The sequence below is a fragment of the Pseudophryne corroboree genome, chromosome 3 (assembly GCF_028390025.1).
Source record: "Pseudophryne corroboree isolate aPseCor3 chromosome 3, aPseCor3.hap2, whole genome shotgun sequence".
NCBI lineage: Eukaryota > Metazoa > Chordata > Amphibia > Anura > Myobatrachidae > Pseudophryne > Pseudophryne corroboree.
The window spans coordinates 67352704-67496882 of NC_086446.1; the positions used below are offsets into that span (position 1 = coordinate 67352704).

The 144179-nt window shown below is 48.7% G+C and overlaps 1 protein-coding gene across 1 annotated transcript; it reads right to left on the reverse strand.

The window, feature by feature from the left end:
- Positions 1–2640: 2640 nt before the first annotated feature.
- LOC135054748 (oocyte zinc finger protein XlCOF29-like) lies at positions 2641–77586 on the reverse strand. Its single transcript, XM_063958053.1, has 5 exons — positions 77402–77586; positions 74479–74627; positions 22513–22704; positions 4608–4686; positions 2641–4522 (listed from the first exon to the last, which is right to left on the reverse strand). The coding sequence occupies exons 2-5, from the start codon at positions 74560–74562 to the stop codon at positions 3207–3209; spliced, it is 1671 nt and encodes a 556-aa protein (XP_063814123.1). The 5' UTR covers positions 74563–74627; positions 77402–77586; the 3' UTR covers positions 2641–3206.
- Between the last annotated feature and the right edge of the window lie 66593 nt (positions 77587–144179).

The following is a 144179-nucleotide window of genomic DNA, read 5'->3' on the forward strand; positions in this document are numbered from 1 at the left end:
TTATATTGACTCCTTTTTGACAAAGGAGGACCATCATCTCCGCCATCACCTTGGTGAGTACCCTCGGTGCCGTGGAGAGACCGAACGGCAACGTCTGGTACTGGTAATGGCAATCCTGTACTGCGAATCTCGTCCCAGGTGCAGGGAGAATCACCTTTTTTGTCAACCTTGACAGCGCACTGTCTAACACCGGGGGTGACTCCCATCTTTTCCTGTCCTCTAAAGGAAAAGGATAAGCAATTTGAATCCTTTTGTGAATATGAAATTTCTTTTCAGGATTCACCCAAACTCCCTCAAAAAGAGCATTGAGCTTGTGGGAAGGAGGGAAAGTTATCTTACATTTCTTTTCCTTATAGAAATAAGCCTTCTCCTGAGGTACATGAGGGGCTTCCTTAACTTCTAAAACCTCCTTTATAGCAACAATCATATATTGTATGTTTTTTGCCAATTTAGGATCTACCTCCCTGGAATCACTATCGTCGACACAAGGATCAGAGTCCGTGTCGTTATCCGTATGTACAATGTTTGCAAACGGTCTCTTATGTGACCCAGAGGGGTCGCCTGCGGATGAGACAGCAGAACCCTAAAAAAATCACATCTGCAACGGATTTTCTCCAGCTTTCTGCATGAGACTCAGACTTATCTAATCTCCTACTGATATGATTCACACTATCACGTATTTCTTTCACCCATTCAGGCTTGTGGTGTGCCGTCAGCGCCACCACATTACAACTCTGTGTACCAAAAATGGCTCCCTCAGGGGAAGAACTCCCTGCGTCAGACGTGTCACACACGTGTACAAACACACCACAGACACTCCGGGACTTATATGGGACAGACCCACAATAAAATCTGTCAGAAGGACACAGATAGGAGCAGCCAGTTCACAAACCCAGCGCCAGTAACACAATGCCTGTGAAACACAAAATGCCCACTGACATACAGCGCTTTTTTATAATGTAAATACGCAATGTAAAGCACCAATTTCACTGTGCCCCCCCCCCGTTTTGCACCCTGATACTTGTATACAGTAGTGGAGGAGGTCCAGAGTTGTCTCTGCAGCCTGAGGAGAGAGAGAAAATGGCGCTGAGCAGTGTGCTGGCTGACTGAGGAGGAAGCCCTGCCCCTGCAATAGCGCATTTCTCCTCAGAGATTCTGACAATATTATTTATACTGGAGGGGGTAGGGCTGTGCCATGGCATCTTATGCCCCCTTTCTACCAGTTTACGGTTTCATGCTGCCCAGGGCGCCCCCCCACCGTGCAGTGCCTGTGTTGTGTGGGCAGTATAGCACACTGCGCTCCCGCCAGCCGCGCGGTACCTTCAGCCATCACCTTGATTGAAGAGCTATCTTCTAACACTCACCTATCTTCTGACTTCTGGCTCTGCAAGGGTGGTGATGGCGTGCTGTGGGAGTGAGCATCTAGGCACAGCTAGCGTTCAGTACCCTTCAGGAGCTAATGGTGTCCTGTCAGGCAGAAGCAGAGCCATGAAACGCTTTAAGAAGTTGGTTCCTACTTCTGCCCCCTCAGTCCCACGAAGCAGGGAGACTGTTGCCAGCAGTTCTCTCTGAAAATAAAAAACCTAACACAAGTCTTTTCAGAGAAACTCAGTAGAGCTACCCTGGAGTGCATCCAGTCTGCCTGGGCACATTTCTAAAACTGAGGTCAGGAGGAGGGGCATAGAGGGAGGAGCCAGATCACACCCTTTGAAAAGTCTTAAAGTGCCCATGGCTCCTGCGGAACCGTCTATACCCCATGGTACTGAAGTGGACCCCCGCATCCTCTAGGACGTACGAGAAATACATAACGAACATCAATGAGAAAAGGTCACAAGCTATTTTTTTTTTCTGGATCTCCACAATTCACAGCTCAACAATTGTGGCGGCAATGGATTGTGTATGTAACGATGCCTGTGAATGCTCCGACTATGTCATGCTTTAGCGATTCACCTATTAGGCAATCACATCTCTGTATTCAGGTTAGATCGTAATTGCAAAGTTGCTTAGCAGTTTTGTATTAGGATCCTTAGCAATGCCAAAGCAGGAGGTACATAACACCTCCGTCCTGCATTTGTGATTGTTAAAAACTGCGATGCCATCGCAGTTCGGGATGAAGACAGCGATCGCTCGCCATGATCATCTACGACTGCAGTCTGAGTTGGTCTGACCTTACTTGGACTTTGTCGCAAGGAGGCCAGCAACCCCAAGGAAACTGCAATAGCATCGCAGTCCTTGGTCTCGCAACTCCTGCAAAATAGAAGCAACCCCAGTGTAATGCTAACCATTACACCATCTGTACTTGGGGCATGGGTCTGCGTGTCAAAATATTTGACAGGTCAACAAAATGAACTCAAAGCAGTTCTTTGTCTGAATTCTTCCTTGGATATAGGGACGGATGTAACGATGCCAGAGTTGGCCAGAGGTGAGGGTTCGCTGTCGACTTTTTTTTTTTTTCTTTAAAGCTGCAATCATTTACAAGGCAAGGTTTTGCCTTGGACATAATTGGCGCTTTAAAAAAAATATATCTGAGTTTGGCCGGGAGCCCGCACCTCCTGCCAACTCGAGCGCCATTACATCTGGCCCATTGTCTATGTTATAACAGCCTTGCCATATTCAGAAATCCCTTACTACTATCCCATGTGTATTTTTTTGTAATCTCTTTATTTCTAAGAGTGGAAGACAAAAATGTACAACAATCACATAGCAACAAAGCTTACATAATCAAAATGCAAGAAGATAAAGAAATACAATAAAGATTTGCCAGATCCACTTCAATTTTACAACTTTTTTGTGTGTCGGATAGTATAGAAGGTTACATCAATAAAACACCACGTGGAAGGGGGAGGGAGGAAGAAAGGGGGAAGAGGAAAATGGCAAAACCATTACAAGGTGTGCGAAAAAAGACGTTGAGAAATAAATAAAGCGCTAGAAGCCCAAGTCCCATATCAGGAGCGACCAGTAACACTACGCAGTACTATCCCGCTGTATTTTATGGTGGTTTGTAAAGTTCGATCTAGCCAGGAAACACTTGCTGCATTCGGAACATAAATATGGCTTCTCTCCGCTATGAACAATCTGGTGGATCTAATAAGAGTTGACTTCCGGTATAAACACACCTCGCACCCAGACCAACGAAAGAGCTTCCCCCCACCCCCGATGTGAATCATCTGATGACTTTTAAGACTCGACGAGTCTGCTGAACACACCTAGCTTTTGACGTGTTTCTTGCAGATGTGTTTTCTCTGGTGGACGATAAGGCTGGATCTCCGGTTGAAAATAGTCCCACAGCCATGGCAACAAAACGGCTTTTCTCCCGTGTGGACGACTTGATGCGAAGTAAGATTGGATTTCATGTTGAACCGCTTCCCGCACTGAGAACAGGCGAATGGCTTCTCCCCGGTGTGAATGATCATATGTGCTTTGAGATTTGACCTCTTGGAAAAACATTTGCCGCACTCCGGACAGGGCAACTGCTGGTCTTCTCTGTGAGTTCTCTGATGCACAAGGAGGTATGAATTCCTGTCGAAGCACTTTCCGCACGTGAGACAGGGAAACGACTTCTCTCTGGAGTGACTCAGTTGGTGGGAATACAGGTGAAACTCATACAGGAAGTGCTTCCCGCAATCTGTACAAGTGAACTTCTTCTCTATGTGTGCTCTCTGGTGTCTCAAAAGACTTAAATTACTTGGAAATGTCCTTGGACACTTGGTGCAGTTATACTCGTCTGCTTTGCCTGTAGCGTGCAGGGGTTGCACGACCCCGTCCCCGGGACTGTGCTGCTCGGATATGTTTTGATCTGACTGATCATCTGTTTCCCACAATTCTACCTCATCCTCTATTTTAACACGTATATATTGGAATGGTGTAGAGTTAGTGTCCGTATTACTCTCACTATCTGGGAAATTTCCTTCTTCACTTGAGACTGATTCCTCCTTATTAATAGTAGATCTATACCGTGTATTATATGTGGATGTATACATGCCATTGTCTGCAATGTTTACTTCATCACACGAGTCTGGTTCCTCCTTACTATAAGTAGATGTATCCTGTGTAGGATATGTGGATGTATAATGATCAATATTTGTGAGGTCATCTCCATCACATGAGGTTGGTTCCTCCTTTTTATAAGTAGACGTATACGGTGTATGATATGTGGATGTATAATGATCAATGTCTGTGAGGTCCTCTCCATCACATGACTCTGGCTCCTCCTTTTTGTAAGATGTATACGGTGTATGATCTGTGGGTGTATAATTTTCGGTGTGTGTGAGATCTCCTCCATCACATGACTCTGGCTCCTCCTTTTTATAAGATGTATACGGTGTATGATCTGTGGGTGTATAATTTTCAGTGTGTGTGAGGTCTCCTCCATCACATGAGGCTGGTTCCTCCTTTTTATAAGTAGATTTATGATATGTGGGTGTATACATGTCAGTGTCTGTGAGATCTCCTCCATCACTCGAGGCTGATCCCTCCTTATTATGGGTAGACGAATGTTTGGTTGCAGCTTCATTAGGTAGACCTGTTGGAAATAAATTTTGTTAATATTTCAAAATATATAATGTACCCTTAGCTTATTTAATTTTGCTGTGATCATAGTATCTTACCCAGTGATGTGAGGGGCTGGTGATTCTCAATTATGAACTCCTTGTACAGGCCCTTGTGTTCCTCCATATATTCCCCCTCCTGCATGGAGAAATATACGTTATGGTAAGAACTGACCGTTGATAACGGTATTTCTCCTAAGTCCACAGGATCTACAGGATAACATTGGGATACGATGAAGCAATGGAAGACCATGTGGCTGCCTTACATATCTGTTCTACTTAAGCACCACGTTGTGCTGCCCATGATGGACCTACCTAACGAGTAGAGTTAGCAGAGACATTAGCTGGAACAGGGAGATCAGCTTGAGAATATGCTTCTGAAATAGTCATCCGAAGCCACCTTGCCAGTGTCTGTTTATCAGCAGGACATCCTCTCTTGTGAAATCCGTAGAAACACGTAGAGAGAATATGTCTTTCTGACGGCACTGGTACGAACCACGTAGATCCTTAAGGCACGGACGACATCCAGTGATGCATCTCCCGCAGAAAGGCCCGGTTCCTGGAAAGCCGGGACTACAATTTCTTCATTACGGTGAAATTTAGAAACCACCTTGGGAAGATACCCAGATTTAGTTTTAAGAACTGCTCTATCTGGATAAAAGATCAGAAATGGAGGACGACACAACAATGCCCCTAAATCTGAGACTCTTCTAGCTGACGCCATGGTCAATAGAAAGAGAACTTTAGCGGTCAACCATTTAAGATCCACTTTATTAAGTGATTCAAATGGGGCAACTTGAAGGGCCTTTAGAACTAAATTTAAGTCCCAAGGCACTGTAGGAGGAACAAAAGGAGGTTGAATGCGCAGCATTCCCTGGACAAAAAAAAGTATGCACATCCTGTAAGTTGGCAATTTTCTTTTGGAACCATACAGTCAATGCTGACACTTGCCACCTTCAAACCTTTATCCACTCCTGCCTGAAGGAATGCTAAGACCCTGGAAACTCTGAAAGACTTAGGGTCCATTTTCCGTTCACTGCACCAATGAATATAGGTTTGCCATATGTGGTGATAAATGCGAGCTGAGGAAGATTTCTTTGCTCTGAGCATTGTTTGAATTACCTGTTGTGAGAATCCTCTTGACTTCAGGATAGAAGTTTCAAGAGCCACGCCGTCAAAGATAATCGATCCAGATGTCTGTTATAACAAGAACCCTGCATCAGTAGATCTGGACGTTGAAGGAGCAGGAGTGGAGCAACCATCGACATTCTTTGCAGATCTGTGTACGAATGTCTTCTGGGCCAAGCCGGAGCAATTAGTATCACAGCACCCTTTTCTTGATTTATCTTTGTAACCACCCTGGGTAATAGGGTGATGGGAGGAAACACATAGGCCAGATGAAAATCCCATCTTAGCGACAGAGCATCCACAAAGATCGCTCTGGGATCCTTTGTTCTTGACCCGTATGCAAGAACTTTGTTGTTCTGATGGGACGTCATGAGATCTATCTCTGGCAACCCCCACCTGTCTACTAGAGTCTGGAAGACCTCCGGGTGTAGAGCCCATTCGCTTGCCTGAATGGAGTGTCGACTGAGAAAATCCACTTCCAAGTTTAGGACTCCTGGAACGAACACTGCGGACAAGGCTGGATGATGAAGTTCTGCCCACGTTAGTGTGCAACTTTCCTCCATCGCTTTTCGGCTGCGAGTTCCACCCCGATGGCTAAGATACGCTACTGCAGTCGCATTGTCCGAGCGGATCGGAACTGGTTTTCCCCGAAGAATGTCTTTTGCCTGAATAAGTGCCATGTATATGGCCTGAAGTTCCAATATATTTATTGGCAGGAAACCTTCTTCCTTAGTCCATTGCCCCTGGTAACACAACCTTCCTGACACTGCTCCCCAGCACTGGAGACTGGCATCCGTTGTCAGAATTTCCCAATCTGGTATCCAAAAGGGACTCCCCTTGTCCAGATGGGATGTCTGCAGCCACCAGGCTAATGACCTTCTTACTTCCATCGTAAGGACCATAGTCTGCGTTTTTATCATCTGATGCAACCCATTCCATTTGGCAAGGGTCAGATGCTGCAGAGACCAAGCATTGCTGTGTGAATGGATACCTTTTGACTGTGTACCAACTCCAGAATCATTGACTGAACCTTGGATATCTTGTTCAGAGGTAAAATTACTCTATGAAGGCTTGAATCCAGTACAGCCCCAAGTAACTCATCCACTGTGAATGAACCAGAGACGATTTTGCCCAATTGATGAGCCACCCATGCTTTTGCAGACACGTTACTGTCTGTTGCAGATGACATAGGAGCAATTCCTGCGACTGTGCCAGGATTAAAAGATTGCCTAAGTATGGAAATATTCTCATTCCCTGCTGGCGGTGATACGCTACCATTACCACCATAATCTTGGTAAATACTCTGGGGGCTGTGGCTAACCCAAAAGGTAGGGCCTGGAATTGAAAATGCTGTTGGAGTATAGCGAACCTGAGATAGCACTGATGGGACAGTGCTATAGGAACATGTAGGTCAGCATCCTGGATATCCAGGGATACATCTAATCCCCTGGCTCCATGGCCAAAATGATGGAACGTAAAGTCTCCATGTGAGCCCGAGGTACCCATATGTATTTGTTCAGCACTTTGAAATTGAGAATGGTCCGGAATGACCAATTTGACTTCTGAACTAGAAATAGGTTGGAGTAAAAACCCTGTCCTCATTGTGCAGGAGGAACTGGAATGACTACTCTTGACTGAAGCAATTTCTGAACTGCCCCTGCAAAGCCCTGGCCTTTGTCTCTACCTGAGACGGACTGGTACAAAAAAAAAGCTTTGAGGAGGGTGTTTCTTGAAGGCAAAAGCATAACCTAGAGATACCGCTTCCTGCACCCAGGCATCTGTTGTAGACTGCTGACAATTCTGTGCAAACTGATGAAGTCGCCCCCCCCCCCCCCCCACCCTGGGATCCCCCAGGTGGAGAACCGCACCATCAGGCTGATGGCTTATTTTCTGTTTTACCAACCGGTCCTCTGGTAGCCCAATGCTTTTTAGTCTTACGAGACATGTACTGGGGCTGCCTGCCATCACTTTTCTCTTTAGCTTTTCCTTGAGACTGAAAAGGCCAAAAAGCTGGAACTTTATTTTTGAAACTGTATGTGGAAGGAAATTTGACCTTCTTGGAGTCTGCTTCGGACTCCAAAATATCTGTCAATTCTTTACCAAAAAGAATATCTCTAGAAAAAGGCAGATTCCAAAACCTTCTTAGATTCTGAATCAGCTTTCCACGTATGTGCGAGCGGCTACTGTTGAGGCTGATGCCCTGAAGGCAATAGTACCAATATCCAATGCTGCTTCTTCCAAGAACATTGCAGCCTGTTTTATGTGTGCTATATTGGATTTTTGCTCTCTAGTTGCCATTGAAAAATCCCCCTCCAATGCATCAGCCCAGGCAGCCACTGCCTTTGCCATCCAAGCTGAAGCCATGGCTGGCCTTATGACTGCCCCAGAAAGGGGAAAAAAATAGGATTTTAATACCTACCGGTAAATCCTTTTCTCCTAGTCTGTAGAGGATGCTTGGGACTCTAAAAAGGACCATGGGGTATAGACAGGATCCGCAGGAGACATGGGCACACTAAAATACTTTGTCTGGGTGTGAACTGGCTCCTCCCTCTATGCCCCTCCTCCAGACCTCAGTTATAGGAACTGTGCCCAGGGGAGACGGACATTTCGAGGAAAAGGATTTATGTTAAATCAAAAGGTGAGATACACACCAGCTCACACCACAAACACACCGTACAATTGGATTAGCAGGAATACCAGATAACAGTATGAATGAAAAAAGCAGCAACAAGCTGAATATAACCGATACACAACCATCGTGTAATCGAAAAACGACAACCAATAACACAACTGCAAGTAACAGTCCGCACTGGGTCCTAGAGGATGCTGGGGACTCCAAAAGGACCATGGGGTCTATACCAAAGCTTCAGACCGGGCGGGAGAGTGCGGACGACTCTGCAGCACCGATTGAGAAAACATGAGGTCCTCCTCAGCCAGGGTATCAAACTTATAGAACTTAGCAAAAGTGTTTGAACCCGACCACGTAGCTGCTCGGCAAAGTTGTAGTGCCGAGACCCCTCGGGCAGCCGCCCAAGACGAGTCCACCTTCCTGGTAGAATGGGCCTTTACTGACTTCGGCAATGGCAACCCAGCCGAAGAGTGAGCATGCTGAATAGTATTACAAATCCAGCGCACAATAGTCTGCTTGGAAGCAGGATTTCCAATCTTTTTGGAAGCATAAAGGACAAACAGTGTTTCCGTTTTCCGAACAAGAGCCGTCCTGGCGATATAAATTTTTAAAGCTCTTACGACATCAAGAGACTTTGGGACTGCGACAGCCTCCATAGCCACAGGTACCACAATAGGTTGATTTATGTGAAACGAAGAAACCACCTTCGGCAGAAATTGTTGACGAGTCCTCAATTCCACATGAAAAATCAAATATGGGCTCTTGTGAGACAAAGCCGCCAATTCTGACACTCGTCTGCCAGACGCCAAGGCCAAAAGCATGACCACTTTCCAAGTGAGGAACTTTAACTCAACCTTTCGTAAAGGTTCAAACCAGTGAGACATAAGAAACTGTAACACCACTTCAAAATCCCACGGGGCCACGGGTTGCACAAACGGAGGATGGATATGCAGCACTCCCTTCACGAAAGTCTGAACCTCAGGAAGGGCGGCCAATTCTTTCTGAAAGAAAATAGATAAAGCTGAAATCTGCACTTTTATGGAACCCAATTTCAGGCCTGCATCCACGCCTGCCTGTAAAAAGTGGAGGAAACGACCCAAGTGGAACTCCTCCGCAGGAGTTGCTTTGGTTTCACACCACGACACATATTTTCTCCAAATACGGTGATAATGTTTTGCCGTTACCTCCTTTCTAGCCTTAAGGAGAGTGGGGATGACTTCCCCAGGAATACCTTTCCGAGCTAGGATTTGGCGTTCAACCTTCACGCCGTCAAACGCAGCCGCGGTAAGTCCGGAAACACACAGGGCCCCTGCAGTAACAGGTCCTCTCTTAGAGGAAGCGGCCAAGGATCTTCTACTAGTAATTCCTGAAGATCCGGATACCAGGCCCTCTGTGGCCAATCTGGAACGACGAGTATTGCCTGAACCCTTGTTCGTCTTATAATCCTCAACACTCTTGGAATGAGAGAAAGAGGAGGGAACACATACACCGATTAAAACACCCACGGAGTTACCAGGGCGTCCACTGCACTGGCTTGGGGGTCCCTCGACCTGGAACAATACTTCGGAAGCTTCTTGTTGAGGTGAGACGCCATCATGTCTATTTGAGGAATTCCCCAACGCCTTGTCACTTCTGCAAATACCTCTTGATGAAGGGCCCACTCTCCTGGATGGAGATCGTGTCTGCTGAGCAAGTCTGCTTCCCAGTTGTCCATGCCCGGAAGGAAGACTGCTGACAGAGTGCTCACGTGCTGTTCCGCCCAGCGGAGATCTCTTGTGGCCTCCGCCATTGCCGCCCTGCTCTTTGTTCCGCCCTGGAAGTTTACGTACGCCACCGCTGTTATGTTGTCCAACTGGATCAGGACAGGGAGACGCTGAAGAATGTTCTTCGCTTGCAGGAGGCCGTTGTAAATGGTTCTTAACTCGAGAACATTTATGTGGAGACAAGACTCCTGACTTGACCATTTTCCCTGGAAACTTCTTCCTTGTGTGACTGCACCCCAGCCCTCAGAGGCTTGCATCTGTGGTCAGCAGGACCCAGTCCTGGATTCCGAATTGGCGTCCCTCTAGAAGGTGAGAACCTTGCAGCCACCACAGGAGAGAAATTCTGGTCCTGGAAGATAGACTTATCTTTCAGGGCATGTGCAGGTGAGACCCGGACCATTTGTTCAGCAGATCCCACTGAAACACCCGGGCATGAAACCTGGCAAACGGAATGGCTTCGTAAGCCGTAACCATCTTCCCTAGCACTCGAGTGCATTGATGAATCGACACTCTTGTCGGTCTCAGAAGCTCCTTGACCATGGTCTGGATTTCCAGAGCTTTGTCCGCCGGAAGAAACACCCTCCGTAGTTCCGTGTCTAGAATCATGCCTAAGAAGGGCAGCCGAGTCGTCGGAATCAAGTAAGACTTTGGCAAATTTGGCAAATTTAGAATCCAACCATGATGTTGCAGAACCGACAGGGAGAGTTCCACATTTCTTAGCAACTGTTCCTTTGATCTCACCTTTATCAGGAGATCGTCCAAGTACGGGATAATTGTGACCCCCTGCTTGCGTAGGAGTACCATCATTTCCGCCATTACCTTGGTGAAAACCCTCGGGCCCGTGGAAAGCCCAAACGGCAACGTCTGAAATTGGTCATGACAATCCTGCACCGCAAATCTTAGGAAGGCCTGATGAGGAGGATATATCGGGACGTATAGGCATCCTTTATGTCGACTGACGCCATAAAATCACCCCCTTCTAGGCTGGAGATTACAGCTCGAAGAGAGTCCATCTTGAACTTGAAAGTTTTCAAGTATGGATTGAGGGATTTTAGGTTCAGAATTGGTCTGACCGAGCCGTCCGGCTTCGGCACGACAAAGAGGCTCGATTAGAACCCTTCCCCCCGTTGGGACGGGGGAACCGGTACAATGACCCTCTGTTGACACAGCTTTTGTATCGCAGCATTTACCACTTCCCTTTCTGGAAGAGAAACTGGCAAGGCCGACTTGAAAAAGCGACAGGGGGCATCTCCTGAAACTCCAGTCTGTACCCTCGGGACTCTATGTCTAAGACCCAAGGATCCCAGGCCTGACTGAAGAATCGGAGACGGCCCCCCACCGGCACGGACTCCCGCAGGGGAGCCCCAGCGTCATGCGGTGGACTTGGTAGAGGCGGGGGAGGACTTTTGGTCCTGGGTGCCAGACACGGCAGGCGACCTCTTTCCCCTTCCTCTACCCTTTGAAGCTAGGAAGGACGAGCCCTTTCCTTTTTTGTATTTATTAGGCCGAAAGGACTGCATCTGATAATGAGGCGCCTTTTTCTGTTGTGTGGGAACATAAGGAAGAAAAGATGACTTACCCGCAGTAGCGGTAGACACCAGGTCAGCAAGGCCCTCACCAAACAAGACACTACCTTTAAAAGGAAGAGCTTCCATAGCTTTCTTGGAGTCGGCATCAGCATTCCATTGATGAATCCACAGCGCCCTCCTGGCTGAGACCGCCATGGCATTTGCTCTTGATCCCACGAGGCCAATATCCCTCGCCGCATCCTTTAGGTAATCTGCAGCGTCCTTGATATAACCAAGAGTTAAAAGAATATTATCCTTATCAAGGGTATCCATATCAGAAGCTAAATTATCAGCCCACTTAGCAATAGCACTACTCACCCACGCCGACGCCACAGCAGGCCTGAGTAGAGCACCAGTAGTAACGAAAATGGCCTTCAATGTCGTCTCCTGCTTGCGATCCGCCGGATCCTTGAGGACAGCCGTGTCAGGAGACGGAAGCGCCACCTTTTTGGACAGTCGAGACAGAGCCTTGTCCACATTGGGAGACTACTCCCATTTCTCCCTGTCGTCAGAGGGGAAAGGATATGCCATAAAAATTCTCTTGGGAATCTGCCACCTTTTGCCAGGCGACTCCCAAGCCTTTTCACAAAGAGCGTTCAGTTCATGAGAGGGGGGAAACGTCACCTCAGGCTTTTTTCCCTTATACAAACAAACCCTCTTATCTGGAACAGGGGGCTCTTCAGAAATATGCAAAACATCTTTAATAGCCACAATCATGTACTGAATACTCTTAACTACTTTTGGATGTAAAGTAGCCTCATTGAAGTCGACACTGGAATCAGAGTCTGTGTCGGTATCTGTATCTGCCATCAGGGTAAATGAACGTTTTTGTGACCCCGAGGGGGTCTGCACCTGAGACAAAGTGTCCTCCATGGATTTCCTCCATGTTTGTGTCTGAGAATCAGATTTATCCAGCCTCTTAGACAATAACGCCACATTTGCATTCAATGTACTCAACATATTCACCCAATCAGCAGTCGGCTGTGCCGACAGTGTCATTCCCAAATCTTTTTCCACGCCCCCAGTAACTTCCTCCGGGGAGGAAAACTAAGCCTCAGACATGTCAACACGCAGTACCGACACACCCACACTCACACCGTCCAAAGAAAGGGGACAGACCCACAGGGAAACCTGTAGAGAGAACACAGAGGGAGTATGCCAGCTCACACCCCAGCGCCCATATACTACTAAACAAATAATATATGTTGGTTGCGCTGTCAAATATAAACATATAAAGCACCAAATTGCCTGTGCCCCCCCCTCGTTTTGCTCCCTTGTTACTTGTAAGGAGCTTGGAGGTCCGGGCCAGCGTCTCTGCAGCGGCTGTGGAGAGATAAAATGGAGCTGGTAAGCTGTGCGGCTAAGCCCCGCCCCTTCCCGGCGCGCTGTAGTCCCGCTTAAATTTGAATTTATTTATACTGGCGGGGTTATCTTATACGGTGCCCGGGCACCGAATATGCATCTTGCCAGTGAAAAAAGACCCTCAGTAACTGCTGCCCAGGGCGCTCTCCCCCCCAGCGCCCTGCACCCTGTGAGTGCCGTTGGTGTGTGTGTGTGGGAGCATGGAGCGCAGCGCGACCGCTGCGCTGTACCTCCGTTACTGAAGTCTTCTGCCGTCACTGAAGTCTTCTGTTCTTCTAATACTCACCCGGCTTCTTTCTTCTGGCTTCTGTGAGGGGGGTGATGGCGCGGCTCCGGGAACAAGCAGCTAGGCGCACCAAGTGATCGAACCCTCTGGGAGCTAATGGTGTCCAGTAGCCTAAGAAGCAGAGCCCTTAACTCAGAAGAAGTAGGTCTGACTTCTCTCCCCTCAGTCCCACGAAACAGGGAGCCTGTAGCCAGCAGGTCTCCCTGAAAATAAAAAAGCCTAACATAAAGTCTTTCCAGAGAAACTCAGTAGAGCTCCCCTAGTGTGTGTCCAGTCTCTCCTGGGCACAGAATCTAACTGAGGTCTGGAGGAGGGGAATAGAGGGAGGAGCCAGCTCACACCCAGTCAAAGTCTTTTAGTGTGCCCATGACTCCTGCGGATCCCATCTATACCCCATGGTCCTTTTGGAGTCCCCAGCATCCTCTAGGACGTAAAAGAAATGTTTTTTTAAAAACCATCCACTCTCCTATCCGTGACATCATTTAATGATGTTGAAGGCAAAGGTAATGTAGATATTTGCACTAATCGAATCACATGCGTATCTACCTTGGGAGCCACCTCCCTTTTTAAACAATCCCCAGCTGGAAGAGGATAATTGGAATTCCATTTCCTAGGAATTCCAAACTTCTTATTGGGCGTAGCTCAAGCCTCTTCCATGATTTCCGTCACCGGATCTGACCCCGGAAACTCAGTCTTAACTGTTTTGGGACGTTTAAACACATGTGCCTTGGTTTTTAACACAGGCTCTGCTGAATCCTCTAAGGATAGAATGGCTTTCATTGCTTTAATAAACTCTGCTATATCCACTGAGCTGAGACCTTCCTCCTCCTCTTCGTATGCCGAAGCAGAGCTTTAGAGCTTTCATCCTCCGATGAAACCTCATCTGAAACATATTTAGCCTGTGAGGATGAAGATTTACTTACCATTGGCTTATAAGCCTGTTTCTTTTGAGAGGCTGCTGCTGGAAGTAATAAACCGCAGGTTGGAAGCTGCATGTAAGGGTTAATCGTGTAACCTATCCCTGGTACAGGAGTTGAAATTATCCGTTCAGCTATACTGGATAATGTCTGTGCAAACAGCCCAAGGCGGATCTACCTGCACCTGAATCTGCCTTGTATTTTTCAAGAGACCCTGGTGAAAGCTAAAACAATTTGCACACAAACCTTCCTGAACCAGATCCTGAGAGGTTAACCCAGCTTTGCAAGACAAACATGATATGAGTGTTGGTGTTGCTCTGAGTGTATCTTCCCCACCTTTGCCGCTCTTAGACATAATAAATAATCAACACTTCCACAGTGTACTACACAATTTGTGACTGTAATCACTTTGAGCTTTTTAAAGTGACATACAATCCGACCCCACCCATGCACCAGCATTAAGGATCGGAATAGAAAAAAAAAACCTAACAGAATATATAGTAAAGTCAGCAATCACACTAGCAGTCAGTCATATGTTATACATTAGTATAAGCAATATGAGCACATCATCAACTACGACTACATTTCAAGTATGTAGGAGAACATATTACTGAATCATGTTTAAACAGATCTACCGTATTTAAACGCACAGCGAACGAAACAGTAATAGTATACAGACTCATATGCAATAGGCACTTATCTAACTATTCGTACTCAAAGGTAGATATAGACTTAGTGCTGTATTACCCATACTCAGAGTGGGATACAGGGAGACTCACCCCGCTTCCAGGACTGATCAATATGTTTGCGAACGCTGAGTGGATCTAGACGCTACTAGTGTACAATGCCGCTCCATGAACCTATAGTAAACACAGACGCACCAGTCACACAGCCGCCTATGCTGCGACTGGGTCTTCTTCGTATACAGCGTTTCCGACGGGAGCGGGAAAACAGTTCATGGTGGGAGACTCGGAGGAAACTGGTCATGAACCGGCAGGAGGTGCGACCAGGAGAGCGTCTGACTTCCCACTGCTGACATCAACCCTAGGGATCGCGGCCTCATACTATTCCAGGAGCCTATGATCCCTAAGGCCTAGCGCTGGTGCACCTCGAGGTGGCAGCCGCGTCAGCAACTGTTTGGTAGTCTCTTCCCAAAACAGTGCGGCTGTGTCCGTATTCCCCTTCTAAGCGGAACCGATGACTTACCTTCTCCCCGTGCTCCGGCCACAGCCTGGCAACGTCTGCTGGACCTGCTAGTATATCCGACACAGATGCCCGCCGAAACAGCACTGTACTCTTGGATAAGCGTTGTTGCGTATAAGACGCTTTTTAGAAAGATCACTCAAGAAAAAAAATAGTAAGACTATAAAAATAAAATAAGAAAGCGTAGGGCTGCTAAAAACCAGCAGCCCTCTGACCATGGTCCGGCTCCTGCCACACCACACAAATATAGGATTTCAATTACCTACCAGTAAATCCTTTTCTCGCAGTTTGTAGAGGATGCTGGGGTCCATATTAGTACCATGGGGTATAGACTGTTCCACCAGGAGCCATGGGCACTTTATGACTGATAGTGTGGGCTGGCTCCTCCCTCTATGCCCCTCCTACCAGACTCAGTATAGAAACTGTGCCCGAGGAGACGGACAACTTCAAGAGAAGGATTTTACACAGATTGTGAGCTGATGTGAATCTCGCCACTCATACAAGGCAAACCAAGCTAACCAGCTTGAAAACTCAGCAACGGCTGAACAATATTACTTAACGAAGTAAGAAAAAAAAAACACAGTACTTAACCAAGAACAAAGCAGTACTGAACTAAGTAACCACTGCAGGATAACGAAGCGCTGGGCGGGCGCCCAGCATCCTCTACGGACTACGAGAAAAGGATTTACCGGTAGGTAATTAAAATACTATTTTCTCTTACGTCCTAGAGGATGCTGGGGACCATATTAGAACCATGCGGATGTGCAGAACCAATTGACCAAACTTTAGGTCCTCAGTGGCCAAAGTATCAAACTTGCAGAACTTAGCAAACGTGTTCGACCCTGACCAAGTAGCCACTCGGCAAAGCTGTAAAGCAGACACACCCCGGGCAGCCGCCCAGGAAGACCCCACCTTACGAGTAGAGTGGGCTTTAACAGATTTTGGACACTGCAATCCTGCTGTAGAATATGCATGCTGGATAGTGACCCTGATCCAGCGAGAGATCATCTGCAAAGAAGCAGGACACCCAATTTTCTTGGGATCATACAGGACAAACAGAGAATCCGATTTCCTGTGACGAGCAGTCCTCTTCACATAGATTTTCAGAGCCCTTACAACATCCAAGGACTTTGATGAAATTGAGGAGACCGTAGCAACTGGCACCACAATAGGTTGGTTGATTTGAAAGCTGACACAACCTTTGGAAGGAATTGCTGACGTGTCTGGAGCTCAGGTCTATCTTCATGGAAGATCAAGTATGGGCTTCTACAAGACAAAGCCCCCAACTCCGACACACGTCTAGCAGAAGCTAAGGCCAACAAAGTGACAGCCTTCCCCAATTTGACCTCAACCTCCTGTAGAGGCTCGAAACAATCTGATTGGAGGAACTGTAACACCACGTTAAGATCCCAGGGTGCCGTAGGCGGCACAAAGGGAGGCTGGATGTGCAGAACCCCTTTCAAGAAAGTCTGAACCTCAGGAAAGGAAGCCAGTTGTTTCTGGAAGAAAATGGTTAAGGCCGAAATCTGGACCTTTACGGATCCCAACTTCACGCCCATATCCACACCTGCTTGCAGGAAGAGGAGAAACCGTCCCAGTTAAAACTCCACCGTAGGAAACTTCTTGGATTCACACCAAGATACATACTTTTTCCAAATGCGATGGTAATGTTTAGACATTACTCCTTTCCTAGCCTGTATCAGGGTAGGAATAACCTTGTTCGGAATGCCCTTCCGACCTAATATCTGGCGTTCAACCTCCATGCCGTCAAACGTAGCTGCGGTAAGTCTTGATAAGCTAACGGCCCCTGTTGCAGTAGGTCCTCCCGAAGAGGAAGAGGCCTCGGATTTTCCAGCAGTTGATCCAGAACATCCGCGTACCAAGCCCTTCTTGGCCAGTCCGGAGCAATGAGGATCGCCTGAACTCTTGTTCTCTTTATGAGCATTAGAATCCTTGGAATGAGTGGAAGTGGAGGAAACACGTACACTGACTGGAACACCCACGGAGTCACCAGGGTGTCCACCGCCACTGCCTGTGAGTCTCTTGACCTGGAACAGTACCTCCAAAGTTTCTTGTTGAGACGGGAGGCCATCATGTCTATTTGAGGTACACCCCAAAGATTTGTCACCTCTGAACACCTCCGGATGGAGGCCCCACTCTCCTGGATGGAGATAGTGTCTGCTGAGGAAGTACGCTTCCCAGTTCTCCACTTCCGGAATGAAGATTGCTGACAGCGCCAACGCGTGCCTTTCTGCCCAGATGATGATTCTTGTTACCTCTGACATTGCAGCTCTGCTCTTCGTTCTGCCCTGTCGGTTTATGTTGGCCACCGTCGTTACATTGTCCGACTGCACTTGAATGGCCGATCTTGTAGAAGATGTGCCGCTTGTAGAAGACCGTTGTATACGGCCCTTAGTTCCAGAATGTTGATTGGAAGACTGGATTCCAGACCTGACCACCTTCTTGGAAGGTTTCCCCTTGGGTGACCGTGCCCAGTCCTGAATCCCGAACCTGCGGACTTCTAGAAGGCGAGGCAATTGTAGCCACCAATTCTGGCTTTCGGTGACAGACTTATCTTCTGGTGCATGTGCAGATGAGATGCCGACCACTTGTCCAGGAGGTCTAGTTGGAAGGGCCATGCATGAAATCTTCCGTACTGAAGAGCCTCGTAGGAGGCAACCATCTTCCCCAGAAGGCGAATGCACTGATGAACCGGATCCCGGGTAGGTTTTAAGACATCCCGGACCATACTTTGGATCACCAACGCCTTTTCCACCGGTAGAAATACCCTCTGCACTTCCGTGTCGAGGATCATCCCAAGGAAAGAATCTCCTTGTCGGCTCCAAATGTGATTTTGGAAGATTCAGGATCCATCCATGTTCCCTGAGCAGTCAAGTCGTGAGAGCAATGGACTGCAACAACCTCTCCCTGGAAGATGCCTTTATCAGCAGATCGTCCAGATAAGGGATTAGATTCAACTCCTGCCTGCGGCGGCTCATCATCTCCGCCATTACCTTGGTGAACACCCTTGGTGCTGTGGAGAGGCTGAACGGCAGTGCATGGAACCGATAGTGACAGTCCAACAGCACAAATCTGAGATAAGCCTGGTGTGGTGGCCAAATCGGAATGTGGAGGTATGCATCCTTGATGTCCAAGGATACCAGAAATTCTCACTCCTCCAGCCCTGAGATCACCACTCTCAGAGACTCCATTTTGAACTAGAATTCCCTTAAATAAGGGTTTAGCTACTTCAGGTTCAAAATTGGCCTGACCGAACCATCCGGTTTCGGTACCACAAAGAGGTTTGAATAGTAACCCTGGTTTACCATATCAGGTGGAACTGGAACAATTACATCTGCCCTTTCCAATTTGTGAATGGCTTCCTGAAGGATAGCCCTGTCTGACAGCAAAGCTGGCAGACCTGATTTGAAGAACCTGTGGGGTGGGAGCTCTTGAAACTCCCGTTTGTACCCCTGGGACACAATATCCTGTACCCAGGGATCCAGACCGGACGACACCCAGACGTGACTGAAACATCTGAGCCTCGCTCCCACCTGCCCGTTCTCCAGGAAGGGAAGTCCACCGTCATGCTGAAGATTTTGAGGACACAGAGGCAGGTTTCTGGTCTTGGGAACCTGCAGGTGCCGGTTTTTTGGATTTAGTTCGGCCACCCCTGAAGAAAGTGGTAGGAGTCTTGGACTTTTTAGCTTTTGCAGACCAAAAGGACTGCACCGAGGATGTAGAAAAGGGTTTCTTCGTCGTTTGAGAGGCTGAGGGAAGAAAGGTTGACTTACCAGCGGTTGCCGTGGAGATCCACGCATCCAATGCTTCCCCAAATAGAGCCTGACCTGTGAAGGGTAGGTTCTCCACACTTCTCCTTCATGGCCTCCACCATGAAACCCGCAGAATCTTGTACGTTACGTAAAAACAATTCAATGTCTATCCATAGAATCTAAGTCCTCTAGTAATGTGCCTGACCACTTTACTATGGCTTTAGAAATCCATACACAGGCAATAGTGGGCCTTAACGCCACTCCTGAAGCAGTGTATTTGGATTTGAGCGTAGTTTCAATCTTTCGGTCTGCCGGTTCTTTCAAAGCGGTAGACCCCGGGACAGGTAACACCACCTTTTTAGACAGTCTAGATACAGAGGCGTCTACTATAGGTGGGTATTCCCACCCCCCCCCCCCACCCCCACCCCCACCCCCCCCACCACCATCATCAGGGAAAGAAAAAGCCACAAGAACCCTCTTTGGGATCTGGAATTTTTTCTCTGGATTTTCCCACGATTTTTCAACCAATGCGTTTAATTCCTTAGACGCAGGGAAGGTCGGGGAGGCTTTCTTATTGTCTGTAAAGTAAGCCTCCTCTACCTGCTCAGGTGGTTTGTCAGTAATGTGTAATACATTCCTAATAGCGTCAATCATGAGTTGCACCCCTCTTGCCAGGGAAGCCTCACCCCCCCCACACATCCCCATCACCGTCTGCCGTGTCAGAGTCGGTGTCCGTGACGACCTGCATAATCTGAGCAAGCGCATGTTTCTTCGATACACCAGGTGATTTTGAGGTAGTGGGGACAGAACCACACAAAACCTCCACAGATGGTTTTAAAATCTGTGATTCAGTTTCATAATGTGCAATCCTAGTGTAAATCTGGGATATCATTCCCTTAATAGAAGCCACCCACTGGGGCTCGGATTCGGAAGGCTGAGACAAAACATTACATTCCTGTGTACATGGAATGGATTCCTCTGGAGAAGATACATATTCTGCCGCACAAGACACAGAGTCCCTGGACATGGCTATGTGATAATCAGCATACACCTAGGAAAATGGCAGACACAGTTTTCCCAGTACCTTCAGAGAAACACAGAGATTGGAGCCAGCCACACACAGCGCCCCAGTAAGCAGTGACAGAGTAACTGCCTGGTGCTGACTGTGTACCTTAATAGATTACACAGTGAAATTACAGCCCCCCCCCCCCCCCCCTCCCTTCTACGACCCCCTGGTACCGCACAGGATAGCTGGAGTCACGTGGAGGGTCAGCACTCCCTGTCAGCGTCTCTCAGTGATGAACTGCAGGAAGAAAATGGCGCTGGTGAGCTGCTGGGTCCGCTCTGAGGAGAAGCTCCGCCCCCAAACATGGCACGGCTTCCTGCACTTACAGGATTATACTGGCCTGAGGTAATTTATACCAGCAGCAGAACAACGTCCCTGATAGGTTCAGTGACCAGTTTTTTAGGGTATATGCGCTGGCCCAAGGAGCCCCTCAAAGCGCTGCACCATATGTACAGCTGAGCCTCCGGAGCGCAGTGTCAGTACTGTGTTCCCACCCTGATGCCGCCATTCACCCCGGCTCCCCGCTTATCGGGTCACGGGGGACACACTCACCACCACGATCTTCTGGCTCTGTTAGGGGGTGGCAGCAAGCTGCGGGAGTGAGCGTTCGCCTCGGGGGCTAACGATCATCACCCTCAGGAGCTCAGTGTCCTGTCAGCGGAGATAGTGGCCATTAAGCTCTGAGGGCTGGACACTACTCCCCTTCCCCCGTAAATCACACGAAGCAGGGAGGCTGTTGCCAGCAGCCTCCCTGTGCTTAACATCTTTAAAAAACAAAACAAAAAAAAAACAAAAACAATAAAACCAGAAAAGCTGGAAGAGCTCCCCTAGCTGTGACCGGCTCCTCCAGGCACATTTTCTAAACTGAGTAGAGATGGGTAGCTCACTATAGAGCCGCTCTTTTGAGCCGGCTCTACTAAGTGAGCCGTTTCAAGTGAGCGGCGGTTCTTCAGCGGCGGATCACTGACAGACTGTGTCTGTCTGCGCGATGAGATCATGAGAAGAAGAACTGACTCGCTCCAGGCAGGAAGTGGAACAGAGCCGGCACAGTGAACGGCGGTTCTTCACTGACACTGACTCAGTGAAGAACCGCCGCTCACTGCGCCGGCTCTGTTCCACTTCCTGCCGGGAGCGAGTCAGTTCTCATGATCTCATCACACAGACAGACACAGTCTGTCAGTGAACCACCGCCGCTCACTTGAAACGGCTCACTCGAGCGGCTCACTGGCTCCAGGGCAGGCAGGCAGAACAGCCAGAGTCATTAGATGACTGGGAGAAGACATGAAAACAAGTCTGTGGTGCTGCTGCTTCCACCACACTGTGCTGTACGCTATCTGTGTAAATTAAGCAGAGTTCATAATGATTCCTAGAGGGACCTTGTTATATAGCAGTTTAGGAAATTAATTTAAGATAGGGAAAACTGACCTACCTAGTACATATGAAGTTAGGTAGATATTTTAATCACCTGTTAAGGAGCAATTACTGGTTTGGGGTTAATAGTGTTGTGGAAGAGGTATGTATATGTTTGAAGTCACTTGTACTAGTTTATGTTAAGGATAAAATAGTAAAAGTATTAAAATTATATTTAATCCATTTTGGGAACATATACACTGCATTTTGCTTATATGAATACGATACTGGTAAATTTGAAGGGCTGAATTAAAGATGGGTAGCTCACTATTGAGCCGGCGCAGTGAGCGGCAGTTCCACCGAGTCAGTGACGAACCGCCGCTCACTGCACCGGCTCTGTTCCACTTCCTGCCTGTGACCCAGTGAGCCGTTCAAAAGAACCGGCTCTTTTCCGTGAGCTGAACCGTTCAGAGCTGCTCACGGAAAAGAGCTGAGTTGCCCATCTCTAAAACTGAGTCTGGTAGGAGGGGCATAGAGGGAGGAGCCAGCCCACACTATCAAAGTCTTAAAGTGCCCATGGCTCCTGGTGGACCCGTCTATACCCCATGGTACTAATATGGACCCCAGCATCCTCTAGGACGCAAGAGAAAACTGATTTGCCTGAGCTGGAGGCGGGGATATATGGACGGGCCCGTTGCATGCTGGGAGGCCAAAAAGCTTTGACCGATTGGGATATGATGAAGCGACAGTGGATTTGCACCAATGTTATCCTGTGGATATCCTGTGGATAACCTGTGGACCCTGCTGGAGAAATAGTGATATGCCGACACCTTATAGTAACCTGATACACACACAATGACAGTCTTCACCCAGACACATCCCCTGGTGTTACTGTATAATGTCCCATTCCCAGCAGTCACCTCTCCAGTCAGCAGCTGAATTATCTTGTTGGCGAGTTCCATGATCTTCAGGTCATTGTGCCTCTCATGTTTCAGTGGGTGAGGTGGAGGCACCGTGATAGAGCTCTTGGTCCTGCTCAGTCTTCTTGACGCACGGGGGTGGCTGCTGGTTATCACATGCTCACCAGATGTCTTCTTCACTACTGTGCATTCCTATATAAAGGAAGAGACAAACGTTATAGGACTATGGAGTTCCCTCAATAAACATGCTCTATGAAACATGAGTAATACCTTCCTGAACCATGACGGATTAAATAAATAGAATCATTCATGGAAAGGGTGGATTAGGGTTTGGAGCCAATAAGCTTTTCAGCACAGCCATGGAACAAGTAATGAACTATGGTTACAGCTGTAAAATAGGGGTGTGGTTCGTTTTATCGACAGTATCTAGGTCGACAATGTTTAGGTCGACCACTATAGGTCGACAGTCACTAGGTCGACATGGATGGAAGGTCGACAGGGTTTCTAGGTCGACATGTGCTAGGTCGACAGGTCTAAAGGTCGACATGAGGATATTTTTTTTTTGTGTGTCGTTTTCTTCGTAAAGTGACCGGGATCCCAAATTAGTGCACCGCGTCCCCTCGCATGGCTCGCTTCGCTCGCCATGCTTCGGGCATGGTGCCTTCGCTTCGCTCGGCACACTTTACCGTTCCAATCGTAGTCCACGTGGATCGTTAAGTATGAAAAAATCCCCCCCCCCAAAATTTTTTTTTTTTAAAAACTCATGTCGACCTTTAGACCTGTCGACCTAGCACATGTCGACCTAGAAACCCTGTCGACCTTCCATCCATGTCGACCTAGTGACTGTTGACCTATAGTGGTCGACCTAAACATTGTCGACCTAGACACTGTCGATCTTCAGACCGGATCCCGTAAAATAGATACAGCTGAGATTTCCATTCTGGTGAAATAGACCACCCAAGGATCAGAAATTTGGCAATCAAGGGGCTATGTAACTCAAGGAGGGGGGAGTCTTTGGATTTTTCAATTTGAACCATGACCAAGACTGACTAAGCAATCATCAGAATATCTACTGCAGGAAGACTACCACCATTAGTTGAGAATAGAAGGTATGTCTATCATAGAAGCCATATTGTTTTCATCTACAAATAACAAAAATGCAGGGTAATAGTAACAGGCTTGGTATGAAAGCTACAATACATTTTCTAGCCCATCAGAACTGGCAGCTATGTTTGACCATAGATTCTGACCACGGTTTTAGACTCAAGGGGGTACATTTACTAAGATGGGAGTTCTATTTAAGATGGGATGTTGCCCATAGCAACCAATCACATTCTACTTCTCATTTATCTAGCACCTTCTAGAAGATAATACCTGGAATCTAATTGGCTGCTAAGGGCAACATCCCATCTTAAATAGAACTCCCATCTTAGTAAATTTACCCCAAGATTTCTGCTAATGTTCTCATTAAAGTTTAAGCCCGTCACATTATTGGACTTTATCTCGTAATGTATGGATATAACTCTTCTACAAGACGGGGCAGCTCAACAGATGGGTTCCAAAAACATAATTTCCATCATAATGGAAGACTGGCAATAAAATGATTAAACATAAGGGTTGGAGCATTTTCTCAGCTGGTGGGCTACAGGCATAATTATATTTCTATTTTTTTTAATGAAAACGTTTAAAATCGTCAGGTTTTTGGTCCAAATACTTGAGGACAAATGTGTCAGGAATTTAATCAATGTACCAGATGGTCCGGAGATTAAATAAAAAAAGTTTAGAAGAATGACCATTGTTGTTCAATGGGAGTCATTCCGACTCGATCGTAGCTGTGCTAAATTTAGCACAGCTACGATCACCGACACTGATGTGCGGGGGGGAAGCTGCGGGAGTGAGCGGTTGCCTCGGGGGCTAACGATCATCACCCTCAGGAGCTCAGTGTCCTGTCAGCGGAGATAGTGGCCATTAACCTCTGAGGGCTGGACACCACTCCTCCCCCCCCCCCCCCCCTAAATCACACGAAGCAGGGAGGCTGTTGCCTCCCTGTGCTTAACATCTTTAAAAAAACCCAGAAAAGCTCTAAGAGCTCCCCTAGCTGTGACCGGCTCCTCCGGGCACATTTTCTAAACTGAGTAGAGATGGGTAGCTCACTATTGAGCCGCTCTTTTGAGCCGGCTCTACTAAGTGAGCCGTTTCAAGTGAGCGGCGGTTCACTGACAGACTGTGTCTGTCTGTGTGATGAGATCATGAGAAGAAGAAGTGACTCGCTCCAGGCAGGAAGTGGAACAAAGCCGGCGCAGTGAGCGGCGGTTCTTCACTGACACTGACTCAGTGAAGAACCGCCGCTCACTGCGCCGCCTTTGTTCCACTTCCTGCCGGGAGCGAGTCACTTCTTCTTCTCATGATCTCATCACACAGACAGACACAGTCTGTCAGTGAACAGCCACCGAAGAACCGCCGCTCACTTGAAACGGCTCACTAGCTCCAGGGCAGACAGGCAGAACAGCCAGAGTCACTAGATGACTGGGAGAAGACATGAAAACAAGTCTGTGGTGCTGCTGCTTCCACCACACTGTGCTGTACGCTATCTGTGTAAATTAAGCAGAGTTCATAATGATTCCTAGAGATGAACAGGGGACCTTGTTATATAGCAGTTTAGGAAATTAATTTAAGATAGGGAAAACGGACCTACCTAGTACATATGAAGTTAGGTAGATATTTTAATCACCTGATAAGCAGGGGGGAAGCCCAGCACAGGGCTAGTCCGCCCCGCATGTCTGGCCCGCCTCCACCGTATAAGTACCGATGCTTTTGTACTTGTAGAGTAACTCCCAGCCAGCACAGCTCCTGTGGCTGGCCGGGAGTTACTTGTCGCTGCCAGGGTCACAGCGGCTGTGTGTGACGTCACGCAGCCGCTGCGGCCTGCCCCCCGCCCACGTTGGCTGGACCGTGCTCCAAAAACGTCGGCCAAACGCTGCCGTGCCACCCTCTCCCTGTCAATCAGGCAGAGGCGATCGCTAGGCAACAATGGCCATCTGGCATGCGCAGTTCTGACCCGATCGGACCGCTGCGAAAAAAACTGCAGCATGTGATCGAGTTGGAATGACCCCCTATGTCTCCTAACCAAACAAAACAGAGATAGCACTATCACTGATGAGATATGAAGACCTTTTAATGAGGGTGTGCAATTCTACTTGTATAATGAGTGCATAGGCGTGCGCACGGGGGGGTGCCTGGTGCGCACAGGCACCCCCTAATGTCCAGTACCCCCCACAAGCCAGGTCCACAACTGCAGCTGACATCCCAGTAGCAGAGCCAGAGGACCTCATGCAAGCCCGCATTTACAGGCTGTCCGTGCGCAGTGTGAAACCAGGACCACCCCTCAGCAGTGAGTCCGCGATCACCTGCATTTAGTTTCCCTCCTCCGCAGCCTGCACACTGAAGCCCGGGGGTAAAGCCGGTCAAGAAACTCTGGATGGAACTGACTCGAGCAGGTCAGGGCAGACAAATTTAGCTGGGGGGAGGGAGCAAGGTGCCTCCTCTTCCTCCTCCGTCCGCTCTTCTTCACAGTGGCCCCGCACGGTCTGCCACCACAGTTCCTTATTCATGTGAAAAGTGATGACCAGGCAGCAGAGTAGGAGGTTACAGCAGCCACAGTGACACAGCAGCAGCCCAGCGGGGATCCCTGGTAATCCTATGCAGTCAACATAGTCCTAGAGGTCTTAAAGCTCTACATGAAGAAAGGTAATGAATCATGGGGGTTCTACGGGTAACAACTACTGTCTGTCCAGCTGTGATGAGACTATAAGTCCCGGCACACCTTTTCAACTGGATGTGCTGGGACTTGTAGTGCCATCACAGCTAGAGAGGCACGGGCAAACCAAGTACAACAACATGTTATAGGTTGCTGGGTTCTTTTTTGACACCTGGGTGCAGTTTATATGTGCTTATTGGTATGGTTACTCTTATTTTAGTTAGTATGTTGCTGCAGAATTTTTGCATTCTTATGCTCTGCCACAAATTGTTAAATAGTGCTAGCCACGCCCAATAGGCGGTGCAAGACACGCCCATCCGGCGGTGCACACCCTAACAAAATGGGCTGCGCACGCCTATGAATGAGTGTATGGTTCTATAAACCCAGGGATTATTTCTATCGTTTTAACTTTAGAAATTTGATCTAAACGTAGAGAATAAGGAAATTTGTTTTTACTGAACTATAACAAGAGTAGGCTAAAATTAGTGTTTATTCTAGCACCCTGCACCTTTCAAAACCTGTGCAGTTCCTCTTTCCTGCCTGGGGTGTCATTCTCTGTGGTGCTTCTAGCACAGAGTGGTCTCTGTATATCTCGATACAGAGGGGGGGGGCGACACCATCACTTCACCCGGCGGTGAAATAAGAGATCTGACTAGATTGGCACAATCTAGAACCGGTGATAGCGACACGTGAGGCCGCGCATCGCTATCGCTGTGGAATACACACGGAGAGATGTGTGCTTCATTTCTAAGCAATCTAATCAGATTGCTTAGAAATTAAGCAAAAATCGCTACATCTGGGTAGGGGTAACAGTTGATTTACCGACGAACACAATACAGACAGTTATAATCCCGACAGCCATTGACCAACAGTCAAAATACTGATAGTGTCAAAATAACGACATTCATTATGCTGACATGTTCAAAATGCCTACATGCGCATTTAAGGAATTTTTGACCAAAGACCGACTTGTTCATACTTTACCATCCCAGTGGACCTGGAGGGGGAATACAACAGTGTGCCGAGCGCAGCAAGCTATGCGGAGGGACGCGGAACACTTAGACGGTGTCCATGTCGACACTGACACTAACAACAACAACAAAAAAGACCAGAAAACCCCATGTTGGTATTTTGACATGTCGGCATTTTGAACATGCTGGCATAACGAATGTCGGTATTTTGACTGTAGGTCAATGGCTATCTGTATTATGACCGTCGGTAAATCATACAGATCCCATTGGTAGAGTAGTATAATACTATAAAGGAAACAATCGTATTATTGCTTCTCCTTTTATTACCAACGCACATTAAGCAGTCTTTCCTAAAACTACAAAATCTTCCTTATATAATCCTAACTTCCCTTTATTATGACGCCTTATGGGACCCAATTTTGTGAATTGCTGAAAAGTTCAGGCACATATAAGCATTTATCACTCTCTGGGGGGCGCTGGCTGACTAGATTGCTGGACTAGATGAACCAGTAGCTAACCCCTAACGCTGATAGGCCATAACTCACAGAGTTAATCAAGTAAGAGCAATTCCACAAGGTTCAATAAAGGGCAAATATTAACTACCCTACTGATAATGTCTGCGATGATCGGGAGCAATAGAAGCTCCAAAGACAAAAACGACAGATCCCAAGTTTGTCTTAATACGCATTCCAGAAAGGCAGGATTCATTCAACATATAACTCCACTGGAAACTACTCCTAAATAGCACTCAGTCAGCTCGGTGGTGTTCCTTCTAGGCTGTTTCAGCAGGGTGCTGCACCCTGCCCATTTTTGAAATGTGAAAAAGCGGGTGTGGTTCGTTTTATCGACAGTGTCTAAGTCGACAATGTTTAGGTCGACCCCTATAGGTCGACAGTCACTAGGTCGACATGGATGGAAGGTCGACAGGGTTTCTAGGTCGACATGTGCTAGGTCGACAGGTCTAAAGGTCGACATGAGGATTTTTTAATTTTTTTGGTGTCCTTTTCTTCGTAAAGTGACCGGGATCCCAAATTAGTGCACCGCGTCCCTTCGCATGGCTCGCTTCGCTCGCCATGCTTCGGGCATGGTGCCTTCGCTTCGCTCGGCACACTTTACCGTTTAAATCGTAGTCCACATGGATCGTTAAGTATGAAACCCCCCCCCCCAAAAAAAGTGAAAAATCCTCATGTCGACCTTTAGACCTGTCGACCTAGCACATGTCGACCTAGAAACCCTGTCGACCTTCCATCCATGTCGACCTAGTGACTGTCGACCTATAGTGGTCGACCTAAACATTGTCAACCTAGACACTGTCGATCTTCAGACCGGATCCCGAAAAAGCACCCTGCCCTTTTTCAGTGCACCCTGCAGCACCATAAATCGCCCCCTTGTATACAGAATGCAACAGTCAGAGTGCATGTTACAATGTCGTCGTCTACTCCTTGCCCACCTCTGAAATTGGAACACAATTTCTATCCTTAATGAAATGGATGGCAGATTGAGGTACTGTAAATGGCATCACTGCTGTGGCTGCCTGCATATCACATAGCACTCTAATATAGAGGGAAAGGACAGGGTAAGCAGTGAGCATGTACTGCTTACACTATTTCCTTAGTAGAAGAACAGACTTATGTTATACCTATAGTGTATATTTTAACCCTCTACTTAACTTTTCTGTTTTATTACACATAAGGATTGTAACTACTTCAGGAGTGGAGGAGACATTTATTATTATCTACTTTTTATGTATATACTGTAGCCGTTCTTTCAAGAAGACTGGACAAACAGAGTAATTTTTCTTCGTACAGATGTTGGGTGTTACATGGGTGTCCTATATGTATGTAGGGGTCAATAATACATTAAGGGGAAAAATAAGAATTTACTTACCGATAATTCTATTTCTCATAGTCCGTAGTGGATGCTGGGGACTCCGTAAGGACCATGGGGAATAGCGGCTCCGCAGGAGACTGGGCACATCTAAAGAAAGCTTTAGGACTATCTGGTGTGCACTGGCTCCTCGCACTATGACCCTCCTCCAAGCCTCAGTTAGGATACTGTGCCCGGACGAGCGTACACAATAAGGAAGGATTTTGAATCCCGGGTAAGACTCATACCAGCCACACCAATCACACCGTATAACCTGTGATCTGAACCCAGTTAACAGCATGATAACAGAGGAGCCTCTGAAAGATGGCTCACAACAATAATAACCCGATTTTTGTAACAATAACTATGTACAAGTATTGCAGACAATCCGCACTTGGGATGGGCGCCCAGCATCCACTACGGACTATGAGAAATAGAATTATCGGTAAGTAAATTCTTATTTTCTCTAACGTCCTAAGTGGATGCTGGGGACTCCGTAAGGACCATGGGGATTATACCAAAGCTCCCAAACGGGCGGGAGAGTGCGGATAACTCTGCAGCACCAAATGAGAGAACTCCAGGTCCTCCTCAGCCAGGATATCAATTTTGTAGAATTTTACAAACGTATTTGCTCCTGACCAAGTAGCTGCTCGGCAAAGTTGTAAAGCCGAGACCCCTCGGGCAGCCGCCCAAGATGAGCCCACCTTCCTTGTGGAGTGGGCATTTACAGATTTTTGGCTGTGGCAGGCCTGCCACAGAATGTGCAAGCTGAATTGTACTACAAATCCAACGAGCAATAGTCTGCTTAGAAGCAGGAGCACCCCAGCTTGTTGGGTGCACACAGGATAAACAGCGAGTCAAATTTCCTGACTCCAGCCGTCCTGGAAACATATATTTTCAGGGCACTGACAACGTCTAGCAACTTGGAGGCCTCCAAGTCCCTAGTAGCCGCAGGCACCACCAATAGGTTGGTTCAGGTGAGACGCTGAAACCACCTTGGGGAGAAACTGAGGACGAGTCCTCAATTCCGCCCTGTCCGAATGGAAAATCAGATAAGGGCTTTTTCAGGATAAAGCCGCCAATTCTGACACGCGCCTGGCCCAGGCCAGGGCCAACAGCATGACCACTTTCCATGTGAGATATTTTAACTCCACAGATTTAAGTGGTTCAAACCAATGTGACTTTTGGAACCCAAAACTACATTGAGATCCCAAAGTGCCACTGGAGGCACAAAAGGAGGCTGTATATGCAGTACCCCTTTTACAAACGTCTGAACTTTAGGGACTGAAGCTAGTTCTTTTTGGAAGAAAATTGACAGGGCCGAAATTTGAACCTTAATGGACCCCAATTTCAGGCCCATAGACACTCCTGTTTGCAGGAAATGTAGGAATCGACCCAGTTGAATTTCCTCCGTCGGGCCTTACTGGCCTCGCACCACGCAACATATTTTCGCCAATTGCGGTGATAATGTTTTTGCGGTTACATCCTTCCTGGCTTTGATCAGGATAGGGATGACTTCATCCGGAATGCCTTTTTTCCTTCAGGATCCGGCGTTCAACCGCCATGCCGTCAAACGCAGCCGCGGTAAGTCTTGGAACAGACAGGGTCCTTGCTGGAGCAGGTCCCTTCTTAGAGGTAGAGGCCACGGATCCTCCGTGAGCATCTCTTGAAGTTCCGGTTACCAAGTCCTTCTTGGCCAATCCGGAACCACGAATATAGTGCTTACTCCTCTCCATCTTATCAATCTCAGTACCTTGGGTATGAGAGGCAGAGGAGGGAACACATACCCTGACTGGTACACCCACGGTGTTACCAGAGCGTCTACAGCTTATTGCCTGAGGGTCCCTGGACCTGGCGCAATACCTGTCGAGTTTTTAATCATGTGGAAGACTTCTGGGTGAAGTCCCCACTCTCCCGGGTGGAGGTCGTGCTGAGGAAGTCTGCTTCCCAGTTGTCCACTCCCGGAATGAATACTGCTGACAGTGCTATCACATGATTTTCCGCCCAGCGAAGAATCCTTGCAGCTTCTGCCATTGCCCTCCTGCTTCTTGTGCCACCCTGTCTGTTTACGTGGGTGACTGCCGTGATGTTGTCCGACTGGATCAACACCGGCTGACCTTGAAGCAGAGGTCTTGCTAAGCTTAGAGCATTGTAAATGTCCCTTAGCTTCAGGATATTTATGTGAAGTGATGTCTCCAGGCTTGACCATAAGCCCTGGATATTCCTTCCCTGTGTGACTGCTCCCCAGCCTCGCAGGCTGGCATCAGTGGTCACAAGGACCCAGTCCTGAATGCCTAATCTGCGGCCCTCTAGAAGATGAGCACTCTGCAACCACCACAGGAGGGACACCCTTGTCCTTGGTGACAGGGTTATCCGCTGATGCATCTGAAGATACGATCCGGACCATTTGTCCAGCAGGTCCCACTGGAAAGTTCTTGCGTGGAATCTGCCGAATGGGATTGCTTCGTAAGAAGCCACCATTTTACCCAGAACCCTTGTGCATTGATGCACTGAGACTTGGCTCGGTTTTAGGAGGTTCCTGACTAGCTCGGATAACTGCCTGGCTTTCTCCTCCGGGAGAAACACCTTTTTCTGGACTGTGTCCAGGATCATCCCTAGGAACAGAAGACACGTCGTCGGAACCAGGTGCGATTTTGGAATATTGAGAATCCAATCGTGCTGCCGCAACACTACCTGAGATAGTGCTACACCGACCTCCAACTGTTCCCTGGATCTTACCCTTATCAGGGAATTGTCCAAGGAAGGGATAACTAAAATTCACTTCCTTCGAAGGAATATCATCATTTCGGCCATTACCTTGGTAAAGACCCGGGGTGCCGTGTACCATCCATACGGCAGCGTCTGAACTGATAGTGACAGTTCTGTACCATAAACCTGAGGTACCCTTGGTGAGAAGGGTAAATTTTGACATGAAGGTAAGCATCCTTGATGTCCCGAGACATCATGTAGTCCCCTTCTTCCAGGTTCGCAATCACTGCTCTGAGTGACTCAATCTTGAATTTGAACCTCTGTACGTAAGTGTTCAAAGATTTTAGATTTAGAATCGGTCTCACCAAGCCGTCCGGCTTCGGTACCACAACAGTGTGGAATAATACCCCGTTCCCTGTTGCAGGAGGGGTATCTTGATTATCACCTGCTGGGAATACAGCTTGTGAATGGCTTCCAAAACTGTCTCCCTGTCAGAAGGAGACATCGGTAAAGCCGACTTTAGGAAACGGCGAGGGGGAGACGTCTCGAATTCTAATTTGTACCCCTGAGATATCACCTGAAGGATCCAGGGGTCTACTTGCGAGTGAGCCCACTGCGCGCTGAAATTCATTGAGACGGGCCCCCCACCGTGCCTGATTCTGCTTGTAAAGCCCCAGCGTATACTGAGGGCTTGGCAGAGGCAGGAGAGGGTTTCTGTTCCTGGGAACTGGCTGATTTCTGCAGCCTTTTTCCTCTCCCTCTGTCACGGGGCAGAAATGAGGAACCTTTTGCCCGCTTGTCCACGAAAAGACTGCGCCTGATAATACGGCGTCTTCTCATGTTGAGAGGCGACCTGGGGTACAAACGTGGAATTCCCAGCTGTTGCCGTGGCCACGAGGTCTGAAAGACCGACCCCAAATAACTCCTCCCTTAATAAAGCAATACTTCCAAATGCCGTTTGGAATACGCATCACCTGACCACTGACGTGTCCATAACCCTCTACTGGTAGAAATGGACAACGCGCTTAGACTTGATGCCAGTCGGCAAATATTCCGCTGTGCATCACGCATATATAAAAATGCATCTTTTAAATGCTCTATAGGCAAAAATATACTGTCCCTATCTAGGGTATCAATATTTTCAGTCAGGGAATCCGACCACGCCAACCCAGCACTGCACATCCAGGCTGAGGCGATTGCTGGTCGCAGTATAACACCAGTATGTGTGTAAATACCTTTTAGGATACCCTCCTGCTTTCTATCAGCAGGATCCTTAAGGGCGGCCATCTCAGGCGAAGGTAGAGCCCTTACAAGCGTGTGAGCGCTTTATCCCCCCTAGGGGGTGTTTCCCAATGCACCCTAACCTCTGGCGGGAAAGGATATAATGCCAATAACATTTTAGAAATTATCCGTTGTTATCGGGGGAAACCCACGCATCATCACACACCTCATTTAATTTCTCAGATTCAGGAAAACTACAGGTAGTTTTTCCTCACCGAACATAATACCCCTTTTTTGGTGGTACTCGTATTATCAGAAATGTGTAAAACATTTTTCATTGCCTCAATCATGTAACGTGTGGCCCTACTGGAAGTCACATTCGTCTCTTCACCGTCGACACTGGAGTCAGTATCCGTGTCGGCGTCTATATCTGCCATCTGAGGTAACGGGCGCTTTAGAGCCCCTGACGGCCTATGAGACGTCTGGACAGGCACAAGCTGAGTAGCCGGCTGTCTCATGTCAACCACTGTCTTTTATACAGAGCTGACACTGTCACGTAATTCCTTCCAACAGTTCATCCACTCAGGTGTCGACCCCCTAGGGGGTGACATCACTATTACAGGCAATCTGCTCCGTCTCCACATCATTTTTCTCCTCATACATGTCGACACAAAAGTACCGACATACAGCACACACACAGGGAATGCTCTGATAGAGGACAGGACCCCACTAGCCCTTTGGGGAGACAGAGGGAGAGTTTGCCAGCACACACCAGAGCGCTATATATATACAGGGATAACCTTATATAAGTGTTTTTCCCCTTATAGCTGCTGTATAGTTAATACTGCGCCTAATTAGTGCCCCCCTCTCTTTTTTTAACCCTTTCTGTAGTGCAGGGGAGAGACAGGGAGCTTCCCTCCAACGGAGCTGTGAGGGAAAATGGCGCCAGTGTGCTGAGGAGATAGGCTCCGCCCCTTTTTCGCGGACTTTTCTCCTGCTTTTTTATGGATTCTGGCAGGGGTTAAATGCATCCATATAGCCCAGGAGCTATATGTGATGCATTTTTTTGCCATCCAAGGTGTTTTTATTGCGTCTCAGGGCGCCCCCCCCCAGCGCCCTGCACCCTCAGTGACCGAAGTGTGAAGTGTGCTGAGAGCAATGGCGCACAGCTGCAGTGCTGTGCGCTACCTTGTTGAAGACAGGACGTCTTCTGCCGCCGATTTTCCGGACCTCTTCTGCCTTCTGGCTCTGTAAGGGGGCCGGCGGCGCGGCTCTGGGACCCATCCAAGCTGGGCCTGTGATCGTCCCTCTGGAGCTAATGTCCAGTAGCCTAAGAAGCCCAATCCACTCTGCACGCAGGTGAGTTCGCTTCTTCTCCCCTTAGTCCCTCGATGCAGTGAGCCTGTTGCCAGCAGGTCTCACTGAAAATAAAAAACCTAATCTAAAACTTTCACTAAGAAGCTCAGGAGAGCCCCTAGTGTGCACCCTTCTCGTTCGGGCACAGAGATCTAACTGAGGCTTGGAGGAGGGTCATAGGGGGAGGAGCCAGTGCACACCAGATAGTCCTAAAGCTTTCTTTAGATGTGCCCAGTCTCCTGCGGAGCCGCTATTCCCCATGGTCCTTACGGAGTCCCCAGCATCCACTTAGGACGTTAGAGAAATATATGTTTAAAAACTATAAACTTATGCGCTATGCTTTGTGCACAAAGCGTCACCTCAAAAATGTGCCCTTCAAAATGAAAATGTGCTCTCCTCAATGATCAGAGCCCTGCCTTTAAAAAAAACCCTAGAATGAACACTAGCTTGGATGTCACCCAGTCACTCTCAGAGATGTCAAGGATGAATACAGCAAAGCAACAGTGGTCAGTGTGGAGGATGTGACAGGTTACTGGAGAAGCTCATGAACTCAAGGATCTGAGAAGGCTTCTTCTCATCTTCTTTTATGGACACTTGGTCCTACGTGTGGTCTGGGACACAAATGAGATGCCCAACCTTTCTGTCCAACATGGGAGCCAGAATATGGGGGGGGGGAATTCAAATGTTTGAAAAGTCGGTTGGGCGTCTCTTTTTTCCCTATCTATTACATAGCAAACAGAGGGGCAGATGTATTAACCTGGAGAAGGCATAAGGAAGTGATAAACCAGTGATATGTGCAAGGTGATAATGGCACCAGCCAATCAGATCCTAACTGTTAATTTACATATTGGAGCTGATTGGCTGGTGCCTTTATCACCTTGCACATATCACTGGTTTATCACTATCTTATGCCTTCTCCAGGTTAATACATCTGCCCCAGAGTTTTCAAACAATTGAATACCGTCCTATGAGTGGCAAATTTCAGAAATCAATGGACCTAAATATTACAGGGCCTCCCCTCCCTTGGCTCTCACGGCAGTGCATATTTCCCCAACCCTAAATTGATCAATGGCTGCAAGAGGTTCTCTAGCATTTAACTCTCAGATTTTGTTGCTAGAAGAACAGAATTACACTCTTATGAACATGAGATGAATTCTGAATTTTCATGCACCCTGCCTTCATTACACAGTGGAGGCAGACCCGTACGTACATTATATAGCTTTAAATAGGATTTATATTACCTACCGGTAAATCCTTTTCTCGTAGTCCGTAGAGGATGCTGGGGTCCATATTAGTACCATGGGGTATAGACAGGTCCACCAGGAGCCGAGTGTGGGCTGGCTCCTCCCTCTATGCCCCTCCTACCAGACTCAGTCTAGAAACTGTGCCCGAGGAGACGACATACTTCGAGAGAAGGAAATACTTAGATAGTGGCAAGATATATACCAGCTCACACAACAAGGAAAATTCGGCTAACAGGCCGGAGAACTCAGCAACAGCTTAAACAGTACTGAAACAGGAACGAACACAGATCTTACCTAGGAACCAGGTAGTACTGAACCAAATAACCACTGCAGGATAAAGAAGCGCTGGGCGGGCGCCCAGCATCCTCTACGGACTACAATTGCAGGAACTGCAACAACACATCAAGATCCCATGGTGCCGTTGGCGCCACAAAGGGAGGCTGGATGTGCAGAACCCCTTTCAAAAAGGTCTGAACCTCAGGGAGGATTGTCCATTTTCTTCCAGAAACAATTGGCTAAGCTGAGATCTGGACCTTGCCGGAGCCCAATCCCAGGACCATATCCACACCTGCTTGCAGGAAAAGGAGAAAACGTCCAAGTTGAAACTCCACCGCAGGAAATTTCTTGGATTCACACCAAGACACATTTTTTCCAAATTCGATGGTAATGTTTAGACGTTACTCCCTTCCTAGCCTGTATCTAGGTAAAAATAACCCTGCTTGGAATACCCTTCCGAGCTAAGATCTGGCGCTCAACCGCCGTGCCGTCAAACGTAGCCGCAGTAAGTCTTGATAAGCAAACAGTCCCTGCAGTAGAAGATCCTCTCAAAGAGGTAGGGGTCTTGGATCTTCCAGCAGTAGATCCGCATACCAAGCCCTCCTTGGCCAGTCTGGAGCAATGAGGATTGCCAGAACTCTTGTTCTTTTTACAAGTTGTAAAACTCTTGGAATTAGAGGAAGTGGAGGGAATACATACACTGACGTGAACACCAACGGCGTTACTAGTGCGTCCACCGCCACTGCCTGTGGGTCCCTTGACCTGGAACAGTACCTCCGCAGCTTCTTGTTGAGGCGGGAGGCCATCATGTCTATGTGAGGAACCCCCCAAAAACTGGTTACCGCCTCGAACACCTCCGGGTGGAGGCCCCACTCTCCTGGATGGAGATCGTGTCTGCTGAGGAAGTCTGCTTCCCAGTTGTCTACTCCCGGAATGAAGATTGCCGACATCGCTACAGCGTGTCTTTCTGCCCAGAGGAGGATTTTTGTCACCTCCAACATTGCAGCCCTGCTCTTCGTTCCGCCTTCTTGGTTTATGTAGGCCACTGTGGTCACGTTGTCCGACTGCACCTGAACAGCCCGATCCTGTAGAAGGTGTGCTGCTTGAAGAAGGCCGTTGTATACGGCTCTTAGCTCCAGGATGTTTATCGGAAGAAGGGACTCCTGACTTGACCACCTTCCTTGGAAGGTTTCCCCTTGAGCGACTGCTCCCCAACCTCTTAGACTTGCATCCGTGGTTAGAAGGATCCAGTCCTGAACTCCGAACCTTCGGCCCTCCAGAAGGTGTGGTAGTTGTAGCCAGAGGAGCGAAATCCTGAGACAGACGTATCCTCTGGTGCATGTGTAGGTGAGATCACGACCACTGATCCAAGAGATCCAGTTGAAAGGAGCGAGCATGAAACCTTCCGTACTGCAGAGCCTCGTAGGAGGCAACCATCTTCCCCAGAAGGCGGATGCACTGATGAACCGACACCCTGGCAGGCTTCAAGACATCCCGAACCATGGTTTGAATGACCAACACTTTCTCCACCGGTAGAAACACCCTCTGCACCTCCGTGTCGAGGATCATCCCCAGGAAAGACAGCCTCCTTGTCGGCTCCAGATGAGACTTTGGAAGGTTCAGAATCCAACCGTGATCCTTGAGCAGATGCGTCGTGAGAGCAATGGATCTTAACAACTTCTCCTTGGACAATGCCTTGATCAGCAGATCGTCCAGATACGGAATTATGTTAACCCCCTGCTTGCGGAGAACCATCAACTCTGCCATCACCTAGGTGAAGACCCTCGGTGCTGTGGAGAGACCGAACGGCAGTGCCTGAAACTGATAGTGATCGTCTAACGGTGCAAACCCGAGATAAGCCTGATGCGGCGACCAAATGGGAATGTGGAGGTACGCATCCTTGATGTCCAGGGACACCAGGAACTCCCCCTCCGTCAGTCCTGAGATAACTGCCCTCAGAGACTCCATCTTGAATTTCAAGTCCCTGAGATAAGGGTTCAAAGATTAAGTTCAGAATTGGCCATACTGAACCATCCGGCTTCGGAACCACAAAAAGGTTTGAATAGTAACCTTTGGTCAACTGATGAGGTGGAACTGGAACAATGACCTCGGACACTATCAGTTTTCGGATAGCATCCAGTAAAATAGCTCTGTCTGCCGGCAAGCCTGATTTGAAGAATCGTGAGGTGGGAGAGTTTGAAACTCCAGACTGTACCCCCGGGACACAATATCCTGTATCCAGGGGTCCAGGCCAGACGACACCCAGACGTGGCTGTAATGCCGGAGTCTTGCTCCCACCTGACCTTCCTCCAGGCTTTGCGGTCCACCGTCATGCTGAGGACTTTGAAGTACCAGAAGCAGGTTTCTGGTCCTGGGAACCTGCGGGAGCAGGCTTTTTGGATTTGGCACGACCACCTCTAAAGAAGGTGTGAGAGGGCTTGTTCTTTCTAGGCCTAGTGGGCTGGTGCAGCTGTGGGGAGAAAAGGAGACTTACCTGCTGTAGCCGTGGCAATCCACGCATCCAGCGTCTCCCCAAACAGAGCCAGACCTGTATAGGATATGCTCTCCACACTTTTCCTGGATTCCGCGTCCGCAAACCATTGGCGCAGCCAGAGACCCCTGCGAGCCGAGACGGACATGGAGGAGATCCCCGCAGCCATGGAACCCAGATCCTTCATTGATTCTACCAGGAACCCTACATAATCCTGTATGTTACGTAAAAATAAATCTACGTCACCTTTATCCATCGTAATCAAGTCCTCCTGCAGAGTGATTGACCACTTTGCTATAGTTTTTGAAATCCATGCACAGGCAATAGTAGGCCGCAGTATAGCCCCTGAAGCCGTGTATATAGATTTGAGCGTAGCATCCACTTTGCAAACTGCCGGGTCTTTAAACGCGGTAGATCCCGGGACTGGTAAGACCACTTGTTTTGACAGCCTAGAGACAGAGGCGTCAACTATAGGCGGAGACTCTCATTTTTTTTCTACCATCTTCCGGGAAGGGAAAAGCAACCAGAACCGTTTCAGGGATCTGGAATTTTTTCTCCGGGTTTTCCCAGGCTTTTTCAAATATAGCATTTAATTCCTTAGATGCAGAGAAGGTGAGAGGGGCTTTCTTACTGTCTGTGAAAAAGGCCTCCTCTACCTGCTCAGGAGGTGTGTCAGAAATATGTAACACATCCCGCATGGCCTCAATCATCAACTGCACCCCCTTGGCAAGTGATGCCGACCCCCTCGACACAACCCCATCACCGTCTGCTGTGTCAGAATCGGTATCCGTGTCATCCTGTATAATCTGGGCAAGAGCACGTTTGTGAGAATGTACCGCAGGGGGCGCCGGGGGAGCAGTATCCGGCCATACTGCCAAAGAGGACTGCAATACCTGAGTAGCATGCTCAGTCCTTGCAACCCTTTCAGAAATCTGAGAAATAGCCCCCCTAAGAAAGGTTAACCACTCAGGTTCTCTAGCTGGAATCTGCGCTACAACAGTGCTGATCCTGATTACATGGGATGAGATCTTCCTGAGAAGATAAATCCTCTGTAGCATATGAGACAGAGTCTCTAGACATGTTTGCTTGTACACCCCACACACACACACACACACACACACACACACACACACACGGTACAGGGCAGACAGAGTTTCCCCACCAAGAATGGCAGAGAGACACAGAGATTGGAGACAACCCACACACAGCGCTATATAGATATAGGGAGAACCTTAACGAGCACTGACTGTGTTCCTTAATAGGTGACACAGCCTGTATATAGCCTCCCCTCCCATCTACAACCCCCTGGTACCGTACAGATGGCTGGAGGTGCTCTGGAGGGACTGCTCTTCCACTGGCAGCGTGTCAGCAGGCAGGAAAATGGCGCTGAAAGCTGCTGGATCCGCTCTGAGATGCTCCGCCCACTTAATGGCGCTGTCTTCCCGCTCTTCCTAGATTATAGTGGCTTGAGGATTTAGTGCTGGCTGAGATCCACGGACCCCGACAGGCCATCTGGTCAGTGTAAGGTTAAGGCGCCGGCTCAGGGCGCCCCTCACAGCGCCGCACCTAAGTACCGCAGAGCTCCCCGGAGTGCAGTTAGTACTGCACTCCTACCCTGTAGCCGCCATCTTCACATCGGCTCCCTGCTTGTTAGGGAGCCGATGACTCACTCGCCACACTTCAGCTCTGTAAGGGGGTGGCGGCATGCTGCTGGGGTGAGCGTTCCCCTGCGGCGGGGAGCGATTTATCCCCTCTGGAGCTCAGTGTCCAGTCAGCGGAGACAGTGGCTCAGACCCCACAGGGCGGACACTGCTCCACCCCCTCAGTCCCTCGATGCAGGGAGGCTGTTGCTAGCAGCCTCCCTGTAAAAAAAACAAACTCTAAAATAAACTTTTCTAAAGAAGCTCTGTAGAGCTCCCCTAGCTGTGACCGGCTCCTCCGGGCACATTTTCTAAACTGAGTCTGGTAGGAGGGGCATAGAGGGAGGAGCCAGCCCACACTGAAACTCTTAAAGTGCCAATGGCTCCAGGTGGACCCGTCTATACCCCATGGTACTAATATGGACCCCAGCATCCTCTAAAACATAAGAGAAAATAAGATTTTACTTACCGATAAATCTATTTCTCGTAGTCCGTAGTGGATGCTGGGACTCCGTAAGGACCATGGGGAATAGCGGCTCCGCAGGAGACAGGGCACAAGAATAAAAGCTTTAGGATCAGGTGGTGTGCACTGGCTCCTCCCCCTATGACCCTCCTCCAAGCCTCAGTTAGGATACTGTGCCCGGACGAGCGTACATAATAAGGAAGGATATTGAATCCCGGGTAAGACTCATACCAGCCACACCAATCACACCGTACAACTTGTGATCTGAACCCAGTTAACAGTATGATAAAACGAAAAGGAGCCTCTGAAAAGATGGCTCACAACAATAATAACCCGAATTTTTGTAACAATAACTATATACAAGTATTGCAGACAATCCGCACTTGGGATGGGCGCCCAGCATCCACTACGGACTACGAGAAATAGATTTATCGGTAAGTAAAATCTTATTTTCTCTGACGTCCTAGTGGATGCTGGGACTCCGTAAGGACCATGGGGATTATACCAAAGCTCCCAAACGGGCGGGAGAGTGCGGATGACTCTGCAGCACCGAATGAGAGAACTCCAGGTCCTCCTCAGCCAGGGTATCAAATTTGTAGAATTTCGCAAACGTGTTTGCCCCTGACCAAGTAGCTGCTCGGCAAAGTTGTAAAGCCGAGACCCCTCGGGCAGCCGCCCAAGATGAGCCCACTTTCCTTGTGGAATGGGCTTTTACCGATTTTGGCTGTGGCAGGCCTGCCACAGAATGTGCAAGCTGAATTGTACTACAAATCCAACGAGCAATCGTCTGCTTAGAAGCAGGAGCACCCAGCTTGTTGGGTGCATACAGGATAAACAGCGAGTCAGATTTTCTGACTCCAGCCGTCCTGGAAACATATGTCTGAACTTCAGGCATTGAAGCCAGTTCTTTCTGGAAGAAAATCGACAGGGCCGAAATTTGAACCTTAATGGACCCTAATTTTAGGCCCATAGATAGTCCTGTTTGCAGGAAATGGAGGAAACGACCCAGTTGAAATTCCTCTGTAGGGGCCTTCTTGGCCTCACACCACGCAACATATTTTCGCCAAACGCGGTGATAATGTTTTGCGGTTACGTCCTTCCTGGCCTTGACCAGGGTAGGGATGACTTCATCTGGAATGCCTTTTTCCCTCAGGATCCGGCGTTCAACCGCCATGCCGTCAAACGCAGCCGCGGTAAGTCTTGGAACAGACAAGGCCCCTGCTGGAGCAGGTCCTTTCTCAGAGGTAGAGGCCACGGATCGTCCGTGAGCATCTCTTGAAGTTCCGGGTACCAAGTCCTTCTTGGCCAATCCGGAACCACGAGTATAGTTCTTACTCCTCTCCTTCTTATGATTCTCAGTACCTTTGGTATGAGAGGCAGAGGAGGGAACACATACACTGACTGGTACACCCACGGCGTTACCAGGGCGTCCATCGCTATTGCCTGAGGGTCCCTTGACCTGGCGCAATATCTGTCTAGTTTTTTGTTTAGACGGGACGCCATCATGTCCACCTTTGGTTCTTCCCAACGGTTTACTATCAGGTGGAAGACTTCTGGGTGAAGTCCCCACTCTCCCGGGTGGAGGTCGTGTCTGCTGAGGAAGTCTGCTTCCCAGTTGTCCACTCCCGGAATGAACACTGCTGACAGTGCTATCACATGATTTTCCGCCCAGCGAAGAATCCTTGCAGCTTCTGCCATTGCCCTCCTGCTTCTCGTGCCGCCCTGTCTGTTTACGTGGGCGACTGACGTGATGTTGTCCGATTGGATCAATACCGCCTGACCCTGAAGCAGGGGTTTCGCTTGACTTAGGGCATTGTAAATGGCCCTTAGTTCCAGAATGTTTATATGAAGAGATGCTTCCATGCTTGATCACAAGCCCTGGAAATTTCTTCCCTGTGTGACTGCTCCCCAGCCTCTCAGGCTTGCATCCGTGGTCACCAGGATCCAATCCTGAATGCCAAATCTGCGGCCCTCTAGTAGATGAGCACTCTGCAGCCACCACAGAAGAGACACCCTTGTCCTTGGCGACAGGGTTATCCGCTGATGCATCTGAAGATGCGATCCGGACCATTTGTCCAGTAGATCCCACTGAAAAGTTCTTGCATGGAATCTTCCGAATGGAATCGCTTCGTAAGAAGCCACCATTTTTCCCAGGACCCTCGTGCACTGATGCACTGACACCTGGCCTGGTTTTAGGAGGTTCCTGACTAGCTCGGATAACTCCCTGGCCTTCTCCTCCGGGAGAAACACCTTTTTCTGGACTGTGTCCAGAATCATTCCTAGGAACAGTAGACGTGTCGTTGGAATCAGCTGCGATTTTGGAATATTTAGGATCCACCCGTGCTGACGTAACACTACCTGAGATAGTGCTACTCCGACTTCTAACTGTTCCCTGGACCTTGCCCTTATCAGGAGATCGTCCAAGTAAGGGATAATTAAGATGCCTTTTCTTCGAAGAAGAATCATCATTTCGGCCATTACCTTGGTAAAGACCCGAGGTGCCGTGGACAACCCAAACGGCAGCGTCTGAAACTGATAATGACAGTCTTGTACTACAAACCTGAGGTACCCTTGGTGAGACGGGTAGATTGGGACGTGGAGATAAGCATCCTTGATGTCCAGAGACACCATATAGTCCCCTTCTTCCAGGTTTGCTATCACCACTCTGAGTGATTCCATCTTGAATTTGAACCTCTTTATGTAAGTGTTCAAGGATTTCAGATTTAAAATTGGTCTCACCGAGCCGTCCGGCTTCGGTACCACAAACAGCGTGGAATAATACCCCTTTCCCTGTTGTAGGAGGGGTACCTTGATTATCACCTGCTGGGAATACAGCTTGTAAATGGCTTCCAAAACTGCCTCCCTGTCGGAGGGAGACTTTGGTAGAGCAGACTTCAGGAACCGGCGAGGGGGAAACGCCTCGAATTCCAGTTTGTACCCCTGCGATACTACCTGTAGAATCCAGGGGTCCACTTGCGAGTGAGCCCACTGCGCGTTGAAATTCTTGAGACGGGCCCCCACCATGTCTGAGTCTGCTTGTAAAGCCCCAGCGTCATGCTGAAGACTTGGCAGAAGCAGGGGAGGGCTTCTGCTCCTGGGAAGCGGCTGCATGGTGCAGTCTTTTTCCCCTTCCTCTGCCCCGGGGCAGGAAGGAATGGCCTTTAGCTCGCTTGTACTTATGGGAACGAAAGGACTGAGTTTGAAAAGACGGTGTCTTTTTCTGCTGATGTGAAGTGACCTGGGGTAAAAAGGTGGATTTTCCAGCCGTTGCCGTGGCCACCAGGTCCGATAGACCAGCCCCAAATAACTCCTCCCCTTTATACGGCAATACTTCCATATGTCGTTTGGAATCCGCATCGCCTGACCACTGTCGTGTCCATAACGCTCTTCTGGCAGAAATGGACATAGCACTTACTCTTGATGCCAGGGTGCAAATATCCCTCTGTGCATCACGCATATATAGTAATGCATCCTTCAAATGCTCTATAGTTAACAGTATATTGTCCCTATCCAGGGTATCAATATTTTCAGTCAGGGAATCCGACCACGCGACTCCAGCACTGCACATCCAGGCTGAAGCGATTGCTGGTCGCAGTATAACACCAGTATGTGTGTATATACTTTTAAGAATATTTTCCAGCCTTCTATCTGCTGGTTCTTTGAGGGTGGCCGTATCAGGAGACGGTAACGCTACTTGTTTAGATAAACGTGTGAGCGCCTTATCTACCCTAGGGGGTGTTTCCCAACGCGTCCTAACCTCTGACGGGAAAGGATATAGTGCCAATAATTTTTTAGAAATTAGCAGTTTTTTGTCGGGGGAAACCCACGCTTTTTCACACACCTCATTTAACTCATCTGACTCAGGGAAAACTATTGGTAGTTTTTTCACACCCCACATAATACCCTTCTTTGTGGTACTTGTAGTGTCAGAAATGTTCAATGCCTCCTTCATTGCCGTGATCATGTAACGTGTGGCCCTACTGGACATTACGTTTGTCTCCTCACCGTCGACACTAGACTCAGTATCTGTGTCTGGGTCTGTGTCGACCCACTGAGGTAACGGGCGTTTTAGGGCCCCTGACGGTGTCTGAGACGCCTGGACAGGCACTAATTGATTTGCCGGCTGTCTCATGTCATCAACCGTTCTTTGCAAAGTGCTGACATTATCACTTAATTCTTTAAATACGATCATCCAGTCAGGTGTCGACTCCCTAGGGGGTGACATCACTAACCCAGGCAATTGCTCCGCCTCCACATCATTTTCCTCCTCATACATGTCGACACACACGTACCGACACACAGCACACACACAGGGAATGCTCTGATAGAGGACAGGACCCCACAAGCCCTTTGGAGAGACAGAGGGAGAGTCTGCCAGCACACACCAAGCGCTATATATATATATACAGGAATAACCTTATATAAGTGTTATTCCCTTATAGCTGCTGTTTATATAATTTTTATCTGCCAATAGTGCCCCCCCTTCTCTTTTTTACCCTGATTCTGTAGCAAGTCTGCAGGGGAGAGTCAGGGAGCCGTCCTTCCAGCGGAGCTGTGAGGGAAAATGGCGCTTGTGTGCTGAGGAGATAGGCTCCGCCCCTTCACGACGTCCTTATCTCCCGCTCTTTTCTGTAAAAATGGCAGGGGTTAAAATACATCCATATAGCCCAAGAGCTATATGTGATGTTTTCTTTTGCCAACCTAAGGTATCATCTGTTATATTGCGTCTCAGGGCGCTCCCCCCCAGCGCCCTGCACCCTCAGTGACCGGAGTGTGAAGTGTGCTGAGAGCAATGGCGCACAGCTGCGGTGCTGTGCGCTACCTTAGTCTGAAGACAGGATCGTCTTCTGCCGCCGATTTCACCGGACCTCTTCGCTCTTCTGGCTCTGTAAGGGGGCCGGCGGCGCGGCTCCGGGACCCATCCAGGCTGAACCTGTGATCGTCCCTCTGGAGCTAATGTCCAGTAGCCTAAGAAACCCAATCCACTCTGCACGCAGGTGAGTCCGTTTCTTCTCCCCTTAGTCCCACGATGCAGTGAGCCTGTTGCCAGCAGGACTCACTGAAAATAAAAAACCTAAAATACACTTTTATTCTAAGCAGCTCAGGAGAGCCACCTAGCCTGCACCCTTCTCGTTCGGGCACAAAAATCTAACTGAGGCTTGGAGGAGGGTCATAGGGGGAGGAGCCAGTGCACACCACCTGATCCTAAAGCTTTTATTCTTGTGCCCTGTCTCCTGCGGAGCCGCTATTCCCCATGGTCCTTACGGAGTCCCAGCATCCACTAGGACGTCAGAGAAAATAAGAATTTACTTACCGATAATTCTATTTCTCGTAGTCCGTAGTGGATGCTGGGGACTCCGTCAGGACCATGGGGAATAGCGGCTCCGCAGGAGACAGGGCACAAAAGTAAAAGCTTTAGGATCAGGTGGTGTGCACTGGCTCCTCCCCCTATGACCCTCCTCCAAGCCTCAGTTAGGATACTGTGCCCGGACGAGCGTACACAATAAGGAAGGATTTTGAATCCCGGGTAAGACTCATACCAGCCACACCAATCACACTGTACAACCTGTGATCTGAACCCAGTTAACAGCATGATAACAGCGGAGCCTCTGAAAAGATGGCTCACAACAATAATAACCCGATTTTTGTAACAATAACTATGTACAAGTATTGCAGACAATCCGCACTTGGGATGGGCGCCCAGCATCCACTACGGACTACGAGAAATAGAATTATCGGTAAGTAAATTCTTATTTTCTCTGACGTCCTAAGTGGATGCTGGGGACTCCGTCAGGACCATGGGGATTATACCAAAGCTCCCAAACGGGCGGGAGAGTGCGGATGACTCTGCAGCACCGAGTGAGAGTACTCCAGGTCCTCCTCAGCCAGGGTGTGCCCCTGACCAAGTAGCAGCTCGGCAAAGTTGCAAAGCCGAGACCCCTCGGGCAGCCGCCCAAGATGAGCCCACCTTCCTTGTGGAATGGGCATTTACATATTTTGGCTGTGGCAGGCCTGCCACAGAATGTGCAAGCTGAATTGTACTACACATCCAACTAGCAATCGTTTGCTTAGAAGCAAGAGCACCCAGTTTGTTGGGTGCATACAGGATAACAGCAAGTCAGTTTTCCTGACTCCAGCCGTCCTGGAAACCTATATTTTCAGGGTCCTGACAACATCTAGCAACTTGGAGTCCTCCAAGTCCCTAGTAGCCGCAGGTACCACAATAAGCTGGTTCAGGTGAAACGCTGACACCACCTTAGGGAGAAACTGGGGACGAGTCCGCAGCTCTGCCCTGTCCGAATGGACAATCAGATATGGGCTTTTGTGAGACAAAGCCGCCAATTCTGACACTCGCCTGGCCGAGGCCAGGGCCAACATCATGGTCACTTTCCATGTGAGATATTTCAAATCCACAGATTTGAGCGGTTTAAACCAATGTGATTTGAGGAATCCCAGAACTACGTTGAGATCCCACAGTGCCACTGGAGGCACAAAAGGGGGTTGTATATGCAGTACTCCCTTGACAAACTTCTGGACTTCAGGAACTGAAGCCAATTCTTTCTGGAAGAAAATCGACAGGGCCGAAATTTGAACCTTAATGGACCCCAATTTGAGGCCCATAGACACTCCTGTTTGCAGGAAATGCAGGAATCGACCGAGTTGAAATTTCTTCGTAGGGCCTTCCTAGCCTCACACCACGCAACATTTTTTCGCCACATGTGGTGATAATGTTGTGCGGTCACCTCCTTCCTGGCTTTGACCAGGGTAGGAATGACCTCTTCCGGAATGCCTTTTTCCCTTAGGATCCGGCGTTCAACCGCCATGCCGTCAAACGCAGCCGCGGTAAGTCTTGGAACAGACATGGTACTTGCTGAAGCAAGTCCCTTCTTAGCGGCAGAGGCCATGAGTCCTCTGTGAGCATCTCTTGAAGTTCCGGGTACCAAGTCCTTCTTGGCCAATCCGGAGCCACGAGTATAGTTCTTACTCCTCTACGTCTTATAATTCTCAGTACCTTAGGTATGAGAAGCAGAGGAGGGAACACATACACCGACTGGTACACCCACGGTGTTACCAGAACGTCCACAGCTATTGCCTGAGGGTCTCTTGACCTGGCGCAATACCTGTCCAGTTTTTTGTTCAGGCGGGACGCCATCATGTCCACCTTTGGTCTTTCCCAACGGTTCACAATCATGTGGAAGACTTCCCGATGAAGTCCCCACTCTCCCGGGTGGAGGTCGTGCTGAGGAAGTCTGCTTCCCAGTTGTCCACTCCCGGAATGAACACTGCTGACAGTGCTATCACATGATTTTCCGCCCAGCGAAGAATCTTTGCAGTTTCTGTTTACGTGGGTGACTGCCGTGATGTTGTCCCACTGGATCAATACCGGCTGACCTTGAAGCAGAGGTCTTGCTAAGCTTAGAGCATTGTAAATTGCTCTTAGCTCCAGTATATTTATGTGGAGAGAAGTCTCCAGACTTGATCACACTCCCTGGAAATTTTTTCCTTGTGTGACTGCTCCCCAGCCTTTCAGGCTGGCATCCGTGGTCACCAGGACCCAGTCCCGAATGCCGAATCTGTGGCCCTTTAGTAGATGAGCACTCTGCAGCCACCACAGAAGAGACACCCTTGTCCTTGGAGACAGGGTTATCCGCTGATGCATCTGAAGATGCGATCCGGACCATTTTTCCAGCAGATCCCACTGAAAAGTTCTTGCGTGAAATCTGCCGAATGGAATCGCTTCGTAAGAAGCCACCATTTTTCCCAGGACCCTTGTGCAATGATGCACTGACACTTTTCCTGGTTTTAGGAGGTTCCTGACTAGCTCGGATAACTCCCTGGCTTTCTCCTCCGGGAGAAACACCTTTTTCTGGACTGTGTCCAGAATCATCCCTAGGAACAGCAGACGTGTCGTCGGAGACAGCTGCGATTTTGGAATATTTAGAATCCACCCGTGCTGTCGTAGAACTACTTGAGATAGTGCTACTCCGACCTCCAACTGTTCTCTGGACCTTGCCCTTATCAGGAGATCGTCCAAGTAAGGGATAATTAAGACGCCTTTTCTTTGAAGAAGAATCATCATTTCGGCCATTACCTTGGTACAGACCCGGGGTGCCGTGGACAATCCAAACGGCAGCGTCTGAAACTGATAGTGACAGTTTTGTACCACGAACCTGAGGTACCCTTGGTGAGAAGGGCAAATTGGGACATGGCGGTAAGCATCCTTGATGTCCAGGGACACCATATAGTCCCCTTCTTCCTGGTTCGCTATCACTGCTCTGAGTGACTCCATCTTGATTTGAACCTTTGTATGTAAGTGTTCAAATATTTCAGATTTAGAATAGGTCTCACCGAGCCGTCTGGCTTCAGTACCACAATATAGTGTGGAATAATACCCCTTTCCTTGTTGTAGGAGGGGTACTTTGATTATCACCTGCTGGGAATACAGCTTGTGAATTGTTTCCAATACTGCCTCCCTGTCGGAGGGAGACGTTGGTAAAGCAAACTTCAGGAACCTGCGAGGGGGAGACGTCTCGAACTTCCAATCTGTACCCCTGGGATACTACTTGTAGGATCCAGGGGTCCACTTGCGAGTGAGCCCACTGCGTGCTGAAACTCTTGAGACGACCCCCCACCGCACCTGTTTGTACGGCCCCAGCGTCATGCTGAGGACTTGGCAGAAGCGGTGGAAGGCTTCTGTTCCTGGGAATGGGCTGCCTGCTGCAGTCTTCTTCCCTTACCTCTATCCCTGGGCAGATATGACTGGCCTTTTGCCCGCTTGCCCTTATGGGGACGAAAGGACTGAGGCTGAAAAGACGATGTCTTTTTCTGCTGAGATGTGACTTGGGGTAAAAAGGTGGATTTTCCAGCTGTTGCCGTGGCCACCAGGTCCGATGGACCGACCCCAAATAACTCCTCCCCTTTATACGGCAATACTTCCATGTGCCGTTTGGAATCTGCATCACCTGACCACTGTCGTGTCCATAAACATCTTCTGGCAGATATGGACATCGCACTTACTCTTGATGCCAGAGTGCAAATATCCCTCTGTGCATCTCGCATATATAGAAATGCATCCTTTAAATGCTCTATAGTCAATAAAATACTGTCCCTGTCAAGGGTATCAATATTTCCAGTCAGGGAATCCGACCAAGCCACCCCAGCGCTGCCCATCCAGGCTGAGGCGATCGCTGGTCGCAGTATAACACCAGTATGTGTGTATATACTTTTTAGGATATTTTCCAGCCTCCTATCAGTTGGCTCCTTGAGGGCGGCCGTATCTGGAGACGGTAACGCCACTTGTTTTGATAAGCGTGTGAGCGCCTTATCCACCCTAAGGGGTGTTTCCCAACGCGCCATAACTTCTGGCGGGAAAGGGTATACCGCCAATAATTTTCTATCGGGGGAAACCCACGCATCATCACACACTTCATTTAATTTATCTGATTCAGGAAAAACCACATGTAGTTTTTTCACACTCCACATAATACTCTTTTTTGTGGTACTTGTAGTATCAGAATTATGTAACATCTCCTTCATTGCCCTTAACAAGTAACGTGTGGCCCTAAAGGAAAATACGTTTGTTTCTTCACCGTCGACACTGGAGTCAGTGTCCGTGTCTGTGTCGACCGACTGAGGTAAAAGGACGTTTTAACGCCCCTGACGGTGTTTGAGACGCCTGGACAGGTACTAATTGGTTTGCCGGCCGTCTCATGTCGTCAACCGACCTTGCAGCGTGTTGACATTATCACGTAATTCCTTAAATAAGCCATCCATTCCGGTGTCGACTCCCTAGAGAGTGACATCACCATTACAGGCAATTGCTCCGCCTCCTCACCAACATCGTCCTCATACATGTCGACACACACGTACCGACACACAGCACACACACAGGGAATGCTCTGATAGAGGACAGGACCCCACTAGCCCTTTGGGGAGACAGAGGGAGAGTTTGCCAGCACACACCAAAAACGCTATAATTATACAGGGACAACCTTTATATAAGTGTTTTTCCCTTATAGCATTTTAATATATATAGTCATATCGCCAAATAAGTGCCCCCCCTCTCTGTTTTAACCCTGTTTCTGTAGTGCAGTGCAGGGGAGAGCCTGGGAGCCTTCCCACCAGCATTTCTGTGAGGGAAAATGGCGCTGTGTGCTGAGGAGAATAGGCCCCGCCCCCTTTTCGGCGGGCTTCTTCTCCCGTTTTTCTGAGACCTGGCAGGGGTTAAATACATCCATATAGCCCCCAGGGGCTATATGTGATGTATTTTTAGCCAGAATAAGGTACTATCATTGCTGCCCAGGGCGCACCCCCCAGCGCCCTACACCCTCAGTGACCGCTGTTATGAAGTGTGCTGACAACAATGGCGCACAGCTGCAGTGCTGTGCGCTACCTTATGAAGACTAAAAAGTCTTCTGCCGCCGGTTTCTGGACCTCTTCACTTTTCGGCATCTGCAAGGGGGTCGGCGGCGCGGCTCCGGGACGAACCCCAGGGTGAGACCTGTGTTCCGACTCCCTCTGGAGCTAATGGTGTCCAGTAGCCTAAGAAGCCAATCCATCCTGCACGCAGGTGAGTTCACTTCTCTCCCCTAAGTCCCTCGATGCAGTGAGCCTGTTGCCAGCAGGACTCACTGAAAATAAAAAACCTAACAAAACTTTTACTCTAAGCAGCTCTTTAGGAGAGCCACCTAGATTGCACCCTTCTCGGCCGGGCACAAAAATCTAACTGAGGCTTGGAGGAGGGTCATAGGAGGAGGAGCCAGTGCACACCACCTGATCCTAAAGCTTTTACTTTTGTGCCCTGTCTCCTGCGGAGCCGCTATTCCCCATGGTCCTGACGGAGTCCCCAGCATCCACTTAGGACGTCAGAGAAAATAAGAATTTACTTACCGATAATTCTATTTCTCATAGTCCGTAGTGGATGCTGGGGACTCCGTAAGGACCATGGGGAATAGCGGCTCCGCAGGAGACTGGGCACATCTAAAGAAAGCTTTAGGACTAACTGGTGTGCACTGGCTCCTCCCACTATGACCCTCCTCCAAGCCTCAGTTAGGATACTGTGCCCGGACGAGCGTACACAATAAGGAAGGATTTTGAATCCCGGGTAAGACTCATACCAGCCACACCAATCACACCGTACAACTTGTGAAATGAAACCCAGTTAACAGCATGATAACAGAGGAGCCTCTGAAAGATGGCTCACAACAATAATAACCCGATTTTTGTAACAATAACTATGTACAAGTATTGCAGACAATCCGCACTTGGGATGGGCGCCCAGCATCCACTACGGACTATGAGAAATAGAATTATCGGTAAGTAAATTCTTATTTTCTCTAACGTCCTAAGTGGATGCTGGGAACTCCGTAAGGACCATGGGGATTATACCAAAGCTCCCAAACGGGCGGGAGAGTGCGGATGACTCTGCAGCACCAAATGAGAGAACTCCAGGTCCTCCTCAGCCAGGATATCAATTTTGTAGAATTTTACAAACGTATTTGCTCCTGACCAAGTAGCTGCTCGGCAAAGTTGTAAAGCCGAGACCCCTCGGGCAGCCGCCCAAGATGAGCCCACCTTCTTTGTGGAGTGGGCATTTACAGATTTTTGGCTGTGGCAGGCCTGCCACAGAATGTGCAAGCTGAATTGTACTACAAATCCAACGAGCAATAGTCTGCTTAGAAGCAGGAGCACCCAGCTTGTTGGGTGCATACAGGATAAACAGCGAGTCAGATTTCCTGACTCCAGCCCTCCTGGAAACATATATTTTCAGGGCCCTGACAACGTCTAGCAACTTGGAGTCCTCCAAGTCCCTAGTAGCCGCAGGCACCACAAATAGGTTGGTTCAGGTGAAACGCTGAAACCACCTTAGGGAGAAACTGAGGACGAGTCATCAATTCCGCCATGTCCGAATGGAACATCAGATAAGGGCTTTTTCAGGATAAAGCCGCCAATTCTGACACGCGCCTGGCCCAGGCCAGGGCCAACAGCATGACCACTTTCCATGTGAGATATTTTAAGTCCACAGATTTAAGTGGTTCAAACCAATGTGACTTTTGGAACCCAAAACTACATTGAGATCCCAAAGTGCCACTGGAGGCACAAAAGGAGGCTGTATATGCAGTACCCCTTTTACAAACGTCTGAACTTCAGGGACTGAAGCTAGTTCTTTTTGGAAGAAAATTGACAGGGCCGAAATTTGAACCTTAATGGACCCCAATTTCAGGCCCATAGACACTCCTGTTTGCAGGAAATGTAGGAATCGACCCAGTTGAATTTCCACCGTCGGGCCTTACTGGCCTCGCACCACGCAACATATTTTCGCCAATTGCGGTGATAATGTTTTTGCGGTTACATCCTTCCTGGCTTTGATCAGGATAGGGATGACTTCATCCGGAATGCCTTTTTTCCTTCAGGATCCGGCGTTCAACCGCCATGCCGTCAAACGCAGCCGCGGTAAGTCTTGGAACAGACAGGGTCCTTGCTGGAGCAGGTCCCTTCTTAGAGGTAGAGGCCACGGATCCTCCGTGAGCATCTCTTGAAGTTCCGGTTACCAAGTCCTTCTTGGCCAATCCGGAGCCACGAATATAGTGCTTACTCCTCTCCATCTTATCAATCTCAGTACCTTGGGTATGAGAGGCAGAGGAGGGAACACATACCCTGACTGGTACACCCATGGTGTTACCAGAGCGTCTACAGTTATTGCCTGAGGGTCCCTGGACCTGGCGCAATACCTGTCGAGTTTTTCCCAACGGTTTATAATCATGTGGAAGACTTCTGGGTGAAGTCCCCACTCTCCCGGGTGGAGGTCGTGCTGAGGAAGTCTGCTTCCCAGTTGTCCACTCCCGGAATGAATACTGCTGACAGTGCTATCACATGATTTTCCGCCCAGCGAAGAATCCTTGCAGCTTCTGCCATTGCCCTCCTGCTTCTTGTGCCACCCTGTCTGTTTACGTGGGTGACTGCCGTGATGTTGTCCGACTGGATCAACACCGGCTGACCTTGAAGCAGAGGTCTTGCTAAGCTTAGAGCATTGTAAATGTCCCTTAGCTTCAGGATATTTATGTGAAGTGATGTCTCCAGGCTTGACCATAAGTCCTGGATATTCCTTCCCTGTGTGACTGCTCCCCAGCCTCGCAGGCTGGCATCCGTGGTTACCAGGACCCAGTCCTGAATGCCGAATCTGCGGCCCTCTAGAAGATGAGCACTCTGCAACCACCACAGGAGGGACCCCCTGTCCTTGGTGACAGGGTTATCCGCTGATGCATCTGAAGATGCGACCCGGACCATTTGTCCAGCAGGTCCCACTGGAAATTTCTTGCGTGGAATCTGCCGAATGGGATTGCTTCGTAGGAAGCCACCATTTTACCCAGAACCCTTGTGCATTGATGCACTGAGACTTGGCTCGGTTTTAGGAGGTTCCTGACTAGCTCGGATAACTCCCTGGCTTTCTCCTCCGGGAGAAACACCTTTTTCTGGACTGTGTCCAGGATCATCCCTAGGAACAGAAGACAAGTCGTCGGAACCAGCTGCGATTTTGGAATATTGAGAATCCAACCGTGCTGCAGCAACACTACCTGAGATAGTGCTACACCGACCTCCAACTGTTCCCTGGATCTTACCCTTATCAGGGAATTGTCCAAGTAAGGGATAACTAAAATTCCCTTCCTTTGAAGGAATATCATCATTTCGGCCATTACCTTGGTAAAGACCCGGGGTGCCGTGGACCATCCATACGGCAGCGTCTGAACTGATAGTGACAGTTCTGTACCATAAACCTGAGGTACCCTTGGTGAGAAGGGTAAATTTTGACATGAAGGTAAGCATCCTTGATGTCCCGAGACATCATGTAGTCCCCTTCTTCCAGGTTCGCAATCACTGCTCTGAGTGACTCAATCTTGAATTTGAACCTCTAAGTGTTCAAAGATTTTAGATTTAGAATCGGTCTCACCGAGCCGTCCGGCTTCGGTACCACAACAGTGTGGAATAATACCCCGTTCCCTGTTGCAGGAGGGGTATCTTGATTATCACCTGCTGGGAATACAGCTTGTGAATGGCTTCCAAAACTGTCTCCCTGTCAGAAGGAGACATCGGTAAAGCCGACTTTAGGAAACGGCGAGGGGGAGACGTCTCGAATTCTAATTTGTACCCCTGAGATATCACCTGAAGGATCCAGGGGTCTACTTGCGAGTGAGCCCACTGCGCGCTGAAATTCATTGAGACGGGCCCCCCACCGTGCCTGATTCTGCTTGTAAAGCCCCAGCGTATACTGAGGGCTTGGCAGAGGCGGGAGAGGGTTTCTGTTCCTGGGAACTGGCTGATTTCTGCAGCCTTTTTCCTCTCCCTCTGTCACGGGGCAGAAATGAGGAACCTTTTGCCCGCTTGTCCACGAAAAGACTGCGCCTGATAATACGGCGTCTTCTCATGTTGAGAGGCGACCTGGGGTACAAACGTGGAATTCCCAGCTGTTGCCGTGGCCACGAGGTCTGAAAGACCGACCCCAAATAACTCCTCCCTTAATAAAGCAATACTTCCAAATGCCGTTTGGAATACGCATCACCTGACCACTGACGTGTCCATAACCCTCTACTGGTAGAAATGGACAACGCGCTTAGACTTGATGCCAGTCGGCAAATATTCCGCTGTGCATCACGCATATATAAAAATGCATCTTTTAAATGCTCTATAGGCAAAAATATACTGTCCCTATCTAGGGTATCAATATTTTCAGTCAGGGAATCCGACCACGCCAACCCAGCACTGCACATCCAGGCTGAGGCGATTGCTGGTCGCAGTATAACACCAGTATGTGTGTAAATACCTTTTAGGATACCCTCCTGCTTTCTATCAGCAGGATTCTTAAGGGCGGCCATCTCAGGCGAAGGTAGAGCCCTTACAAGCGTGTGAGCGCTTTATCCCCCCTAGGGGGTGTTTCCCAATGCACCCTAACCTCTGGCGGGAAAGGATATAATGCCAATAACATTTTAGAAATTATTCGTTGTTATCGGGGGAAACCCACGCATCATCACACACCTCATTTAATTTCTCAGATTCAGGAAAACTACAGGTAGTTTTTCCTCACCGAACATAATACCCCTTTTTTGGTGGTACTCGTATTATCAGAAATGTGTAAAACATTTTTCATTGCCTCAATCATGTAACGTGTGGCCCTACTGGAAGTCACATTCGTCTCTTCACCGTCGACACTGGAGTCAGTATCCGTGTCGGCGTCTATATCTGCCATCTGAGGTAACGGGCGCTTTAGAGCCCCTGACGGCCTATGAGACGTCTGGACAGGCACAAGCTGAGTAGCCGGCTGTCTCATGTCAACCACTGTCTTTTATACAGAGCTGACACTGTCACGTAATTCCTTCCAACAGTTCATCCACTCAGGTGTCGACCCCCTAGGGGGTGACATCACTATTACAGGCAATCTGCTCCGTCTCCACATCATTTTTCTCCTCATACATGTCGACACAAAAGTACCGACATACAGCACACACACAGGGAATGCTCTGATAGAGGACAGGACCCCACTAGCCCTTTGGGGAGACAGAGGGAGAGTTTGCCAGCACACACCAGAGCGCTATATATATACAGGGATAACCTTATATAAGTGTTTTTCCCCTTATAGCTGCTGTATAGTTAATACTGCGCCTAATTAGTGCCCCCCTCTCTTTTTTTAACCCTTTCTGTAGTGCAGGGGAGAGACAGGGAGCTTCCCTCCAACGGAGCTGTGAGGGAAAATGGTGCCAGTGTGCTGAGGAGATAGGCTCCGCCCCGTTTTCGCGGACTTTTCTCCTGCTTTTTTATGGATTCTGGCAGGGGTTAAATGCATCCATATAGCCCAGGAGCTATATGTGATGCATTTTTTTGCCATCCAAGGTGTTTTTATTGCGTCTCAGGGCGCCCCCCCCCCAGCGCCCTGCACCCTCAGTGACCGAAGTGTGAAGTGTGCTGAGAGCAATGGCGCACAGCTGCAGTGCTGTGCGCTACCTTGTTGAAAACAGGACGTCTTCTGCCGCCGATTTTCCGGACCTCTTCTGCCTTCTGGCTCTGTAAGGGGGCCGGCGGCGCGGCTCTGGGACCCATCCAAGCTGGGCCTGTGATCGTCCCTCTGGAGCTAATGTCCAGTAGCCTAAGAAGCCCAATCCACTCTGCACGCAGGTGAGTTCGCTTCTTCTCCCCTTAGTCCCTCGATGCAGTGAGCCTGTTGCCAGCAGGTCTCACTGAAAATAAAAAACCTAATCTAAAACTTTCACTAAGAAGCTCAGGAGAGCCCCTAGTGTGCACCCTTCTCGTTCGGGCACAGAGATCTAACTGAGGCTTGGAGGAGGGTCATAGGGGGAGGAGCCAGTGCACACCAGATAGTCCTAAAGCTTTCTTTAGATGTGCCCAGTCTCCTGCGGAGCCGCTATTCCCCATGGTCCTTACGGAGTCCCCAGCATCCACTTAGGACGTTAGAGAAATATATGTTTAAAAACTATAAACTTATGCGCTATGCTTTGTGCACAAAGCGTCACCTCAAAAATGTGCCCTTCAAAATGAAAATGTGCTCTCCTCAATGATCAGAGCCCTGCCTTTAAAAAAAACCCTAGAATGAACACTAGCTTGGATGTCACCCAGTCACTCTCAGAGATGTCAAGGATGAATACAGCAAAGCAACAGTGGTCAGTGTGGAGGATGTGACAGGTTACTGGAGAAGCTCATGAACTCAAGGATCTGAGAAGGCTTCTTCTCATCTTCTTTTATGGACACTTGGTCCTACGTGTGGTCTGGGACACAAATGAGATGCCCAACCTTTCTGTCCAACATGGGAGCCAGAATATGGGGGGGGGGGGGGGGGAATTCAAATGTTTGAAAAGTCGGTTGGGCGTCTCTTTTTTCCCTATCTATTACATAGCAAACAGAGGGGCAGATGTATTAACCTGGAGAAGGCATAAGGAAGTGATAAACCAGTGATATGTGCAAGGTGATAATGGCACCAGCCAATCAGATCCTAACTGTTAATTTACATATTGGAGCTGATTGGCTGGTGCCTTTATCACCTTGCACATATCACTGGTTTATCACTTCCTTATGCCTTCTCCAGGTTAATACATCTGCCCCAGAGTTTTCAAACAATTGAATACCGTCCTATGAGTGGCAAATTTCAGAAATCAATGGACCTAAATATTACAGGGCCTCCCCTCCCTTGGCTCTCACGGCAGTGCATATTTCCCCAACCCTAAATTGATCAATGGCTGCAAGAGGTTCTCTAGCATTTAACTCTCAGATTTTGTTGCTAGAAGAACAGAATGACACTCTTATGAACATGAGATGAATTCTGAATTTTCATGCACCCTGCCTTTATTACACAGTGGAGGCAGACCCGTACGTACATTATATAGCTTTAAATAGGATTTTTATTACCTACCGGTAAATCCTTTTCTCGTAGTCCGTAGAGGATGCTGGGGTCCATATTAGTACCATGGGGTATAGACAGGTCCACCAGGAGCCGAGTGTGGGCTGGCTCCTCCCTCTATGCCCCTCCTACCAGACTCAGTCTAGAAACTGTGCCCGAGGAGACGACATACTTCGAGAGAAGGAAATACTTAGATAGTGGCAAGATATATACCAGCTCACACAACAAGGAAAATTCGGCTAACAGGCCGGAGAACTCAGCAACAGCTTAAACAGTACTGAAACAGGAACGAACACAGATCTTACCTAGGAACCAGGTAGTACTGAACCAAATAACCACTGCAGGATAAAGAAGCGCTGGGCGGGCGCCCAGCATCCTCTACGGACTACAATTGCAGGAACTGCAACAACACATCAAGATCCCATGGTGCCGTTGGCGCCACAAAGGGAGGCTGGATGTGCAGAACCCATTTCAAAAAGGTCTGAACCTCAGGGAGGATTGTCCATTTTCTTCCAGAAACAATTGGCTAAGCTGAGATCTGGACCTTGCCGGAGCCCAATCCCAGGACCATATCCACACCTGCTTGCAGGAAAAGGAGAAAACGTCCAAGTTGAAACTCCACCGCAGGAAATTTCTTGGATTCACACCAAGACACATTTTTTCCAAATTCGATGGTAATGTTTAGACGTTACTCCCTTCCTAGCCTGTATCTAGGTAAAAATAACCCTGCTTGGAATACCCTTCCGAGCTAAGATCTGGCGCTCAACCGCCGTGCCGTCAAACGTAGCCGCAGTAAGTCTTGATAAGCAAACAGTACCTGCAGTAGAAGATCCTCTCAAAGAGGTAGGGGTCTTGGATCTTCCAGCAGTAGATCCGCATACCAAGCCCTCCTTGGCCAGTCTGGAGCAATGAGGATTGCCAGAACTCTTGTTCTTTTTACAAGTTGTAAAACTCTTGGAATTAGAGGAAGTGGAGGGAATACATACACTGACGTGAACACCAACGGCGTTACTAGTGCGTCCACCGCCACTGCCTGTGGGTCCCTCGACCTGGAACAGTACCTCCGCAGCTTCTTGTTGAGGCGGGAGGCCATCATGTCTATGTGAGGAACCCCCCAAAAACTGGTTACCGCCTCGAACACCTCCGGGTGGAGGCCCCACTCTCCTGGATGGAGATCGTGTCTGCTGAGGAAGTCTGCTTCCCAGTTGTCTACTCCCGGAATGAAGATTGCCGACATCGCTACAGCGTGTCTTTCTGCCCAGAGGAGGATTTTTGTCACCTCCAACATTGCAGCCCTGCTCTTCGTTCCGCCTTCTTGGTTTATGTAGGCCACTGTGGTCACGTTGTCCGACTGCACCTGAACAGCCCGATCCTGTAGAAGGTGTGCTGCTTGAAGAAGGCCGTTGTATACGGCTCTTAGCTCCAGGATGTTTATCGGAAGAAGGGACTCCTGACTTGACCACCTTCCTTGGAAGGTTTCCCCTTGAGCGACTGCTCCCCAACCTCTTAGACTTGCATCCGTGGTTAGAAGGATCCAGTCCTGAACTCCGAACCTTCGGCCCTCCAGAAGGTGTGGTAGTTGTAGCCAGAGGAGCGAAATCCTGAGACAGACGTATCCTCTGGTGCATGTGTAGGTGAGATCACGACCACTGATCCAAGAGATCCAGTTGAAAGGAGCGAGCATGAAACCTTCCGTACTGCAGAGCCTCGTAGGAGGCAACCATCTTCCCCAGAAGGCGGATGCACTGATGAACCGACACCCTGGCAGGCTTCAAGACATCCCGAACCATGGTTTGAATGACCAACACTTTCTCCACCGGTAGAAACACCCTCTGCACCTCCGTGTCGAGGATCATCCCCAGGAAAGACAGCCTCCTTGTCGGCTCCAGATGAGACTTTGGAAGGTTCAGAATCCAACCGTGATCCTTGAGCAGATGCGTCGTGAGAGCAATGGATCTTAACAACTTCTCCTTGGACAATGCCTTGATCAGCAGATCGTCCAGATACGGAATTATGTTAACCCCCTGCTTGCGGAGAACCATCAACTCTGCCATCACCTAGGTGAAGACCCTCGGTGCTGTGGAGAGACCGAACGGCAGTGCCTGAAACTGATAGTGATCGTCTAATGGTGCAAACCCGAGATAAGCCTGATGCGGCGACCAAATGGGAATGTGGAGGTACGCATCCTTGATGTCCAGGGACACCAGGAACTCCCCCTCCGTCAGTCCTGAGATAACTGCCCTCAGAGACTCCATCTTGAATTTCAAGTCCCTGAGATAAGGGTTCAAAGATTAAGTTCAGAATTGGCCATACTGAACCATCCGGCTTCGGAACCACAAAAAGGTTTGAATAGTAACCTTTGGTCAACTGATGAGGTGGAACTGGAACAATGACCTCGGACACTATCAGTTTTCGGATAGCATCCAGTAAAATAGCTCTGTCTGCCGGCAAGCCTGATTTGAAGAATCGTGAGGTGGGAGAGTTTGAAACTCCAGACTGTACCCCCGGGACACAATATCCTGTATCCAGGGGTCCAGGCCAGACGACACCCAGACGTGGCTGTAATGCCGGAGTCTTGCTCCCACCTGACCTTCCTCCAGGCTTTGCGGTCCACCGTCATGCTGAGGACTTTGAAGTACCAGAAGCAGGTTTCTGGTCCTGGGAACCTGCGGGAGCAGGCTTTTTGGATTTGGCACGACCACCTCTAAAGAAGGTGTGAGAGGGCTTGTTCTTTCTAGGCCTAGTGGGCTGGTGCAGCTGTGGGGAGAAAAGGAGACTTACCTGCTGTAGCCGTGGCAATCCACGCATCCAGCGTCTCCCCAAACAGAGCCAGACCTGTATAGGATAGGCTCTCCACACTTTTCCTGGATTCCGCGTCCGCAAACCATTGGCGCAGCCAGAGACCCCTGCGAGCCGAGACGGACATGGAGGAGATCCCCGCAGCCATGGAACCCAGATCCTTCATTGATTCTACCAGGAACCCTACATAATCCTGTATGTTACGTAAAAATAAATCTACGTCACCTTTATCCATCGTAATCAAGTCCTCCTGCAGAGTGATTGACCACTTTGCTATAGTTTTTGAAATCCATGCACAGGCAATAGTAGGCCGCAGTATAGCCCCTGAAGCCGTGTATATAGATTTGAGCGTAGCATCCACTTTGCAAACTGCCGGGTCTTTAAACGCGGTAGATCCCGGGACTGGTAAGACCACTTGTTTTGACAGCCTAGAGACAGAGGCGTCAACTATAGGCGGAGACTCTCATTTTTTTTCTACCATCTTCCGGGAAGGGAAAAGCAACCAGAACCGTTTCAGGGATCTGGAATTTTTTCTCCGGGTTTTCCCAGGCTTTTTCAAATATAGCATTTAATTCCTTAGATGCAGAGAAGGTGAGAGGGGCTTTCTTACTGTCTGTGAAAAAGGCCTCCTCTACCTGCTCAGGAGGTGTGTCAGAAATATGTAACACATCCCGCATGGCCTCAATCATCAACTGCACCCCCTTGGCAAGTGATGCCGACCCCCTCGACACAACCCCATCACCGTCTGCTGTGTCAGAATCGGTATCCGTGTCATCCTGTATAATCTGGGCAAGAGCACGTTTGTGAGAATGTACCGCAGGGGGCGCCGGGGGAGCAGTATCCGGCCATACTGCCAAAGAGGACTGCAATACCTGAGTAGCATGCTCAGTCCTTGCAACCCTTTCAGAAATCTGAGAAATAGCCCCCCTAAGAAAGGTTAACCACTCAGGTTCTCTAGCTGGAATCTGCGCTACAACAGTGCAATCCTGATTACATGGGATGAGATCTTCCTGAGAAGATAAATCCTCTGTAGCATATGAGACAGAGTCTCTAGACATGTTTGCTTGTACACCCCACACACACACACACACACACACACACACACACGGTACAGGGCAGACAGAGTTTCCCCACCAAGAATGGCAGAGAGACACAGAGATTGGAGACAACCCACACACAGCGCTATATAGATATAGGGAGAACCTTAACGAGCACTGACTGTGTTCCTTAATAGGTGACACAGCCTGTATATAGCCTCCCCTCCCATCTACAACCCCCTGGTACCGTACAGATGGCTGGAGGTGCTCTGGAGGGACTGCTCTTCCACTGAAAATGGCGCTGAAAGCTGCTGGATCCGCTCTGAGATGCTCCGCCCACTTAATGGCGCTGTCTTCCCGCTCTTCCTAGATTATAGTGGCTTGAGGATTTAGTGCTGGCTGAGATCCACGGACCCCGACAGGCCATCTGGTCAGTGTAAGGTTAAGGCGCCGGCTCAGGGCGCCCCTCACAGCGCCGCACCTAAGTACCGCAGAGCTCCCCGGAGTGCAGTTAGTACTGCACTCCTACCCTGTAGCCGCCATCTTCACATCGGCTCCCTGCTTGTTAGGGAGCCGATGACTCACTCGCCACACTTCCGCTCTGTAAGGGGGTGGCGGCATGCTGCTGGGGTGAGCGTTCCCCTGCGGCGGGGAGCGATTTATCCCCTCTGGAGCTCAGTGTCCAGTCAGCGGAGACAGTGGCTCAGACCCCACAGGGCGGACACTGCTCCACCCCCTCAGTCCCTCGATGCAGGGAGGCTGTTGCTAGCAGCCTCCCTGTAAAAAAAACAAACTCTAAAATAAACTTTTCTAAAGAAGCTCTGTAGAGCTCCCCTAGCTGTGACCGGCTCCTCCGGGCACATTTTCTAAACTGAGTCTGGTAGGAGGGGCATAGAGGGAGGAGCCAGCCCACACTGAAACTCTTAAAGTGCCAATGGCTCCAGGTGGACCCGTCTATACCCCATGGTACTAATATGGACCCCAGCATCCTCTAAAACATAAGAGAAAATAAGATTTTACTTACCGATAAATCTATTTCTCGTAGTCCGTAGTGGATGCTGGGACTCCGTAAGGACCATGGGGAATAGCGGCTCCGCAGGAGACAGGGCACAAGAATAAAAGCTTTAGGATCAGGTGGTGTGCACTGGCTCCTCCCCCTATGACCCTCCTCCAAGCCTCAGTTAGGATACTGTGCCCGGACGAGCGTACATAATAAGGAAGGATATTGAATCCCGGGTAAGACTCATACCAGCCACACCGTACAACTTGTGATCTGAACCCAGTTAACAGTATGATAAAACGAAAAGGAGCCTCTGAAAAGATGGCTCACAACAATAATAACCCGAATTTTTGTAACAATAACTATATACAAGTATTGCAGACAATCCGCACTTGGGATGGGCGCCCAGCATCCACTACGGACTACGAGAAATAGATTTATCGGTAAGTAAAATCTTATTTTCTCTGACGTCCTAGTGGATGCTGGGACTCCGTAAGGACCATGGGGATTATACCAAAGCTCCCAAACGGGCGGGAGAGTGCGGATGACTCTGCAGCACCGAATGAGAGAACTCCAGGTCCTCCTCAGCCAGGGTATCAAATTTGTAGAATTTCGCAAACGTGTTTGCCCCTGACCAAGTAGCTGCTCGGCAAAGTTGTAAAGCCGAGACCCCTCGGGCAGCCGCCCAAGATGAGCCCACTTTCCTTGTGGAATGGGCTTTTACCGATTTTGGCTGTGGCAGGCCTGCCACAGAATGTGCAAGCTGAATTGTACTACAAATCCAACGAGCAATCGTCTGCTTAGAAGCAGGAGCACCCAGCTTGTTGGGTGCATACAGGATAAACAGCGAGTCAGATTTTCTGACTCCAGCCGTCCTGGAAACATATGTCTGAACTTCAGGCATTGAAGCCAGTTCTTTCTGGAAGAAAATCGACAGGGCCGAAATTTGAACCTTAATGGACCCTAATTTTAGGCCCATAGATAGTCCTGTTTGCAGGAAATGGAGGAAACGACCCAGTTGAAATTCCTCTGTAGGGGCCTTCTTGGCCTCACACCACGCAACATATTTTCGCCAAACGCGGTGATAATGTTTTGCGGTTACGTCCTTCCTGGCCTTGACCAGGGTAGGGATGACTTCATCTGGAATGCCTTTATCCCTCAGGATCCGGCGTTCAACCGCCATGCCGTCAAACGCAGCCGCGGTAAGTCTTGGAACAGACAAGGCCCCTGCTGGAGCAGGTCCTTTCTCAGAGGTAGAGGCCACGGATCGTCCGTGAGCATCTCTTGAAGTTCCGGGTACCAAGTCCTTCTTGGCCAATCCGGAACCACGAGTATAGTTCTTACTCCTCTCCTTCTTATGATTCTCAGTACCTTTGGTATGAGAGGCAGGGGAGGGAACACATACACTGACTGGTACACCCACGGCGTTACCAGGGCGTCCATCGCTATTGCCTGAGGGTCCCTTGACCTGGCGCAATATCTGTCTAGTTTTTTGTTTAGACGGGACGCCATCATGTCCACCTTTGGTTCTTCCCAACGGTTTACTATCAGGTGGAAGACTTCTGGGTGAAGTCCCCACTCTCCCGGGTGGAGGTCGTGTCTGCTGAGGAAGTCTGCTTCCCAGTTGTCCACTCCCGGAATGAACACTGCTGACAGTGCTATCACATGATTTTCCGCCCAGCGAAGAATCCTTGCAGCTTCTGCCATTGCCCTCCTGCTTCTCGTGCCGCCCTGTCTGTTTACGTGGGCGACTGACGTGATGTTGTCCGATTGGATCAATACCGCCTGACCCTGAAGCAGGGGTTTCGCTTGACTTAGGGCATTGTAAATGGCCCTTAGTTCCAGAATGTTTATATGAAGAGATGCTTCCATGCTTGACCACAAGCCCTGGAAATTTCTTCCCTGTGTGACTGCTCCCCAGCCTCTCAGGCTTGCATCCGTGGTCACCAGGATCCAATCCTGAATGCCAAATCTGCGGCCCTCTAGTAGATGAGCACTCTGCAGCCACCACAGAAGAGACACCCTTGTCCTTGGCGACAGGGTTATCCGCTGATGCATCTGAAGATGCGATCCGGACCATTTGTCCAGTAGATCCCACTGAAAAGTTCTTGCATGGAATCTTCCGAATGGAATCGCTTCGTAAGAAGCCACCATTTTTCCCAGGACCCTCGTGCACTGATGCACTGACACCTGGCCTGGTTTTAGGAGGTTCCTGACTAGCTCGGATAACTCCCTGGCCTTCTCCTCCGGGAGAAACACCTTTTTCTGGACTGTGTCCAGAATCATTCCTAGGAACAGTAGACGTGTCGTTGGAATCAGCTGCGATTTTGGAATATTTAGGATCCACCCGTGCTGACGTAACACTACCTGAGATAGTGCTACTCCGACTTCTAACTGTTCCCTGGACCTTGCCCTTATCAGGAGATCGTCCAAGTAAGGGATAATTAAGATGCCTTTTCTTCGAAGAAGAATCATCATTTCGGCCATTACCTTGGTAAAGACCCGAGGTGCCGTGGACAACCCAAACGGCAGCGTCTGAAACTGATAATGACAGTCTTGTACTACAAACCTGAGGTACCCTTGGTGAGACGGGTAGATTGGGACGTGGAGATAAGCATCCTTGATGTCCAGAGACACCATATAGTCCCCTTCTTCCAGGTTTGCTATCACCGCTCTGAGTGATTCCATCTTGAATTTGAACCTCTTTATGTAAGTGTTCAAGGATTTCAGATTTAAAATTGGTCTCACCGAGCCGTCCGGCTTCGGTACCACAAACAGCGTGGAATAATACCCCTTTCCCTGTTGTAGGAGGGGTACCTTGATTATCACCTGCTGGGAATACAGCTTGTAAATGGCTTCCAAAACTGCCTCCCTGTCGGAGGGAGACTTTGGTAGAGCAGACTTCAGGAACCGGCGAGGGGGAAACGCCTCGAATTCCAGTTTGTACCCCTGCGATACTACCTGTAGAATCCAGGGGTCCACTTGCGAGTGAGCCCACTGCGCGTTGAAATTCTTGAGACGGGCCCCCACCATGTCTGAGTCTGCTTGTAAAGCCCCAGCGTCATGCTGAAGACTTGGCAGAAGCAGGGGAGGGCTTCTGCTCCTGGGAAGCGGCTGCATGGTGCAGTCTTTTTCCCCTTCCTCTGCCCCGGGGCAGGAAGGAATGGCCTTTAGCTCGCTTGTACTTATGGGAACGAAAGGACTGAGTTTGAAAAGACGGTGTCTTTTTCTGCTGATGTGAAGTGACCTGGGGTAAAAAGGTGGATTTTCCAGCCGTTGCCGTGGCCACCAGGTCCGATAGACCAGCCCCAAATAACTCCTCCCCTTTATACGGCAATACTTCCATATGTCGTTTGGAATCCGCATCGCCTGACCACTGTCGTGTCCATAACGCTCTTCTGGCAGAAATGGACATAGCACTTACTCTTGATGCCAGGGTGCAAATATCCCTCTGTGCATCACGCATATATAGTAATGCATCCTTCAAATGCTCTATAGTTAACAGTATATTGTCCCTATCCAGGGTATCAATATTTTCAGTCAGGGAATCCGACCACGCGACTCCAGCACTGCACATCCAGGCTGAAGCGATTGCTGGTCGCAGTATAACACCAGTATGTGTGTATATACTTTTAAGAATATTTTCCAGCCTTCTATCTGCTGGTTCTTTGAGGGTGGCCGTATCAGGAGACGGTAACGCTACTTGTTTAGATAAACGTGTGAGCGCCTTATCTACCCTAGGGGGTGTTTCCCAACGCGTCCTAACCTCTGACGGGAAAGGATATAGTGCCAATAATTTTTTAGAAATTAGCAGTTTTTTGTCGGGGGAAACCCACGCTTTTTCACACACCTCATTTAACTCATCTGACTCAGGGAAAACTATTGGTAGTTTTTTCACACCCCACATAATACCCTTCTTTGTGGTACTTGTAGTGTCAGAAATGTTCAATGCCTCCTTCATTGCCGTGATCATGTAACGTGTGGCCCTACTGGACATTACGTTTGTCTCCTCACCGTCGACACTAGACTCAGTATCTGTGTCTGGGTCTGTGTCGACCCACTGAGGTAACGGGCGTTTTAGGGCCCCTGACGGTGTCTGAGACGCCTGGACAGGCACTAATTGATTTGCCGGCTGTCTCAATCATCAACCGTTCTTTGCAAAGTGCTGACATTATCACTTAATTCTTTAAATACGATCATCCAGTCAGGTGTCGACTCCCTAGGGGGTGACATCACTAACCCAGGCAATTGCTCCGCCTCCACATCATTTTCCTCCTCATACATGTCGACACACACGTACCGACACACAGCACACACACCGGGAATGCTCTGATAGAGGACAGGACCCCACAAGCCCTTTGGAGAGACAGAGGGAGAGTCTGCCAGCACACACCAAGCGCTATATATATATATACAGGAATAACCTTATATAAGTGTTATTCCCTTATAGCTGCTGTTTATATAATTTTTATCTGCCAATAGTGCCCCCCCTTCTCTTTTTTACCCTGATTCTGTAGCAAGTCTGCAGGGGAGAGTCAGGGAGCCGTCCTTCCAGCGGAGCTGTGAGGGAAAATGGCGCTTGTGTGCTGAGGAGATAGGCTCCGCCCCTTCACGACGTCCTTATCTCCCGCTCTTTTCTGTAAAAATGGCAGGGGTTAAAATACATCCATATAGCCCAAGAGCTATATGTGATGTTTTCTTTTGCCAACCTAAGGTATCATCTGTTATATTGCGTCTCAGGGCGCTCCCCCCCAGCGCCCTGCACCCTCAGTGACCGGAGTGTGAAGTGTGCTGAGAGCAATGGCGCACAGCTGCGGTGCTGTGCGCTACCTTAGTCTGAAGACAGGATCGTCTTCTGCCGCCGATTTCACCGGACCTCTTCGCTCTTCTGGCTCTGTAAGGGGGCCGGCGGCGCGGCTCCGGGACCCATCCAGGCTGAACCTGTGATCGTCCCTCTGGAGCTAATGTCCAGTAGCCTAAGAAACCCAATCCACTCTGCACGCAGGTGAGTCCGTTTCTTCTCCCCTTAGTCCCACGATGCAGTGAGCCTGTTGCCAGCAGGACTCACTGAAAATAAAAAACCTAAAATACACTTTTATTCTAAGCAGCTCAGGAGAGCCACCTAGCCTGCACCCTTCTCGTTCGGGCACAAAAATCTAACTGAGGCTTGGAGGAGGGTCATAGGGGGAGGAGCCAGTGCACACCACCTGATCCTAAAGCTTTTATTCTTGTGCCCTGTCTCCTGCGGAGCCGCTATTCCCCATGGTCCTTACGGAGTCCCAGCATCCACTAGGACGTCAGAGAAAATAAGAATTTACTTACCGATAATTCTATTTCTCATAGTCCGTAGTGGATGCTGGGGACTCCGTAAGGACCATGGGGAATAGCGGCTCCGCAGGAGACTGGGCACATCTAAAGAAAGCTTTAGGACTATCTGGTGTGCACTGGCTCCTCCCACTATGACCCTCCTCCAAGCCTCAGTTAGGATACTGTGCCCGGACGAGCGTACACAATAAGGAAGGATTTTGAATCCCGGGTAAGACTCATACCAGCCACACCAATCACACCGTACAACTTGTGAAATGAAACCCAGTTAACAGCATGATAACAGAGGAGCCTCTGAAAGATGGCTCACAACAATAATAACCCTATTTTTGTAACAATAACTATGTACAAGTATTGCAGACAATCCGCACTTGGGATGGGCGCCCAGCATCCACTACGGACTATGAGAAATAGAATTATCGGTAAGTAAATTCTTATTTTCTCTAACGTCCTAAGTGGATGCTGGGAACTCCGTAAGGACCATGGGGATTATACCAAAGCTCCCAAACGGGCGGGAGAGTGCGGATGACTCTGCAGCACCAAATGAGAGAACTCCAGGTCCTCCTCAGCCAGGATATCAATTTTGTAGAATTTTACAAACGTATTTGCTCCTGACCAAGTAGCTGCTCGGCAAAGTTGTAAAGCCGAGACCCCTCGGGCAGCCGCCCAAGATGAGCCCACCTTCTTTGTGGAGTGGGCATTTACAGATTTTTGGCTGTGGCAGGCCTGCCACAGAATGTGCAAGCTGAATTGTACTACAAATCCAACGAGCAATAGTCTGCTTAGAAGCAGGAGCACCCAGCTTGTTGGGTGCATACAGGATAAACAGCGAGTCAGATTTCCGGACTCCAGCCCTCCTGGAAACATATATTTTCAGGGCCCTGACAACGTCTAGCAACTTGGAGTCCTCCAAGTCCCTAGTAGCCGCAGGCACCACAAATAGGTTGGTTCAGGTGAAACGCTGAAACCACCTTAGGGAGAAACTGAGGACGAGTCCTCAATTCCGCCCTGTCCGAATGGAACATCAGATAAGGGCTTTTTCAGGATAAAGCCGCCAATTCTGACACGCGCCTGGCCCAGGCCAGGGCCAACAGCATGACCACTTTCCATGTGAGATATTTTAAGTCCACAGATTTAAGTGGTTCAAACCAATGTGACTTTTGGAACCCAAAACTACATTGAGATCCCAAAGTGCCACTGGAGGCACAAAAGGAGGCTGTATATGCAGTACCCCTTTTACAAACGTCTGAACTTCAGGGACTGAAGCTAGTTCTTTTTGGAAGAAAATTGACAGGGCCGAAATTTGAACCTTAATGGACCCCAATTTCAGGCCCATAGACACTCCTGTTTGCAGGAAATGTAGGAATCGACCCAGTTGAATTTCCACCGTCGGGCCTTACTGGCCTCGCACCACGCAACATATTTTCGCCAATTGCGGTGATAATGTTTTTGCGGTTACATCCTTCCTGGCTTTGATCAGGATAGGGATGACTTCATCCGGAATGCCTTTATTCCTTCAGGATCCGGCGTTCAACCGCCATGCCGTCAAACGCAGCCGCGGTAAGTCTTGGAACAGACAGGGTCCTTGCTGGAGCAGGTCCCTTCTTAGAGGTAGAGGCCACGGATCCTCCGTGAGCATCTCTTGAAGTTCCGGTTACCAAGTCCTTCTTGGCCAATCCGGAGCCACGAATATAGTGCTTACTCCTCTCCATCTTATCAATCTCAGTACCTTGGGTATGAGAGGCAGAGGAGGGAACACATACCCTGACTGGTACACCCATGGTGTTACCAGAGCGTCTACAGTTATTGCCTGAGGGTCCCTGGACCTGGCGCAATACCTGTCGAGTTTTTCCCAACGGTTTATAATCATGTGGAAGACTTCTGGGTGAAGTCCCCACTCTCCCGGGTGGAGGTCGTGCTGAGGAAGTCTGCTTCCCAGTTGTCCACTCCCGGAATGAATACTGCTGACAGTGCTATCACATGATTTTCCGCCCAGCGAAGAATCCTTGCAGCTTCTGCCATTGCCCTCCTGCTTCTTGTGCCACCCTGTCTGTTTACGTGGGTGACTGCCGTGATGTTGTCCGACTGGATCAACACCGGCTGACCTTGAAGCAGAGGTCTTGCTAAGCTTAGAGCATTGTAAATGTCCCTTAGCTTCAGGATATTTATGTGAAGTGATGTCTCCAGGCTTGACCATAAGTCCTGGATATTCCTTCCCTGTGTGACTGCTCCCCAGCCTCGCAGGCTGGCATCCGTGGTTACCAGGACCCAGTCCTGAATGCCGAATCTGCGGCCCTCTAGAAGATGAGCACTCTGCAACCACCACAGGAGGGACCCCTTGTCCTTGGTGACAGGGTTATCCGCTGATGCATCTGAAGATGCGACCCGGACCATTTGTCCAGCAGGTCCCACTGGAAATTTCTTGCGTGGAATCTGCCGAATGGGATTGCTTCGTAGGAAGCCACCATTTTACCCAGAACCCTTGTGCATTGATGCACTGAGACTTGGCTCGGTTTTAGGAGGTTCCTGACTAGCTCGGATAACTCCCTGGCTTTCTCCTCCGGGAGAAACACCTTTTTCTGGACTGTGTCCAGGATCATCCCTAGGAACAGAAGACAAGTCGTCGGAACCAGCTGCGATTTTGGAATATTGAGAATCCAACCGTGCTGCAGCAACACTACCTGAGATAGTGCTACACCGACCTCCAACTGTTCCCTGGATCTTACCCTTATCAGGGAATTGTCCAAGTAAGGGATAACTAAAATTCCCTTCCTTTGAAGGAATATCATCATTTCGGCCATTACCTTGGTAAAGACCCGGGGTGCCGTGGACCATCCATACGGCAGCGTCTGAACTGATAGTGACAGTTCTGTACCATAAACCTGAGGTACCCTTGGTGAGAAGGGTAAATTTTGACATGAAGGTAAGCATCCTTGATGTCCCGAGACATCATGTAGTCCCCTTCTTCCAGGTTCGCAATCACTGCTCTGAGTGACTCAATCTTGAATTTGAACCTCTGTATGTAAGTGTTCAAAGATTTTAGATTTAGAATCGGTCTCACCGAGCCGTCCGGCTTCGGTACCACAACAGTGTGGAATAATACCCCGTTCCCTGTTGCAGGAGGGGTATCTTGATTATCACCTGCTGGGAATACAGCTTGTGAATGGCTTCCAAAACTGTCTCCCTGTCAGAAGGAGACATCGGTAAAGCCGACTTTAGGAAACGGCGAGGGGGAGACGTCTCGAATTCTAATTTGTACCCCTGAGATATCACCTGAAGGATCCAGGGGTCTACTTGCGAGTGAGCCCACTGCGCGCTGAAATTCATTGAGACGGGCCCCCCACCGTGCCTGATTCTGCTTGTAAAGCCCCAGCGTATACTGAGGGCTTGGCAGAGGCGGGAGAGGGTTTCTGTTCCTGGGAACTGGCTGATTTCTGCAGCCTTTTTCCTCTCCCTCTGTCACGGGGCAGAAATGAGGAACCTTTTGCCCGCTTATCCACGAAAAGCCTGCGCCTGATAATACGGCGTCTTCTCATGTTGAGAGGCGACCTGGGGTACAAACGTGGATTTCCCAGCTGTTGCCGTGGCCACCCGGTCTGAAAGACCGACCCCAAATAACTCCTCCCCTTAATAAGGCAATACTTCCAAATGCCGTTTGGAATACGCATCACCTGACCACTGACGTGTCCATAACCCTCTACTGGTAGAAATGGACAACGCACTTAGACTTGATGCCAGTCGGCAAATATTCCGCTGTGCATCACGCATATATAGAAATGCATCTTTCAAATGCTCTATAGGCAAAAATATACTGTCCCTATCTAGGGTATCAATATTTTCAGTCAGGAAATCCGACCACGCCAACCCAGCACTGCACATCCAGGCTGAGGCGATTGCTGGTCGCAGTATAACACCAGTATGTGTGTAAATACATTTTAGGATACCCTCCTGCTTTCTATCAGCAGGATCCTTAAGGGCGGCCATCTCAGGAGAGGATAGAGCCCTTACAAGCGTGTGAGCGCTTTATCCACCCTAGGGGGTGTTTCCCAACGCACCCTAACCTCTGGCGGGAAAGGATATAATGCCAATAACATTTTAGAAATTATCAGTTGTTATCAGGGGAAACCCACGCATCATCACACACCTCATTTAATTTCTCAGATTCAGGAAAACTACAGGTAGTTTTTCCTCACCGAACATAATACCCCTTTTTGGTGGTACTCGTATTATCAGAAATGTGTAAAACATTTTTCATTGCCTCAATCATGTAACGTGTGGCCCTATTGGAAGTCACATTTGTCTCTTCACCGTCGACACTGGAGTCAGTATCCGTGTCGGCGTCTATATCTGCCATCTGAGGTAACGGGCGCTTTAGAGCCCCTGACGGCCTATGAGACGTCTGGACAGGCACAAGCTGAGTAGCCGGCTGTCTCATGTCAACCACTGTCTTTTATACAGAGCTGACACTGTCACGTAATTTCTTCCAACAGTTCATCCACTCAGGTGTCGACCCCCTAGGGGGTGACATCACTATTACAGGCAATCTGCTCCGTCTCCACATCATTTTTCTCCTCATACATGTCGACACAAAAGTACCGACATACAGCACACACACAGGGAATGCTCTGATAGAGGACAGGACCCCACTAGCCCTTTGGGTAGACAGAGGGAGAGTTTGCCAGCACACACCAGAGCGCTATATATATACAGGGATAACCTTATATAAGTGTTTTTCCCCTTATAGCTGCTGTATAGTTAATACTGCGCCTAATTTGTGCCCCCCTCTCTTTTTTAACCCTTTCTGTAGTGTAGTGACTGCAGGGGAGAGCCAGGGAGCTTCCCTCCAACGGAGCTGTGAGGGAAAATGGCGCCAGTGTGCTGAGGAGATAGGCTCCGCCCCCTTATCGGCGGCCTTATCTCCCGTTTTTTTATGTATTTTGGCAGGGGTTAAATGCATCCATATAGCCCAGGAGCTATATGTGATGCATTTTTTGCCATCCAAGGTGTTTATTATTGCGTCTCAGGGCGCCCCCCCCCAGCGCCCTGCACCCTCAGTGACCGGAGTGTGAAGTGTGCTGAGAGCAATGGCGCACAGCTGCAGTGCTGTGCGCTACCTTGTTGAAGACAGGACGTCTTCTGCCGCCGATTTTCCGGACCTCTTCTGCCTTCTGGCTCTGTAAGGGGGCCGGCGGCGCGGCTCTGGGACCCATCCAAGCTGGGCCTGTGATCGTCCCTCTGGAGCTAATGTCCAGTAGCCTAAGAAGCCCAATCCACTCTGCACGCAGGTGAGTTCGCTTCTTCTCCCCTTAGTCCCTCGATGCAGTGAGCCTGTTGCCAGCAGGTCTCACTGAAAATAAAAAACCTAAACTAAAACTTTCACTAAGAAGCTCAGGAGAGCCCCTAGTGTGCACCCTTCTCGTTCGGGCACAGAGATCTAACTGAGGCTTGGAGGAGGGTCATAGTGGGAGGAGCCAGTGCACACCAGATAGTCCTAAAGCTTTCTTTAGATGTGCCCAGTCTCCTGCGGAGCCGCTATTCCCCATGGTCCTTACGGAGTCCCCAGCATCCACTTAGGACGTTAGAGAAATTATATTTATTTTTGTCAAATGTGAATCTTTAGCACCTCTGTAGATGTGAGGAAACATACTGTGGCAGGGACAGCATGATTCCACATGAGGTTAATATAGAACGGCAGGCTTTTGCAGGATTGGAACAGCAGTAACAGGTCTGATAGAATCCAGTCCGTGTTTTAGCTGAGTCTGTGGTAAGCCACAGCTGGGCTAATCACTTCACCGAATCAGCTGTCTTTAAAAATGTGTTTTGTGGAGTAGGTCAGGGCTCCTGATGCCAGCAAGTGGCCAGGCGATAGCTTGGGGGGTCTGGAGTTACGTTAAAAGCCATTTAGAATACACAGTGTTTGTGATTATCAGAACTTGGAATGTTATAATGCTGTTTTAAGAACTGCTTGTAAAACCTGAAATGCAAAATCTGCATGTGAAGCGGTATCCTGCCTGAGATGGAAATAAAGTGTGTTGGATTATACTCCGTCTGTGTGATTACTGTCACAATACAAAGTAGGAATGGCCATCAACCAACAATGGATAACAAGGAGATGATGAGTGGTTTCACCATCCATAGGAGGCCACTGATGGTAAACATTGGTGGCAGATCCTCAAAGGGCACTGCTGGCCTCGCTATGTACAAGAGCGGGGCTCCGTCTGCACGTGTACAGACTAACCATCGATGGGAGTCAATGGTCATCACCAAGATAAAGATTCCCAAAATCCCTCACCTCAAAGATTAGTTACCCACTTCATGGTGACATTCCCAGACTCCCTCAACTCTGCAGTCATTCTGGTTTACTAATAAAGGTAAGAATGACGCCACTGTCACATCAAAGGACCCTTCACCTCTCCAGTTAGCAGGCATATCATTTCCAGGGTGAGGTTGAAGATCTCCTCAGCGAGAGGGTCCATGCTGCAGTTTGTCATCATTATTCTGATGGACTTCGCCAATCTGTGCGACGATCTGACGTTCTCTTCCACCTTCTGGTGTTAATCTTGAAGACAGAAACAGAAAACTCATTTAAACACTATGTAGACACCGGATAATGTGTATGTAAGTGGTGGACGTCTATGTCAGGATCTGTGCCACGTTGGAAAGGTTATGGGAGAATCAGTCAGTTCATCGGGAGATGGTATCTCTCAGTTACAGAGGAACAGTTGTGGGTGGACTAGTGGGGTTGGTCATTGTGTAAACCTGGGTCTCCATCATGCAGTAGGAGTTATATGGTGGTTGGTCTGTACAGTAGGGATGGACATCAATAGGGTCCCCATCATGCTGCCTCTGCTTCTCTTTGACTGCCTGGCCTGCCTGTCGAGCTGTCATGGGGAGCTGCTGCTCTACCTGGCTGGCTGCCTGCTCGGTAGGTAGTGTTTGTGAAGTGTTATATGGGGAAGGGGGAGGGAGGATGAGCGGGGGCTGAGGCAATATATTGGGTTTTTTTTGTGGGGGACAATTTCTTTTTTCTTTTTTTACCTTCATGGGCCAGTGTGTTTTCACTCCTGCATGGGGGCCCAATGTGTTTTCACTCCTGCGTGGGGGCCAATGTGTTTTTACTCATGCGTGGGGACCAATGTGTTTTTACTCCTGTGTGGGGGCCAAAGTGTTTTACTCCTGCGTGGGGGCCAATGTGTTTTTACACTTGCGTCGGGGCCAATGTGTTTTTATTCCTGGGTGGTGGTGGTGGTGGTGGGGGGGGGGTGTCAGTGTGTTTTTACTCCTGCGTGGGGGGAGTCAGTGTGTTTTTACTCCTGCGTGGGGGGGGGGTCAGTGTGTTTTTACTCCTGCATGGGGGAGGGGGGGTTAGTGTGTCTTTACTCCTGCGTGTGTGTGTGTGGGGGGGGTCAGTGTGTTATTACTCCTGCGTGGGGATCAGTGTGTTTTAACTCCTGCGTGGGGATCAATGTGTTTTTTTTGTTTTCGTTTTTTACTTCTGCATGGGGGTCAGTGTGTTTTTACTCATGCGTGGGGGCCCAGTGTTTTTATTCCTGTGTGGGGGTCAGTGTGTTTTTACTCCTGCGTGGGGAGGTCAGTGTGTTTTTACTCCTGCGTGGGGGGCCAGTGTTGTTTTATACTCCTGCATGGGGGGCCAGTATGTTTTTATACTCCTGCATGAAGGAAGGGGGGTGGCAGTGTGTTTTTATACTCCTGCACGGGAGGCCAGTGTGTTTTTTTACTCCTGCATGGGGGGCCAGTGTGTTTTTATACTCCTGCATGGGGGGTCAGCGTGTTTCTATACTCCTGCATGGGGGGCCAGTGTGTTTCTATACTCCTGCATGGGGGGGTCAGCGTGTTTCTATACTCCTGCATGGGGGGCCAGTGTGTTTCTATACTCCTGCATGGGGGGCCAGTGTGTTTCTATACTCCTGCATGGGGGGCCAGTGTTTCTATACTCCTGCATGGGGGTCAGTGTGTTTCTATACTCCTGCATGGGGGGGCCAGTGTGTTTCTACACTCCTGCATAGGGGATCAGTGTGTTTCTATACTCCTGCATGGGGGGGGGGGGGGGGGGGGGGTCAGTGTGTTTCTATACTCCTGCATGGGGGGCCAGTGTGCTTCTATACTCCTGCATGGGGGGTCAGTGTGTTTCTATACTCCTGCATGGGGGGCCAGTGTGTTTCTATACTCCTGCATGGGGGGCCAGTGTGTTTCTATACTCCTGCATGGGGGGCCAGTGTGCTTCTATACTCCTGCATGGGGGGTCAGTGTGTTTCTATACTCCTGCATGGGGGGTCAGTGTGTTTCTGTACTCCTGCATGGGGGGCCAGTGTGTTTCTATACTCCTGCATGGGGGGGGGGGGGGGTCAGTGTGTTTCTATAGTCCTGCATGGGGGGCCAGTGTGCTTCTATACTCCTGCATGGGGGGTCAGTGTGTTTCTATACTCCTGCATGGGGGGCCAGTGTGTTTCTATACTCCTGCATGGGGGGCCAGTGTGTTTGAGGTTTTTACCTGTGGGGGTCCAATTTGGGATTTCGGTTGAGACAGTCCCTACACCCTGTGCAGCAAGGATGTCATGCCCCTTTTTTGGGGCACCACTGCAAATGCACTATAGACCTAGTTGCATACAGTAAAGAGCATTATTATTATTATTATTATTATTAACCTCCCAACATGACCCTCTCTAGGGGTTCACTATGATCTGCCGGCGGCCAGCATACCGGCGCCGGGAGGCCGGCCGCCGGCTTACCGACAGTGTGGCGAGAGCAAATGAGCCCCTTGCGGGCTCGCTGCGCTCGCCACGCTACGGTGGTGCGCTACACTATTTTATTCTCCCTCCAGGGGGGTCGTGGACCCCCACGAGGGAGAATAAGTGTCGTATGCCGGCTGTCGGGCTCCCGGGGCCGGTATGCTGGTCGCCGGGAGCCCGACCGCCGGCATACTGAAGATCACCCCTCTCTAGGAAGGAGAGAAAGCTCTGCTCCTGGACTTCTTAATGTATGCTTACTATCACCTTATCCCGCCTAGGTAGATCACAAAAGCTTTTCAGCTTCCAAAGTAGATCACCAACCCAAAGTCCGGCCACCCCTGACCTATTGCAGAGCAGTTATAAGAACTATTATTGGAGGGTGATGGGGGGGGTCCACTTTAAGTCTTTGGTCAGAGGAGCAGCTCTGGTGTGTGGTCCCCGCAGTGTTAACCCAAAAGAGAATCCATGATGAGACCTGGGGAAGGAAATGGAGCAGCACCTATCCTGCTGGGGTTTGGGGTGGTTCAAGAGAAGGAAGGAGAGGCCATTATCGGGTCGTGTGATAAATTGCGCCCACACTTACCAGCACACAGACATGTCCTGCGCATAATAAGGACGACGATTCCGTAGATAAGAGCGCATCTGCGGTCTACTTCCGGGTCCCTTGCGTTTCACGACTCACACAGTTCCTGCGTTCCAATACACTTCCGGGTTCTGCGTTCCACGCTCTCCACGGAACTCCGGAGAGCCGTATATGTTCCCAATGTGATGCTCAGCGTCCCCGGTACCGCAAGGGGTGACCGCAGAGCGGGACACTGCCAGCAGTTCCTGTTTTTCTTGACTGGAATGCAAGAGTCAGACCCGGAAGTCGAGGGTTCGCGTCTACCGCCCCCGTGACCCCAGTGGAACGCACAGCCGGAAGTTAGGTGGAGCATACAATTTCCTCTGTAAAATTCCAACCTTTGATCTTAACGTAGTGATTATATGTTGCCCTCAGCCTGCTGTGTATGAGGCCTAGCAAGGCTAGCATACAGGGGAAAGGACTGGCCATCCTCGTCATGAAAAACCTTGGAGAGCAGTCTCTAGAAATCCACAACCGCAGTGCACATCCGTGTCACATTGTCGCACTGATATTTTTTATTGTTAAAATGTAGCCAATTTATACTTGGCCATACTATGTAAATGCCTTGGTGGCGACAACTGGTTTCATCTGTAGAACACTCTGGAATAGTATATCTTTGGCATAAAGCTCTAATTTCCCTTCCAACCTTGCCATCTGCAAACCTTGTGCACCTGTTTCTGATTTTACACGAGATGCCAATTATTATTATTATTATTATTATTATGATGATAATCCTTTATTTATATGGTGCTACATGGGACCCGCAGCGTCCAATTACAGAGTGCATAAACAAATAAGCAAACCAAAACAGTGGCTTACAATTCAGGACAATATAGGACAAGCACAGGGTATATAAACATCGCTGCATCAGCAGACGACACTGGAATCAGGGATTTAGTGGCGTCAAAAATGAGTATTAAAAAGTAGAAAGTTTAAGTCAGAGATGGAAAAAGCAAATGAGGGAAGAGGGCCCTGCTCGTGAAAGCTTACATTCTAGTATCCCTTTCTAGTGCGTATCTCCTGGGGAAATAGATCTGAAATTCTCCCACTGGAAGAGACTCTAGCTCTAGAATTCTTGGCCAATGAGTCTAGTCGTTGGATGAAGTCCAAAGGCGTTCAGTGTAGCGTTAAGGACTGTCCACAAAAGAGAGTAAAATGGTGTAGCGTCATCTACGGAAATCATTACTCTTTCACCAGGGTCTTCATGAGGAACTTGGATAGTGTCACATATATAAAGTTTTGTAGCTATGACTTTTTCCAGAATGTTTATATAATAATATATAGTCTATGTGAGACACAATGGGGTATATGCAATTGCGGTCGAATTTCGGCTGGAATTCGACCGTTTTTAAATTCGACACAATTCGACAGTCACATACCCTCCCGCCGGGACCCGAATTCGACATATTCAATAAAAAACGGATTCGACAGTCCCGCTGTCGATAAACGGACCAATTGACGGATAGTGTGCGTCCTGGATTCGACTTTTTGGACGGCACAAAAGTGTTTAAAAAAAACAGAAAAAATGCGTGGGGTCCCCCCTCCTAAGCATAACCAGCCTCGGCTCTTTGAGCCGGTCCTGGTTGTAATAATACGGGGGGGGGGGGGGGGGAATGACAGGGGATCCCCCGTATTTTTACAACCAGCATTGGGCTCTGCGCCTGGTCCTGCTGCAAAAAATACGGGGGACAAAAAGCGTAGGGGTCCCCGTATTTTTTATAATGCCACAGCCGGGGGACACTTTTATACCGGTCCCTTCGGCCGTGGCATTAAATCCCCAACTAGTCACCCTTGGCCGGGGTACCCTGGAGGAGTGGGGACCCCTTAAATCAAGGGGTCCCCCCCCCCCCCTCCAGCCACCCAAGGGCCAGGGGTGAAGCCCGAGGCTGTCCCCCCCCATCCAAGGGCTGCGGATGGGGGGCTGATAGCCTTGTGTAAAAAAAAGAGTTGTTTTTGTAGCAGAACTACAAGTCCCAGCAAGCCTCCCCGCAAGCTGGTACTTGGAGAACCACAAGTACCAGCATGCGGGGGGGAAACGGGCCCGCTGGCACCTGTAGTTCTACTGCCAAAAAAATACCCAAATAAAAACAGTACACGCACACCATGAAAGTAAAACTTTATTGCATACATGCACACCAACATACATACATACTTACCTATGTTCACACGAGGTTCAGTCCACTTCTCCAAGTAGAATCCACGGTGTACCTGAAAATAAAATTATACTCACCAAAATCCAGTGTAGATCTGTCCTCTTCTATTTTGTAATCCACGTACTTGGCAAAAAAAGAAAACGCATTACCCTATCCACGCACTGAAAGGGGTCCCATGTTTACACATGGGACCCCTTTCCCCGAATGTCGGGACCCCACGTGACTCCTGTCACAGAGGGTCCCTTCAGCCAATCAGGGAGCGCCACATCGTGGCACTCTCCTGATTGGCTGTGCGCGTCTGAGCTGACGGCACATCGCACAGCCGCTGCATTATCTTCAATGGTGGGAACTTTGGGTCAGCAGTGAGGTTACAGGCGCTCCCTGATTGGCTGAAGGGACCCTCAGTGACAGAAGTCACAGGGGGTCTCAGCATTCGGGGAAAGGGGTCCCATGTGTAAACATGGGACCCCTTTCAGTGCGTGGATCGGGTAATGCGTTTTCTACACTGGATTTTGGTGAGTATAATTTTATTTTCAGGTACACCGTGGATTCTACTTGGAGAAGTGGACTGAACTTCGTGTGAACATAGGTAAGTATGTGTGTGTCGGCATGTATGTAATAAAGTTTTACTTTCACGGTGTGCGTGTACTGTTTTTATTTGGGTATTTTTTTTGCAGTAGAACTACAGGTGCCAGCGGGCCCGTTCCCCCCCCCCCCCCCCGCATGCTGGTACTTGTGGTTCTCCAAGTACCAGCTTGCGGGGAGGCTTGCTGGGACTTGTAGTTCTGCTACAAAAAGCAATACTCTTTTTTTTGACACAAGGCTATCAGCCCCCATCCGCAGCCTTTGGATGGGGGGAACAGCCTCGGGCTTCACCCCTGGCCCTTGAGTGGCTGGGGGGGACCCCTTGATTTAAGGGGTCCCCACTCCTCCAGGGTACCCCGGCCAGGGGTGACTAGTTGGGGATTTAATGCCACGGCCGCAGGGACCGGTATAAAAGTGTCCCCCGGCTGTGGCATTATCTCTCCAGCTAGTGGAGCCCGGTGCTGGTGTTGAAAATACGGGGGACCTTTGTCTCCCGTATTTTTTGCACCAGGACCGGACGCAGAGCCTGGTGCTGGTTGTAAAAATACGGGGGATCCCCTGTCAATTTTTCCCCCGTATTTTTACAACCAGGATCGGCTCACAGAACCCGAGGCTGGTTATGCTTAGGAGGGGGAACCCCACGCATTTTTTTTTTCCGTGATTTCTAACCCATTCCCACCCCTTCCCACTAAAAAACATGCTCTGATTTCTCCATATTATTTTAGTCAGTAAAAAAAAAAAATATTCTTTTAAAAAATATATAAATAATGCTTGTGTCTCCTAATAGACAAACCAAGTACATAATCCCTTCTAATATAAATATATATGGTATTAGCAATAAAAAAAAACACAATAAAAATGTTTTTAAATTTTTTTATTAGATTCCGCCAGCAAAGTGAGGCGGAATGAAATTGACGAAATGACTGTCGAAAAGCACTGTTGTCGAATTGACATTCTTCAATTGAATATACTTTTGTCGAAAAGCCGCATTTTTACCATTGCAGACATGTCGAATTTGACAACTGTCGGATTTCAAAAAGTCGAATCCGAAACGGCCGTTTTTTTGTCGAAAAATACTGTACTGCATTGTCGAATTATTATTTTTTTGTCGAAAATGCCCCTTTTTTCGACATTTGCGGCAATTCGACCGCAATTGCATATACCCCATAGTGTGCAAGATCTTTAATAGTATTTGGAAGAACAGGCTTCTATCACTGAGGAGAGAAATATAAAAGGCTTTCTCAAATAGATCAATTAAAAAGTATCAAGCACTAAGGACCAAATGTTATAGGGTGCAATTTGGCAAAAGTGATTTTTCAGGGGTTCTGCAGCAGAATTAAAAACTGCATTTTTTTTAAAGGCAGGCCCCCACTCCTACCCAATCAGGAACCTGTGTTAGTAATAGAGGTAAGAGTTATGTCACTGTGACACTCCCAGAGTCCCTCACCTCCCCAATCAGGTCCCTGTGTTAGTAATAGAGGTAAGAGTGATGTCACTGTGACACTCCCAAACCCCCTCACCTCCCCAGTCAGGTCCCTGTGTTAGTAATACAGATGAGTGATGTCACTATGACACTCCCAGACTCCCTCACCTCCCCAGTCAGGTCCCTGTGTTAGTAATAGAGATAAGAGTGATGTCACTGTGACACTCCCAGACTCCCTCATCTCCCCAATCAGGTACCTGTGTTAGTAATAGAGGTAAGAGTGATGTCACTGTGACACTCCCAGACTTCCTCACCTCCTTAGTCAGGTCCCTGTGTTAGTAATAAAGATAATAGCGATGTCACTGTGATGCTACCAGAACCTGTCCCCAGTCAGGACCCCGTGAGGCTCCCTCACCTCCCCAGTCAGGGCCCTGTGTTTTCTAGTAATAGTGATCTTTCTCACAAAACGTAGTATGTGCACCCCCATCTCTTACAAGCCCTTGGACCTTATTGTCCTCTACACCCCCACCTATCCTCTCCGGCCTACTGATTAACTCCTCCCACTCCTACCTTTAAGATTTTGCATGTGCTGCTCCCTTTCTCTAGAATTCTCTACCTCTCCTCCTCAGACTCTCTATAAAAAAAAATCAAATGGACTCTCAAGACACACTGACTTCTTCGGTAAACCCAGCTGTCTCTCATCCTAACCCTGTGTTCCACACTCACTGTCTACCCCATCTGTGTCATGCCTGTCTGTCTGACCCTCCCCTCTAGAATGTAATCTCTCACGAGCAGGGCCTTCATCCCTCATGTGCCTTTCCTCCTCTTACGTAAACAATTTTCTACTCCATGCTTCTTTTGATGGCACCAAATTCCTCAGTTTTTTGCCTCCCTGATACTTATGTCAGTGTCGTCTGCTGACGCAGATATGTTTATATACCCTGTACCTGTCCTATAGTTGTCTGTAAGTCACTGTTTTCCAATTTTGCTTATTTGTTTATGTAATTGGGCGCTGCGGACCCCTTGTGGCGCCTTATCAATAAAGGATAATAATAATAAGGGTGGCGTCACTGTGACACTCCAAGTCTCCCTTGCCTCCCCACTCAGTCAGCAGGTAGGGTAGGATTTAGGATCTTCTCCGTATTTATTGCTAAAGCTAATTTTTTTTTTAAATTCAATAATTTTTTATTTGAATTTTCAGGTTTTCATGAACATTTCACACAAAAACAAACTTAACATTACATACACACCCAATATGCTGTTAGGGTCTCCTGCCCTGTGCTGCCACGTCGTCATGGCAACCGGGAGACAAGTGCTAGTGGAGTAACCTGAGCGCAGCTGATACTCCGGTTCGGGTCTTTTGCTGTGCAGTGGTTATAGGCTCTGTGCACGGCAGGGGATCCGGTGCTGGTTTTTGTGCTCACAGTCTGTGAGGTCTGAGTGGGGCGTGGACAGCACCTGCTTTATAAGGCCTCTTTTCAGGGTAGGCAGATGCTGCTGAATCTTTGTTGGTTAGTCAGTTCATGAAAGTTAGCCAGTACTGTGTAGCTTTGTATTTGTTTGTTGCTTACTGCAAATAGGCCTGGGGATTTGGTATTACACTCTGCCAATCCAGACCTAGCAGTAAGACTGGAGTCAGTCGTTTAGCTTGCTGGGGTTCTGTTACTACTCTGTGAACTTAGCAAGTTTGCGGCTGTATTCTAAGACTTGCCTGTCTAATCCTGTCTCACTGTGCTAGGTGTCAGGGGTCAGTTTAGTGGCAGTAAGCTAAAACCTGTGCACTGCAAGTGAGAATTAGGATTGTGGAGATTCTCCTTGTGTCTATCATTCCATCTCTGACCAAGGAGTTTACTGCCACACCCGTTGGTAACCCTTTAGGGTTTTGCTGTTGCCCTTAGCAACAGCATTTCGGGTTCTCTACGTATTAAAACACAACATCTTGCTTTTTCCATCTGGGCAGTTCTAATACAAGGGAGATACCCAGTTCCTTAGCCTCTGGGCTTCTCTGTTCACTTTCTGTGTATTTTGTTACCCTATCACCTTCTGTGTACGTTATGTCATATCCCCCAGTTTGTCTGTGAGTCCATCTGTTTTGCATAACAGTTCAAACACCAGTACATTCCTGCAGACACTGGAGTGCATAACAGTTCTGACACCAGTACTTTACTGCAGGCACTGGTGTGCATAACATATTCAGCAGCCTAATACTCCTGTTGAAATTTTGTGGGAATATGGAGCATACCCCTCAAAATACGTTGCAACAGGTGGTCGATCAGGTGCAGGTCCTGACTCGACAATTTAATGATTTGTCCATTAAAATGCACACCTCCCAGGCTGCTGGCGGAGCTCCCGCAGCAGCAGCACCTGCAGGGGTTAAGGAGCCGAAAGTAAATCTCCCGGATCGTTTTTCTGGAGATCGCTCGCAGTTCTTTTGTTTCAAGGAGAGCTGCAAGCTATATTTCCGGCTTAGGCCTCAGTCTTCTGGGCCGGAGATTCAGCGGGTGGGCATAGTGATTTCCTTGCTACAAGGAGACCCACAGGTCTGGGCATATGGGTTGCAGCCTGACTGTCCGTCGCTTAAAAGTGTTGATGCTTTTTTTACGGCACTGGGCATGTTGTATGATGACCCTGACAAGACGGCCTCAGCCGAGGCTCAGATTTCGATCCTTAAGCAAGGGCGAAGGCCAGTTGAGGTTTACTGTACGGAGTTTCGGAGGTTGGCCCATGATACCCAGTGGAATGACCCAGCCCTGAGACACCAGTACCGAAGAGGTCTTTCTAACCAGATAAAGGACCAACTGGTACAATATCCCTTGCCTGATAGCTTGGATCAGCTCATGCAGTTATCCATCCGGGTGGATAGACGGCTGAGAGAGCGTAGGCTTGAAAGGGAGACTGAGATTTCCTTCCTTCCCAAGGGAACCTCAGACTCTGAGGAATTTTCTGAGGAGCCTATGCAGATTGGGGCTACCCGCCTCTCCTCGCGTGAGAAGACGCGGAGGAGACAGCAGGGGTTGTGTTTGTACTGTGGGAATAAAGGTCATGTGGTAGTATCATGCCCAGAAAAGCCGGAAAACTTCAGGGCCTGAGGGTGATGGGAAATATCCTGTCAGGCCAGAAGTCAGAATTTCCCAAGAAGACTTTTATCATTCCGGTGACCTTGAAGATCCTCGGTCAAACTGTCAAGACTGAGGCCTTTGTGGACAGTGGGGCCGACGGGGTTTTTATGAACCGCCAATTCGCCCTGAAACACTCTGTTCCCTTAGTACCCTTGGCATCGGAAATTGAGATTTGTGGGTTAAACGGGGAACCATTATCCCAAGGTAAAATTACCTCTTGCACTAGCCAGATTTCTTTGTTTATTGGAGCCACACACTCTGAAAAATTGTCCTTTTATGTGACTGTCTGTACTTTTGCCCCATTGGTGTTGGGGTTACCCTGGTTAAGGGCCCACAATCCTCAATTTGACTGGGTCTCTGGGGAGATTCTGAGTTGGGGTACTGATTGTTTCAGGAGTTGCTTGAGCCTTCCAGTCAGGCTCTCGCAGCTAAGTTTGCCAGGATTGCCAGGGTGTTATGCAGATTTTGCGGACGTGTTCTCCAAAAAAGTTGCAGAGGTACTACCTCCCCATCGCCCCTATGACTGTGCCATTGATTTGTTGCCAAATGCTAAGCTTCCCAAGAGCAGGTTGTACTCCCTGTCACGTCCTGAGACTCAGGCTATGGCAGAGTACATTCAGGAGAACTTGGCTAAGGGATTTATCAGACCTTCACAGTCTCCAGTTGGGTCGGGGTTCTTCTTCGTGGGTAAAAAGGACGGTTCGTTGCGACCCTGCATCGACTTCAGGGAATTGAACCGTATCACGATTAAAAACTCATACCCACTGCCTCTCATTTCGGTCTTGTTTGACCAGCTTCGTACTGCCACCATTTTTTCTAAGATTGACCTACGCGGTGCGTACAATCTAATCCGAATAAGAGAGGGGGATGAATGGAAGACTTCCTTTAATACCCACTCAGGGCATTATGAATATTTGGTGATGCCTTTTGGGCTCTGTAATGCCCCGGCAGTCTTCCAGGATTTCATGAATGATGTGCTCAGGGAATATTTGGATAGATTCTTAGTTGTATACTTAGATGACATCCTAATCTTCTCCCATTCCCTGGAGGAACATCGGAAGCATGTACGCTTAGTCCTCCAGAAACTCAGAGACCACCGGCTTGGGGCGAAGCTGGAGAAGTGCGAATTTGAAGTTCAGCAAATCGCATTTCTAGGATATATTATCTCCCCAGAAGGTTTCCAAATGGAGGGTTCCAAGGTACAGGCAGTCCTGGATTGGGTGCAGCCCACTAGTTTGAAGGCGCTTCAGCGTTTCCTGGGCTTTGCGAATTTTTATAGACGATTTATCGCTGGATTTTCGTCTATAGTGGCGCCCTTGGTGGCACTCACTAAGAAAGGGGTGGATGTTGCTCACTGGTCTTGTGAGGCTAAAGCGGCTTTTGCCCGTCTCAAAAGGGCATTTGTTTCGGCCAAGGTGCTGCGACACCCAGATCCAGAGCGTCCTTTTGTGGTGGAGGTGGATGCCTCTGAGATGGGTATTGGGGCAGTGCTTTCTCAGATGGGAGTGTCTGATAATCGCCTTCATCCCTGTGCTTACTTTTCCCGTAAATTTTCGCCTGCCGAGATGAATTATGACGTGGGTAACCGGGAATTGTTGGCTATTAAGGATGCACTCGAGGAGTGGAGACACTGGCTTGAGGGGGCTAAGTTTGTGGTCTCAATTCTCACCGACCATAAGAATCTGGCATATTTAGAGTCAGCGAAGCGTCTCAATGCCAGGCAGGCACGATGGGCTTTGTTTTTTGCTCGCTTTAATTTTTTGATAACATATCGCCCTGGGTCAAAAAACATCAAGGCTGATGCGCTCTCGCGGAGCTTTGCTCCAATCCAGGAGACCACCGAGGAGCCGTTGCCCATTGTTTCCCCATCATGTATTAAAGTGGGCATTACCCAGGACCTCTTATCATTAGTCCTTAGAGCACAGGAGCAGGCTCCTCCAGACCTTCCGGTAGGTCTTTTGTTTGTGCCTCCTAGGTTAAGACAGCGAGTGTTCCTGGAATTCCATGCCAAGAAGTCGGCAGGTCACCCGGGTATTGCCAGAACTCGGGAGTTGCTATCTAGGGCGGTGTGGTGGCCCTCGGTGGCTAAGGATGTGGATCAGTGGGTTCGGGCATGTGACATCTGTGCCCGAAATAAGACTCCTAGAGGGGTTCCTGTTGGCCCATTACATCCACTCTCTATCCCATCTAAGCCATGGACCCACATTTCAATGGATTTTGTGGTGGACTTGCCCAAATCCTCGGGGATGACAGCCATCTGGGTTGTCGTTGACAGGTTTTCGAAGATGGCGCACTTCGTTCCACTGGTTGGGCTGCCATCAGCCAGACGCCTGTCTGAATTATTTATGCTGCATGTTGTGCGTCTCCACGGGTTGCCACTTGATGTGGTCTCTGACCGCGGATCCCAGTTTGTGGCCAAATTCTGGAGGGCATTTTGTTCCGATCTCCAGATTTCTGTCAGCTTGTCGTCAGGCTACCATCCGCAGTCTAATGGGCAGACTGAAAGGGTGAACCAGTCCTTGGAGCAGTTCCTCAGGTGTTATGTCTCCAAGTGTCAGACTGACTGGGTTGCTCATCTGTCCATGGCGGAGTTTGCCTATAACAACGCGGCTCGCTCTGCTACAGGGATCTCTCCCTTCCTTTGTGTGTATGGGCATCATCCTAAGGCCAATTCTTTTGACCCCCTGGACTCCACGCCTGGTGGTTCCTCTGTGGTTTCGGTTCTTAGAGGTATTTGGCGGAAAGTGAAGAAAGCCCTTGTGTCTGTGTCATTAGTGACCAAAAGGGTTTTTGATAAGCGGAAAAGACCCTGCAGCTTCAAATTAGGAGACTTCGTCTGGTTGTCTACCAAGAATTTGAAGTTGAGACAGCCATCTCATAAGTTAGGGCCCCGGTTCATCGGCCCTTATAAGATCACCAGGGTTATCAATCCGGTGGCATTTCAGTTAGATCTGCCCCGTTCTTTGGGTATCAATAAAACATTTCATTGTTCCCTTTTAAAACGGGCGATTAGTAATCCTTCTTCCAGTGGAAGACCTTCCCCTCTTCTGATACGTGGCCAGAGGGAGTTTGTTGTTGAAAGGATTCTTGACTCCAAGGTGGTTCGGGGTCGGCTGTCATTTTTGGTGCACTGGAAGGGGTATGGCCCGGAGGAGCGGTCGTGGGTGCGCAGTTGTGATCTTCATGCCCCCAGACTGATACGCTCTTTCTTCTCGCAGTTCCCCGATAAACCCGGTGGTAGGGGTTCTTTGACCCCTCATCAGAGGGGGGGTACTGTTAGGGTCTCCTGCCCTGTGCTGCCACGTCGTCATGGCAACCGGGAGACAAGTGCTAGTGGAGTAACCTGAGCGCAGCTGATACTCCGGTTCGGGTCTTTTGCTGTGCAGTGGTTATAGGCTCTGTGCACGGCAGGGGATCCGGTGCTGGTTTTTGTGCTCACAGTCTGTGAGGTCTGAGTGGGGCGTGGACAGCACCTGCTTTATAAGGCCTCTTTTCAGGGTAGGCAGATGCTGCTGAATCTTTGTTGGTTAGTCAGTTCATGAAAGTTAGCCAGTACTGTGTAGCTTTGTATTTGTTTGTTGCTTACTGCAAATAGGCCTGGGGATTTGGTATTACACTCTGCCAATCCAGACCTAGCAGTAAGACTGGAGTCAGTCGTTTAGCTTGCTGGGGTTCTGTTACTACTCTGTGAACTTAGCAAGTTTGCGGCTGTATTCTAAGACTTGCCTGTCTAATCCTGTCTCACTGTGCTAGGTGTCAGGGGTCAGTTTAGTGGCAGTAAGCTAAAACCTGTGCACTGCAAGTGAGAATTAGGATTGTGGAGATTCTCCTTGTGTCTATCATTCCATCTCTGACCAAGGAGTTTACTGCCACACCCGTTGGTAACCCTTTAGGGTTTTGCTGTTGCCCTTAGCAACAGCATTTCGGGTTCTCTACGTATTAAAACACAACATCTTGCTTTTTCCATCTGGGCAGTTCTAATACAAGGGAGATACCCAGTTCCTTAGCCTCTGGGCTTCTCTGTTCACTTTCTGTGTATTTTGTTACCCTATCACCTTCTGTGTACGTTATGTCATATCCCCCAGTTTGTCTGTGAGTCCATCTGTTTTGCATAACAGTTCAAACACCAGTACATTCCTGCAGACACTGGAGTGCATAACAGTTCTGACACCAGTACTTTACTGCAGGCACTGGTGTGCATAACATATGCACAAAACAACTGCACTTATATAGGGCACATGGTACATAATTTGTATATAATATCTCCTATATCACATATTCTCAAATGGACTATTTTTGAGAGTGTCACATCCCAAACATAACATTTCCAAAACAGACACGAGCATACTAGAACAAGCACAGTAGAGCTCACTATACCTCTGCAAGGCCGGCCGCGGGGCAACTACCCCCAAAATATACCAGGACAAAGTAAGGAGAAAGGCACAAAGCTGGATTTTATGTATCCTTGAAATATTTAGCCTCTATCCACCTGCCCCAAATTGTACACCATTTCCTCTCCACCTTCCTCGCCAGGAACACAAATTTTTCGTGTGCGACAGTTTCGTTGACCAAGGCTATCCAGGCCTTAACTGTCGGGGCCTCACCCGCCAGCCACAGCCGGGCTATACAAACTCTGGCTAAAGCGCATAGGTTGATAACGTATCGTCTGCTAGGTGGGTCTAAAGCTTCCTCGTCCACTATCAACAGGGTACAAAGAGCAGGTGTGCATATGGAGGAGGGGACCCCCGTATCACATATAGTGCGTATGACAGCCATCCAGAATCGAGACACGCCAGGGCACACCCAGAGTAGATGCCAGAAATCAGCACCCGTGGTTCCACACTTAGGGCACTGGGAGCTGTGAGACCCCCCAATATGTGCTAACCTCACCGGGGTCATATATACTCTATGCAAGATATATAGTTGTACTTGCTGGTACCTGACAGAGGAAGTGGAGATCCGATGAGCTCCCATAGCGGTACTCCACGCATCATCCGACAATATACCCACATCCAATTCCTACTTTCCCCGGAGAGTAGTTAGAGGATCCGCATGATGTAGCTGCAGAATACGACCATATGAGACCAAGTGACCCGAGTCCAGCGTCTGCAACATTAATTTGACAGGGGAGTCAACGAGGATCGGAGGGCCACCTGGGAATTGGGTAGCCAAAGCGTGTCTCAGCTGAAGGAATCGATAAAAGAACCCCGAGGGGATATTATGTGCCTGTTGAAGTTGTTGAAATGAGGTAAGGGTCCCGTCACTATATACATGTCCTAAGGAGTGTATTCCCCAACTACCCCACACTTCCCTAACCTGAAGGTGACATAGTTCCGGTAACCCGTACGCGTTATCCAGTGGGGTATCAGGATCAATACCATGGCCTCGCATCACAGAGTGCACCAATTTCCATATCAGGATGGATTGTTTAATCAGTGGCAATGTGGACATTTTGACGCTACCACACAGGAGCAGCTGCAATGGGGAGCCCCCAGGGTAGTCATGGTGCAACATCAGTGAGTGCAAAGCCAGGGCATCATGGTCGGTAATCCACTCCCAGATATGCGCTAGCTGCGCCGCATAATAATAAAAGCGGAAGTTGGGGAGGGCCAAACCCCCCATGTCCCGTGACCTGGTCAAAGCATCCAGTCGCAAACGTGCCCGCTTACTAGCCCACACCAGGGAGGAAAGCAACCCATTTATTTGTTTAAAAATCTTCAGCGGGATATAAACGGGAGATTGTTGGAGAACATACAGAAGTTTGGGCTGGAAGACCATTTTTACCATATTTACCCTCCCTGTGACTGTTAAGGGTAGTTTCCCCCATACCTTCACCCGACTACGGAGATACGTTATTTGTGGAGTGATATTTAGGGAGGAGAACTTTTGAGGATCATTAGACACCCAGATGCCCAAGTATTTGAATGAGTCCACCCACCGCAACGGAAGAGCCACCAGTGGGGAAGCAGGAACCTCCCCCCGGAGTGGGATAATAAAGGATTTCTCCCAATTAATCAGGAGCCCAGAGTATCGCCCGAACTCAACAATAATTCCCAAGATCCTAGGCATAGACTCAGCATAGCGATCCACGAATAGCAAAACGTCATCGGCATACAATGCCACCCTGTCCTCGCGGGCACCCACCCTGAAGCCAGTGATCCCCGCGTCCGCCCTCAAGAGGCACGCAAGGGGCTCAATGGCCATAGCAAATAGAGCAGGGGACAGTGGGCAACCCTGTCGCGTACCCCTAGATAAAGGAAAGGAATGAGATACGAAACCATTAACTGCCACTCTCGCCGAGGGAGAGGAATACATCAATTGAACATATATAATGAAGTTTGGGCCTATACCGAATCTACGCATAACTTCCCACAAATAAGCCCATTCTACGGAATCAAAAGCCTTAGCGGCGTCCAACGAAACGACTATGGAGGAGGTGGGGTCCTTACAGGGGAGTTGTAGATGAGTAAACAGACGTCTAAGGTTAATGGATGTCGACTTATTGGGCATAAATCCCGTCTGGTCCGGATGTATAATGTGAGATATGACTGTATTTAATCTGCCAGCCAGAACCTTAGCCAATATTTTAATATCAGTGGGTAAGAGGGATATAGGGCGATAGGACTCAACTCTCCTAATATCCTTATCTGGTTTAGGGAGAACCACAATCAATGCTTCCGCCATAGATGGAGGGAGAGACTCCTGTGCAAAAATTTGTCCGTACAACTCTAGAAGGCGAGGGACAAAAAAATCCAGATGATGCCCATAGATCTCTGAAGGTATGCCATCCATGCCGGAGGCTTTACCACTAGGGGAGGCCTTAATAGCAGCCATAATCTCATCAGATGAGATAGGCGCCTCCAGCAGATCACAAGCCTCGCTGGATAGGGTGGGGAAGGAAACAGCGTCCAAATAATCGTTGAGATGCAACTGTGTGCACTCCAGTTTAGATTCATACAAGCGACTATAATAGGACACAAATTCAGCCGCCATTTGTGGGGTCTGAGTTAGGGATATGCCATCAGAATTTAAAATCTCAACCACTACACTAGTAGGTCTGTCACCCCGGGCCAGGGAGGCCAAGTACGCCCCCGGCTTATCACCCGTAGCGTAAAATGTATGGGAGGAGAAAAGGAGTCTATGCTGAGTCTTCTCCATTAGATAATCCTTCCATTCTCTCTGAGCCGATAACCAGGCTAACTTAGAACTATTTAAGGAATCCTGCAAGTATTGCAATTCTGCGGCGACACTCTGGGCCTCCAACACCATCTCCCGTTGCTTATAAAAGGACTTCAAGTTAGCTACCCGTTTAATCAAACTCCCTCGCAGAAAGGCCTTAAACGTGTCCCATAGAATAGAGATAGCAGTTCCGGCACTATTTAACTCAAAGAATTCCCGCCATGCGGCCACCAGGTCAGAGCCGTCCCCCATGTGGACGAGCCAGAATGGGTTAAATTTCCATACAGCCTGGCCCCTAGAACAATTAAAATCTAAAGTAAGAGTCAAAGGGGAGTGATCTGATATACCCCTAGTTTCATATCTAATATCGCCCACCCGGGGAACCATGTCGCTCGAGAGGAGGGCCAGGTCAATCCTGGAGAACGAAGAATGGGAGTGAGAGAAACAGGAGTATTGTCTAAGAGACGAGTGTCTCAATCTCCAAGGATCGACCAGGCCCAACCCCGACACCACATTAGCAAAAGAGATATTCCCAGGGCATGCAGTCGACGGAGACCTAGACAGCCTGTCCATCGCCGCGTCTAGCACATTATTAAAATCCCTGAGGCAAATAACCGATATCCCGGGGGAAGAGGCCATGAACCCGGCAGCCCTCTTAAGAACATCAGGGGAATAGGGAGGGGGCACATAAACCGCCAGAAGGAGGACAGGGACGTAAAATAATCTACATTTCAGAAATACATATCTCCCCCACGGATCCGTCTGCACAGATTCCAGCACGAAGGGGACGGTCCGCTTAATAAGGACTGAAACTCCACGAGAGGCAGAAGTGTACGTGGAATGGTACGCCCATCCCACCCATGGCCTTTTTAGCGAAAGAATCTTATTCCCCACCAAGTGTGTTTCCATAAGGCAGACCACATCAGCGGCACAAGTTTTAATCTGTCGGAGTACCAAGGACTTCTTAACTTTGTCACTGAGACCCCGCACATTCCACGATAACACTTTAATCCCAGCCATAATGCCAGCCAAATCCACCATGCTTATGTTCAGTTACCAGATACCAATACTCAGATAGTACAACAATGAACCATGTCCACTCACACCATACATCTCCACACACAGTAAAACCATAACCCAGAACCCTCCCTGTATACCACCCCCAACTTGCAGCATACTTGGATCCCAAAACTAAACACAAGTACCCAAATTCAAATATACAACCTTCGTAGCACCATTAAGTGGTGCAAGTATACCCTGATCGGGGCCAAGAATATAATGACTCTCGGGAGAAATAGCCTCCAGCCACCAACCCCCCCCCCCCCCCCCCTCCCCGAACAATATAGGAGGGGAAATCATAGACATCCACCCCCTGGGTCCGTGCATACCCAAAACAAAACAAGCATACACGTATAGTGAAGAGCCAAATATATCGAACCGCAAGCGCAACCCCCCCCCCCCCCCCCCACCCCCCAGAGGTAACAGGGGATAATAGAAACTCTAAGGCCTACCCGAAGCATCAAAGTAGGCAAACGAGTAGTCACTCGACCTGTCGTACCTGCGAGAGCAGAGTAAGGTAACTAGGATACTGGGATATAGAGGATAATGACCCCAGTCCTACACTCCCGCAGCCTATTGCCGCACATTAATTAACACACATGTACAGCCCACATAATTAATAACAAGAGGAGCACACAAGGAGAGAAAAAAGACATGACTAAAGCAAACAGGGTAGAATTAGCATCAGGGTTAGGCCGGAGACTCAGGGATCTGCAAGGGCACGTCTCGCCGGGAATCGTCTATCCAGCCACGCCGTGGCCTCACGGGGAGTCATGAAAAACGTAGTTTCTCCATCAGCCACTACTCGCAACTTAGATGGGAAGAGCATGGCATACGGCAGGTCAAGTTCACGGAGCCTCCTCTTAACAGACAGGAACTGAGCCCTATCCTTTTGTACATCCACGGCAAAGTCAGGGAAAACCGATATGGGCGATCCATTCCACTTCAAAGGGCCCTTAGTGCGGGCCAGCCGTAGGACTGTGTCGCGGTCCCGGAAATGGAGGAACTTAGCAATAAAGGTGCGAGGTGGAGCCCCCGGAGGCAGCGGGCGCATCGGAACTCTATGGGCCCGTTCTACGGTAAAGTAAGGTGAGAATTCCTCAGATCCAAAAGCATCACGAAGCCATTTTACAAGAAATTCTTCAGGAGTTGAACCCTCCTCCTTTTCCGGCAGGCCAACAAAACGGACATTATTGCGCCGCAAGCGCCCCTCCACATCCGTCAGTTTTTTGCGCACCTCGGTCATTTGAGATTCCAAAGCATCAGTGCGGCGACCCAGCGGGCCGACAGAGTCTTCAACATTGGATATACGGGTCTCAGCCTTGCCCACTCGTTCTCTCACTCTTTGAAGGTCCTGATGGATAATGGAGAGATCAGACTGCACTTGCCCAATCTTGTCCGCCAGACGCGTCTCGCTGGCAGTCACCGCATCTAATACTCTCTGCAGAGTAGCATCCGGATGGTCTGAGGAAGCGGAACTATACGCAGGAGATGGTGGTGCAGATTCAGATCCAGCATTCTCACCCCCCCGCCGCTGATTGCCAGGATTCCGGACAAACTTATCCATTGCGCCCGCCGCCGCATTACTTTGGCGGCCGCGCACCATTTTAGACAACACGGTGTCGCTCTGCCTAGCCGAGCAGATATATCAAAGCAAATATAAGCAAGCAAGAGGGGGGCGCCCACGCCGACACCCTATAGAAAGGTCAGCGGGCTCAGGGCAGGATATAAATATGTATAGCCAAACAGCAGGGCCAAGGCCTCTGGAAATAATGTGTGTCCGCCTGATGGAGCAGGGAGTCAGGTAATCCCCCTTAATCAGAGCCGTGCAGTAAAGATGAACAGTCCCCCGTACTGACCTCCAGGCAGGGTGAGATCAGGATCAGCCAGCCAGAGACGTGCAGCGGAGGGAGAGGGGGGAAGGGCACACGCGACCCAGTGGATTTCCAGCCAGCTCAGATAGGCCCCCACAGAGTAAAGTGTCCCTGATGGCTGCAGCGGGCAGGGAGAAATCGCGGGAGCCGCACTTCCGGTCCCCCGAGCCCGCGGCGACGGAGGATGACAATCCGGGCAGCTTCAGCTATAATCTTCGTCCCCCAGCAGGCTCACAGAGCGGCAGTCGAGCTCTCCTCACTCCCTTCCACAGAAGTGCGGGCGGCGGTAGAAAGCCGGAGCCGAACTTCCGGTCCCCCGGGCGGCACGGATCCTCGGCGGTGCAGAATGCTTCAAGCGCCGCAGATTCTCCTCAGATCCCTCAGCAGGCACACTGGGCGGCAGATGAGTGTCCCTCACTTCTCCTCACAGAGACACGGGCAGCGGCGGAGAGCGGGAGCCGAACTTCCGGTCCGAGGTGAGCGCGAGGCAGCAGCTCCAGCGCCGAGCAGGGCCCGCCGGACAGACAGGGCTGCAGGAGCTAGAGGAATACTGACATCCAGCCCAAATTCACTCCAGAGGGGCAGGGGGCATTCATGCAGCGTTGTCCTCAATTACAGACCCAGGGAGGGAGTCCAGGATACTATGTCAGGATATATTGGCTGGAGAGCTGCACTGTGTAAGTGCTACTCCATGCTCGTCCAGGCCACGCCCCTAAAGCTAATGGTTTACATAAAATGTTAGTGGTGCTTATTGACAAATTACCGTATTTTTCGGACCATAAGACGCACCTGACCAAAAGACGCACCTAGTTTTTAGAGTAGGAAAACAGGAAAAAAAATATTCTGAACCAAATAGTGTAATAAAACATTTAATAAACTATAACAGAATAGCATTTGAATCATGTAAAGTGAACAGCACTCAACAGTGGCATTAAGAACCATTATCACTGTCGTTAACAAATGGAGAGACTTAAAGGTTTGAGTACTCTAGTTTTCTGGAAACCCCAAGAACTCATCATCGCTAGAGTCAGAATTTATGAAGCTCATTTGCTCACAATCACTGACATCACTTTCTTCGCTGTCTTCATATAAGAACTCCGTCGTTCACAGACGTATCGCGTCGGCCGCGCAGCACAGCCGATGGCCAATATATCTACCGATATATTGTCGCGTCGCTGTGTCCGCCCGTACACAGGCTGCGGTGGCCGGCAGTGATTGACAGCTGAACTGGGCGGGCGTGTGTACACGCCCGCCCAGTTCATGACGTCAGTCCCCGACGGATCGGGCTGTGTGTATGCACAGCACACTGCCCGATCCGTCCATAGATATATCTGCAGATCAATTGATCTGCAGATATATCTATTAGTGTGTACCCACCTTAAGGCATTGCTAATGCCACATTTTTTGAATGAATGTACAACGATCTCCTCCTTCACTGAGTCCCATGATGCTTTCACCCATTCACAAACTTCTTGCAGTGGGAGCGCTGTATGCCCCGTATGTATGCTCCACAATGTGTTTTTCGCTCCTGCTGTGTGCTCCACATGTCTTATTCGCTCCATAAGAAGCACATACTTTTCCCCCCACATTTTTGGGGAGAAAAGGTGCGTCTTATGGTCCGAAAAAATAGGATTTTACTTACCGGTAAATCTATTTCTCGTAGTCCGTAGTGGATGCTGGGGACTCCGTAAGGACCATGGGGATTATACCAAAGCTCCCAAACGGGCGGGAGAGTGCGGATGACTCTGCAGCACCGAATGAGCAAACACAAGGTCCTCCTCAGCCAGGGTATCAAACTTGTAAAACTTTGCCAAAGTGTTTGAACCTGACCAAGTAGCTGCTCGGCAAAGCTGTAATGCCGAGACCCCTCGGGCAGCCGCCCAAGAAGAGCCCACCTTCCTTATGGAGTGGGCTTTTACTGATTTTGGAAGCGGCAATCCAGCCCGCAGAATGAGCCTGCTGAATCGTGTTACAGATCCAGCGAGCAATAGTTTGCTTTGAAGCAGGAGCACCCAGCTTGTTGGATGCATACAGGATAAACAGCGACTCAGTTTTCCTGACTCTAGCTGTTCTGGCTACCTAAACCTTCAAAGCCCTGACCACATCCAGCAACTCGGAATCCTCCAAGTCACGAGTAGCCACAGGCACCACAATAGGTTGGTTCATATGAAAAGATGACCCCACTTTTGGCAGAAATTGTGGACGGGTCCGCAATTCTGCCCTGTCCATATGGAAAACCAGATAGGGGCTTTTATGTGACAAAGCCGCTAATTCTGACACACGCCTAGCTGAAGCCAAGGTCAATAGCATGACCACCTTCAACGTGAGAAATTTTAACTCCACGGTTTTGAGTGGCTCAAACCTGTGTGACTTCAGGAAACTCAACACCACGTTAAGATCCCAAGGTGCCACTGGAGGCACAAAAGGGGGCTGAATATGCAGCACTCCCTTTACAACGTCTGAACTTCAGGAAGAGAAGCCAGTTCTTTTTGCAAGAAAATGGATAGGACCGAAATCTGGACCTTAATGGAACCCAATTTCAGGCCCAATGTCACTCCCGACTGTAGGAAGTGAAGGAAACGGCCCAGCTGGAATTCCTCCGTAGGGGCATTCCAGGCCTCACACCAAGCAACATATTTTCGCCATATACGGTGATAATGTTGAGCCGTCACATCCTTCCTAGCCTCTATCAGCGTAGGAATGACCTCATCCGGAATGCCTTTTTCTGCTAGGATCCGGCGTTCAACCGCCATGCCGTCAAACGCAGCTGCGGTAAGTCTTGGAACAGACAGGGCCCCTGTTGCACAAGTCCTGTCTTAGAGGCAGAGGCCACGGGTCCTCTGTGAGCATTTCTTGTAGATCTGGATACCAAGTCCTTCTTGGCCAATCCGGAACAAAGAGTATTGTTCTCACTCCTCTTTTCCTTATGATTCCCAGCACCTTGGGTATGAGAGGAAGAGGAGGAAATACATAGACCGACGGAAACACCCACGGTGTCACCAGTGCGTCCACAGCTATCGCCTGAGGGTCTCTTGACCTGGCGCAATATCTCTGCAGCTTTTTGTTGAGGTGGGATGCCATCATGTCCACCTGTGGCAGTTCCCACCGACTTGCAATCTGCGTGAAGACTTCTTGATGAAGTCCCCACTCTCCCGGGTGGAGGTCGTGCCTGCTGAGGAAGTCTGCTTCCCAGTTGTCCACTCCCGGAATGAACACTGCTTACAGTGCGCTTACGTGATTCTCCGCCCAGCGAAGAATTCTGGTGGCTTCTACCATCGCCACCCTGCTCCTTGTGCCGCCTTGGCGGTTTACATGAGCCACTGCGGTGATATTGTCTGACTGAATCAGAACCAGTTGGTCGCGAAGCAGGGTCTCCGCTTGACTTAGGGCGTTGTATATGGCCCTTAGTTCCAGGATATTGATGTGAAGGCAAGTCTCCTGCCTTGACCACAGCCCTTGGAAATTTCTTCCCTGTGTGACTGCCCCCCACCCTCGGAGGCTTGCATCCGTGGTCACCAGGACCCAGTCCTGAATGCCGAATCTGCGACCTTCAAGAAGGTGAGCACTCTGCAGCCACCACAGGAGAGACACCCTGGCCCTGGGGGATAGGGTGATTAACCGATGCATCTGAAGATGTGATCCGGACCACTTGTCCAGTAAGTCCCATTGGAAGGTCCTCGCATGGAACATGTCGAAGGGAATGGCCTCGTATGATGCCACCCTCCTTCCCAGGACTCAAGTGCAGTGATGCACTGACACCTGTTTTGGTTTTAATAGATTCCTGACCAGTGTCACGAGCTCCTGAGCTCTCTCTATCGGGAGATAAACCCTTTTCTGGTCTGTGCCTAGGATCATGCCTAGGAGAGGCAGATGAGCTGTAGGAACCAACTGCGACTTTAGAATATATAGAATCCAGCCGTGTTGCCGTTACACTTCCAGAGAAAGTGATACGCTGTTCAGCAACTGCTCTCTTGATCTCGCTTTTATGAGGAGATCGTCCAAGTACGGGATAATAGTGACACCTTGCTTCCGCAGGAGCACCATCATTTCCGCCATTACCTTGGTGAATATTCTCGGGGCCGTGGAGAGACCAAACGGCAACATCTGAAATTGGTAATGACAATCCCGTACCGCAATTCTGATGAGGTGGATAAATGGGGACATGAAGGTATGCATCCTTTATATCCAGAGTCACCATCAAATCTCCCCCTTTCAGGCTTGCAATGACCGCTCTTAGCGATTCCATCTTGAACTTGAACCTTTTCAGGTATATGTTCAGGGACTTTAAATTCAATATGGGTCTGACCGAACCGTCTGGTTTCGGGACTACAACATGGTCGAATAATAACCCCCTCCTTGTTGAAGGAGGGGAACCTTGACCACCCCCTGTTGAAGATACAATTTGTGAATTGCAGTTAACACTGTTTCCCTCTCGTGGGGGGAAGCCGGCAGGGCCGTCGGTGAGGGGGCATCTTCTCAAAGTCCAGCTTGTATCCCTGAGACACAATATCTATTGCCCAGGGATCTAACAGGGAGTGAACCCACTTGTGGCTGAACTTACGAAGGCGTGCCCCCACCGGGCCTAGCTCCGCCTGTGGAGCCCCAGCGACATGCGGTGGATTTTTGTAGAGGCCGGGGAGGACTTCTGTTCCTGGGAACTAGCTGTGTTGTGCAGCTTCTTTCCTCTGCCCCCGCCTCTGGCAAGAAAGGACGCACCTTACTAAGGTGGGAGGTTTTTTTTTAGAACTGGTGATGTTGCCCATAGCAACCAATCAGAATCTATTAACTTCTAGAAGCAGCTAAATAAATGTTAAGTAGTATCTGGTTGCTATAAACAACATCACCAGTTCTAAAAAAAACTCACCTTAGTAAATTTACCCCTGATACTCTGTGTCCAGTCAGTGGATAATTCTTGGGCTGACTATAATTACAAACAAGAATTTATTTTCCAGTTTTGTTTGGATGGATAGGGTGTACGAGATTATAATAATACTTACCAGGGACGCTGTTGTTCAAATCCCAGATCGAGGTATCCTGCTGCGTACTTGGCTATGTACCCTGTATTATCTAAATTTGTATATAACATTTTTCTTATAAGGTGATTGACCTAATAAATTGAATAATTTAAAGGTCCTATTTTCGCAATAGCTTGCCTAGGAAGGACCGCTTAATTTTAAATTGATTTAATTAAAGGTTATATTTTAACTTTCTATATTACCTTCATACTTTTGTTTTTTAAGGAGTGCGCCATTCAAGGGACTTTCGTTCCTGTCTTGTGTCCAGCCCAGTCACTGTCTGGTTCCAGTCCAGTCATCATGCGGTTCCAATCCGGGCATAATCTGGTTCCAGTCCGGTCACCATCTGGTTCCTGTCCAGTCATGATCCTATTCCGGTTCCACTATAGTTATCTAGAGTTCCTGTTTAATAAAGTTTTTTTATTAATTATACTTCTCTTGCTTTTGGGCCAGCTACCGCTAGAACACCAGCAACTCTACACAAGTCCACTACCAGCAGTTCCTACTGTTCCCGCTAGTTTCCAACTTAAATGAGTAGGAGCTGAATCAAGCCCCCCAGCTTTATTTATTTATTAGCAGTTTATTATATAGCACAGCATATTTCGTTGTGCTTTACAATTAGAACTGTAGTAATAGAACAAAACTGGGTAAAAACAGACAAGCGTGAGGGGCGTGGCTTTGGCAGACATGGAGTAACACACAGGCTGTGTGTCTCTCCGGCTTCAACATCCTGATTTCACATCCTGTGTCCCCCCCTGGGCCCGAAAACCACCCCATTGTCCGTCTGAAGGTGTGAAGGAGCCCCTGTGCTGTGCTGGGACCCGCTCGCCTGTCTCCTTCTGCGGCCGGGACGTTTATGTGTGCCGTGTCCCTGGCCTGCTCTGTCACGTGGGACGCCGCTCTCCAGTTTACCTGCGCTGTCCGGCCGCTGCCCTGCCTGTCTTCCTACCTCCTGCAGCCCCGTCTCTGAAGCTGGGGGAGCACCGGTGTGAGCTCCGTCTGCCCCTGTGAGTGCTTTCCGGGTCTCCCGCTGTGGCGCCGCTGCTCTCCTCCTCCCTGCGGCTTTGGCCTCTGCCCTTCGGCTCCCCTGCTGATCTTCCGAACCGCGCTGCGGGCCGGGTGGCGCGCGGCCTGGGGGGTCTGCCCTTCTGTGTGCAGTGTTGTGGCCCCGTCCTCAGGAGATTCCCTTTATTTTTTACCTGCATCAAACCCTGGAGAGATTCCCCTCCTCTATATAAGTGCCTGCTGCCCTGTCTCTGGTGCCTGGAGGTCCACTGGGACTGTGGGGGGGTGAGCTGCGGCGGGAAAGAGTTTGGGCACCATTTTGTGCGCTCTCCGTCTCCATTGTGGAGAGAGGGCTCTTAATATACCGTGCTTCCTTGCTGGTGGCGTCCAGAGGATTCTGATAGGATATCTGTGCCCACAAGAAGTCGCTGGTCAGTTTTGATATACTAAATACTTTCTTGGACGGCAACTGGACAGTTTTGATATACTATACTTCTAACAGGCGGCGACTGGACAGTCCTGATATACTACACTTCCTAATTCCCCCAGCCTCTCAGCTATGATGGTCCGACAGCACCAAAGTGCCGCGGCAGCAAAATTGGAAAAGTTTGCTAGAAACCCTCCTGCTCGGCCACAGCGTGGGGGGGATGCACATTCGGCCTCCTCACCGTCACCACCGTCGCCCTCCAATAGCTCCTCATCTGTGGAAGCTTCGGACGCTGCGCTGCAGAGGGTCCTGGACGCAGTCACCGCCAGCGAGGCCCGCCTGGCCGATAGGATCGGTCAGGTCCAGGCGGACCTCTCCATTATACACCAGGACCTTCAGCGAGTGCGGGAGAGGGTCGGTGAAGCCTTTTTGGCTGATGCATATGGGTGAGGGATCCGACTTGGAAGCAAGCTGGTTAGAATTATTTGCTATGCATGACGACACCACGGATATGTCTCTGCTGTGGGACACTTTTAAGGCCTTTTTGAGAGGAACATTGATTAAACGGGTAGGGAGTCTTAAATCCTCCTTTAAGAAACGTGAAGCTGAATTGGAGGCCTGGGTTGTTGCTTCAGAGATAAAGTATGTGCGAGATGGATTGGATGCCTCTAAGTTGGTGTGGCTCCATGCTCAGGGTGAATGGAAGGAGTGCCTGTGGGGGAAATCCCAGCACAGACTTCTCTTCTCCTCGCATGCCCAATATGCTACTGGGGATAGACCAGGTTCTTATTTGGCTAATCTCGCAAGGGGAGACCGCTCCTCTCATACTGTTGTGGAGGTTTTGAATTCGGATGGGTCAGTATTGGACCGCACCCCCCAGATTGTGGCGGAGTTTGTCTCATACTATCAAGCACTATACAGTTCCAAATTGACATGTTCCCCGCTAGAACTGTGTGATTACTTGGGTGGAATCCAGTTGCCCCGTGTCTCCAGTGAGGCCAGGGCTCTTCTTGACGCTCCTTTGTCATTGGAGGAGATTGAGATGGCGATCTCTGCCTCCCCCGATGGTAAGGCCTCTGGCCTTGATGGCATTCCCTCAGAACTATATAAGAAGCATACGGGGGCGTGGCCTAGCTGGCATCAGGGAAGGTCGGGTTTTTGTGCAGCTCCAGCTAGTCAACCTAAAAAAAAACCATTACTGACCCAAATCTAAGAGCCCACCTGCAGGAACACCAACCCCTCACCCTGCTGCACTACCCTACACCCGGAGGTTGAAGCTGCGGAATCGGGGGGGCCCTGCGTTGCCCCCTGTGGATTGCGGCCTACCTCCGTCTCAGAAGCCGGGGCCTCGATTTTAAAACAGACCCGTCGACGCATTGGAGCCGGTACGACGGCTCTACAAACTCCCTCTTCCACCTGAGGGGCACCCCCTGACACTTGGCAGCCTGCCCATCGAGCGCTGGCCAGCGCGGGAGACAGAGAAACAGGCGGCCTGCGGGAGGTGAAGGCTGGGCCGCGTGTGGCTGGCAGCCGGCGGCCATCTTGCGGTTGGCGCCGCCCGAACCCTGCGCCGGGCCTCACTAATTCCTGGCTCCACTGAGCGCTCACCTTCTGGCCCCCGCCTCACATATCCGCTCATATGCAGGATCTCCCCCCTCACTGATGAAAATTGACGGCTGGGTGACCTCCGGAGGGACCAGGCCACACCAACAAGCGGTGGCCATCTTACGACTGGCACAGTAACTGCTGACAAGCGGCGGCCATCTTGCGATTGGCACAGTCCACACTTCATGGCTGGAAATAGCCATGACCACAGCTCCCTCTTGTGGCGACTTCTAAATTAGACAACCTGCAGCCACTATACAGCTAATCCCATCATTTTACCTATTCTCATATCTCCTATTTGGTGGCTGGAGAGGAACCATTATATCACGCCTTACAACAACAGATGTGATACTTTATCGGCCCGATCGTCACCTGCCGCACCCGGGAATTACAGACTCATAGCGGTGGATGCCTGGCTCCCACTACCTTACCCCGAGCCTTTTGACATATACATCACGTCGCTGCGGTACCCAGCGGTGCCACGCTCTGACGCCTCTGCAACGTTGCTGCCGGCAACCCTGATCCGTAACGTCCTGACATGCCTGCTATCTTCATAGCAATGTAACTTTCTAGTACCCTCCCAACGCTGATGTGACCATCATTAAACCACTCACTGCGCCCTACATTGCTTCTACCCTACATATTTAATTCTAGCGACCTCTTATGGAAAAGTTCCTGGTATCCACCCCAATGTCCTCGACTGGTCCTATTTCAGGCACACGCGAAGACACGTCCCGCAGAAATTCATCTGACTCCGATTGCTCCACCACCCGATCTCGATCCCAAAGAAAACGTACTGGCGCTTCAACTACCAAACAGCCTAAAATGAAACCCACTGACATCGCTGCGGTTCTTGGACCTCTGCTAGACGAGAAACTGGCGGGCATCAAAGAAGCCATCGATTCCACCTTAGCCCAGCTGACTCATCACAGTAACCGTTTAGATGAAGTCGAGCAGAGGGTCTCAACATTGGAAGACGATCTACAAGCCGCACAGTCTACCATAAAGACCCAAACCACAGAAATCAAAGGCCTCACGGAAAAACTCGATGATTTGGAGAATCGGAGCCGTCGAAACAACCTGCGGGTGGTGGGCATCCCGGAATCGGTGAGAGGCCACGCACTGCTGGACCTTCTATCCAACTGGCTACCCGACAAATTAGGTATGGATCTTCAGGGCTCACCATTAGCCATTGAAAGGGCACACAGGATTGGCCCTGAACGCAGAGAATCCGCGGGACGCCCTAGACCTGTTATCCTACGGATTTTAAACTACGCGGATAAAGCTAAGCTCTTGGACCACTACCGGCAATCAGCGAACCTCCTTTATAAGGGAGAAAGGCTGCTTATATTCCAGGACTTCTCCACCCATGTCGCCAACAAGCGCAGAGAGTTCGCTCCGATATGCAAGCGACTGTTTGAAGAAAACGTCAAGTTCTCATTGTTATACCCTGCCCGCCTCCGGGTCTTGGTCAATGGAAAACCGTGCTTTTTTGACGATCCGATGGCGGCAAAGACCCATTTGGCACACCCTGACGCTTGACTGTCCACCCTTACTTATAGCTTGCCTATCTTCACAACTGCTTTCATCTACAGGTCACACAGTGTTCGGGATATGATCAAGGCATGCTACTCACGCATGCTGGAGGCTTAGCCTCCCATTGTTTTCTATCTGTTAGTTTGATATTTTTGTATGTTTATGTGTCTGTTTGTTTTGCCTGCTGGGATAATGTGTCTCGATCCTCCATAGGTTGGCCCCTCCTTGCTCACTGGGACGGGGGGGGGCACCGTTTTACCTGTACAATTTTGATATTCTATTCTCCATCTACGGGGGTAGGATAGCATGGCTAACCACACTGTTTCCCAGACCTCAACCCCGGTGACAACCCCACTTTTAGACTTTAATATAGTTTCCTGGAATGTGGAGGGTCTAAATAGCCCCATTAAGCGCAAGAAGGTAGTTGCTCATCTCTCTCGCTTGTCCCCTCAAGTAGTGTTCCTGCAAGAAACGCACTGGGAGCATAACTCCCCTGTGTCATTGAGAGCCCCTTGGATTGGAGAATGCGTGTCTGCTCCTTACACCAATAAAACCAGAGGTGTGGCCATCCTTTTTCATAAGAATCTTCAATTCTCTATTCTTAAAAAGTATGTCGACCCTGAGGGCAGATTTATATTTTTAGATGTATTAATCGACAATGTGATATATACCTTTCTAAACGTGTATGCACCTACTGGATCTAACAATCTCTTTTTTGCAGATATTCTTCAAAGAGTTTTATCCTGGGGTAGCCAGAACTTAATCCTAGGGGGAGACTTCAACACGGTAGTTGATCCATCCATGGACAGGTCGGGGGTAAGTACCAAAAGACCCGGACCCTCCTCTACTCTACTCTCCTCGTTTTGTTCTCAACTCACCTTATTAGACCCCTGGCGTCTACATAACCCCCTTCAACGAGATTATTCTTTCTATTCCCACCCACATTCTACTCACTCTCGCATTGACTATCTATTTCTATCCAAACACCTCTTTTCTAAAGTTACAAACACCTCAATTAAAGACATCATTATTTCGGACCACGCCCCCATTACCTTGTCCCTACATCTGTCCCTACCTCAAAACATATCTAAATGTTGGAGATTCCCAGCATATCTCACACACTCAGAGGACTTCTTATTACATCTTAAACACACCTGGCAGAATTATACTACTGACAACCTAGATCAAGAATCTAACACTCCACTTTTTTGGGGAGCCTCTAAAGCAGTCCTCCGTGGCCATATCATCTCCTACGTCAATTCTAAGCGCAAGAAATTTAATATAAAATTACAGGAACTCAGCGCGGCTCTCACACTTGCATATCGCACATATAAACAAAGCGATAGCCCTACCCACAAGGAGGCGTACCTCATGGCAAAACAAATCTATGATACTTTTCTCACCGAACAGGCCCAGATCAGCTACGACTACGGCAGGAACAGGTTTCATAGGTGGGGGAATAAATCCGGTAAGCTCCTGGCCAACCTGGTTAGGGGGCCCCGAAACAAAACATGGGTTGACTCGTTGCACAGCTCTGGAAGTGTTCTTTCTGATCCCACTGACATCTGCTCGGCTTTCATGCACTTCTATAAGTCCCTATATACTGCCGACGTTGATAATGCAACTGATGGTCAATCATTCCTAGATGAGGCGCAGCTACCGAAGCTGGAATTAGAGGAGAGGGAATCGTTGGATGCCCCCATAACTGAGGAGGAGGTGCGGGCCACCATTAAGTCCCTCCCCAATGGAAAGAGCCCTGGCCCTGATGGCTTCAGCGCTGAATTTTACAAGGTGCTAGAGGCCGACATACTCCCCATATTAACACGATTATATAACCATATACTAACAACAGGGGAGACTCCCCTTCGTTTCAATGAAGCCAAACTCATAGTGCTAGCAAAACCTGGTAAAGATCCTACTCAGGTTGGGTCATACCGCCCCATCTCACTCCTCAATCAAGATTTTAAAATCTTGACTAAAATCATAGCTAACAGGTTGCAAGCATACTTACCCCATCTCATTTCACCTGCACAGATGGGATTCGTCAAAGGTAGACAATCCACACGGGGAGTGCGGGCGGCCCTAACTGCAATATCTTACACCCGCCTTAACCAGGCCAAAAATAACATCATTATAAATTTAGACGCAGAGAAGGCATTTGATAAAATTGCCTGGCCTCACTTATCCCGAGTGCTCGCCCACCAGGGGTTTGGCACAGTGTTTTGCAACCTAGTGCAAACCTTATATACCAACCCAGTGGCGCAGGTCTTAGTCAATAATGTGACATCTTCATTTTTCACGTTAGAAAGAGGCACTAGGCAAGGATGCCCCCTGTCCCCCCTCCTTTTTGACTTGGCACTGGAACCCCTTATACGCCATATCCTGTCACACAAGAACTATAAGGGCATTGCTGTGGGAACACAGGAATTAAGGGCGGTGGCATTCGCAGATGACCTCCTCCTTTTTATGTCAGACCCTCACCATACAATCCCGCAACTAATTGCCATGACTGATCGCTTCTCCTCTTTTGCAGGGTTTACCATCAATTATAGTAAGTCAGAAGCGTTGGCCATATATGGACAGGCGAAACTGGGTTGGGGAACCACCTTTCCCTTTAAATGGGCGAACACACATATTACCTTTCTAGGCGTTGCACTCCCTGCTCAACCATGCCACCTATATAGGCTCAATATCACTCCAGTCCTGCATAAGATTAGAACCGAACTTGGCCTCTGGCAATCCCTCCCCCTTAATATGCTAGGGAGATGTAACTTATTTAAGATGGCCAGTTTCCCAAAGCTCCTCTATGTTCTACAGATGACCCCCCTATTGTTATCTAAATCAGACCTATCCTCTTTGAACGCTTCTATCTCCAAATACATCTGGGCTGGTAAACGCCCGAGGATTAGCATGAAAAAATTAACCCAGACGGTACCTAGAGGGGGAATCAATCTACCTGATATTAAACAATACAATCTTGCGTGCCTCTTACGCATTGCTATGGATTGGCTTGGAAATAATAATTATTACACAGATTCTAGACTAGATTCTCAACTATGTGCTCCCTTATCCCTCAGTTATCTTTTACATGCCAAGCCCTCCAAATTGGCCTTACATATCACCACTAATTTACTACTACTCCCCATAATGCAGGCGTGGAAAATGGCAAGGAAATCTCTCAAACTCCAATATCTATACTCACTTTCACTGCCCCTTATCGGCAACTTAGAGTTTCAGGAGGGGGGAGCTTTACAACCTTTTACTACCTGGCACTCTCTTGGCGTTCGCAACCTGCGCAACCTGCTTAACCCCTCCCGCGCCCCGCTGTCTTTCGTGGAGGCGCGAGAGAAATACGGCCTACTTCCTCACCACGAGTTTGCCTATTTCCAAGCAACACACTATCTTAAAACTGTACTATCTAAACTGACAGGGATCGACTTTCTTAACTCTCTGGACACACTAATCCAGTCGGCCTGCTACTCCATATCAACCATTTATTCACGTATCCGTCTTGAACTTATCCCAGACGCGGACCTTCCGGAGCTGTCCCAATGGTCCTCCCACATCCCAACGGTCACCCCTGAATCCCTCTTAAATCACTGTCAGTTGACCTTGAAGCTTATTCCTGCAAGTTCTTACCAAGAAATGGCCTATAAAATGCTCCATAGGGCATACATTTCCCCTAAACGCCGATCACTGATGGGCATCTCAGAGGATAGTAAATGCACTAAATGCCTAATGGAGGGGGCCGACCTCTTCCATTGCTTCTGGGAATGCGGTCTGGTGTCACAGTTTTGGCATGAGGTACATCACTATGGAAATACATCCTTAGGCATATCCTTTAGCTGCACCACCTCCTGGGCACTGTTCGGATGTCTAACCGATCAACCTGGCATCCCAAAGGCTAACAAAAAACTGCTTATGATACTATCAGCAGCTGGCAGGAAGGCAATCCTGCAACAATGGATTCATAATATACCTCCTAATATTTCGATGGTGACCTCTAGACTATTTTTTCTATTCACCATGGACTGGCTGGAGACCTCTATCCATAAGGAGAGGCTCACCCCTGCTTTGTTCCAATGTTGGAACCCTTACATTTTGACACTCCCCCTACATACTAAACAAGCCATAGACAAATGCTTTCAATCCACCTCATGGTACCTCCTCCACGCTATAGACCACCCTAACCCCTTAAACATCTGACTTATCCTTTCTCTCCTTCTCTGGACCCTTCTCCACTCCCTTCTATTTTCAACCATATACCGGGCTGCTTGGAAATATAGACCCCCGATTTGGGAAGATTGTGCTGTGGATGGATCGACGACCCGTGTCCCATAGTAGGCATTACATGTTGGTTTATTTTTCTTTATGTTTTAGGTATTTTATATAAGTTTAGGGATTTTCTGGATACCCTGTTTTTACTAGTGGAGAATCGGTGTTTGATACATTTTGTTCCATCTATAATCTTCTCCGCTCTTGTGATTAAAGCACACCATAAATTCCCTGATACCATTAGTTCTACACATGTTCCCTTTCTTGGAAGGGTATAAAAGTTATTATAAGAAGAAAAGTTTGAAAATATGTTTGGATCTCTACCTGAGATTATATGAGACTGAATAATATGTGACTCCTTATCTCCTGCTAGGAGGACTTTGCATGATGTATTTTATGTTATACACTGTTAACTATATACTATATTTCATGTCTCGAAATGCTGCTTACTTATCCTGTACGATGTGAGATTGCAATAAAAATAATTTGGAAAAAAAAAAAAAAGAAGCATACAAATTTTTTTGCCCCTCAGTTGCTAAATTTATTCAATAAAATGTTTGCCCAAAGCGCGCTTCCTCCGTCTATGGCGGAGGCTTTGATCATTGTGATCCCCAAGCCAGATAGGGACCCCAGGAGGGTTGAATCATACCGTCCTATTTCCCTGCTGCCCACGGATATTAAAATCCTAGCCAAGGTTCTGGCTTCCAGACTTAACCGGGTCATCACCCAAATTATTCACCCTGACCAAACGGGCTTCATGCCTGGTAAGTCCACTGCTGTTAATTTGAGGCGTCTGTTCACTCATTTCCAGGTTTCTCGGGAGGAGGCCTGCTCTGCCGTTATAGCCTCGTTAGATGCCGCTAAGGCCTTTGATTCGGTGGAGTGGGCCTTCCTCTGGGAGGCTATGAGAGGATTTGGCATGGGCCCCAACTTTATCAGTTACGTTAAATTATTGTACTTCCTGCCCATGGCCAGAGTTTCGGTGAACGTGTTTGTTTCGGACTCCTTCCCCCTGTCCAGGGGAACGAGACAAGGCTGCCCTTTGTCCCCGACTCTGTTTGCCATCGCTATTGAGCCACTGGCATGTTTGATTAGAGCGACTCAAGATATTGTGGGTATTAAAGTGGGCGCAAGTGAGGACAGGATAGCGTTATATGCTGATGACCTTTTGCTCTTCTTGGATGATTATGTTTCCTCCCTGCCTAAAATCCTGGATTTGATAACAGAATACGGACGCTTCTCTGGGCTCAAAATTAACTGGGATAAATCCACCATTACTCCACTTAGAGGCCCGGTCCCGGTGGCCCCATTGATCCATACCCCACTTAAATGGGTAGATTCTTTCAAGTACCTGGGTATATGGGTATCAAATGACCCTTCTACCTATGTGTCCCCTAATATTATGCCGCAAATGGTGTATCTCCGCTCGAAGGTCAAGGTGTGGGGGACTCTGCCCCTGACTGTTACTGGTAGGGTCAACTTGGTAAAAATGGTGCATCTGCCTAAACTCCTTTATGTTCTCCAGCAGTCCCCTGTATATATTAACTTGAAAATTTTCAGACAGATTGACAGTTTGCTCTCTTCCTTGATTTGGGCCAGCAGGAGAGCGCGGTTGAGACTTGACATTTTGTCCAAACCGAGAGTGTTGGGTGGCTTAGCTCTCCCTATATTTCGATTTTACTACTATGCCGCGCAGTTGGCACATATATGGGAGTGGGTGACTGCCACAGATGCTCTCACTATACGCTCGCAAATGCTTTTGCGGGTGTATCCTGACGGCACTCCACTGCAGATGCTTCTTTGTGGGAACCATAAACTGTCCAAGATCCCTATAATAAAACAGGCCATTCTCATATGGAAACAGGTACATGTTCTCTTATTGGGCCAGGGTATAGACCCTGATACCCCTCTGGACAATGCCTTCGGCTTCCCAGAGTTGGCTTCGCTGCAGACTGGGGCGGTGTGGGGGAGGTGGGGGGTGATATCCCTAGGGCACTTGTATAATGATGGTATACTGAAATCCTTCCTGCAACTTCAACAGGATTACGGTATACCCTCTTCTCATTTCTACCGCTACCTGCAATTGAGACATGCGCTTAACGCACAGTTTCCCGATGCTCCTCCAATACTTACTGACTCCCCGGTCAAGTCTCTCCTGCAGTCCCTGGAGGGCGGGCATCTGGTATCCAACATATATACAGGGGTGCTTCGATCTCATTACTCTGACCCGTTGTCCCTTCTTAGGGACAGGTGGGAATCAGACTTGGGTGCCATCTCTGATGAGCTTTGGGAGGATGCTGTATGTTCTCCACGGTTCTCTACTACCACCACTAGATACCAACAAATTCAACTGTTTATATTACACAGGGTATACATGACACCCGTGCGATTGTGCCATATAGGGGGTACTCATTCCTCCAGGTGTCCTAAGTGTGACAGTCTGGATGCGGACTTCTGGCACATTATTTGGCTCTGCCCCAAGATTGCCGTATTCTGGTCGGGTGTTATTGGTGCCCTGGTGTCGACTGGAATTCCCTTGTCAGTATGTTCCCCGACGACGTGTGTATTATCAGCTGTGGAGGAGGATGCCCTGGACCCCCCTGCCAGGAGATATGTAATTAATCTATGTGGCCTGGCCAAGGTGTGTATCGCCAGGCTTTGGCTAGCCAAAGATACGCCCACTATACGGTCCTGGGTCTCACTCGTAAATGATACGGTGTCACGAACCGGTCTCTCACCTCTGCGGGTTCTGGGGTTCGTCCGTTGCCAGTGCGGTTGCTCGCGGTGCTGTGCGCCCGTGTGGGGACGCGGCGTGATCAGTGGCACAGGTAATGCAGATTCTGGGAACTGAGAGTGCGGGGACCAAATGGCCTAAGGCACTGCGGTGTGTCTGCTGTATAGGAGGTGGCCATGTTGGAGACCAAATAGGTAATACAGAGCACTTGTGAAAACACCTGTGGGCAGGTGTAAGCCAATCCCGTGCTTGTGCTGCTTTTAAGTAGGCTGGGATTATGTTACTCTGGGCCAGTGCTTTGTTGTATCAACGCTGTGCTCTAGCTCTGAGCTCTCTCCGTGCATTCCTGTGTGATTCCCGTGGTCCAGATATCGCCTCCATTCCCAGAGGTCCGTCTGCAGCCTTCCCTGCTAAAGATCCACCGGCTCTCCGCTGTGCTGTCAGTTAATTGCACACCTACTGGAAACAGTTGGATTCCCAGAGTCTTGCATGAGGTTACCTTGTCTGCCTGCCTTCAACCATACAAAGTTTGGAGGATTCCACTACCCTCAGCTGTTCGTTTGTTCTACTCTGCATTTAACCCGTTCATCACCTTGTCATCTGCTACAGTTTTCACAGTGATCTCCGGAACCCGCAAGTAACCCAATTCAGTACTTTTATTTTCTATGTTACCATAACAAGGATAATTCTTCACAGCCTCTCAGTTAACTCTCAAAACTTCATTGCAAATCCTTACAGTTATTTCTTCATGTCTGCATTACCCAGTTAAACACATTCTGCAGTTCAGCATCAAAGCTTGTTTATATGTGGACAATTCAACATTTATTCATCAGCTTGTTTTATATACAGTTCCATGAACATTTCTTTTATTTGTTTTTGAGATTTATCCTGCATATTATTTCTGCCATTCCTGCAATACTTCAGTATAATATGATGATTAACAACTTGTCATTTAATTCCTTACTGAATTGTTATTTTTAATAAATATATGAAACGGAACTTTCTTCGTCCTCCCTGCTTTCTTCATACCCCAGCACCTACACCTGTGGTTGGTCCCGGGTTAACGGGTTCACAAAAACACCCGGACCTGACAGTAAGCACTGGCCACATGGATCCGTCAAGTGACCAATTCGCAGGAGGCGGTGCTACGTCAGATATCCTTTCCCGTCTGGAAAACCAGGAGTCTATACAGACACAAATAGTGCAGTTTATGCAAACTATGGCAGACCGTTTAGAGACTCTTCATACGGCTATTAAAACGTCTCAAGTCCTGATTCTAACTCCGGTTGTCCCAGTTACCACTTCAGCTTCTCCTGTGACGCTGCCTACGTCCCGCTTGCAGTTACCCTCTCCGAGTAAGTTTGACGGAACTCCAAAACTTTGCAGAGGATTCCTGAATCAATGCGAGATCCAGTTCGAACTGTTGTCCGCCAGTTTCCCATCAGCTCGTTCTAAGGTTGCATATATTATTGCCCTCCTCTCCGGTCAGGCTCTGGAGTGGGCATCACCATTATGGGAAAGAGGTGATCCTATCCTCTCTAATTACAAGGAGTTCGTATCATCCTTCCGGAGAATCTTTGACGTACCAGGCAGGACCACCTCAGCATCTTTGGAGATTCTCCGTCTACGTCAAGGTTTACGTCCTGTCAGTCAATATATTATTCAGTTTCGCACGTTGTCTTCAGAGTTAAACTGGAATGAGGAGGCCCTGATCGCCGCGTTTTGGAATGGACTTTCAGAGAGAATCAAGGATGATTTAACTATCCGGGATGTGCCAACTAAACTGGATGAATTGATTTCTCTCTGTAACAAACTTGACCTACGCTACAGGGAGCGATGTTTAGAGAAATCCAGGGCAGAGCGATCCAGTCCACGTTATCATCCTAGGCCTCGACAAGATTCTTCATCACAGTCTCCGGTAACGACAGAAGAACCTATGCAGATTGGGCGCTCTCGCCTCACAGAGGAGGAACGACTTCGTCGTCGACAGGGTAACCTCTGCATGTACTGTGGGTCCTCCGAACATTTAGTTAAATTCTGCAAACTCCGACCGGGAAACTCTCGCTCCTAGCTTATTCAAGAGAGGTTAAGCTAGGAGTTACTTTAGAATCACGTTCTGGGAAAGAGCTGACCTTGTCTATTCAATTAGAAGTTCCAAGTTCTACAGTGAAAGTTTCAGCTCTCCTAGATTCCGGGGCAGCCGAGAACTTCATCTCCTCAGCCTTTGTCTTACGGTCTAAAGTTCAAACCATGCCTCTGGAAGCAGCAGTTGCTGTTACAGCAGTGGATGGAAGTCGAATTCCAAATGGTATAATTACTCATCGAACCGTATGTCTCAAGATGAAAGTTGGTGTGCTCCATTCCGAATACATCTCCTTCTATGTGATTCCCAAAGCCTCTCAAGATGTGATACTTGGTTTACCTTGGCTGCAGAAACATAATCCTCAACTTAATTGGCAAACCATGGAAGTCCTTTCGTGGGGTAAATCTTGTACCAAGGACTGTTTAGCCTCAATTGTACCTCTCCGGTCAATTAGCCTTCCCGACCTACCTCCGGTGTATCAATCCTTTGCGGATGTTTTCAGTAAACAAGCAGCAGACTCTCTACCTCCTCATCGCGAATGGGACTGCCCAATCGTCCTGGTTCCGGGCAAAACCCCTCCTAGGGGACGAATTTATCCGCTATCCATCCCAGAGACGCAAGCTATGTCTGATTATATACAGGAAAATCTAACCAAAGGATTTATCAGACCATCTTCTTCACCTGCAGGAGCCGGATTCTTTTTCGTTAAGAAGAAGGACGGTGGGTTACGACCATGCATAGATTACCGTGGACTCAATGAGATCACTGTGAAAAACAAGTACCCATTACCCTCAATTCCAGAATTATTTGATCGGGTAAAGGGAGCTACTGTGTTTACAAAATTGGATCTCCGAGGGGCCTACAATTTAATCCGCATCCGGGCAGGGGACGAGTGGAAGACTGCTTTTAATACCCGGGATGGGCATTACGAATACCTTGTAATGCCTTTTGGTCTTTGTAATGCACCTGCAGTTTTTCAAAGCTATGTGAATGAACTTTTTTGTGATCTTCTCTACAAGTGTCTAGTAGTGTACCTGGATGATATCCTAATATTCTCTAAGGATCTAAAGTCTCACCGTCACCAAGTTAAAGAGGTACTGACACATCTGAGGAAAAATCAACTTTATTGTAAGTTAGAGAAGTGCACCTTTGAAGTATCTTTCATACCGTTCCTTGGTTACATCATTTCTGGATCAGAGCTATGTATGGATCCCGGTAAGGTACAAGCTATCCGAGATTGGACCACTCCTACGACTCTCAAGGGGATTCAGCGATTTCTTGGCTTTGCTAATTTCTATAGGAGATTCATTAAGAATTATTCTACGTTAGCTGCTCCCATTACAGCCCTAACTCGCAAGGGAGCAAATCCTACGAACTGGTCTTCTGAAGCAATCAAAGCCTTCTCTGATTTAAAGCAAGCCTTTGTGTCAGCCCCATTCTTCGACAGCCTGATTTGAATCGTCCCTTTCTACTAGAGGTGGATGCATCTACAGAAGCAGTAGGAGCTGTGTTGTCACAAGTCTTTGAAGATAAAAAGGTCCATCCCTGTGGATATTTCTCCCGTAAGTTCCTCCTGGCCGAACGTAATTATGCAATTGGTGAGCAAGAATTACTTGCCATCAAGTTGGCATTTGAGGAGTGGAGATACCTTCTAGAAGGAGCACAACATTGCATTACAGTTTATACTGATCATAAGAATCTTCTATATCTGCAGTCAGCTCAGTGCTTGAATCCACGACAAGCTAGATGGGCGCTTTTCTTCACACGATTCAATTTCAAGCTCACCTATCGACCAGGGTCTCAGAACAAAAAGGCAGATGCCCTTTCTCGGTCCTTTTCTTCTTCTGAATTAAATGATGCTACCACGAATCAAGCCATTATGAATCCTACGTCCTTTTTAATGACTCGAACCTCTCCAGTTCCTCCGCCTGGCAAGACCTTTGTCGCCACAAATCTTCGTAAACGGCTGCTTACCTGGGCTCACTCCTCTTCCTTCATGGGTCATCCTGGGGTTCTAAAGACTCTCAAATTTATTCAACAGTCTTATTGGTGGCCACGTCTCAAAGCCGATGTCCAAGAGTTTATAGCAGCATGTCCTAAATGTGCCCAACATAAGAGTCCAAGAAGTTCTCCACCAGGTTTATTACATCCATTATCCATACCCAAACAACCATGGACTCATATCTCAATGGATTTCGTGACCGATCTACCTCCATCAAAAGGGCGAAATACCATTTGGGTGATAGTGGATCGATTTTCGAAAATGGCACATTTCATTCCATTAACTGGGTTACCATCAGCCCCTTTACTAGCGAGATTGTTCATCTCTGAAATCTTCAAGTCGCATGGCCTTCCTCGAGAGATCATCTCTGATCGGGGAACACAATTTGTGGCCAAGTTTTGGAGGTCGCTTTGTTCATCTTTAAATGTCAAGTTGAATTTTTCTTCTGCATATCATCCTCAGACAGATGGACAAACTGAGAGAGTAAACCAAGACCTTGAAACATTTCTCCGGCTATATATATCGTCCTCACAGGATGACTGGGTTGATTATCTTCCATTGGCAGAATTTGCTCATAATAATCTCTTCCATTCGTCTTCAAAATCTACGCCCTTTTATATTAACTTCGGCATTCATCCTCGTGTGCCAGAGTTCCATCCATTGCCAGCCCTAGAGGTTCCAGCCGCAGATCAAGAGCTTCAACGTCTATCTAGAATCTGGAGTTGTGTGCGTAAGTCGTTGGTCAAAACTTCCGCCCGTTATAAATCTTTTGCAGATAGAAAACGTAAAGCTGTACCGAATTACAAGGTGGGAGACCAAGTTTGGATTTCTACGCGCAATCTCAGGTTCAAAGTTCCTTCTATGAAATTTGCTCCCAAGTTTATTGGTCCATTTCCCATTGTAAAGGTACTCAACCCTGTGTCATACAAAGTCAAGTTGCCACCGTCTTTGAGAATTCCTAACGCCTTTCATACATCTTTATTGAAACCTTTGATTCTCAATAAATTCCGTACTACCCAGTCCAAATCTCCTAAAGTTCACTCTTTGCAGGATGAGGAATTTGAAGTTAAAGAGATTGTGGACTCACGTTCCCGATATGGACGTTTACAGTTTTTGGTCGACTGGAAGGGTTACGGTCCGGAGGAGAGATCCTGGGTTTTTTCTGAAGATGTTCATGCTCCAAGACTGGTACAGAAATACTTCTCCAAAAATCCTGATAAGGTTCAAAGGTGTTCGGAGACCACCCTTAGAAGAGGGGGTACTGTCACGAACCGGTCTCTCACCTCTGCGGGTTCTGGGGTTCGTCCGTTGCCAGTGCGGTTGCTCGCGGTGCTGTGCGCCCGTGTGGGGACGCGGCGTGATCAGTGGCACAGGTAATGCAGATTCTGGGAACTGAGAGTGCGGGGACCAAATGGCCTAAGGCACTGCGGTGTGTCTGCTGTATAGGAGGTGGCCATGTTGGAGACCAAATAGGTAATACAGAGCACTTGTGAAAACACCTGTGGGCAGGTGTAAGCCAATCCCGTGCTTGTGCTGCCTTTAAGTAGGCTGGGATTATGTTACTCTGGGCCAGTGCTTTGTTGTATCAACGCTGTGCTCTAGCTCTGAGCTCTCTCCGTGCATTCCTGTGTGATTCCCGTGGTCCAGATATCGCCTCCGTTCCCAGAGGTCCGTCTGCAGCCTTCACTGCTAAAGATCCACCGGCTCTCCGCTGTGCTGTCAGTTAATTGCACACCTACTGGAAACAGTTGGATTCCCAGAGTCTTGCATGAGGTTACCTTGTCTGCCTGCCTTCAACTATACAAAGTTTGGAGGATTCCACTACCCTCAGCTGTTTGTTTGTTCTACTCTGCATTTAACCCGTTCATCACCTTGTCATCTGCTACAGTTTTCACAGTGATCTCCGGAACCCGCAAGTAACCCAATTCAGTACTTTTATTTTCTATGTTACCATAACAAGGATAATTCTTCACAGCCTCTCAGTTAACTCTCAAAACTTCATTGCAAATCCTTACAGTTATTTCTTCATGTCTGCATTACCCAGTTAAACACATTCTGCAGTTCAGCATCAAAGCTTGTTTATATTTGGACAATTCAACATTTATTCATCAGCTTGTTTTATATACAGTTCCATGAACATTTCTTTTATTTGTTTTTGAGATTTATCCTGCATATTATTTCTGCCATTCCTGCAATACTTCAGTATAATATGATGATTAACAACTTGTCATTTAATTCCTTACTGAATTGTTATTTTTAATAAATATATGAAACAGAACTTTCTTCGTCCTCCCTGCTTTCTTCATACCCCAGCACCTACACCTGTGGTTGGTCCCGGGTTAATGGATTCACAAAAACACCCGGACCTGACAGACGGCCTCTCACGAGAAATATGTGTACTTGGCTAGAAAAGCCGGGAAAAAGTATCAAGACATGTGGGGTAGATGGCTTAAGTCTCCGAACTCCATGAACCGGAGTGTTTGAGCACTAGTCATTGAGGGCTCCATATTTGGATGTGTCAGAGAAGGGACATGTAAAGGGGGGTTAAAATGTGTCTGCGATCCTGGATGTGCATCGGATGAACTGGCTTCCCCTTTTTTAGGGAGTGCCCTGGCGCCTGCGGTCAGCCATTTCTTTCTTTCTTTCTTTTGCCCATATTGTAGCTATGTGATCTATACAATAATTATGCTGCGTTGCCATAGATTACTCTGTATACTGCATGATGCGTATGTACGCTTCATGCAAACATGTAACATCAGCCTTAATTTACAATCTCTATATTGGAATTTAAGCCTGCATCTTTTTTAATATTGTAAGCAGTTACTGTTAGAGTTGGGAATCTGTGTATTTCCTGGGTTTGGAATTGTACGGTTAGTTTTTTGTTTTCTGTATGCTTTTGTTCTATGAAAAACAAAATCAATAAAAAACTATTGAATTAAAAAAAAAAACAGACAAGCGTAGAGGTAGGAAGGCCCACACTCCCTCTGTACCAGCTCTGCTCACAGATGTCTACCCAAGCCAAACCCAAACCTCAGGCATGACAAAGGATTCCTGGGGGTACGGATGGAGAGAGGGCAGGTTCCATCTATTTAGCCCATTTTGGATCTTCAGCCTGAGAAGAGGCTAATTAGTACCTGTAAAAGGCTGATCTAAGGTGTGTCAGGGCTTTACTCAGGTTCTCACTGCCTGGGGAAACAGACAGCAGTCTTGTTATGAGACACTGTGATTTATTAACTGTGAGTACTGTGCATATGCCTATGTATGTGGTAGGGACATTAGGTCCTACCACTCTGAGAGAGGGAATTTGTATTGTTTAATCCAGACAGGCAAGGATTATTTGTATGTCTTATATTTTCTGTACTACACAATAAAACTAGCTTTGGCTATATTGCGCGAAAACCCTGGACTGGTGTACTGTTTCCTGGCTGCTGTGTGTTTGGAAATGCCCATCTACCCTAGGAGAGGGCAGTCCTACCTTGATCTCCTCACAATACATTAAGCACTGACATTAACTCCTGATGAATGTCTAGATCACTTTAGATTCTAAAGACAATGATGTCACCTCAGATCTGATAATATAGTAAATTGTCCTGTAGTCCGACACTAGGTAATTACTTACATACTCACAGACTCAATGTTATTTGCCCCAGAAGGAGAAATTATTTCTGTTATCAGCCATGACTTGCAATTATTTATCTCATCAGTAGAATGCCGGCAGGGGGGCGAGCGCAACGAAGCCCCTTGTGGCCTGATTGCGCTCGCCATGCTGTAGGCTCGGTGGCAAGCGTCTCCCTCTATGGCCCCCATCGGGGTCCCGGTGTCACGATCCGGGTATCTGGACGCCATTATTTACCATTTAGATGTCTCCTGAGGCTGGCTCAGCGTTCCAGGGCCGGATCTCACCTGTGTTACTGATGTCCATGCTCTACATCTCCCTCCTGTCACTCTGAGACGCTGTCACAGCGGCATCACGTTTGGCGTCTCCAGCCTCTGCGGCCTCCGCCGCCGCTCCTGTGTTTCCGGATTACTGATTGTCAGTGTGGCGTTTCCTGTCTGCCGCGATCCCCGCTGTCATCCATGTGGTTCCAGTGTGCAGGTTGCCAGTGTGACGTCTCCTGTCCTCCGCGGTCTGCGCCGCCATTACTGCCGAATCTCCACATGGTTTCTCAAACTAACTTTCCCTCCAAGTGCTAACATGGGCGCAGCCATGTTGGTTTCAATCACATGCCTCAGTTTCCACCAATCCGCTGCTTCTGGAATCTGCATAATTGCCCAGCCAATGCCTGCCTTGCTGCAGGTATAAGTATCCTGTGCCTGGGCCAGGAAGTGGTCAGTGCTTTGGTTGTCAAACCTTGTTCCAGTCTCTCTCTCTCCTGTGATTGTTTCTCCAGGTTTCCAGCTCCTGTTACCAGCAGCCACTAAGAGACCCGCACCTGCTTTCCATCTTGCGGTGCAGCCTGACTCTGCAGTCCTCCGTGACTACTCCAGCTTCCAGCTACAAACCATCTGCTTCCAGCGATCAGCTTCCAGCAGTATCCAGCTTCCTTAAAGTGCCGGTGTTGTTCCAACGGATACCTCCATATCAGCAGTATCCACAAACCATCGGTAACCACCTTTCATCTTTCCAGTATCCACGCTCCCTAGCTTCATCCTATCACCTGGCTGGTTCCATCCAGCATCCACTCCGTGTTTTCATCATCTGGCTGGTTCCATCCAGCATTCACAGCAGTCCTTTCAGCTACAGTGATCCAGCTCCAAGAATTACATCTGCTGACGTGTTCCTCGGCTATCCTCACTACTACAGACAGGCCTGGTAAGGACAATCCATCTATGGGACTTTAACATCTGATCCATATCCTACCAGTGCTCTGTGGCTCCAGCCAAGGTCTTAGTGATCCAGGAACTGTACCATTTTATCACTGCTTATTCTTTATTTACTGCTGTGCAAAATACGGAGTTTGTTAATAAAACTTTTATTGACTTTTAAACCCTGGTTGTCATGGTCACACCTTCGGGTGATCCTTCTCCACTACACTTACATGTCCAGGGGTCTGATTAAACCTTCTAAGTTTAAGTTCATCCCAGCCCCTACAACTGAGGCTTCCTCCTGTCAGCCCAGACCCTCAGTTGTGACAGTAAGCACTGACCATATGAATCCAGCCGGAGACCAGGATCAAGCGGCCAGGCCGATGCAAGAACTGGCAGCCAGACTAGAACATCAGGAGGCTGCACAAGGCCACATTATCCGCTGTCTCCAGGATCTCTCTACTCGGCTGGATGGGATCCAAACGACCCTCCGTGGATCTGGCGCATCTAGTGCGTCCACCACAGTGACACCAGCTGTAACCCCACCCACCTTACCCATTTCTGCTCCACGTCTTCATCTTCCAACGCCTGCAAAATTTGATGGATCTCCAAGATTCTGCAGGGGATTTCTCAATCAATGTGAAATTCACTTTGAGCTACAACCCGGCAGTTTTCCCAGTGACCGTACTAAAATTGCCTATATTATTTCCCTTCTTAGTGGCTCAGCCCTTGACTGGGCATCACCTTTATGGGAGAAGTCTGATACCCTGCTGTCTTCCTATACTGACTTTGTAACAACATTCAGGCGCATCTTCGTCGAGCCAGGCCGAATAACTTCAGCTTCTTCTGAGATTCTCCGTTTACGCCAAGGAACGCGTACTGTGGGACAGTATCTTATATAGTTCGAGATCCTGGCATCCGAACTGGCATGGAACGACGAAGCCCTGTATGCTGCATTCTGGCATGGTTTATCAGAACACATCAAGGATGAGTTAGCTGCCAGAGACTTGCCCTCTAAGTTGGATGAGCTAATCTCTTTATGCACAAAAGTTGATCTACGGTTCAGAGAAAGAGCAACTGAGCGGGGAAGGTATTCTACTCCAAAATCTTCTGCTCCTCCTCCTCGTCAACCGTCGCCATCCAAAGATGAACCCATGCAAATTGGTCGTTCCCGTCTATCTCCTGCTGAGCGCCGAAGACGTCTTTCCGAGTCCCTCTGTCTTTACTGTGCAGCTCCGTCTCACGCAATCAATGCTTGTCCCAAACGTCCGGGAAACTTCAAGTCCTAGCTCGCCAAGGAGAGGGCCGGCTAGGAGTAATGCTTTCCTCTCCATCTCCTCATGATTGTAATCTCCCAGTCTCGCTTCAAATTGCTTAACGTTATAGGAGCGTCATTGCCCTCCTAGATTCCGGAGCAGCTGGGAATTTCATAACTGAAGCATATGTTAAACCGTGGTCCCTACCCACCGAGAGACTTTCCTCATCCATTTCCTTGACTGCCGTGGATGGCAGTAAGATTTTTGATGCAGTTATTTCTCTAAGGACTCAGTTCGTCTGAAAGTAGGAGTTCTTCATTCAGAATTTATTTCTTTTTTAGTGATTCCAAGAGCCACACATCCAGTGGTTTTGGGCCTTCCATGGCTTCGTCTCCACAATCCATCGATTGACTGGAAGACTACGCAAATACTAGCATGGGGTCCCTCCTGTGCTGAGACCTGTTTGTCCAAAGTGCTTCCTGTTTGTTCTTCCTCCTCTAGGTCGTCTGATGTTCCACCTCCTCCATATCGAGACTACACGGACGTGTTCAGTAAAGCTTCTGCTGACATCCTTCCTCCTCATAGGGAATGGGACTGTCCAATTGATCTCATCCCAGGGAAGGTTCCACCTCGAGGCCGAACTTACCCGTTGTCCATACCAGAGACGCATTCTATGGAAGAATACATTAAGGAGAATCTGGCGAAGGGTTTCATCCGACCTTCTTCCCCAGCAGGTGCAGGTTTCTTCTTCGTGAAGAAGAAAGACGGTGGCCTGCGGCCGTGCATCGACTACAGAGGCTTGAACGACATTACCGTTAAGAACCGATATCCTTTACCCTTGATTACAGAACTCTTCGATAGAGTTAGCGGAGAAACCATCTTTACAAAGTTGGATTTGAGGGGTGCCTACAATCTCATCCGGATCCGAGAGGGTGACGAGTGGAAGACCGCCTTTAACACCCGTGATGGACATTATGAGTACCTCGTCATGCCCTTCGGATTAAGTAATGCTCCAGCTGTCTTCCAGCATTTCGTGAATGAGATCTTCAGAGACATCTTATATCGCCATGTCGTGGTTTATCTAGATGATATTCTCATCTTTGCCAATAATCTAGAGGAACATCGTTTCTGGGTAAAGGAGGTTCTGTCCCGTCTCCGAGTCAATCATCTCTATTGCAAATTAGAGAAGTGTGTTTTTTAAGTCAAATCCATTCCGTTTCTAGGCTACATTGTGTCTGGTTCCGGACTAGAGATGGATCCTGAGAAACTACAAGCAATCCAGAATTGTCCGATACCCTTAACCCTCAAAGGGGTCCAGAGGTTTTTAGGATTCGACAATTACTACAGAAAGTTTATACGAGACTTTTCCACCATTGTGGCGCCTATCACTGCGTTGACTAAGAAGGGTGCTAATCCGTCCAAGTGGTCTGAAGAAGCTACGCAAGCTTTTCATCTTTTAAAGCAACGATTCATCTCTGCTCCGGTTTTGAAACAGCCTGACATCGACTCTCCTTTCATCCTAGAGGTGGATGCCTCCTCCGTTGGAGTAGGAGCGGTGTTATCCCAGAGAGCTAAAGATGGTCATCTACATCCTTGCAGTTTCTTCTCCCGGAAGTTCTCCCCAGCTGAGCGCAACTATGCCATTGGCGATCAGGAGTTGCTGGCAATCAAACTCGCTCTAGAGGAGTGGAGATATCTGTTGGAGGGAGCTTCTCATTCAGTTACCATACTCACCGACCACAAGAATCTTTTATATATGAAAGGCGCACAATGTCTTAACCCTCGTCAGGCCAGATGGGCACTTTTCTTTTCCAGGTTCGACTTTAAACTCCAGTTCTGTCCGGGCTCTCAGAATCGCAAGGCCGATGCCCTTTCCCGCTCTTGGGAGCAAGAAAATGAGTCGGAGTCTTCTGACAAGCATCCTATTATTAATCCGTTGGCATTCTCCACGGTAAGGATGGACTCTACGCCCCCACCAGGGAAAAGTTTTGTGAAACCGGTATTAAGGAAGAAGCTCATGCATTGGGCCCATGCTTCCCGTTTCGCCGGACATACAGGCGTTCAGAAAACCCTTGAGTTTATCTCTAGGTCTTATTGGTGGCCAACTCTGAAGAAGGACGTCATGGAGTTTATTGCATCTTGCCCAAAATGTGCCCAACACAAAGTATCCCGCCAGTCACCTGCGGGGCAACTGGTTCCATTATCCGTTCCCCGTCGACCATGGACCCATTTGTCGATGGATTTTGTTACAGACCTGCCTATGTGCAACAAGTTTAATACCATCTGGGTGGTAGTTGACCGATTCACCAAGATGGCACATTTCATTCCTCTCACCGGTCTTCCGTCAGCTTCCAAGTTGGCTCAAGTATTAATTCAAGAAATCTTCCGACTTCACGGTCTTCCTGAAGAGATCATCTCTCATAGAGGAGTACAATTTGTAGCCAAGTTCTGGCGAAGTTTGTGTCAAGCCCTCCAAGTCAAATTAAAGTTTTCTACAGCTTACCATCCTCAGACCAATGGTCAAACTGAGAGGGTGAATCAGGACTTGGAGGCCTTCCTCCGCATCTATGTATCTTCCTCTCAAGACGACTGGGTTCAACTCCTTCCCTGGGCCGAGTTAAGCCATAACAACCAATACCATTCCTCATCTTCTTCAACCCCATTCTTCATTAACTATGGATTCCACCCTAAAGTTCCAGAATTCCAGCCGCTTCCAGCAACTTCGGTACCAGCAGTGGATATCACCCTACGCCAGTTTTCAAATAACTGGAAAAATGTACGAGCGGCTCTGCTCAAAGCATCATTTAGATCAGAGGTGGGCAATTATTTCAGCTGAGGGGCCACTTGACATTTCCTGTCAGTATCCGAGGGCCACATACAAAATAGCAGCTCCCCCCACTTGCCAAAAATATAGGGACATGGCTTCATGTGGAAGGGGTGTGGGCAAAAAATAATACAGATTCATATTAGGCTGCACAATAGTCTCCATTATTCAAATTGCGCCACACAGCGCCACTTACACACATTACAGCAGGTAGAGCCCCTTTTACACACATTACGGCAGGTATAGAGCCTTTTTACACATTAACATTTTATTTAGGATAATTATTGTGCAGCAAGCAAATTATCCAGTGTCTTATGGCCCCTGGGGAAAGGTGTGACACGGTGACAGAACACGGGGGGGGGGGGTGACACGGTGACAGAACACGGTGGGGGTGACACGGTGACAGAACACGGTGGGGGTGACACGGTGACAGAACACGGTGGGGGTGACAGAACACGGTGGGGGTGACACGGTGACAGAACACGGGGGGTGTGACACGGTGACAGAACACGATGGGGGTGACACAGTGACAGAACACGGTGGGGGTGACACAGTGACAGAACACGGGGGGTGACACGGTGACAGAACACGGGGGGTGACACAGTGACAGAACACGTGGGGGTGACACAGTGACAGAACACGGGGGGGGACACGGTGACAGAACACGGGGAGGGGGAGTGACAGTGACAGAACACGGGTGTGTGACACAGTGACAGAACACGGTGGGGGTGACACGGTGATAGAACACCGGGGGTGTGACACAGTAACTGAACACGGGGAGGGGCGGTGACAGTGACAGAACACGGTGGGGGTGACACGGTGACAGAACACGGGGAGGGGGGGTGACAGTGACAGAACACGGATGTGTGACACGGTGACAGAACACGGGTGTGTGACACAGTGACAGAACACGGGGAGGGGGGGTGACAGTGACAGAACACGGTGGGGGTGACACGGTGACAGAACACGGGGAGGGGGGGTGACAGTGACAGAACACGGATGTGTGACACGGTGACAGAACACGGGGGACGTGACACAGTGACAGAACACGGGGAGGGTGAAACAGTGACAGAACACGGTGGGGGTGACACAGTGACAGAACACGGTGGGGGTGACACAGTGACAGAACACGGGGAGGGTGAAACAGTGACAGAACACGGGGGGTGACACGGACGGTGAGAGAACATGGGGGTTGACACAGTGACAGAACACGGTGGGGGTGACACGGTGACAGAACACGGTGGGGGTGACACGGTGACAGAACACGGTGGGGTGACACTGTGACAGAACACGGGGGGTGTGACACGGTGACAGAACACGGTGGGGGTGACACAGTGACAGAACACGGTGGGGGTGACACAGTGACAGAACACGGTGGGGGTGACACAGTGACAGAACACGGGGGTGACACGGTGACAGAACACGGGGGGGTGACACAGTGACAGAACACGGTGGGGGTGACACAGTGACAGAACACGGGGGGTGTGACACGGTGACAGAACACGGGGAGGGGGGGTGACAGTGACAGAACACGGGTGTGTGACACAGTGACAGAACACGGTGGGGGTGACACGGTGACAGAACACCGGGGGTGTGACACAGTAACTGAACACGGGGAGGGGCGGTGACAGTTACAGAACACGGATGTGTGACACGGTGACAGAACACGGGTGTGTGACACAGTGAAAGAACACGGGGAGGGGGGGTGACAGTGACAGAACACGGTGGGGGTGACACGGTGACAGAACACGGGGAGGGGGGGGTGACAGTGACAGAACACGGATGTGTGACACGGTAACAGAACACGGGGTGTGTGACACAGTGACAGAACACGGTGGGGGTGACACGTGACAGAACACGGGGGGGTGACACAGTGACAGAACACAGGGGGGTGACACAGTGACAGAACACGGGGGGGGGGGTGACACGGTGGGGGTGACACAGTGACAGAACACGGTGGGGGTGACACAGTGACAGAACACGGTGGGGGTGACACAGTGACAGAACACGGGGAGGGTGACACAGTGACAGAACACGGTGGGGGTGACACGGTGAGAGAACACGGGGGGGTGACACAGTGACAGAACACGGTGGGGGTGACACGGTGACAGAACACGGGGGGGGTGACACGGTGACAGAACACGGGGAGGGGGGGTGACAGTGACAGAACACGGGTGTGTGACACAGTGACAGAACACGGTGGGGGTGACACGGTGACAGAACACCGGGGGTGTGACACAGTGACAGAACACGGGGAGGGGCGGTGACAGTGACAGAACACGGATGTGTGACACGGTGACAGAACACGGTGGGGGTGACACAGTGACAGAACACAGGGGGGGTGACACAGTGACAGAACACGGGGGGGGTAACACAGTGACAGAACACGGGGGGGGGGGGGGTGACACAGTGACAGAACACGGGAGGGGTTGGTACAGTGAGAGCTAAAGATCTCTCCCCCAAACCTAAAACAGTCTGACGCCACTGCCCGCACACACAAATATACGCACACTATCACACACACTTTCTCACACACACACACACACACACACACACACACACACACACACACACACACACACACACACACTTTCTTTCTCTCACTTTTCCCTTTAACTTACTGATCTGGCTGGCAGTGGCAAGAAGGATGGATCTGTACAGGTCTGGCTCTTGTCCTGTGTAGCTCCGCCCCCTGAGGTCCCGTGTAGCCCCACCCCCTCACCACCATGTAGCCCCGCCCCCTTTTCGGCTGAACACAGCCGTTGTCACTGGGGACTCTGGAGGCGGGAGAAGGAGGCTGCTACAACGCAGCAGCAGCAGCAGGGGAGAGAGGCGCCGCCGGCAGCTTGGAGGTACTGCAGTGCAGAGCAATGACAAGCAGCTCAGCCGGTCAGGCCGCTTGTCATTGCTCGCTGGTGGGAGGCAGTGGGCCGGGCAGGATCGGTTTGCGGGCCACATCCGGCCCGCGGGCCGTATTTTGCCCACCCTAATTTAGATACAAGAAGTTTGCGGATAGGAAGCGTAGGGCAGTTCCTGCTCTCAAGGTGGGTGATCGTGTGTGGTTATCTACGAAGAATCTGAGGTTAAGAGTTCCCAGCATGAAGTTTGCACCTCGTTACATCGGTCCTTTTCGAGTTGAACAAGTCGTCAATCCTGTTGCTTACAGACTCCAGTTACCTTCCTTCTTGAATATACCTAGGACATTCCATGTTTCCCTTCTGAAACCACTGATTCTGAATCGCTTTCATTCTGCACTACCTCCGGCTCCTAAAGTCCAGACTCAACGGGGAGTTGAGTATGAAGTTGCCAAAATTCTGGATTCACGTTTCCGTTACGGTCAGTTGCAATATCTTATCGACTGGAAGGGCTATGGTCCTGAAGAACGCTCTTGGACCAATGCTTCGGATGTCCATGCTCCTGCCTTGGTCCGGAATTTCCACTCTAAATTTCCTCAGAAGCCTAAGAAGTGTCCTGGGGCCACTCCTAAAGGGGGGTGCTGTCACGATCCGGGTATCTGGACGCCATTATTTGCCATTTAGATGTCTCCTGAGGCTGGCTCAGCGTTCCAGGGCCGGATCTCACCTGTGTTACTGATGTCCATGCTCTACATCTCCCTCCTGTCACTCTGAGACGCTGTCACAGCGGCATCACGTTTGGCGTCTCCAGCCTCTGCGGCCTCCGCCGCCGCTACTGTGTTTCCGGATTGCTGATTGTCAGTGTGGCGTTTCATGTCTGCCGCGATCTCCGCTGTCATCCATGTGGTTCCAGTGTGCAGGTTGCCAGTGTGACGTCTCCTGTCCTCCGCGGTCTGCGCCGCCATTACTGCCGAATCTCCACATGGTTTCTCAAACTAACTTTCCCTCCAAGTGCTAACATGGGCGCAGCCATGTTGGTTTCAATCACATGCCTCAGTTTCCACCAATCCGCTGCTTCTGGAATCTGCATAATTGCCCAGCCAATGCCTGCCTTGCTGCAGGTATAAGTATCCTGTGCCTGGGTCAGGAAGTGGTCAGTGCTTTGGTTGTCAAACCTTGTTCCTGTCTCTCTCTCTCCTGTGATTGTTTCTCCAGGTTTCCAGCTCCTGTTACCAGCAGCCACTAAGAGACCCGCACCTGCTTTCCATCTTGCGGTGCAGCCTGACTCTGCAGTCCTCCGTGACTACTCCAGCTTCCAGCTACAAACCATCTGCTTCCAGCGATCAGCTTCCAGCAGTATCCAGCTTCCTTCAAGTGCCGGTGTTGTTCCAACGGATACCTCCATATCAGCAGTATCCACAAACCATCGGTAACCACCTTTCATCTTGTCAGTATCCACGCTCCCTAGCTTCATCTCACCACCTGGCTGGTTCCATCCAGCATCCACTCCGTGTTTTCATCATCTGGCTGGTTCCATCCAGCATTCACAGCAGTCCTTTCAGCTACAGTGATCCAGCTCCAAGAATTACATCTGCTGACATGTTCCTCGGCTATCCTCACTACTACAGACATGCCTGGTAAGGACAATCCATCTATGGGACTTTAACATCTGATCCATATCCTACCAGTGCTCTGTGGCTCCAGCCAAGGTCTTAGTCATCCAGGAACTGTACCATTTTATCACTGCTTATTCTTTATTTACTGCTGTGCAAAATACGGAGTTTGTTAATAAAACTTTTATTGACTTTTAAACCCTTGTTGTCATGGTCACACCTTCGGGTGATCCTTCTCCACTACACTTACATGTCCAGGGGTCTGATTAAACCTTCTAAGTTTAAGTTCATCCCAGCCCCTACAACTGAGGCTTCCTCCTGTCAGCCCAGACCCTCAGTTGTGACACCCGGCGCTGGTATTATGACAGCCAGGATCCCGACGAGTGGTATGCTAACCGCATACCCCCTAAACACAGTAATTCATATTTTGTCATCCCACATCTATAAATTGTTCCTTGTGTCATCCCACACCCAATAGGTATTATTTATTTCTCACCACACTCAGTAATTATTTATCATATCACCAAACATTCGGTAACTGTGATATCACCACACACATGGAAATTAGCCCTGATACCACCACTTACCAGGAAAGTAATAATTTTACAGTGAGAGCTGGGATAACCCTTGAGAAAAGTCACGTGATCGTGATGAAACGCATTAGTGCTTACTCTTTACACCGATACTCAACTCTTACTGACCACCCGCAGCTGCTATCCGCCATTGCAAGGATATGCTCCGCTCCACAGCGGCTAATCATCAGCTGCAGTACCCGGCCGTGATTGTCTGACTGCCTTCTGCACCTCACTCCCACTGTGCGGAATACCAGCTCAGCCAGTGATCGCCCGCTTCTGCCTGCTTTCACCAGCTATCATCAGTCACCACTGTTGTCTGTCATCATCTGTTGCTGACTGCACAATAGGGATACCCATCATTCATGAATACAAACCATCGATTGTTAACAACCAATGTCAGATAGTTATGCCATTGATTCTGGCACACAAATGGAGACCCCCTGATGTTTTTTTTTTTTACTTCTACTTAATGCCGGGACAAGTTCTGATTGGCCGGCAACTAATTAAGTTATAGAGCAGGAGTGACCATTGGTGGGCGAAACCATCAATGGTTTCCCTGGGAATGGTTATATACCATTGGGGTTAACCTTCAATGGTACCACTGATGGTGACCATAGATGGTTAACCCACCGATGACAATCCCTGCTGCACAATAACCACATTGTGTGGTTCATTAGCCAGCTTCCGACTACTGGTTCCTGGTGGTTTCCATACCTACTGGCTTCTGGCGGCTGACCCTATACTTGCCGCTCAGGGTTTGGTATGCTTTACCACCATTCGGGATCCCGGCAGTCAGGAGACCGACGTCGGGATCCCAGAAGGATCGCAGGCTCACCACACAGCGGGCCCAGTGGCGAGCTTTGCTTGCCAAACTATTCCTCCTTGGGTGGTGGAGTGGACCACCACCCGAGTGGGAATACTGGGCTTCGGTCGGGATTCGGACTGCCTGCATTTCACCGGCTGTCAGGATTCCGGTGTTGGTATCCTGAACGCCGGGATCCCGACAGCCAGTCAATTAACCGTATGCCGCAGCTCATGGCCATCGGCCAATGCACAATTCTGATACAGGAATCAGTGGTCAGTGCTTCTTGCTTGGTCACATTACAGGTATTTTAGTGTCAATTGGGAACATACTGTATAGCTATTATAGTTGATTTGATACCATTTGCTGCACACAAACTTTGCATATGAATTCAAGGGATTCAGTGCAAACATTTGTTCATTTTAATCACTTAACTTACAAAAAAATTTCTCCAAAAACCGCTCTGAAATTGTCGTTTTCTTTTAAATGATTGATTTAGGTAAAGAATAATTATGTAAATTATCCAAAATTATTTTCTCTAAAAATAAATAAATGTAAAAAAAAAACTGGAAAACCATCGATGATCGAAACATTGCGACCATCGATTATTGTGACATCGTGACCATCGCGACTTCCTGTTTTAGGCATGCGGCCCTCAGCAGCCCCGAGAACCCTTCAGGATGGTGAGGGGCTGTGTTTGTTTTACATTTCCCCAGCGGCTGCTAATGTCTGCATTCGCTGGATGGGGGGGTGCTGCTGGGCTGACCAATCAGAAGTGATCGGCAGTACGGCAGGCACTGGAGGGGAAGGAACCAGGAAGCAGAGGGACCAGGTCATTAAATTATGGTTGTGTCAGTTATTACAGTTCATTAAAGTTTTCATCCAAATCCATCCAGTGGAAGGCCCAAGAACAGGCTCCATATAGAAACATACACATAGAAACATAAAATTTGACGGCAGATAAGAACCACTCGGCCCATCTAGTCTGCCCCTTTTTTTTTATATCCTTTAGGCAATCTCAACCCTTCTTGAACCTTAATTCTTTGTAAGGATATTCATATGCCTATCCCAAGCATGTTTAAATTGCTCTACAGTCTTAGCCTCTACCACCTCGATGGGAGACACTTATCCACCTCTGATGGGACACACGTGTCACTTATCCACTACCCTTTCTGTGAAGTATTTTTCCTTAAATTTCCCCTGAACCTTCCCCCCTCCAGTATCAGTGTATATCCTCGAGTTCTAATATTTCTCTTCCTTTGAAGAATGTTTCCCTCCTGAATTTTGTTAAGACCCTTGATATATTTGAAAGTTTCTATCATGTCCCCCCTTTCCCTTCTCTCCTCCAAACTATACATGTTAAGATCTTTTAGCCTTTCTGGGTACGTTTTGTGATGTAGGCCATGCACCATTTTAGTTGTCCTTCTTTGTACACTCTCTAATGTATTTATATCCTTCTGGAGATATGGTATTCCAGATGGGGCCGCACCAATGACCTATACAGTGGCATTATCACTTTTTTTTTCCTACTACTGATTCCTCTCCCTATGCAACCAAGCATCTGACTTGCCTTTCACATTGCTTTGTTGCATTGCTTTCCTGCCTTCAAGTCACTTGAAATAGTGACTCCTAAATCCCTTTCCTCCTCAGTAGTTTCCATTATAGTACCCTTGATTTATTTATTTATTTATTATTTATTTATTTAGCCTTTGGGTTTTTGAGACCCAAGTGCATGATTTTGCATTTTTTAGCATTAAACTGTAGTTGCCACGTTCTTGAGCATTTCTCAAGCCTACCTAGGTCATCAATCATTTGTTTTACCCCTCTCGGTGTGCCTACCCTGTTGCATATCTTTGTATCATCTGCAAAAAAAAGGCATACCTTCCCTTCAATACCATCTGCAATGTCACCAACAAAGATATTAAAGAGAACTGGACCAAGTACAGATCCCTGGGGTACTCCACTGGTAACATTTCCCTCCATAGATTGCACTCCATTAACTACAACTGTCTGTTTTCTATCCTGCAACCAGGTTCTTATCCATTTAACTGTTTTATAATCCACCCCCACGCTTTCAAGTTTATTTAGCAGTCTGCGATGTGGGACAGTGTCATGTCGAAGTCCTGTCCAGCATACACCAACGGATGGTCTGACCAGGACCTTAACCCTTTAGTATGTCTTCTTGGACCCAATGTTACAACTCTGTGAAGATTTCATCAAAATCCATCCAGTGGAAGGCCCAGAACAGGCTCCCTGGGTCAAAGTTCTGCTCGGCATACTAAGCCGTTAGGTCTGACCAGGAACCCAACCACTCCATTAGACATCCCAGACTAATTGCCACCCCTTTTCGTCCAAATCCATCCAGTGAAAGGCCCAGAACCGGCTCCCAGGGTCATAGTTCTGCATATCACATTCCACTGCATACCTCCCAACATGACCCTCTCCAGGAGGAACACAATGCTCTGCTTCTGGACTTTTCTCCTAATTTATGATTGTTGGCACTTGTGTTGAATGGGTTAATAGATGAGAAAGGTGTTTCAGCACAGGGGATGGCAATCATAAATTAAGAGAGAAGTCCAGGAGCAGAGCATTCTGTCCCTCCTGGAGAGGGTCATGTTGGGAGGTGTGCACTGTGAAGTCCAACTGGGACCCCATCCCCCACTGGCGTATTTATAACAGTTGCAGTGTGTTTGGTGCACACATTTTCAATACTTAACCTTCATAGTCCCACAGCACAGCAGCAGCGGGGAATAAATCACTGGGAAAATGGCGTGGCAGACATTTTTCTGGTGTTTCACGCATGCGCAGTAGGAAAATCACTGGGAAAATGGCCACAGTGCCATTTTCCTGGTGACCTGAGCATGCACTCTAGACTGTAGGGGACAGTGCTAGGGTCCCCTAGTGACCCTAGTGTCCAGAGGTATGGAACTGCTGGCTAGAGAGGAGGGGGCCAAGATGGAGCCTGCACACGGTCCTCCTCCTCTATACAGTAGATACGCCCCTGGCAATTTCCCCTAAAACCTGGACCACCTCCCAACATGACCTATCCCATGAGTGACAAAATGCTCTGTTCTTGGACTTCTCTCTTAATTTATGATTGCCATCACCTGTATTGAAACACCTTTATCAATAAACTAGTTCAACATAGGTGACGACCATCACAAACTAAGAGGGAAGTCCAGGAAAATTTTTATATATAAGATGTTATAGCGCCCAAAATTAGGCTTACCATTACTATGGCCCAGATTTATCAAGCCTTGGAGATTGATAAATAGCATGGTGATAAACAACCAGCCAATCAGCTCATAACTGTAAATTTTCAAACACAGACTGTGACATGGCAGTTAGGAGCTGATTGGCTGGTACTTTATCACCATTATTTATTTATTAACAGTTTCTTATATAGCGAAGCAAATTCCGTTGCGCTTTGCAATTGGAAATAACAATAACAAACTGGGTGATAACAAACAGTCATAGCGGTAGGAAGGCCCTGCTCGCAAGCTTACAATCTATAGGGAAATAGGCATATATACACAAGGAAAGGTGTTATCTATTGCATAGATGTCCACCAGATTGCAAAGGTTCTTGGAGGGCTGTATGATATGGTCATACAGAAATTATGAACCGGGTTCGAGAGGAAGGGAAAGTGAAGAATGAGAAGACATGTGAGGATGTGTGTGGACTGTACAGAGTGGATGCAATTTGATAGGAAGGTTTATGAAAGTTATGTGGGCGGTTCTGGAATTTGATATGCTTGCCTAAAGAGGTGAGTTTTCAGGGAACGCTTAAAGGTTTGGAGACTAGAGGAGAGTCTTATTGTGCATGGTAGGGCATTCCACAGAGTGGGTGCAGCCCGATGAAAGTCCTGCAATCGTGAGTGGGAGCGAATAATGAGTGTGGATGAGAGACGCAGGTCTTGTGAAGAGCGAAGAGGTCTGGTTGGGAGATAGAAGATGTGATCCGGACCACTTGTCCAGTAATTCCCATTGGAAGGTCCTCGCATGGAACATGTCGAAGGGAATAGCCTCGTATGATGCCACCCTCCTTCCCAGGACTCGAGTGCAGTGATGCACTGACACCTGTTTTGGTTTTAATAGATTCCTGACCAGTGTCACGAGCTCCTGAGCTCTCTCTATCGGGAGATAAACCCTTTTCTGGTCTGTGCCTAGGATCATGCCTAGGAGAGGCAGATGAGCTGTAGGAACCAACCGCGACTTTGAAATATATATAGAATCCAGCCGTGTTGCCGTTACACTTCCAGAGAAAGTGATACGCTGTTCAGCAACTGCTCTCTTGATCTCGCTTTTATGAGGAGATCGTCCAAGTACGGGATAATAGTGACACCTTGCCTCCGCAGGAGCACCATCATTTCCGCCATTACCTTGGTGAATATTCTCGGGGCCGTGGAGAGACCAAGCGGCAACGTCTGAAATTGGTAATGACAATCCCGTACCGCAATTCTGATGAGGTGGATAAATGGGGACATGAAGGTATGCATCCTTTATATCCATAGTTACCATAAAATCTCCCCCTTTCAGGCTTGCAATGACCGCTCTTAGCGATTCCATCTTGAACTTGAACCTTTTCAGGTATATGTTCAGGGATTTTAAATTCAATATGGGTCTGACCGAACCGTCTGGTTTCGGGACTACAACATGGTCGAATAATAACCCCCTCCTTGTTGAAGGAGGGGAACCTTGACCACCACCTGTTGAAGATACAATTTGTGAATTGCAGTTAACACTGTTTCCCTCTCGTGGGGGGAAGCCGGCAGGGCCGTCGGTGAGGGGGCATCTTCTTAAAGTCCAGCTTGTATCCCTGAGACACAATATCTATTGCACAGGGATCTAACAGGGAGTGAACCCACTTGTGGCTGAACTTACGAAGGCGTGCCCCCACCGGGCCTAGCTCCGCCTGTGGAGCCCCAGCGACATGCAGTGGATTTTTGTAGAGGCCGGGGAGGACTTCTGTTCCTGGGAACTAGCTGTGTTGTGCAGCTTCTTTCCTCTGCCCCCGCCTCTGGCAAGAAAGGACGCACCTCGGACTTTCTTGTTTCTTTATTCGAAAGGCTGCATTTGATAATGTCGTGCTTTCCTAGGCTGTGCAGGAATATAAGGCAAAATATCAGAATTACCAGCTATAGCTGTGGAGACCAGGTCCGAGAACCCTTCTCCACACAATCCTCAGCCTTCCATATGCCTCTTAAGTCGGCATCATCTGTCCATTGCATATTCTACAGCATAGGTGTGCGCAGGGGGGGTGCCTGGTGCGCACAGGCACCCCCTAATGTCTGGCACCTCGATCTCACATGCCTGATGCAGCGATTGCCGAGCAGACTGATTACTGGCTCCTCTGCACTGCACCCTGTCAGGACTGCATTACTGACCGGATGCCTGGGTTAATCAAGGGTGCCACTGCCATCGGCTTTCAAACTCCCAGCTCCACCTCCATGTACAAAAACTGTGTGATGTGATTACGTCATGCTGCTGGCACGCCCACCTTTCTCCTTTTATGCTATGGCAACGCCAGCCACTGATGAGGAGCAGCATGTAGCCAGCGTTCCTCTTAAGAAGACAAATTCAATACTGGCAGGCAGTCCGCAGCAGCATGGACACGTCACTCGTTTTTCCAGCAGCAGCACTAGTCTGCGACTGTCAGTGTCAGTGAGTGGCTGACTTGTAAGTAAGCTGCTGCAGCTTGCAGGGGAAAGTGAGGGGGAGCCAGACCAGGCTGAGGAGGAGCAGTGTAATTGCAGTTAGTGCCATCAGGGGTGTTTGTTTGGTGCACACCACAACACCTGACAATGTATCTGCTTTATTAGGATTGGTACAAGGGTGGATATTTTATATTGCGTTGACCGTCAATAGATGGTGCTAAACACGCCCCGAAAGGCGGTGCTAGACACACCCCTCCGACAGTGCACCCCCTAATAAAATGTGCTGCGCACGCCTATGTTCTACAGGACACGTCAAGCAGAAATCGACATAGCTTTGACTCCAGGACCCAGTATACTCATGTCTCTTTGGGCATGTTTTATATATATATACATATCTCTTATGACAGCATCTTTAATATATATATATATCTATATATACATATATATATCTATATGCATACTAGGGTCTCAATCTCTGCTGATAAGGTACCTGTCCACGCTGCCACAGCGCTATAAACCCATGCCGACACAATCGCCGGTCTGAGTAGTGTACCAGAATGTGCACGCTATCTGCAGGATCCCTGAGAATAGCTGTTACGTCAGGGGTACCTTTTGGGCAAACGTGACACCCTAGGGGAAGATTCCCATCATATCCTGGCCCTAGTGGGGAAAGGATACTGCCTGAGAATTCTTTGTGGGAAACTGCAGTCTCTTGTCTGGAGATTCCCGCTCTTTTTCATCATGAGAGGAGGGAAATTTACCTCAGCTTTCTTCCCCTTAAACATGTGTACCCTTGTGTCAGGGACAGATGAGTCATCAGTGATATGCAAATCATCTTTTATTAAAATAATCATCTATTGAATACTTTTCTGCCATTTTGGCTGTAACTTTGCATTATCGTAGTCGACACTGGAGTCAAACTCCGTGTCGATATCAGTGTCTATTATTTTGGATAGTGAGCATTGAGAGACTCTAAAGGTCTCTGCGACATAGGGACAGACATGGGTAGATTTCCTGTCTGTTCTCTAATATTTTGTGCAATAAATTTACCTTAGCACTTAATTACACATATCCAAACAGGTGTCGGCGTTGTCGACGGAGACACCCTCTCATACACATATTTGCTCCATCTCCTCCTTAGGGGAGCCTTTTACCTCATACATGTCGACACACACGTACCGACACACCACACACTCAGGGAATGCTCATCTGAAGACAATTCCCCCATAAGGCCCTTTGGAGAGACTGAGAGAGAGTATGCCAGCACACACCCCAGCGCTATTAACCCAGGAATAACACACTAACTTAATGTTAACCCAGTAGCTGCTGCTTATATTGATTTTTGCGCCTAATTATGTGCCCCCCCTCTCTTTTTACCCTCTTCTACCGTGTAACTGCAGGGGAGAGACTGGGGAGCTTCCTCTCAGCGGTGCTGTGGAGAAAAAACATGGCGCTGGTGAGTGCTGAGGAAGAAGCCCCGCCCCCTCAGCGGCGGGCTTCTGTCCCGCGTTTCTGTGTAAAAATATGGCGGGGGCCCATGCATATATACAGTGCCCAACTGTATATATGCCCACTTTTGCCAAGAGGTCCCTAATTGCTGCCCAGGGCGGCCCCCCCCCCCCCCCCCCCTGCGCCCTGCACCCTACAGTGACCGGAGTATGTGGGTTTAGTGTGGGAGCAATGGCGCACAGCTGCAGTGCTGTGCGCTACCTCATATGAAGACTGGAGTCTTCTGCCGCCGATTTCAAAGTCTTCTTGCTTCTGTCACCGGCTTCTGTCTTCCGGCTCTGCGAGGGGGACGGCGGCGCGGCTCCGGGATCGGACGACCAAGGGTGCGATCCTGTGTACGATGCCTCTGGAGCTAATGGTGTCCAGTAGCCTAAGAAGCAGGACCTATCTTCAGCGAGTAGGGCTGCTTCTCTCCCCTCAGTCCCACGTAACAGAGAGTCTGTTGCCAGCAGATCTCTCTGAAAATAAAAAAAACTAACAAAATACTTTCTTTTTAGCAAGCTCAGGAGAGCTCACTAAGTTGCACCCAGCTCGTCCGGGTACAGATTCAAACTGAGGTCTGGAGGAGGGACATAGAGGGAGGAGCCAGAGCACACCAGTATCCAAATTCTTTCTTAAGGTGCCCTGTCTCCTGCGGAGCCCGTCTATTCCCCATGGTCCTTACGGAGTCACCAGCATCCACTAGGACGTTAGAGAAATACGGGTATGTTCTGCCCAAGACAGCTTTACCAATGACGATAGACAATGTTACATTTCTTTTACACAGTGCTATGGAAGTTAGAAGGACTATTCCTTAGAATTAAGGTTAGGTTTAGAAATGATGCCTGTCAAATGTCCTCTCTCTCAACGTACTATGATAAAAGCACTGGGAAAGTTATAAACGGGAGATATGTTTGTCTTAGGTTTCTGAGCTATATGATTAGAACCCCTATCTCAGAGTGTGACGCTGCACAGCGCTCTCAACAGCTTGCCGCTGTCTCAGGACTCTCCGCAGTGCTCTGCTCTCCCTAGGCTTGCTCTGTTTCCTGGTGGTTTCCTCTAAAACACAGACATGGGCGCAGCCATCTTTGATTTGGTCAGCTGACTCTCCACAGTCATTCTGGTTGTTGCTCAAGACCAGCTGACCGCAGCCTCCAATCAGCAGGTGCTCAGTGCTATAAGGGGAACTTCCGAATCGCCATTAGAATGTCGCTTATTTTGAAGTAGCAGCTCTGTGCTGAGCTGTCTGAGGTGTAAATTTACTAAGGTGGGAGTTTTTTTTTAGAACTGGTGATGTTGCCCATAGCAACCAATCAGAATCTATTAACTTCTAGAAGCAGCTAAATAAATGTTAAGTAGTATCTGGTTGCTATAAACAACATCACCAGTTCTAAAAAACTCACCTTAGTAAATTTACCCCTGATACTCTGTGTCCAGTCAGTGGATAATTCTTGGGCTGACTATAATTACAAACAAGAATTTATCTTCCAGTATTGTTTGGATGGATAGGGTGTACGAGATTATAATAATACTTACCAGGGACGCTGTTGTTCAAATCCCAGATCGAGGTATCCTGCTGCGTACTTGGCTATGTACCCTGTATTATCTAAATTTGTATATAACATTTTTCTTATAAGGTGATTGACCTAATAAATTGAATAATTTAAAGGTCCTATTTTCGCAATAGCTTGCCTAGGAAGGACCGCTTAATTTTAAATTGATTTAATTAAAGGTTATATTTTAACTTTCTATATTACCTTCATACTTTTGTTTTTTAAGGAGTGCGCCATTCAAGGGACTTTCATTCCTGTCTTGTGTCCAGCCCAGGCACTGTCTGGTTCCAGTCCAGTCATCATGCGGTTCCAAACCGGGCATAACCTGGTTCCAGTCCGGTCACCATCTGGTTCCTGTCCAGTCACCTTCTAGTTCCTGTTCAGTCACCATCTGGTTACAGTCCAGTCATGATCCTATTCCGGTTCCACTATAGTTATCTAGAGTTCCTGTTTAATAAAGTTTATTATTAATTATACTTCTCTTGCCTTTGGGCCAGCTACCGCTAGAACACCAGCAACTCTACACAAGTCCACTACCAGCAGTTCCTACTGTTCCCGCTAGTTTCCAACTTAAATGAGTAGGAGCTGAATCAAGCCCCCCAGCTTTATTTATTTATTAGCAGTTTATTATATAGCACAGCATATTCCGTTGTGCTTTACAATTAGAACTGTAGTAATAGAACAAAACTGGGTAAAAACAGACAAGCATAGAGGTAGGAAGGCCCACACTCCCTCTGTACCAGCTCTGCTCACAGACGTCTACCCAAGCCAAACCCAAGCCAAACCCAACCCTCAGGCATGACAAAGGATTCCTGGGGGTACGGATGGAGAGAGGGCAGGTTCCATCTATTTAGCCCATTTTGGATCTTCAGCCTGAGAAGAGGCTAATTAGTACCTGTAAGAAGCTGATCTAAGGTGTGTCAGGGCTTTACTCAGGTTCTCACTGCCTGAAGAAACAGACAGCAGTCTTGTTATGAGACACTGTGATTTATTAACTGTGAGTACTGTGCATATGCCTATGTATGTGGTAGGAACATTAGGTCCTACCACTCTGAGAGAGGGAATTTGTATTGTTTAATCCAGAAAGGCAAGGATTATTTGTATGTCTTATATTTTCTGCACTACACAATAAAACTAGCTTTGGCTAGATTGCGCGAAAACCCTGGACTGGTGTACTGTTTCCTGGCTGCTGTGTGTTTGGAAATGCCCATCTACCCTATGAGAGTGCAGTCCTACCTTGATCTCCTCACATTACCTTAAGCACTGACATTAACTCCTGATGAATGTCTAGATCACTTTAGATTCTAAAGACAATGATGTCACCTCAGATCTGATAATATAGTAAATTGTCCTGTAGTCCGACACTAGGTAATTACTTACATACTCACAGACTCAATGTTATTTGCCCCAGAAGGAGAAATTATTTCTGTTATCAGCCATGACTTGCAATTATTTATCTCATCAGTAGAATGCCGGCAGGGGGGCGAGCGCAACGAAGCCCCTTGCGGCCTGATTGCGCTCGCCATGCTGTAGGCTCGGTGGCAAGCGTCTCCCTCTATGGCCCCCATCGTGGTCCCGGTGCTGGTATTGTGACAGCCAGGATCCCGACGAGTGGTATGCTAACCGCATACCCCCTAAACACAGTAATTAATATTTTGTCATCCCACATCTATAAATTGTTCCTTGTGTCATCCCACACCCAATAGTTATTATTTATTTCTCACCACACTCAGTAATTATTTTTCATATCACCAAACATTCGGTAACTGTGATATCACCAGACACATGGAAATTAGCCCTGATACCACCACTTACCAGGAAAGTAATAATTTTACAGTGAGAGCTGGGATAACCCTTGAGAAAAGTCACGTGATCGTGATGAAACGCATTAGTGCTTCCTCTTTACACCGATACTCAACTCTTACTGACCACCCGCAGCTGCTATCCGCCATTGCAAGGATATGCTCCGCTCCACAGCGGCTAATCATCAGCTGCAGTACCCGGCCGTGATTGTCTGACTGCCTTCTGCACCTCACTCACACTGTGCGGAATACCAGCTCAGCCAGTGATCGCCCGCTTCTGCCTGCTTTCACCAGCTATCATCAGTCACCACTGTTGTCTGTCATCATCTGTTGCTGACTGCACAATAGGGATACCCATCATTCATGAATATAAACCATCGATTGTTAACAACCAATGTCAGATAGTTATGCCATTGATTCTGGTACACAAATGGAGACCCCCTGATGTTTTTTTTTTTACTTCTACTTAATGCCGGGACAAGTTCTGATTGGCCGGCAACTAAGTAAGTTATAGAGCAGGAGTGACCATTGGTGGGCGAAACCATCAATGGTTTCCCTGGGAATGGTTATATACCATTGGGGTTAACCTTCAATGGTACCACTGATGGTGACCATAGATGGTTAACCTACCGATGACAATCCCTGCTGCACAATAACCACATTGTGTAGTTCATTAGCCTGCTTCCGACTACTGGTTCCTGGTGGTTTCCATACCTACTGGCTTCTGGCGGCTGACCCTATACTTGCCGCTCAGGGTTTGGTATGCTTTTCCACCATTCGGGATCCCGGCAGTCAGGAGACCGACGTCGGGATCCCAGAAGGATCGCAGGCTCACCACACATCGGGCCCAGTGGCGAGCTTTGCTTGCCACACTATTCCTCCTTGGGTGGTGGAGTGGACCACCACCCGAGTGGGAATACTGGGCTTCGGTCGGGATTCGGACTGCCTGCATTTCACCGGCTGTCAGGATTCCGGTGTTGGTATCCTGAACGCCGGGATCCCGACAGTCGGTCAATTAACTGTATGCCGCCGCTCATGGCCATCGGCCAATGCACAATTCTGATACAGGAATCAGTGGTCAGTGCTTCTTGCTTGGTCACATTACAGGTATTTTAGTGTCAATTGGGAACATACTGTATAGCTATTATAGTTGATTTGATACCATTTGCTGCACACAAACTTTGCATATGAATTCAAGGGATTCAGTGCAAACATTTGTTCATTTTAATCACTTAACTTACAAAAAAATTTCTCCAAAAAACCGCTCTGAAATTGTCGTTTTCTTTTAAATGATTGATTTAGGTAAAGAATAATTATGTAAATTATCCAAAATTATTTTCTCTAAAAATAAATAAATGTAAAAAAAAAACTGGAAAACCATCGATGATCGAAACATTGCGACCATCGATTATTGTGACATCGTGACCATCGCGACTTCCTGTTTTAGGCATGCGGCCCTCAGCAGCCCCGAGAACCCTTCAGGATGGTGAGGGGCTGTGTTTGTTTTACATTTCCCCAGCGGCTGCTAATGTCTGCATTCGCTGGATGGGGGGGTGCTGCTGGGCTGACCAATCAGAAGTGATCGGCAGTACGGCAGGCACTGGAGGGGAAGGAACCAGGAAGCAGAGGGACCAGGTCATTAAATTATGGTTGTGTCAGTTATTACAGTTCAATAAAGTTTTCATCCAAATCCATCCAGTGGAAGGCCCAAGAACAGGCTCCATATAGAAACATACACATAGAAACATAGAATTTGACGGCAGATAAGAACCACTTGGCCCATCTAGTCTGCCCCTTTTTTTTTTTATCCTTTAGGCAATCTCAACCCTTTTTGAACCTTAATTCTTTGTAAGGATATTCATATGCCTGTCCCAAGCATGTTTAAATTGTCCTACAGTCTTAGCCTCTACCACCTCTGATGGGAGACTATTCCACTTATCCACTACCCTTTCTGTGAAGTATTTTTTCCTTAAATTTCCCCTGAACCTCCCCCCCTCCAGTCTCAGTGTATATCCTCGAGTTCTAATATTTCTCTTCCTTTGAAGAATGTTTCCCTCCTGAACTTTGTTAAGACCCTTGACATATTTGAAAGTTTCTATCATGTCCCCCCTTTCCCTTCTCTCCTCCAAACTATACATGTTAAGATCTTTTAGCCTTTCTGGGTACGTTTTGTGATGTAGGCCATGCACCATTTTAGTTGTCCTTCTTTGTACACTCTCTAATGTATTTATATCCTTCTGGAGATATGGTCTCCAGAACTGGACACAGTATTCCAGATGGGGCCGCACCAATGACCTATACAGTGGCATTATCACTTATTTTTTTCCTACTACTGATTCCTCTCTCTATGCAACCAAGCATCTGACTTGCCTTTCTCATTGCTTTGTTGCATTGCTTTCCTGCCTTCAAGTCACTTGAAATAGTGACTCCTAAATCCCTTTCCTCCTCAGTAGTTTCCATTATAGTACCCTTGATACTATATTTAGCCTTTGGGTTTTTTAGACCTAAGTGCATGATTTTGCATTTTTTAGCATTAAACTGTAGTTGCCACGTTCTTGACCATTTCTCAAGCCTACCTAGGTCATCAATTATTTGTTTTACCCCTCTCGGTGTGTCTACCCTGTTGCATATCTTTGTATCATCTGCAAAAAGGCATACCTTCCCTTCTATACCATCTGCAATGTCACCAACAAAGATATTAAAGAGAACTGGACCAAGTACAGATCCCTGGGGTACTCCACTGGTAACATTTCCCTCCATAGATTGCACTCCATTAACTACAAGTGTCTGTTTCCTATCCTGCAACCAGGTTCTTATCCATTTAACTGTTTTATAATCCACCCCCACGCTTTCAAGTTTATTTAGCAGTCTGCGATGTGGGACAGTGTCATGTCGAAGTCCTGTCCAGCATACACCAACGGATGGTCTGACCAGGACCTTAACTCTTTAGTATGTCTTCTTGGACCCAATGTTACAACTCTGTGAAGATTTCATCCAAATCCATCCAGTGGAAGGACCAGAACAGGCTCCCTGGGTCAAAGTTCTGTTCGGCATACTAAGCCGTTAGGTCTGACCAGGAACCCAGCCACTCCATTAGACATCCCAGACTAATTGCCACCCCTTTTCATCCAAATCCATTCAGTGAAAGGCCCAGAACCGGCTCCCAGGGTCATAGTTCTGCATATCAAATTCCACTGCATACCTCCCAACATGACCCTCTCCAGGAGGGACACAATGCTCTGCTTCTGGACTTTTCTCCTAATTTTTGATTGTTGGCACTTGTGTTGAATGGGTTAATAGATGAGAAAGGTGTTTCAGCACAGGGGATGGCAATCATAAATTAAGAGAGAAGTCCAGGAGCAGAGCATTCTGTCCCTCCTGGAGAGGGTCATGTTGGGAGGTGTGCACTGTGAAGTCCAACTGGGACCCCAACCC

Excerpts from the sequence above, each read along its gene's own strand:
- LOC135054748 (XM_063958053.1), bottom strand. The coding sequence starts at position 74,562 with ATGATGACAAACTGCAGCATGGACCCTCTCGCTGAGGAGATCTTCAAC. Across the intron at positions 22,705-74,478 it reads TATGCCTGCTAACTGGAGAG|GAATGCACAGTAGTGAAGAA; the intron begins GTGAAGGGTCCT and ends TCCTTTATATAG. Across the intron at positions 4,687-22,512 it reads TTCAGCTGCTGACTGGAGAG|GAGGGGGAATATATGGAGGA; the intron begins GTGACTGCTGGG and ends TTCTCCATGCAG.